This window comes from Trichomycterus rosablanca, chromosome 20 (genome assembly GCF_030014385.1).
Source record: "Trichomycterus rosablanca isolate fTriRos1 chromosome 20, fTriRos1.hap1, whole genome shotgun sequence".
NCBI lineage: Eukaryota > Metazoa > Chordata > Actinopteri > Siluriformes > Trichomycteridae > Trichomycterus > Trichomycterus rosablanca.
In genome coordinates, this window is record NC_086007.1 from 20,950,966 (window position 1) to 21,072,487 (window position 121,522).

A 121,522-nucleotide genomic window follows, 5' to 3' on the forward strand; every position below is an offset into this window, starting at 1 on the left:
GACATGGTGGTGGTGTGTTAGTGTGTGTTGTGTTGGTATGAGTGGATCAGACACAGCAGCACTGCTGGAGTTTTTAAATATCGTGTCCACTCACTGTCCACTCTATTAGACACTCCTACTTAGTTGGTCCACCTTGTAGATGTAAAGTCAGAGACGATCGCTCATCTATTGCTGCTGTTTGAGTTGATCATCTTCTAGACTTTCATCAGTGGTCACAGGACGCTGATTACGGGGCACTGTTGGCTGGATGTTTTTGATTGGTGGACTATTCTCAGTCCAGCAGTGACAGTGAGGTGTTTTAAAAATTCCATCAGCATTGCTCTGTCTGATCCACTTATACCAGCAGAACACACACTAACACACCACCACCATGTCAGTGTCACTGCAGTGCTGAGAATGATCCACCACCCAAATAATACCTACTCTATAAGTGAGTCTTGACCATAGAAGAACAGGGTGAAAGAAGGATAAAAAAGTATGTAGAGAAACAGATGGACTACAGTCAGTAATTGTAGAACTACAAAGTGCTTCTATATGGTAAGTGGAGCTGATAAAATGGACAGTTAGAAACAAGGAGGTGGTTTTAATGTTATGACTGATCAGTTACAACAGCTTGAAAATGACAGGCGGTCCCATCACATTAATATCAAAATGCTTTAGTTAGGACACCAGTCCAATCTCTCCTCTGACAGATTAATGATCTGGTTCCCCCATCTCAAACAATTTTCATTCTTCTGTACAATTTGTGTTCCCTTGGGTCCCCTTGAGCCACCTGTCTAATCAGGGTCCTATGACTCATTTACCCCTGACCCATTCCTTTACTTTCCCACCTCCACACTCTGCACCAGAACATTATTTAGGTTAGCAGTGTAATATCCAAAATACAGTACTGCATTACCATCCCCTCTACTAATAAAATGAAAACTCCTATTGTTAGGTAAACAGTGAGTGCTATAGCTCTATGTAGGAGTCCGCTGCTGGCTGTTGGAAAAAAATCCAACATTAAACACAGTTGGATTGCCATGTGTCAGAGATGACGTGTGATAGTCTCTGGTCCTTCTTGGTCTGCACTGATGTCATGCATAAGTGAGGATAATTGAAGAAATCTATTAACATTAACTGAAATTAATTAACTGGAGTAATCTAAAAAATGGTGCACAATTAAACCCTCTTATTTCCCTGTGTGTATATGTGAATATAGGAATGAGGGATGAATGGAAAAAAGAAATAAACGTGCAGGTCAAAATGACTGATGGTCATGCCCATCGTTCGAGCAAAAGTACAGTAGATCGATTTGCATTATAAAATTATACAGGCATCAACAGGACGGATGTTTTAGAGTTGGGATGGTGTCAATATCTCAAAAACTGTGGAAGAGGAAAGCCGGACAAAAACAGGAATATAATAATAATAATAATAACTAGTGGAGCATTTCCTGAAGAAAAAGCAAATGTGATAGCAGTGGTATGTGATAAAACCACCTCCTTATTTCTACACTCACTGTCCATTTTATCAGCTTAACTTACCATATAGAACACTTTTAGTTCTACAATTACTGACTGTAGTCTATCTGTTTCTCTGCATGCTTTGTTAGCCTCCTTTCATGCTGTTCATCAGTGGTCAGGACTCTCCCAGAACCACCACAGAGCAGGTATTATTTGGGTGGTGGATCATTCTCAGCACTGCAGTGACACTGACATGCTGGTGGTGTGTTAGTGTGTGTTGTGCTGGTGTGAGTGGATCAGATACAGCAGTGCTGCTGGAGTTTGTAAACACCTCACTGTCACAGCTGGACTGAGAATAGTCCACCAATCAAAAATATCCAGCCAACAGCACCCCATGGGCAGCTTCCTGTGACAACTTATGAACGTCTAGAAGATAACCAAGTCAAACAGCAGCAATAGATGAGCGATCGTCTCTGACTTTACATCTACAAGGTGGACCAACTAGGTAGCAAAGTAAGTGGACGTGGTATTTAAAAACTCCGGCAGCACTGCTGTGTCTGAGGGTTGTGGTGGGTTCAGCTCACTGGCCGAAAGTAGGAAACACTCCTCCTAAGGAAAGTCCATCATTGGCCGAACACACACACCCATACCCATACCAATTTTAGCATTTCCAAGTAACCTAAATGCATGTCTTTGGACTGTGGGAGGAAACTCACATAGACACAGGTAGAACATAACCAAAAATGAATAAGGGCAGTTGTAGCCCAGCAGTCAAGGTACTGGACTAGTAACCAAAAGGTTGCCGGTTCAAGCCCCACCACTACCAGGTTGCCACTGTTGGGCCCTTGAGCAAGACCCTTAACCCTCAATTGCTCAGACTGTATACTGCCACAATACTGTAAGTCGCTTTGGATAAAAGCGTCTGCTAAATTCCGAAAATGTAAATGACCCGGGCCGCTTCACCTGGGAATCGAACCCAGGGCCTTGTTGCAACATAATGTCATTTGTTCATTAAAACATCATTTTTACTGTAGGTTATTGGATTATTTTGCCAGCTATTTAGCGTTTTATATTAGTAAGATGTAGACAGACAAAAACCAAACTCCTTAGATTACACTACCGCTAACTATAAATACCACCTGTGATTGACGAGCCGTTCGGAAGCCGAAAGAGTCGACTCATATTCGTGCGCTCACCCTATCGATATGACTCACTGATCATGGATATGACTCACTGCCCATCAGTAGCGCTGTGAGTGATCCGGCGGTGTGCTGCACAGCTACTCCAGCTCTGCGTTCACTTCTCCATCTGTCACACCAGAGAGAACTTCTCACCCAGACAGCAGCAGCAACACAGGGTGCACATGGCTCACAGAAAACTCACCCTCACACTTACAGGACTGTATCTACTTCTCTGGCAGGGTGAGTGCAAAAAAGCGACTTTACTTTTGCGCGCATTTGTACGCAATTTGGATCGCTCAGGTCCGTTAGAAAGCGAGCGCGCACGCGTGTATGTGTGTGTGTGTGTGTGTGTGTGTGTCAGATGAGGGTGCAGGCAATTATTCTGATGAGCTGAAATGTGGATTTTACTTACATTTATAATTTATAGAACTGCTACTGTTATATACATTGTCTGTCTAATTGAGGTTGGCAATGCAAACTTAATTTAATGCAATTTAATGTAGTCATTTTGATAAAGACGTAACAACACAGTGTTTATATATTTGTTTGTATTTGTTATTTATACCACACACTTTCCACGGCCATTTGACGACACAGCAGGTGGAATAATCGTCTCAAACAACATCTTCTCATACATACATTTCAACTCAAAGTTGTTTAATTAAAGAGAGTGAAAGAGGTATATAATAATAATAATAATAATAATAATAATAAACTAGTGGAGCATTTCCTAAAGAAAATGCAAATGTGATTGCAACTCAGCAGTGGTAGAATATGTGGTGGGTTGAATACTTTTGGTAAGAGAGGTGAATGTGTATGTACAGGGGTTGGACAAAATAACTGAAACACCTGTCATTTTAGTGTGGGAGGTTTCATGGCTAAATTGGACCAGTCTGGTGGCCAATCTTCATTAATTGCACATTGCACCAGTAAGAGCAGAGTGTGAAGGTTCAATTAGCAGGGTAAGAGCACAGTTTTGCTCAAAATATTGCAATGCACACAACATTATGGGTGACATACCAGAGTTCAAAAGAGGACAAATTGTTGGTGCACGTCTTGCTGGCGCATCTGTGACCAAGAAAGCAAGTCTTTGTGATGTATCAAGAGCCACGGTATCCAGGGTAATGTCAGCATACCACCAAGAAGGACAAAAGCATACCACCAAGAAGGACAAACCACATCCAACAGGATTAACTGTGGACGCAAGAGGAAGCTGTCTGAAAGGGATGTTCGGGTGCTAACCCGGATTGTATCCAAAAAACATAAAACCACGGCTGCCCAAATCACGGCAGTCAACTCTCCTGTTTCCACCAGAACTGTCCGTCGGGAGCTCCACAGGGTCAATATACACGGCCGGGCTGCTATAGCCAAACCTTTGGTCACTCGTGCCAATGCCAAACGTCGGTTTCAATGGTGCAAGGAGCGCAAATCTTGGGCTGTGGACAATGTGAAACATGTATTGTTCTCTGATGAGTCCACCTTTACTGTTTTCCCCACATCCGGGAGAGTTACGGTGTGGAGAAGCCCCAAAGAAGCGTACCACCCAGACTGTTGCATGCCCAGAGTGAAGCATGGGGGTGGATCAGTGATGGTTTGGGCTGCCATATCATGGCATTCCCTTGGCCCAATACTTGTGCTAGATGGGCGCGTCACTGCCAAGGACTACCAAACCATTCTGGAGGACCATGTGCATCCAATGGCGGTGCCGTGGATCAGGATGACAATGCACCAAAACACACAGCAAGACTGGTGAAAGATTGGTTTGATGAACATGAAAGTGAAGTTGAACATCTCCCATGGCCTGCACAGTCACCAGATCTAAATATTATTGAGCCACTTTGGGGTGTTTTGGAGAAGCGAGTCAGGAAACGTTTTCCTCCACCAGCATCACGTAGTGACCTGGCCACTATCCTGCAAGAAGAATGGCTTAAAATCCCTCTGACCACTGTGCAGGACTTGTATATGTCATTTCCAAGACGAATTGACGCTGTATTGGCCGCAAAAGGAGGCCCTACACCATACTAATAAATTATTGTGGTCTAAAACCAGGTGTTTCAGTTATTTTGTCCAACCCCTGTATGTATGCTAAGTAAATAATTTTGCTCATATAGGTAATTGTGTGTGTGCAAGCATTTATTTAGTAGGGGTGTGAATAATTTTGCTCATATAGGTGATTGTGTGTGTGGAATAATCGTCTCAAACAACATCTTCTCATACATACATTTCAACTCAAAGTTGTTTAATTGAAGAGGGAAAGAGGTATATAATATAATAATAATAATAATAATAATAATAATAATAATAATATAATAACTAATGGTGCATTTCCATAAGAAAGTGCAAATGTGATTGCAACTCAGCAGTGGTAGAATATGTGGTGGGTTGAATACTTTTGCTCAGAGAGTTGAATGTGTATGTATGTATGTATGTATGCTGGGGCCGGGGGTAAATAATTTTGCTCATATAGGTGATTATGTGTGTGCAAGCATTTATTTAGTGGGGGTGTAAATACTTCTGCTCAGAGGTGTTTGTGTGTTTGCAAGCATTTATTTAGTGGGGGTATTAATACTTTTGCTCATATTGGTGATTGTGTGTGTGCAAGCATGTATTTAGTGGTGGTATGAATACTTTTGCTCATAAAAGTGAGTGTGTGTGTGTGCAAGCATGTATTCAGTAGGGGTGTTATTGCTTTTGCTCAGGCAGGTGACTGTGTGTATGTACAGTAGATTGATGTGCCTTTCAAAAACTGCCTTTTACTAGATTTTGTAGGTGCGTATTATGACGTAACAACACGGTGTTTATATATTTTGTTTATATTTGTTATTTATTTCACACACTTTCCACGCCCATTTGACGACACAGCAGGTGGAATAATCGTCTCAAACAACATCTCCTCATACATACATTTTAACTTAAAGTTGTTTAATTAGAGAGGGAAAGAGGTATATAATAATAATAATATAATAATAATAATAATAATAATAACAACTAGTGGAGCATTTCCTGAAGAAAATGCAAATGTGATTGCAGCTCAACAGTGGTAGAGTATGTGGGGGGTTGAACATTTTTGGTGAGAGAGTTGAATGTGTATGTATGTATGTATGTATGCTGGGGGTAAATAATTTTGCTCATATAGGTGATTGTGTGTGTGCAAGCATTTATTTAGTGGGGGTGTAAATACTTTTGCTCCTATAGGTGATTGTGTGTGTGCAAGCATGTATTTAGTGGTGGTATGAATACTTTTGCTTATATAGGTGAGTGTGTGTTTGAAGCATGTATTCAGTAGGGGTGTTATTGCTTTTGCTCAGGCAGGTGACTGTGTGTATGTACAGTAGATTGATGTGCCTTTCAAAAACTGCCTTTTACTAGATTTTGTAGGTGCGTATTATGACGTAACAACACGGTGTTTATATATTTTGTTTATATTTGTTATTTATTTCACACACTTTCCACGCCCATTTGACGACACAGCAGGTGGAATAATCGTCTCAAACAACATCTCCTCATACATACATTTTAACTTAAAGTTGTTTAATTAGAGAGGGAAAGAGGTATATAATATAATAATATAATAATAATAATAATAATAATAACAACTAGTGGAGCATTTCCTGAAGAAAATGCAAATGTGATTGCAGCTCAACAGTGGTAGAGTATGTGGGGGGTTGAAAATTTTTGGTGAGAGAGTTGAATGTGTATGTATGTATGTATGTATGTATGCTGGGGGTAAATAATTTTGCTCATATAGGTGATTGTGTGTGTGCAAGCATTTATTTAGTGGGGGTGTAAATACTTTTGCTCCTATAGGTGATTGTGTGTGTGCAAGCATGTATTTAGTGGTGGTATGAATACTTTTGCTTATATAGGTGAGTGTGTGTTTGAAGCATGTATTCAGTAGGGGTGTTATTGCTTTTGCTCAGGCAGGTGGTCACAGGAAGCTGCCCATGGGGTGCTCTTGGCTGGATATATTTTTGGTTGGTGGACTATTCTTAGTCCAGCAGTGACAATGAGGTGTTTAATCCACTCATACCAGCACAACACACACTAACACACCACCACCATGTCAGTGTCACTGCAGTGCTGAGAATGATCCACCACCTAATAATACCTGCTCTTTGGTGGTCCTGTGGGGGTCCTGACCATTGAAAAACAGGGTGAAAGCAGGTTAAAAAGTATTTAGAGAAACAGATGGACTACAGTTAGTAATTGTAGAACTACAAAGTGCTTCTATATGGTAAGTGGAGCTGATAACATGGACAGTGTGTGTAGAAACAAGGAGGTGGTTTTAATGTTATGGCTGATTGGTGTATATGGTTGCACTTGGTTAAAAACGTCTGAGAACCATTGCCCTACACAAACATGTCATTAATAATCCCCCCCCCCCCCCCCTCATTCGTACTGCTCCTGTAATATTATATTTATTTAGAAGATTTATGTTGAGTAGCATAGAACCACCTACTTAGCAGTGTTTTATTTGTTCCACTGAAGAGTAATAGGTCTTGAGGTTGTCTGTAGGAGTTTTATTTGTTGCTTTCTTTTGGGCACTTGATCACACCTTCCAAAAACATGCTAAAGGTGATATGGCCCTGTCTGAATCCCCTAAAACTTGGTTGAATAGAAATGCAGTAATAATGGACTATTGTATGGAACATGGTGACTGTATGGTTTGACATGATTTGGTTAGTGTTGGAAACATCAGGTATAAGAGCCTTTATCTTATCTGCACTGGTGTAAACAGTGTAACTTGTGCACCCTGTTTAGCTTGGTATTCCATCATGCATGTACAGATGGGTGACAAGTCTAATACTGCGTGGATGGTACTGAACTGTGCTACTAATAATAATACCATGCTCTGTGTCATATATAACAATGCTAGACAGGCCCAGCAGAAGCTTTAGTATCTTCACTGAAGAATACTATCTTAAAAAGTTCAATGTCATGTGTAGCAGTCACCAAGAGAACTATACAGAGTTGAATGTTTTGCTTGGCTCTGATATGCAGTGGAAGGCATTTTGCTGGCATGGCTTTTGTCCACTCGTCTAGAGAAAACAACAAGTGCATATACACTGATCAGCCATAACATTAAAACCACCTCCTTGTCAAAACACACTCACTGTCTATTTTATCAACTCCACCTACCATATAGGAGCACTTTGTAGTTCTACAATTACTGACTGTGTTCCTTCTGTTTCTGTAGATACTTTTTTAGCCTGCTTTCACCCTGTTCTTCAATGGTCAGGACCCCCACAGGACCACCAAAGAGCAGGTGTTATTTGAGTGGTGGATCATTCTCAGCCCTGCAGTGACACTGACATGGTGGTGGTGTGTTAGTGTGTGTCAGAGACGATCGCTCATCTATTGCTGCTATTTGAATTGGTCATCTTCTAGACCTTCATCAGTGGTCACAGGACGCTGCTCATGGGGCGCTGTTAGCTGGATGTTTTTGGTTGGTGGACTATTCTCAGTCCAGCAGTGACAGTGATGTGTTTTAAAACTCCAGCAGCATTGCTGTCTTATCCACTCATACCAGCACAACACACACTAACACACCACCACCATGTCAGTGTCACTGCAGTGCTGAGAAACAGATGGACTACAGTCAGTAATTGTAGAACTACAAAGTGCTTCTATATGGTAAGTGGAGCTGATAACATGGACAGTGAGTGTAGAAACAAGGAGGTGGTTTTAATGTTATGGCTGATCAGTGTAAATACAAATGTAACCTTATCAATCTAATTTAAGATTTATTTGTCACATATATGATACAACCTGTGAGTTAAACATAAAACCTGGCCAAACTCATTAGACTGCAATGACCTGTAGTGGGAAAATGTCAAATTTGCAGTGGAATGTAAAAGTACAGTGCAAAATTCAGTTTGGCAAGGGTGTTGTGGTGGGCATGTTTGTTAAGGAGTCAGATGGCCTGAGGGAATAAGCTTCTCCTGAGCATCTCAGTTTAGCCATCAGGCTGTGGAAGTATTTGCCTGACTGCAGAAGATTAAACAGTTAGTTAGCTAGGTTAATAGATATAAATGGATAAATACCCCATTCAACCCGAAAGACATTATTGAATATGGAAAATTATAATAGTTACTGGTATGGGTGAAGTCGTTGATCATTTTTAAGCTCTGGACCAGCATCGGCTGATATAAATGTTTCGCAAACAAGCATGTGTTTGTCAGGCTGTGTGTCTGGTGAGCAATAAAAATAGTAACATCGTGTGGCATGCACTTAAGAGACCACAAGTAGTGAATAAAAGGAGCTTTTAAAAGACTATTTTGGTGTTTTGCTAAACCCCAGTTAGGAGATCACATTATTACCAAACCACAGCTCAAGAGAGGTACAAATTATTGACTGTTCAGTTGTCCTAGGCATTTCCTAAACTAGCATCCTCCATGTACAACATAAAAGTGGTTTGCTGGGAAGGATGCTGGCATACTGTTAAGCTTTGTTTAAATTTAAAGACATTTTATATTTACTTATGTCAGGGACACCAGTTTCCTGTACTCCCTACTCTGTAATTTCCTTACCATTATTTCCCAAGCACCTGGGCCCCTTTACGCTTCTTTCTTGAGACCTTTTGGCTGCAACAGCTTTTCCTGATTGTGAGTCGACCTCCTGTTTTCACATTCCACTGTTGAACCCCAACGTCATTCTTTAAGTAAATGACTGATTTGCTATGTACATATTTCCATTTCTATTATAAAGCAAACGTTTAAAAAGGTATAAAATCTAAACAATAATGCTTCAGAGTTATAACATAGTTGCTTTGTACAAATGGAAGTTAATTTACACAGTCCCTACACATATCCCTAATTTTTTTTGCTTACTTACAAACTGTCTAAAACCAGTGTATGAACAGTGTTACTACACTCTCAAGATCAGTACAGACAGTATTGGGCTGCAATGCTCAGAAATTGGCAATTGAAAAGGAGAACCTTTAGAGGTGTAGGTCTTTCCTGTAAAGAAATTGTAAAGCAAGCCAAGGTGTCAGTGAGTACAGATTAAGAAACTCTCAAAGCCTACAAGACACCATCTATTTTTCTACAAATGGAAGTTGATTAAAAAAGTTCCTACACATATCCCTAATTTTATTGCTTACTTACAAACCCCCTGCCTGTCTAAAACCAGTGTATGAACAGTGTTACTACACTCTCAAGATCAGTACAGACAGTATTGGGCTGCAATGCTCAGAAATCGGCAATTGAAAAGGAGAACATTTAGAGGTGTAGGTCTTTCCTATAAAGAAATTGTGAAACAAGCCAAGGTGTGTACAGTGTACAAAGCTTACAAGACACCATCTTCAGGCTCAGCTTAACATTGGTTAAAGTAAGCAAGTGTCAGTTTTCACTTCAAGCTTCAGGTTTAATGACTTGAGTGGCAATAAGAATGCCATTGCTAATGTAGGAGACTTGCCTTGGTGGTGTAGCACTGCTGTGGATGATTAATTACTGGAAGAAGGTCTTATGAGCTAGTGAATCAAATGGTTTCTTAATGTGACACCAGCTGTCACATATGGAGGAAGAAGTGTGATGATCTGGGGAACCATTAAAGCTATGACAGCATTTGTAGTCTAGTTGGTCAATGGTTCATCCTTAAGCAAGACAGTGTGTGAAGAAGGTGTGTTAGTGTGTGTTGTGCTGGTATGAGCGGATCAGACACAGCAGCGCTGCTGGAGTTTTTAAATACCATGTCCACTTACTGTCCACTCTATTAAATACCCCCACCTGGTTGGTCCACCTTGTAGATGTAAAGTCAGAGACGATCGCTCATCTATTGCTGCTGTTTGAGTTGGTCATCTTCTAGACCTTCATCAGTGGTCACAGGACACTGCCCATGGGAAGCTGTTGGCTGGACATTTTTGGTTGGTGGACTATTCTCAGTCCAGCAGTGACAGTGAGGTGTTTAAAAACTCCATCAGCATTGCTGTGTCTGATCCACTCATACCAGCACAACGCACACTAACACCACCACCATGTCAGTGTCACTGCAGTGCTGAGAATGATCCACCACCCAAATAATACCTGGTCTGTAGTGGTCCTGGGAGAGTCCTGACCATTGAAGAACAGCATGAAAGGGGGCTAACAAAGCAAACAGATGGACTACAATCAGTTATTGTAGAACTACAAAGTGCTTCTATATGGTAAATGGAGCTGATAAAATAGACAGTGAGTGTAGAAATAAGGAGGTGGTTTTACTGTTATGGCTGATCAGTGTATATAGTCTGTCTGACTGCACAGTACAGCTTGAAATATTAAAATGGATTATTGCACAAAGACTCACTATTACACAGACCCAGTTGAAGCATGTCTTTCATTACTGACTCGTCAAAGTAGCAACCCAACGTAATTATAACATTATCTGCAAAAAAGGAAACGTGATTTCTCTAACACCAACTAATTATGGGTTAAAGGCCAGATTCATACTTTGAAATTGCAGTATTTAAACTATGATAAATATGCAATAACAAAGCATTCATACAAAGCATTCTGGAGCAACTAAACAATACATTGTATTGTAGTCTTAATACTTGATCAACTATACTTAAAGCCAAGTAATTACACTTTATTGTGCTGGGGCAAAGTGTCTGCTATGCCGTCTTACATATAAAATTGTTTCCAAATTGCCAGTGATTAAAAAAGTATTATGGTCATTACAAGATGTATAGTTAACTTAAGGATGCCGCTCAGGTGGCGCGGCGGTAAAACACACGCTGAACACCAGAGCTGGAATCTCGAATACATCGTTTCGAATGCACATGAACGATTGGCCTGTTGTTCAGATAGGGGTGGGATATTAAAAGCCGGATAGGGTCTCTCTCATGACTAATGCAATTACGACCTCTGCTGGCTGATTGATGGCGCCTGCACAGAGACGGGAAAACAGTGCTGTCAGGGTGTGTCTCTCCGTACACAGTGCTGATCCGCATTGCACTCGTCAAAGTGTGGGTGACAAAATGCATACGGCTGCTGCCCACCTGTCAGAGGGGGGAACACAGTGCTGTCAGGGTGTGTCTCTCCGTACACAGTGCTGATCCGCATTGCACTCTTGACGAGCGTGGGTGACAAAATGCATATGGCTGCTGCCCACGTGTCGGGGGGGGGCGTGGGTTAGCTTCGTTCTCCTCAATCAGAGCGGGGATCGGCATTGGTGGAGAGGAAGCATGACGCAATCGGGCAGTTGGACACGCTAAAAGGGACAAAAAGGGGAGAAAATGCATAAACTATATATATACAGTGTATCACAAAAGTGAGTACACCCCTCACATTTCTGCAGATATTTAAGTATATCTTTTCATGGGACAACACTGACAAAATGACACTTTGACACAATGAAAAGTAGTCTGTGTGCAGCTTATATAACAGTGTAAATTTATTCTTCCCTCAAAATAACTCAATATATAGCCATTAATGTCTAAACCACCGGCAACAAAAGTGAGTGCACCCCTTAGTGAAAGTTCCTGAAGTGTCAATATTTTGTGTGGCCACCATTATTTCCCAGAACTGCCTCAACTCTCCTGGGCATGGAGTTTACCAGAGCTTCACAGGTTGCCACTGGAATGCTTTTCCACTCCTCCATGACGACATCACGGAGCTGGCGGATATTCGAGACTTTGCGCTCCTCCACCTTCCGCTTGAGGATGCCCCAAAGATGTTCTATTGGGTTTAGGTCTGGAGACATGCTTGGCCAGTCCATCACCTTTACCCTCAGCCTCTTCAATACAGCAGTGGTCGTCTTAGAGGTGTGTTTGGGGTCATTATCATGCTGGAACACTGCCCTGCGACCCAGTTTCCGGAGGGAAGGGAACATGCTCTGCTTCAGTATTTCACAGTACATATTGGAGTTCGTGTGTCCCTCAATGAAATGTAACTCCCCAACACCTGCTGCACTCACGCAGCCCCAGACCATGGCATTCCCACCACCATGCTTGACTGTAGGCATGACACACTTATCTTTGTACTCCTCACCTGATTGCCGCCACACATGCTTGAGACCATCTGAACCAAACAAATTAATCTTGGTCTCATCAGACCATAGGACATGGTTCCAGTAATCCATGTCCTTTGTTGACATGTCTTCAGCAAACTGTTTGCGGGCTTTCTTGTGTAGAGACTTTAGAAGAGGCTTCCTTCTGGGGTGACAGCCATGCAGACCAATTTGATGTAGTGTGCGGCGTATGGTCTGAGCACTGACAGGCTGACCCCCCACCTTTTCAATCTCTGCAGCAATGCTGACAGCACTCCTGCGCCTATCTTTCAAAGACAGCAGTTGGATGTGACGCTGAGCACGTGCACTCAGCTTCTTTGGACGACCAACGCGAGGTCTGTTCTGAGTGGACCCTGCTCTTTTAAAACGCTGGATGATCTTGGCCACTGTGCTGCAGCTCAGTTTCAGGGTGTTGGCAATCTTCTTGTAGCCTTGGCCATCTTCATGTAGCGCAACAATTCGTCTTTTAAGATCCTCAGAGAGTTCTTTGCCATGAGGTGCCATGTTGGAACTTTCAGTGACCAGTATGAGAGAGTGTGAGAGCTGTACTACTAAATTGAACACACCTGCTCCCTATGCACACCTGAGACCTAGTAACACTAACAAATCACATGACATTTTGGAGGGAAAATGACAAGCAGTGCTCAATTTGGACATTTAGGGGTGTAGTCTCTTAGGGGTGTACTCACTTTTGTTGCCGGTGGTTTAGACATTAATGGCTGTATATTGAGTTATTTTGAGGGAAGAATAAATTTACACTGTTATATAAGCTGCACACAGACTACTTTTCATTGTGTCAAAGTGTCATTTTGTCAGTGTTGTCCCATGAAAAGATATACTTAAATATCTGCAGAAATGTGAGGGGTGTACTCACTTTTGTGATACACTGTATATATATATATATATATATATATATACAGTGCCTTGCAAAAGTATTCAGCCCCCTTGAACTTTTCAACCTTTTGCCACATTTCAGGCTTCAAACATAACGATATGAAATTGTAATTTTTTGTGAAGAATCAACAACAAGTGGGACACAATCGTGAAGTAGAACGAAATTTATTGGATATTTTAAACTTTTTTTTAGAAATAAAAAACTAAAAAGTGGGGCGTGCAATATTATTCAGCCCCTTTACTTTCAGTGCAGCAAACTCACTCCAGAAGTTCAGTGAGGATCTCTGAATGATCCAATGTTGACCTAAATGACTGATGGTGATAAATAGAATCCACCTGTGTGTAATCAAGTCTCCGTATAAATGCACCTGCTCTGTGATAGTCTCAGAGTTCTGTTTAAAGCGCAGAGAGCATCATGAAGACCAAGGAACACACCAGGCAGGTCCGAGATACTGTTGTGGAGAAGTTTAAAGCCGGATTTGGATACAGAAAGATTTCCCAAGCTTTAAACATCTCAAGGAGCACTGTGCAAGCGATCATATTGAAATGGAAGGAGTATCAGACCACTGCAAATCTACCAAGACCCGGCCGTTCCTCTAAACTTTCAGCTCAAACAAGGAGAAGACTGATCAGAGATGCAGCCAAGAGGCCCATGATCACTCTGAATGAACTGCAGAGATCTACAGCTGAGGTGGGAGACTCTGTCCATAGGACACAATCAGTCGTACACTGCACAAATCTGGCCTTTATGGAAGAGTGGCAAGAAGAAAGCCATTTCTCAAAGATATCTATAAAAAGTCACCTGGGAGACACACCAAACATGTGGAAGAAGGTGCTCTGGTCAGATGAAACCAAAATCGAACTTTTTGGCCACAATGCAAAACGTTATGTTTGGCGTAAAAGCAACACAGCTCATCACCCTGAACACACCATCCCCACTGTCAAACATGGTGGTGGCAGCATCATGGTTTGGGCCTGCTTTTCTTCAGCAGGGACAGGGAAGATGGTTAAAATTGATGGGAAGATGGATGGAGCCAAATACAGGACCATTCTGGAAGAAAACCTGTTGCAGTCTGCAAAAGACCTGAGACTGGGACGGTGATTTATCTTCCAACAAGACAATGATCCAAAACATAAAGCAAAATCTACAATGGAATGGTTCACAAATAAACGTATCCAGGTGTTAGAATGGCCAAGTCAAAGTCCAGACCTGAATCCCATCGAGAATCTGTGGAAAGAGCTGAAAACTGCTGTTCACAAACGCTCTCCATCCAACCTCACTGAGCTCGAGCTGTTTTGCAAGGAAGAATGGGCAAAAATTTCTGTCTCTCGATGTGCAAAACTGATAGAGACATACCCCAAGCGACTTGCAGCTGTAATCGCAGCAAAAGGTGGCGCTACAAAGTATTAATGCAAGGGGGCTGAATAATATTGCACGCCCCACTTTTCAGTTTTTTATTTCTAAAAAAAGTTTAAAATATCCAATAAATTTCGTTCCACTTCACGATTGTGTCCCACTTGTTGTTGATTCTTCACAAAAAATTACAATTTCATATCGTTATGTTTGAAGCCTGAAATGTGGCAAAAGGTTGAAAAGTTCAAGGGGGCTGAATACTTTTGCAAGGCACTGTATATATATATATATATATATATATATATATATATATATACTGATCAGCCATAACATTTAAACCACCTCCTTGTTTCTACGCTCACTGTCCATTTTATCAGCTCCACTTACCATATAGAAGCACTTTGAAGTTCTACAATTACTGACTGTAGTCCATCTATTTCTCTACATCCTTTTTTAGCCTGCTTTTATGTTGTTCAGGTATGTCAAGTCTGACCAGTGGGTATGGTGGTGACTTGTTTTTGTATTTCCTTTGAAACTATGGGCATTGCTCTATGCCTCCTGCTTCCTGGAGGATGCCAGGCACCTCGTTACAGTAGTCTTGTTTTGGATTTCCTTGGCCTTAAAATGTGTTTAAGAATCAGAATGAATAAGAATATTATTAGGTCAAATTATGGTTCACAACGTGTGTTTATTTATTGACTGAGCTGTAAATGAGTCTGCAGTCATTACCTACTTAATCTCTTTAATGCCTATGCAATTATATCCCATCTTATGTACATCATTTTGCTATTTGCTTCTAAAGAACAAAGGCAGCAAGTTTAATACCCATATTTACATTATTGTTCCTTCATGCCACAATGTAAAAATGACACAGAAGAGCTTTTGATATTGTCCTTCTAAGGGTATTGAATAAATAATGTCTGGATGATTCATTGTTGTTAAGACTAGGCAGACAGTATCCAGATCTACACATGAGGAAAAACCTTGAAAATGATCTTTCATTAGAGACTGATTTGTGTCCTAGGTGCCACTAACTTGTATTTTAAACCTTTAAAATAGTCTATAAGTGATCATATTAGTACTCACTGATTAAACTCACAAGGGGTGTCCACATACTTTTGACTATACATTGACCAGGCATAACCGTATGATCTCATCATCACAGCACCTGTTAGTGGGTGGGATATATTGGGCAGCAAATGAACATTTTATCCTCAAAGTTGATGTTAGAAGCAGGAAAAATGGGCAAGCGTGAGGATTTGAGCGAGTTTGACAAGGGCCAAATTGTGATGGCTAGACGACTGGGTCAGAGCATCTCCAAAACTGCAGCTCTTGTGGGGTGTTATTGGTCTGCAGTGGTCAGTATCTATCAAAAGTGGTTCCTTCCATTGATGCACGTGGGGAGCGAAGGCTGGCCCGTGTGGTCTGATCCAACAGATGAGCTATTGTAGCTCAGATTGCTGAAGAAGTTAATGCTGGTTCTGATAGAAAGGTGTCAGAATACACAGTGCATCACAGATTGTTGCGTATGGGGCTGCATAGCCGCAGACCAGTCAGGGTGCCCATGCTGACCCCTGTCCACCCTCAACAGTGCCAACAATGGGGACATGAGCATCGGAACTGGACCACGGAACAATGGAAGAAGGTGGTCTGGTCTGATGAATCACGTTTTCTTTTACATCACATGGATGGCCAGGTGCGTGTGTGTCGCTTACCTGGGGAACACATGGCACCAGGATGCACTATGGAAAGAAGGCAAGCCTGCAGAGGCAGTGTGATGCTTTGGACAATGTTCTGCTATTCCACGATAATGCGCCCTGCCACAAGGCAAAAATGCTTCAGGAATAGTTTGAGGAGCACAACAACAAGTTTGAGGTGTTGACCAGGCCTCTAAATTCCCCAGATCTCAATCTGATCAAGCATCTGTGGGATGTGCTGGATAAACAAGTTTGATCCATGGAGGCCCCACCTCGCAACTTACAGTTAAAGGAGTTAAAGGATCTGCTGCTAACATTCTGGTGCCAGATACCCCAACACACCTTCAGGGATCTAGTAGAGTCCATCCTATGATGGGTCAGGTAGTGTTTTGGCAGTAAAAGGATCTTACAGACTTGGTATAGATCATTTTTAAATATATCTAAGTTGTCTAAACAATGAAACAAGTAATTTGCAATGTGGCGCTCTGTATATATTTTATTGTGGCCAGTGGAGGCATTTTTGAGCCATAGTAAAAATGGAAATCTTAATTAAATCTTGCCGGTCAGCCATAAACAGAGGTTGCCTTCCAGTAGGAGTAAATATAGGTTAGATTTCATCTTGGAAAGGTAATTCAGTTATATACAAATAGAGAACTGACCCACTAAACTCACAGAAAAGTTTCTGTTTTGACCTGCTTTAGGCTGTACACTGATCAGGCAACACATTAAAACCTTCTCCTTGTTTCTACACTCACTGTCCATTTTATCAGCTCCACTTACCATATAGAAGCACTTTGTAGTTCTATAATTACTGACTGTAGTCCATCTATTTCTCTACATACCTTTTTAACCTGCTTTCACCCTGTTCTTAAATGGGACCTCCACAGGACCACTACAGAGTAGGTATTATTTGGGTGCTGGATCATTCTCAGCACTGTAGTGACACTGAAATGTTGGTAGTGTGTTAGTGTGTGTTGTGCTGGTATGAGTGGATCAGACACAGCAATGCTGATTTAGTTTTTAAACATCTCACTGTCACTGCTGGACTGAGAATAGTTCACCAATCAAAAATATCCAGCCAACAGCGCCCCATGGGCAGCGTCCTGTGACCGCTGATGACAGTCTAGAAAATGACCAAGTCAAACAGCAGCAACAGATGAGCGATCTGACTTTACATCTACAAGGTGGACCAACTAGGTAGGAGTGTCTAATAGAGTGGACAGTGAGTGGACACGGTATTTAAAAACTCCAGCAGCGCTGCTGTGTCTGGTCCACTCATACCAGCAGTCGGTGTCACTGCAGTGCTGGGAAAGATCCACCACCCAAATAATACCTGCTCTGTGCTGGTCCTGTGGGGGTCTTGACCATTGAAGAACAGGGTGAAAGCAGGCTAAAAAAGGTATGTAGAGAAACAGATGGACTACAGTCAGTAATTGTAGAGCTACAAAGTGCTTATACATGGTAAGTGGAGCTGATAAAATAGACAGTGTGTGTAGAAACCAGGAAGTGGTTTTAATGTTAATGCTTTAATGCTATATATGTATTTCTCAAATGCTAATGCTAATGACAACTAGCATCCCTCATTAAGCCCATATTATGGTTATTTATAGATATGCTGCTATGCCTCAGGCCTTTTGTCTAGAATGTCTGTAAGGACTCACTTCAGAACTGATACCAAGCTACTGAGCTACATAGCAACGGTACATTCCTGGCAGAGGTGTGCAGTGGTCATATGAAAGAGGGGTCTAGTGTAGGTACAACACACTACCTTATATAAACAGCACCAAAAAAAAGGACTCCACAGGTTTCCCTCTCAGGGGCTCCGAAAGTCTGAATGCAGATCTTGTTCTTGGGTGCTGGAAGTTTAGATAAACTGGTCAATGTTTTCTCCTGTCATAGCAGCACAGCTGAGCTTTACTACTGAACAGAGGACCATGTTAAATTTTTAAATATATGCTACAAGGTTAAAATTAAGTAGTCGGTTTAGCAATACACATTGCTAAGTGAGATGCTAGTATACAAACATGCAAACTCAACAGAAACTGATGGCAATTAGAATGAGTTGTATGTCAAATAACTGCTCTATCAGAGCTAGGGCTGTCATGGTGAAAGAATTTCCCCTTTGGAGATTTAGGGTGGCTCAACACCGCGATATGCATTTTTTGTTTTTGAAAATTACTTTTTAGAGCTATATAAACAAGCTTTATTTGTTAGGCTATAATTCGGTATATTATTGCTTTTTAAATGACAAAGATGAGACAGCTTTAAGACAAATCAAATGCGTGTTTATTGTTAAATACAGAACAAAAAAGAGCAAGGATGTGCAATAAGAATGCATGGCTTTTCTCTATTAAAAAAGGTTTAAATTTAGCTTCTAGCCTAGGCTACATATACACTGTGAAACGGAAAAAAAACAAAAAACTGTTTAGGCTAAATATTTTAAGTGCACATCTAATCAAAATATGGTAAAAAAAATTAAATAAAACGAAACCTTTCGTTTAGAATAAAGAGTAAAGTCTATAAGACCTTAAACCTGCGTTATCATATCCTTGTTGCGCGCTAGAAAAACCAACATGTTCACCTTATGTGGTTTTAGAGAGGATCTGAGTGGGGTAGCAATGTTCCCGGCGGCACTAAAAACTCTCACTGATGGTGTGCTCGTTGCACAAATATGAGAGCAGAGGAAATCTAGCCTGGTTGTCGCGCCACCAGGCTCCTCCTGCAGGTAGCACGTGATCTCAGTATCTCAGTATTTGCTCATTTACATTATGAATTTATTTAACGTTTATTACGGCCGAATGTAAGCGTAAAACAAGATTGACCATGCAAAAAAAAAGAAAAAAAAGAAAGAAAAAACGTGAACATCGCGGTTGTGACGGTTGCTTGGCATGCCCTGCGGTTGGCTGGTCTATAGTCCGGTATTGCAAAATTGCGGTTACCGCGACAGCCTTAATCGGAGCTACCCCGGTCAAATGAAAGCAGTTGTTTTTTTTAAGTATTTTCCAGATTTTCCAGAGATTTTATTCCTAAATTCAGCTCAAAATCAGCTGCTTGTGAGCTTGTTATATTACACATTCCAAGAAGACTGATCTTAACACACAGCCAAGGTACTCCTTCATGATCTAAGATTGTCAGCATCAGCAAAGTCAGGCCGAATATCGTACAGCATAAAGCCAGCTTAAGCTAAACGTTTGCAGTCGAAGTGAAGCGCGACGCTCTGAGAGATTGCTCTCGGCAGCTGAACAGAGGACATTGGCTTTTGAAATCCAACACACTCACGAGTAAATGGTTAATTATGTGTGGCCTTCTGTGTCTAAGGAGAGACATTATTGGTGGTGTCATGTTCTACTGGGCTGAGAAAAAAATGTGAGTGGGAAAAAATGTAATGGTATGCAGTTTAGCATTCTCTACGTGAACAGAGTTTTTCTTTGTTTCTTGTGATCCATCACTGTATCTTTTAACTGGAAGTGACATGTTTGTGTTGATATTGTGTTGATCTGGTCTCTACTGCTGCAAGTGAGCGGCTTGTAATGTGCTACATGTCCAGGAGTGCTGAATACGAAAACAGAAAGTGCATTTATAAATGGTTTGCTTTAACATCACATGATGTGGGTTGTCAACACAGTAAGCTTATGATCAGAAAAACAGAAACAGTCCAGTTTTTTATGAAAACATGAGCTAAAATTAAAGTACACCCTTAATACCTTTCTCGAGGGCATACTTTGAAGTTTAATGCACTCCTTTTTTGTTTGTATTGTTTATGCATTTTCTCCCAATCTCCCAATCTACTCGTATCCAAATACCTGGTCGCATTGCGTCACTGCTCCTGACGTCCTAATTAATACACACCCCCTCTGACGTGTGTGCAGTAGCTGATCACTTCTTTTTACCTGCATGAGGCGGGTTTGTTTGGGTAACGTATGGCGTGCAGAAAGTCACTCACTGATCCCCATTATCCCCCGTCTCTGTGTTCTACAATTACTGACTGTACTCCATCTGTTTCTCTGCATAGTTTGTTAGCCCCCTTTCATGCTGTTCTTTAATGGTCAGGACCCCCACAGGACCACCACAGAGTAGGTATTATTTAGGTGGTGGATCATTCTCAGCACTGCAGTGACACTGACATGGTGGTGGTGTGTTGTGCTGGTATGAGTGGATAAGACACAGCAGTGCTGCTGGAGTTTTTAAAAAATACTCTGTTAGACACTCCTACCTAGTTGGTCCACCTTGTAGATGTAAAGTCAGAGATGATCGATCATCTATTGCTGCTGTTTGAGTTGGTCATTTTCTAGACCTTCATCAGTGGTCACAGGACGCTGCCAATGGGGCGCTGTTGGCTGGATATTTTTGGTTGGTTGACTATTCTCAGTCCAGCAGTGACAGTGAGGTGTTTAAAAACTCCATCAGCATTGCTGTGTCTTATCCACTCATACCAGCACAACACACACTAACACACCACCACCATGTCGGTGTCACTGCAGTGCTGAGAATGATCCACCACCCAAATAATACCGGCTCTGTAGTGGTCCTGTGGGCTAAACAAAGCATGTAGAGAAACAGATGGACTACAGTCAGTAATTGTAGAACTACAAAGTGCTTCTATATGGTAAGTGGAATCACATGCCACAGTTGACTATGTGACATTTATAATAAAACAATGAAGTTTTTAGAAATGTCCACCCTAAAGCTTTGTTTTTAGTGAGGATGAGAAGCCAAAGTGAAGTATTTGTGTGGTAAGGGCCTTAGTCAGTCACTGTCAAAATATGGAGTATATGCCAGGTTTCATAAATGGCTCCTTTATGTCATATCTCAAGCTCCTATTACAGAAATGTCGAGACGTCTGAATGTGGTCAAGTAATCTATATGGCTCTTAACCTCTGCCCCTTTCAAAAAAGATTGATGAACTGAGAAAAAGTCTCTTTTCCAGTTGCTTTCTCCAGTGGAGACAGCATGACAAATCTGTACACACTGGTGACTCCTGTCTCCTAGTTTACTACCGACACTTTCAGTGTTGGTGGCTGGTGTGCTGGTGTTGAGGCATAAATTAGGAAGCTCTCGCAGCCTGGAGCCACATGGAGCCACATCTATAATGGTCACCTTATTCTAGCTGCCACGGTATCCAGAGATGCCGAACATTCTTCGCGCTGTGCCTCTGTCCACGTTATTTTGGCACTTATTATAAATTTAGTTCTGCCTTGTGACCCATGTTAATCCCAGAGATTGGGAGGTCTGGACAACCATCATCACATTATCCAGCTTTTAGAGTTTTAAACATGAATTAATTGGCTGATTTTATTAGACTATTAGTTAGGTTGGTCACTTGTGCTGAGCAATAATAAAGACTCACTATCAGTGTTCCAATAGTTGTGATTTGGTTGGTGTCTTGGCTAGTCAAGTTTTGTACAGTAGGCAAACCATGTTTGATGGACCTTGCTTTTTGACATGCTGAAAGCAAGATATGCTATTGCTATTGCCCCACAAGACCACCACAGAGCAGGTATTATTTAGGTGGTGGATCATTCTCAGCACTGCAGTGAAACTGACATGGTGGTGGTGTGTTAGTGTGTGTTGTGCTGGTATGAGTGGATAAGACACAGCAATGCTGATGGAGTTTTTAAACACCTCACTGTCACTGCTGGACTGAGAATAGTCCACCAACCAAAAATATATCCAGCCAACAGCGCCCCGTGGGCAGCATCCTGTGACCACTGATGAAGGTCTAGAAGATGACCAACTTAAATAGCAGCAATAGATGAGCGATCATCTCTGACTTTACATCTACAAGGTGGACTAACTAGGTAGGAGTGTCTAATAGAGTGGACAGTGATGGGACACTGGTATTTAAAAACTCCAGCAGCGCTGCTGTGTCTGATCTACTCATACCAGCACAACACACACTAACACCATGTCATTGTCACTGCAGTGCTGATAATGATCCACCACCTAAATAATATCTACTCTGTAGTGGTCCTGTGGGGGTCCTGACCATTAAAGAACAGAGTGAACAGTATGTAGAGAAATAGATGGACAGCACCATCATCCACAGGACAGTTTAAGAACAGAAATCAGCATTCATTGAGATGCCTGCCGGCAGAGAGATGATGAAGATAGGCGATTGCGTGTTAGATTGGGTTCCCATACGTGATTGTCTTGACTTGGAGGTTGTGTGATTATGTGTGAGCGTGTGTGATCTATAGTTTTCTTGATCATCCGTTACCATAAAGTGTAAACACCGATTGTAGTATAGTATGTTTCTTTCGTTTCTCCACCACCTGTAATGATTTAAAATGCTATTGCCTCAACAATAGCAGAGCAATAAAAATAAAGACATATGTTAATTCATTTATTAATTATATGTTTTACTACCGCTTTATTAGGTAAGTCTTTAAAATACTACTGGTCATGTAATGCAGGTCTATATGTTACTGTTGGTGGAATTAAATCTTGTTTGCTTCTTGTTGAAACAAAGGCCGCACACCTCAAACAATTTACACTTAGCAGCTGGGGTAGTATCTGCTTTTTATCTAGTCTTTTCAAGAAAAGAACACTTCACATAAATCCAAACACTTTAATGTAAATAGTCCTTTTCTGTAAACTCCTCGTCTGTGGGGAAGTGAAAAGACAGCACGGCATTCGGGGGAATTCCTCTCCAGCCTCAGTCGAATCCGTTTTCCTCTGAGAAACTGAAAAGGCAGGATTTGTGTACACTGTCTGTAAAAGTGGTCTTCGGGGATTGGATGTTGATTGTAGAGAAGTGAAGGGATTACTTAGCCCTCCATCAGAAGTAGAGACTTCTCCTCTCCAATTATTATGCAATGCTTAATAATTAATGCTTCCTGAAACAACAGACTCTGCTGATTCCAGACATATTAGCAGCCTTTTAAGCTAGCATGGTGCACAGAGTGTTTCTTGTATATAGACTCCATTGCTCCAGAGAGTGCATGTACACTTTCCATACGCCTTGCACCCAGTGATTTCAGGGAAACTGGACCCATTGCGACCCTGACCAGAATAAATACTCATACTATATCAAGCAAGAAACAATTAAAAGATTTGCATACTAGATTCCACCCCCAATCACATTATATTTACATTTGCAGCATTAAGCAGATGCTTTTATCCAAAGCAACTTACAATTATGACTGAATACAGTTCAATCAATTGTGGGTTAAGGGCCTTGCTCAGGGGCCCAACATGTGGCAACTTGGCAGTGATGGTGCTTGAATCTGCAACTTTCTGATTACTAGCTAGACAAAATTGGCCACTAGTCTGCTGGGTGGGAAAAAGACAAGATTAAAAAATGGTTGCGGTCTTCGACGCTGCCTAAGGACCCTGGTTAGTAGCCTAAGGCACCTGTACAGAAGTGAACGTGCGTGACTCTCTATGCAAGAGACTGGCCTCTGGGTCAGTGGACTCGGCATGTATAGGCGGGACCATGTGCCAGGCAAATGTATACCCTTCTTGGATGTGATCAGGGTCCCCAGCATCAAAAAAGGGAAGAAAAAGGGGGAAAATTTGTGTTTCACTTATTGTGGCTTTTTGTGGAATTGGGTTTGGATATGAATATGTAATAAAAGTTAATCATAAGGTATTCCAGTGTCCATTTACTGACTGTACTGGCTGACACTGAACTCGTTGACATGATTCTGTTGAGACTTAAAACTTGAAACTTGGCAATAGTTTGTAGTCTCTCTTCTGCTTATTCAGTGCAAGAGGAAGTGACACTAGTACTATTTTAAGGCCTAATAATAGGCTGGAAGTCCTTTGTGTATTCTGGGGCAGTGGTCCAACATGGAATAATGACACACATGCTAAGCATCAACGGACCTTTGCAGGAATTGTCACTGTACCAGAGGTAGTTTTGGAAGCAAGATTTATATCATCACAGGCTTAAAGGCTGCTGTGCGAAGAGAAAAACCCCTAGACATAACAGTATGTGTGCTAATTATTAAGTCACAGAATATATTTTTACAGTATTATAGTATACAGGCATGTTGGAAAATTATTCCACCCACATAGCAAGCAGTAGCAGCTAGCATTTAGCGGTCACAGCAAAGCATAAGCAGCTATTCATAGTGCTTTAAACATTTTTGTCCACTTTTGAACAGACCTCCAAAACCTTTGGATGGTGGAATGGGTGCATTGTATACATTTGCCTTCTCTGCAGCTTTGCCAAGAAAAGATGGATGTGTTAATAAGAATGATACTTCCCAAGAATGATAAAAATGATACTTAACCAAATCCAACACTACCATATTAATGAGTTGCTGAATTATTATGTGGGCGGCATGGTGGCTCAGTGGGTAGCACCATCGCCTCACAGCAAGAAGGTCCTGGGTTCGATCCCCAGGCGGAGTGGTCCGGATCCTTTCTGACACTGAATTTCCCTATGGGTGTGTGTGTGTGTGTCTGCCCTGTGATGGACTGGTGCCCTGTCCAGGGTGTCATTGTGTGCCTTGCACCCATTAAAAAGCTGGGATAGGCTTCAGCACTCCCCTGCTACCCTAATTGGATTAGCGGTTAAGAAAGTGAGGGAATTATTATATCACCAGATTTGTCATAACTCTTTTGACCAACTATTTATTGTATTGTATGTGATTTGGGACGCTGCCTCTCTTTTGAAGCAAAATTGTCTCAAACATTAGATGCTATTAAACATTAGCAAAGACCGTGATGATCCCCAGCTGGCTTGGGGATGCGTCTGTGCCCACGGCATGGATGATCCTAATATATGTGAAGGTACCATTAATGCGGAGACTTATATTGGTATTTTGGTGAGACATATACTGCCGTCAAGACAGACGTTTTCCCAAGTATTTTTCTAGGCCAATGGCAGGCGTCATTCTGCACAAATTACAACAGCATGAATTCGTAGACATAGAGTGCGTGTGCTTGACTGGCCTGCCTGCATTCCAGATCTGTATCTAATTGAAAATGTATGACATATCATAAAGAAGAGAATCAAACAATGGTGACCACAGACTGTTGAACAGCTGGCAGTCTTGTAAACGGCAAGAATAGCCAAACATTCCACTTGCAAAATGCTACAATTAGTACTTTTAATCGTCAGCCAATTACAAAAGTGTAAATAAAAGAAAAAATGATGTGACCCAGGGTGAGAGTGTTGCAGACATAAATTTATACATTTAATATTTAACAAATTCAGCAAGTTCATCATTGAAAACAGGCACAAGTCTTTATCTATCTATTTCCTTGGCTGCTCCCGTTAGGGGTCCCTGGCGGACCGTGATCCGCATTATTGATTTGGCACAGTTTTTACGCCGGATGTCTTCCTGACACAACCCTCCTTATTTACCCGGACTTGGGACCGGCACTACAATGCACTGGTGTATGCATCCTAGCGGCTAGGTACCTATAGGACAATTCAGTGTCTCCAATTAACCTGACTGCATGTTTTTGGGACTGTGGGAGGAAACCGGAGCACCCGGAGGAAACCCACGCAGACACGGGAAGAACATGCAAACTCCGCATAGAAAGGACCCGGACCGTCCCACCTGGGGATCCAACCCCAGGACCTTTTTGCTGTGAGGCGACAGTGCTACCCACTTAGCCACCGTGCCACCCGAAAACAGGCACAAGTAAATTAACAAATTACAGATTTTAGTTTTATTGCATTTTTAAAGTGTCCCAACTTTTCTGGAAATGGGGTTTGTATAATTGGACCTGATAGCATGCGAAGACATTAAACTTTAAAAGGCTGCTTCTGTTTCATTCTATGATGGATTCCATTGTTGCTCTGATGCATATAATAATACCACAGCGTGAGTACAGTTACTCTGGTATGCTTGGATGTTTGAGATGCTGAACATTGAATCATGCCAGTGTCTGCTACACCAAAAAAGGAGTGAGCTGCTCACTCGCGCTTCGCGTTAGCTACTGCAATTGTTTCCAGAGGGGGCTGGCTATATTTAGAGCCAAGACCCTTTCTGCCATTCAGACATTTCCATTCCATACTACATACTTTTTAGGGCGATGTCATCTGACATTACTTATCAGCATAGAATTACCCCACTGGTTTGTTCCCATACTCCAGTTCTTTAGTTATTTTTACATTTTCTGCATAGACAAGGGTCAAGAGTGGGGAGTTTGGTTTTGAATGTGGGAAAACGTAATGGAAGCAGAAGAGCATGGGTCAAGCCATGGGTCGGAATTCTACAGAGACCACTGTTTAGTACTCTTGAGATGCTTTACAGTCACTTTCAGTGGTTTGTAAGATGTACATGAGAAACTGGCCGGTTCCCACAAGTTGAAAGTCATTTATGTCGTTTAAAGACTCGCGAGCTTTAATCTGTAGTTACGGTTCTCAGGCAGTTAAAGAAATTTGTCCACATTATTCTGAATTTTCTGCTTCTCCTGCCTGATCGATGCCTTAATTCTTAGTTTCTTTCTTCCCATAGTGCATCTTGGTGCATCTATTCCCCTGGCAAGTAGCGCACATTCACCCAACTGTCCACATCATATAAAAGAAAATGTGATTCATCAGACCAAGTCACCTTCTTCTATAGCTTCATAGTTTAGTTCTGGTGCAATTTCAGTGGTGGACAGGTGTCAGCATTTTTATTCTAATACATGCCTTAACTGATACCAATTGGTTTAGTCCGTGGTCTCCATTGTCTGATTCTCCTCTTCGTGATATGTTATACCTTTTTAATAATAGACAAATCTAGACTGCAGGCAAGCCAGTCAATCATACACACTCTGTGTCTGCAAAACCATGCAATGCAACATCTTAGCAAAAAAAAGACTTGGAGGTCAGACACATTCAAAAGTGGTTTCCAGCTTTGCCCTATATGGACTTCAGATACCCTGATTTTTTTTTAACAGTAAAAGGTAAAGGTAAAGGTTAATTTAATTACATTATTTACATTTTTGCATGGGGATATGATCTTTTTGAGCTGATTTACAATTCTTTTACAAGGTTTGGCATGAAGTGGTTAGTTGCAACTCACCTTTGGTGGATCTACCTTTTATATCCAATCATGATTACCTAACCTGTTACCAATTCACCATCTTATTGTGTCATGCTTCAAAACAGTGTCGTTTTTCTTTGGTGTAACAAGGTGATTAACTTATATGTATATATGTACAGTATATATCCAGTCTTTCTCTTGAAAGGACACAGTGCAGAACTTACAGGGGTTGGACAAAATAACTGAAACACCTGTCATTTTAGTGTGGGAGGTTTCATGGCTAAATTGGACCAGTCTGGTGGCCAATCTTCATTAATTGCACATTGCACCAGTAAGAGCAGAGTGTGAAGGTTCAATTAGCAGGGTAAGAGCACAGTTTTGCTCAAAATATTGCAATGCACACAACATTATGGGTGACATACCAGAGTTCAAAAGAGGACAAATTGTTGGTGCACGTCTTGCTGGCGCATCTGTGACCAAGACAGCAAGTCTTTGTGATGTATCAAGAGCCACGGTATCCAGGGTAATGTCAGCATACCACCAAGAAGGACAAACCACATCCAACAGGATTAACTGTGGACGCAAGAGGAAGCTGTCTGAAAGGGATGTTCGGGTGCTAACCCGGATTGTATCCAAAAAACATAAAACCACGGCTGCCCAAATCACGGCAGAATTAAATGTGCACCTCAACTCTCCTGTTTCCACCAGAACTGTCCGTCGGGAGCTCCACAGGGTCAATATACACGGCCGGGCTGCTATAGCCAAACCTTTGGTCACTCGTGCCAATGCCAAACGTCGGTTTCAATGGTGCAAGGAGCGCAAATCTTGGGCTGTGGACAATGTGAAACATGTATCGTTCTCTGATGAGTCCACCTTTACTGTTTTCCCCACATCCGGGAGAGTTACGGTGTGGAGAAGCCCCAAAGAAGCGTACCACCCAGACTGTTGCATGCCCAGAGTGAAGCATGGGGGTGGATCAGTGATGGTTTGGGCTGCCATATCATGGCATTCCCTTGGCCCAATACTTGTGCTAGATGGGCGCGTCACTGCCAAGGACTACCGAACCATTCTGGAGGACCATGTGCATCCAATGGCGGTGCCGTGTATCAGGATGACAATGCACCAAAACACACAGCAAGACTGGTGAAAGATTGGTTTGATGAACATGAAAGTGAAGTTGAACATCTCCCATGGCCTGCACAGTCACCAGATCTAAATATTATTGAGCCAATTTGGGGTGTTTTGGAGAAGCGAGTCAGGAAACGTTTTCCTCCACCAGCATCACGTAGTGACCTGGCCACTATCCTGCAAGAAGAATGGCTTAAAATCCCTCTGACCACTGTGCAGGACTTGTATATGTCATTTCCAAGACGAATTGACGCTGTATTGGCCGCAAAAGGAGGCCCTACACCATACTAATAAATTATTGTGGTCTAAAACCAGGTGTTTCAGTTATTTTGTCCAACCCCTGTATATATGTTGGCCATAGTGTGCTTTGTTGGCACATTTAGCTACTCTTGTTATGACTTTGTCTAACAGATGGCAGGGTTTAGTCCCTTGTATGGATAAGAGATTGTCTGCTGTAAAATGCTGTTGTAAACATTTATCAAATGAGTAAAGCTACTGTCTCAACTACTGTTTACAAAGTTTACATACAATTCCAGGGCCTGGTTAGGTTATTTGTTGAAAATATAATCAAATTTGCAAGTTATTTTATGAGTGTATTGTGGTTATTATGAAATTCGACAAAATACAGTATGTTGAGTTAAAATATACTGTACATACAGCAATATATACACTGATCGGGCATAACATTATGACCACCTTCGTAATATTGTGTTGGTCCCCCTTTTGCTGCCAAAACAGCCCTGACCCGTTGAGGTATGGACTCCACTAGACTCCTGAAGGTGTGCTGTGGTATCTGGCACCAGGATGTCAGCAGCAGATCCTTTAACTCCTGATGCTTGATTGGACTGAGATCTGAGGAACTTGGAGGCCAAGTCAACACCTCAAACTCGTTGTTGTGCTCCTCAAACCATTCCTGAACCATTTTTGCTTTGTGGCAGGGCGCATTATCCTGCTGAAAGAGGCCACAGCCATCAGGGAATACCGTTTCCATGAAAGGGTGTACATAGTCTGCAACAATGCTTAGGTAGGTGCTACATGTCAAAGTAACATCCACATGGATGGCAGGACCCAAGGTTTCCCAGCAGAACATTGTCCAAAGCATCACACTGCCTCCGCCGGCTTGCCATTCTCCCATAGTGCATCCTGGTGGCATGTTCCTCACGTAAGCGCCGCACACGCACCCGGCCATCCACGTGATGTAAGAGAAAACGTGATTCATCAGACCAGGCCACCTTCTTCCATTGTTCCGTGGTCCGGGTCCGATGCTCACGTGCCCATTGTTGCAGTGGTGGACAGGGGTCAGCATGGGCACCCTGACTGGTCTGCGGCTATGCAGCCTCATATGCAACAAACTGCGATGCACTGTGTATTCTGACACCTTTCTATCAGAACCAGCATTAACTTCTTCAGCAATTTGAGCTACAGTAGCTCGTCTGTCCGTCGCTCCCCACGTGCATCAATGATCCTTGGCCGCTTATGACCCTGTCGCCGGTTTACCACTGTTCCTTCCTTGGACCTTTTTTGATAGATACTGACCACTGCAGACCGGGAACACCCCAAAAGAGCTGCAGTTTTGGAGATGCTCCGACCCAGTCATCTAGCCATCACAATTTGGCCCTTGTCAAACTCACTCAAATTCTTACGCTTGCCCATTTTTTCTGCTTATGTCAAATTTTTCACTGTATGTTAACTGGATTGGAAAATCACATGGTCTTTTATATAATATAAAACAGAGATTTACCACAGTGTATTATGCCTACTATAGCACTATCCTGCTTTAATGTCCTGTGATTAATATAAAAAATACCAGCTGGTGCAGTTCGCATTAACAATATCGGTATGTGAGTGACTCAGTGAGGGTATGTCAACAATCCATCCTAATTATGAAAGTCACTTGGAAAGTGTGTAATCAGCAGAATAATGACTTATGTCCCCGGGTCAAACTGTGAAGCTCGAATTGAACTGGTGTCCTTTTTTCCTTTTGTTTGGGATGGTGCCAAGGTCCAGATGTAGGGCCCATTGTTGAATATATGCCAGCTGTGAGCCCAGATTTGAAACCAGCACACCAAAGTGTATGCCCTTATAGGGTTTGAGGTAGTGAGACTAGGAAAATGTTAAATCATGTTGAAGGTCTGAGACATTGTAGGTTTTAGACTGGATTCAGAGAGGCCTCTGAGCTGCTAGTTTGGACAGTCAGCAAGTACCCATACAGCATTAGCCACCACAAGGTGGCACCTTACATTTGCGGCATTTAGCAGATGCTTTTATCCAAAGCGACTTACAGTTATGGCTAAATACAGTTTGAGCAACTGAGGGTTAAGGACCTTGCTTCAGGGGCCCCAACAGTGGCAACCCTGGTGGTGGTGGGGCTTGAACCGGCAACCTTTTGATTACTAGTCCAGTACCGTAAAAGCTAAGCTACTTGTCTAATGTCTAATATAAATAGGTTACATAGATTCTTACTAGTTCTGTCAAAAAATAGTACAAATCAGCAGTGAGCGAAACTTAAATAGTCTAAAACAGCTTATTGTTTTCTCCTTATGGTCAAAAGTATGCACACATACCACAGGCAATGACCTTTCCTGCTAGCATAACAATGTCCCTTTGCACAAGGCGAGGTCCATAAAGACGCAGTTTGACTTCAGTGGCCTGCATTGAGTCCTGACTTCAACCGTACCTTTGGGATAAAATTGGAACATTGATTGTGAGCCAGGCTTTCATGTCCAGCTTTTAGCGCATGACCTCACATTTGCTTTTTTGACTGAATCAGCACAGTTTTTCAAAAACGCACAACCTTGGGGAAAGCGTTCCCAGACGTGTGAAGGCTGTAACAACAAAACAGGGTTTTGAAACGGTATGTCCAACAAGATCATGGTCAGGTTTTCACACGTCAAGCCATTTAGTGTATAAAATGATAAGTTTGTAATTTATTCAAGAACAGACACACCCACCTGTATAGCCAGTCAAGTCAAATTTATTTATATAGTGCTTTTTACAATGGACATTGTCTCAAAGCAACTTTACAGAATCCAGGACCAACAGACCAAAAAACCCCTGTTGAGCAAGCCGAGGGCGACAGTGGCAAGGAAAAACTCCCTTAAAATTACAGAAAGAAACCTTGAGAGGAACCAGACTCAGCAGGGACACATCCTCTTTGGGTGGCCTGGAGGATACTTTAAATAAGTAGGATTTACACAAATCATACAAACACAAAATAAAAAAAAACCACCTCCTTGTTTCTACTCTCACTGTCTGTTTATCAGCTCCACTTACCATATAGAAGCACTTTGTAGTTCTACAATTACTGACTGTAGTCCATCTGTTTCTCTGCATGCTTTGTTAGCTTCCTTTTTATGCTGTTCTTCAATGGTCAGGACCACTACAGAGTGGGTATTATTTGGGTGGTGGATCATTCTCAGCACTGCAGTGACACTGACATGGTGCTGGTGTGTTAGTGTGTGTTGTGCTGCTATGAGTGGATAAGACACAGCAATGCTGATAGCGTTTTTATAATACCGTGTCCACTCACTGTCCACTCTATTAGACACTCCTGCCTAGTTGGTCCACCTTGTAGATGTAAAGCAACGATCGCTCATCTACTGCTGCTGTTTGAGTTGGTCATCTTCTAGACCTTCATCAGTGGTCACAGGACGCTGCCCACGGGGCGCTGTTGGCTGGATATATTTTTGGTTGGTGGACTATTCTCAGTCCAGCAGTGACAGTGAGGTTTTTAAAAACTCCAGCAGTGCTGCTGGGTCTGATCCACTTATACCAGCACAACACACACTAACACACCACCACCATGTCAGTGTCACTGCAGTGCTGAGAATGATCCACCACCTAAATAATACCTGCTCTGTGGTGGTCCTGTGGGGGTCCTGACTGTTGAAGAACAGCATGAAAGGGGGCTAACAAAGCATGCAGAGAAACAGATGGACTACAGTCAGTAACTTCTAAATGCTTCTATATGGTAAGTGGAGCTGATAAAATGGACAGTGAGTGTAGAAACAAGGAGGTGGTTTTAATGTTGTGGCTGATCGGTACATATATACAGTGTATCACAAAAGTGAGTACACCCCTCACATTTCTGCAAATATTTCATTATATCTTTTTATGGGACAACACTATAGACATGAAACTTGGATATAACTTAGAGTAGTCAGTGTACAGCTTGTATAGCAGTGTAGATTTACTGTCTTCTGAAAATAACTCAACACACAGCCATTAATGTCTAAATGGCTGGCAACATAAGTGAGTTATTATTATTATTATTATCCAGCACTGCCTTAACCCTCCTGGGCATGGAATTCACCAGAGCTGCACAGGTTGCTACTGGAATCCTCTTCCACTCCTCCATGATGACATCACGGAGCTGGTGGATGTTAGACACCTTGAACTCCTCCACCTTCCACTTGAGGATGCGCCACAGGTGCTCAATTGGGTTTAGTCCATCACCTTTACCTTCAGCTTCCTCAGCAAGGCAGTTGTCATCTTGGAGGTTGTGTTTGGGGTCGTTATCCTGTTGGAAAACTGCCATGAGGCCCAGTTTTCGAAGGGAGGGGATCATGCTCTGTTTCAGAAGGTCACAGTACATGTTGGAATTCATGTTTCCCTCAATGAACTGCAGCTCCCCAGTGCCAGCAACACTCATGCAGCCCAAGACCATGATGCTACCACCACCATGCTTGACTGTAGGCAAGATACAGTTGTCTTGGTACTTCTCACCAGGGCGCCGCCACACATGCTGGACACCATCTGAGCCAAACAAGTTTATCTTGGTCTCGTCAGACCACAGGGCATTCCAGTAATCCATGTTCTTGGACTGCTTGTCTTCAGCAAACTGTTTGCGGGCTTTCTTGTGCGTCAGCTTCCTTCTGGGATGACAACCATGCAGACCGAGTTGATGCAGTGTGCGGCGTATGGTCTGAGCACTGACAGGCTGACCTCCCACGTCTTCAACCTCTGCAGCAATGCTGGCAGCACTCATGTGTCTATTTTTTAAAGCCAACCTCTGGATATGACGCCGAACACGTGGACTCAACTTCTTTGGTCGACCCTGGCGAAGCCTGTTCTGAGTGGAACCTGTCCTGGAAAACCGCTGTATGACCTTGGCCACCATGCTGTAGCTCAGTTTCAGGGTGTTAGCAATCTTCTTATAGCCCAGGCCATCTTTGTGGAGAGCAACAATTCTATTTCTCACATCCTCAGAGAGTTCTTTGCCATGAGGTGCCATGTTGAATATCCAGTGGCCAGTATGAGAGAATTGTACCCAAAACACCAAATTTAACAGCCCTGCTCCCCATTTACACCTGGGACCTTGACACATGACACCAGGGAGGGACAACGACACATTTGGGCACAATTTGGACATGTTCACTGTGGGGTGTACTCACTTATGTTGCCAGCTATTTAGCCATTAATGGCTGTGTGTTGAGTTCTTTTCAGAAGACAGTAAATCTACACTGCTATACAAGCTGTACACTGACTACTCTAAGTTATATCCAAGTTTCTTGTTTATAGTGTTGTCCCATGAAAAGATATAATGAAATATTTGCAGAAATGTGAGGGGTGTACTCACTTTTGTGATACACTGTACATAGTCCATTGTAAGTTCTGGACATTTTTGGTGCAAACGAAAATACGATTTAAACATACATCTAGCAGGAGCAGCATTGTTGGCACTGCAGTCTTTAACCTCGAGAGGATAAACAGGTTTCCGTCAGAACCACCTTGGGGTAAAACAACAGAAGATGTACTGTAGTTACATTGTGAAATCATTAAGAGTAAGATGTCAGTTTTACACAGAGTAGGTTTAGACTCCAGCACCCCTAATTATTACAGCATAACTAAAAGGAAGAGTGAGCAGGTAACACAGTCATGAAGGCTTTCATAGGACATCAGCGCCCACCTCCCCCACCGTCATCAAACCTGAGCGATCGGACAAGAGAGGCAGAACGACAGTAACCCAACATCCCTGATCACCACAAGTTTCTATGACCAAGAACCCTCAAGCTCTGTGACCACCTAAACCACTTAAATACAGTTTTCCAGCAAAGTGAAGTTAGCTAAAACGTCTTATGCAACACATTATGCCATGATCAATAGAAATTTCTTTAGAGATGGGAAAGAAAAAGGCAAACTAGTGCTGTTTGTCCAAAATCTAAATGTTCTTTTGAGTGACTAGACACAATCCCACAGACATACTCCACAAATCTTGTGGACAACCTTTTTGGAAAAGTGATAGCTATGAAGGGAGGGTCTAACTACATGGTAATGCCTGTCGGTTTGGAATGGGGTGTCCAACAAGGTCATATTTTATTCATTTATCCTTGATAAAGTGGTTTGAATGCACTTATAACTTTATAAGAGTAATTACAGTACATATGCTGTCGTTGGTCGTTTTATGATATACGTCTTGTAGTGTATTATAAAGCATACATTTTAAATTCATTATGGATACAAGAAGTCAGGAAATGGGTTTTTTATTTATTTATCTACATCCTTGTTGATTTTATGGAAGGCACAGCCCCCCCCTCCCCACCCCCCAGCTCAATTGCTGCTCTTTGTGTTAGGTCTGTCAGGTGCTTTTAGGGTTAGCACCAGCAGAAAGAACATCAGAGGAAATTGATTGGTGCAGCAAAGGCTTGTATAATGTACGAGCCGGTGTGCATTTAGAGCTCTTTGCTTGGACGCAAACTTCTGTGTTGTCTCGTCAATATGTGACTCTTCGGTAGGGGCAGAGCCGAACTGATAAATACACGACAAATTGAGCCTGTCTTCAGCTGCCTTCTCTAATGCACAGGAAATGTGTTTGTTGGAAAAAAACACTAATTCAATTTATGTAATGGGAAAGCCTTCGTGTTTACTTTCCCTCTCACTGTACTGGTTACTTAGGCGCTGTAAAACATCATAAATATCAAACATACACAAACAGTCAAAAGTTTACATACACTTGAAAAAGAAAGGTATGTAAAGTTAGTTGGGCTTTTGTTTTCCATGATTAAATAATTGTAACATTATTATTTAGGAAAAATTTAAGTACAGTAATCATTTTAATGTGCCTTTTCTAAAAATACAATTCAGCCAATATATAATTAAAGCATATTATATTATTACTTTGGTGGTGTGATACTGTTATACTTTGTGGCCTCCTAATTTTAAATAAGCTATTAACAGTCTGCTCCACTCTTTTATCCAAATTCAATGTCTATTATACACCGTCTTACCCTTCTTTTTCTCTGGTCATTTTTAAGTAATGTAAAATAATTTGTACTGTTTTAAAAGCTTAAAAATACTGAAGTGTTCTAATAAAATCTCTATATTTATATTGAGTTTTTAAATACTTCACTGTCACTGCTGGACTGAGAATAGTCCACCAACCAAAAATATATCCAGGCAACAGCGCCCTGTGGGCAGCGTCCTGTGACCACCAATGAAGGTCTAGAAGATGACCAACTCAAACAGCAGCAATAGATGAACGATATTCTCTGACTTTACATCTACAAGGTGGATCAGCTAGGTAGGAGTATCTAATAGAGTGGACAGTGAGTGGACACGGTATTTAAAAACTCCAGCAGCGCTGCTGTGTCTCATACCAGCACAACACACACTAACACCACCACCACCACCATGTCAGTATTACTGCAGTGCTGAGAATGATCCACCACCTAAATCATACCTGCTCTGTGGTGGTCCGGCGGGGGTCCTGATAATTGAAGAACAGGGTAAAAGCAGGTTAAAAAAATATGTAGAGAAACATATGGACTACAGTCAGTAATTGTAGGACTACAAAGTGCTTCTATATGGTAAGTGGAGCTGATAAAATGGACAGTGAGTGTAAAAACAAGGAGGTTGTTTTAATGTTATGGCTGATCCTATATGTAGTCCTATATTGTGTTGTTATTGCCATTAATTTATTTAATATTAGTCATAACATTTCCATTTATAATAAGCATTTATAATAGTTAGCATTGTAAGATTTAAGGAGCTTCAAATAAACCATAATGTCAGATATTTATCATGAACTACATTAAGCTTTAATGAAAATAATTCAAATTTATTGCACATTTATTAATGTTAGCAATCTGACACACTATGAAGTACACAGTATATGATTTAGGACCCAGCCTTTTCCCCACCATAAGCCTAGTTGGCAGGATTAACTGCTAGCACTCTTGCATCCTGGTAAAATTCCAATTTTTACATATGAATGTTTGAGGTCTGACTTTTTGCAGTTTTCTATATGGCCTAATTTCTCTGTTAAAGCCCAGAATTAAAAATGATACCCAAAAATAATTAAGCTGTCATCAATTAAGTGGAAAAAAACTTCATAATAACACATTAATGCAGGTAATTTTAGCATGCAGCTAATGCTGTTCCTAAATGTTTTCTTTCAATAGTATGTGGACCCTGTTTTTCTGTTTATTTATTTATTTTTGGCCACTCCTTTATTTGTAGGGGTCGCCATCAGGGATCATTCTGTTCTAGATACCCGATTATTTGGCATGCAACCTTCTTTTATATTCTGCTTGGGACCGTCACTGAGAATGCACTGACAAGGGCACCTCCCAATGGCTAGGCTGTTCAGTCATCCTTCTCAGACATAGCCAATTATGTGTGTAGATGCCAGACCGGCCAATAGCAATACTGAGATTTGAACCCCAGATCTCAGTGGTAGCGGGCTGCCGTGATTTACTGCTGTGCCACTCATACACCCCAGTTATTCTGGTATTTTTTCAATATTTAATGCAATTGGGTCAAGATTGTGAAGCTTAATCGTATTGTTATATAATTTTTTTGAATGAGAATTGTGTCAACTAATGTTATGATTAGTTCTGTTGGCTAACTGTTGGGTAAAATCTAGATCTGAAGAGCCATCACACCACATTTATACAAAGGTTGCAAACACTGGGTCACTATTCTGCATATAAATAGACTCTTTATTCCTAGAGAGTAGTGAAACAGTGGAATGCTGCACATAAATACAGTCATGGGTGGGCTCAATGAATTCCACTCAAAGCACTTTTCCTCTTTCTGTCATCTATCACAATTTACTGTGCTTCCATAGCGTTTGTTATAGGATTTTGTTGCCTGGTTGGCTGTTAAACAGAGTGTGTGTGCTTTGGATACAGTACATAAGCAATTCGATTAGGAGATTTTGTCATACCAGCCTTGATTACCCACACGGAAATGTAATATATGACATATACAATATATATATATATATATATATACACACTGATCAGCCATAACATGAACCACCTCCTTGTTTCTACACTCACTGTCCATTTTATAAGCTCCACTTACCATATAAAAGCACTTTGTAGTGTGTCTACAATTACTGACTGCAGTCCATAAGTTTCTCTGCATGCTTTATTAGCCCCCTTTCATGCTGTTTTTCAGTGGTCAGGACTCTCCCAGCCCCCAGGACCACTGCAGAGTATGTTTTATTTGTGTGTTGGATCATTCTCAGCACTGCAGTGACACTGACGTGGTGGTGTGTTAGTGTGTGTTGTGCTGGTATGAGTGGATCAGACGCTGCTGGAGTTTTTAAATATCGTGTCCACTCACTGTCCACTCTGTTAGACACTCCTATCTAGTTGGTCCACCTTGTAGATGTGAAGTCAGAGAAGATTGCACATCTATTGCTGCTGTTTGAGGTGGTCATCTTCTAGACAGTGAGGTGTTTAAAAACTCCAGCAGCGCACACCACCACCATGTCAGTGTCACTGCAGTGCTGAGAATTATCCACCACCTAAATGCCTGATCGGTGGATGTACATGTATTACATTTGTGTATGTGTAGTTATTAACAGAGTTCCAGTGTTCTTATAGTCTGCTTTGTGTGTGTCTGTGTGCAGTATGGGCCGAACTGGAGATCAACATGGAAAACAGTGTAAAGGTGTTTCTGAACGATGCAGCAACAATCCCCTGCAGGTACAATCTGAATGAGCCTGACAGTTTGTTGACGATAGAGTGGTTTGTGGTAAGTTACCTTGACTTTCAGTTATTATAAGATTGTCTTAAAACATATTTCTAGGTATTTCATAATGACCAGTGATGCAGGCTTTGCTCGTTAGGTGTAAAATACATGTAGGGGCTGAAATACATGCTTCCCTATTACTGTCCAAACTACTGCCAGTCTTAAGAAGGACCTAATGACATTCTGTGTTTTCACGAATTTACACGTGGCTTATAAATAAATGTAATATTTTAACATTACTGTATTCTTAACCAGCTTTCATCACGTTTAAACTAATGAAATATAAAAATACTAATACTAATACTTATAACACTAATACTTATAAAAAAGGAAGATTAGAAACATTATAAAGTCAGTGCCTGGTCTCACAGCTGCTGAGCAGCAAGTGATGATGGAAGCAAGGACCAGCCTGTTCTATGACAGCTCCTTCCCCCAGGTCATCTCATATGATCAATGACTACATGATTATCCACATGATTAATCTACACCACGCCCTATACCCACTCACTCAATTATGCACTTTGTTTTACTTTACATACTTAGCATAGCACATAGTTAGTATTTATTACTTTTTTTGCATTGTATATTTAGAATACAAGGGTTATATGAGTGTATAATTAGTGTATAACTTTGCATTTCATGTGTATTTAAACACTCTGAGGGACTACACATTCAAGAATTTCACTCACTTTTTATTTAAATAATAGATTCTATAAAAATATGGATTATTATTAATTATTAATATATGATTCTCTTTTTGTAGAAGTCAGTACGCAGCTACAACAGAGCACAGATCTACTACAAAAACAGCACTGATGTAATTGTGGTCCAGGACACTGGCTTCTCTGGGAGGATCGATATCTCTCAGTTTAAGGAGGGCACACTTCTAACCATTAACAGTATACGAGTCAGTGATGAGCAAGAGTATTTCTGCAAAGTGACCGTGGATGGGAGAAGCGAGGAGGGATCCACTCGACTGCTGGTGTTCAGTAAGATAAAGTAGTAGTATTTGATCCAGAACAGCTATTTCTTAAATTGTCCAGATATATTTTCTTTGTCCACCATTTGTAGGGACAGTGGTAGCCTAGTGGGTAGAACTTTGGGCTATCCATTGAATGGTTGAGAATCCCAGCTCTGCCATGCAGCTACTGTTGGGTCCTTGAGCAAGGCTCTTAACCCCTTCAGTTCCAGGGGCAGCATATATGGGTTATAAACAAAGTGAGTTATTATGAACAGCAATGTGATACTTTTAGGATAACAATGGTGGGAATAGTACAAGTGTCTATGTGGTAGATACTTGTTTCACTATATCCATAATGTGTTTTTTTTCTTTTCATTATTTTTGCATGTTTGCACAGGAATTTTGTAAATGCATTAATCATTTTATTGGTTATTTAAGTAGACAGCAACAACATACTATAAATGCTCGAGTAATTGATGTTGGCCATTTTTTCCTCCTTAGATACCCCATCATTTCCTCAAACTGAAGTAGAACCTTATGCTTCTTCACTCTCCCAGGAGCTGGAACAGGTAACAGAACAATATTTGCAATGGCTGAAAAAGAATGTGAACCTCTGTCTCAATGACTTGAAAGAAACACTGTATTGTGGTATACACAGACTAGGCATAACATTATGACCACTGACATGTGAAGTGAATAACATTGATTATCTTTTCATCATTGCACCTGTTAGTAGGTGGGATATATTAAGCAGCAAGTGAACAGGAAAAATGGGCAAGTGTAAGGATCTGAGCGAGTTTGACAAGGGCCAAAATGTGATGGCTAGACGACTGGGTCAGAGCATCTCCAAAACTGCTCTTGTGGGGTGTTCCCGGTCTGCAGTGGTCAGTATCTATGAAAAGTGGTCCAAGGAAGGAACATTGGTAAACCGGCGAAAGGGTCATGGGCGGCCAAGGCTCATTGATGCACGTGGGGAGCAAAAGCTGGGCCGTGTGGTCCGATCCAACAGACGAGCTACTGTAGCTCAAATTGCTGAAGAAGTTAATGCTGGTTCTGATAGAAAGGTGTCAGAATACACAGTTTGTTACGTATGGGGCTGCATAGCCGCAGACCAGTCAGGGTGCCCATGCTGACCCCTGTCCACCGCTGAAAGCGCCAACAATGGGCATCTGAAGAAGGTAGCCTGACCTCGGGTCCTGCCATCCATGTGGATGTTACTTTGACACGTACCACCTAGCTAAGCATTGTTGCAGACCATGTACACCCACATTTCATGGTAACGCTCTTCCCGGATGGCTGTGGTCCAGTCCAATCCATGGAGGCCCCACCGCGCAACCTAGAGGAGTTAAAGGATCTGCTGCTAGGAGCTTGGTGCCAGATACCACAGCACACCTTCAGGGGTCTAGTGGAGTATATGCCTCGACAGGTTAGGGCTGCTTTGGCAGTAAAAGGGAGACCAACACTATATTAAAAAGGTGATCATAATGTTATGCCTGATTGGCATATATTTACTGACCTTTTTACCTTTGTTACCAAAAATGCCAATAATTCAAATGTAATATGCAAAAAATGGATTTGCTTGTTTAGATGACACATGGATATACCTGTGCAACCCAAGAAAAGCCATATCTTTTCTTAATGTGTTTTGCTTTTCAGATTGCATCCTGTCAGGTCAACGATGCATACCCAGTTCCCAAAATCACATGGTACAAAAACAACAACCCACTAACTGATATAGGCGAAAGTAAGTATAGAAAAGCACAACAGTACATCATACACAACAACAATCTGTCCTCATCTGTTGTGTGCTGATGATAATGAGCTGATGATAATGGTTTGTCTTTCTGTTTTGCATCAGATGTAGATGTAAGGAATAGTGAGACGCAGAATCCCAGTGGTCTGTACACACTAAAGAGTCAACTCCACCTTGTGGTAGTAAAAGAGGACAAGGATGCAGTGTTCTACTGTGAGGTCACCTACTCTGGTCCTAAAGGGGAGAAGATGATGGAATCTAATCCTTTCAACATCACGGTCCACTGTGAGCTTCATCTCCATTAGACGTCCTGATTTCTCTTTAAAGCTTGTGCAAACCCAAACTGTGATCACACAATATGCATCAATTGTATCAGTTATAATTTTTTTTATATTTATTTATGCATTTTCTTCCCTTTTTTTCCAATTTAAGCGTAGCAAATTAGTCTTCCACTGCTGGTGACTGTAATTGCACCCAAAGAGGGTATATTCACCTGTCACATGCTCCCTCCGACCCCTTTTTATTTGCCCATATTTTGATTGGATTCACACTTGACGCCTCACGCATGGAGAGTCACACACTGACCTCCACATTCCTCCACGTATGTACAGGTGCCTTGGTCTACTAACCAGGGTCCTTACACAGCGTCGAAGACCCCACCCTTTTTAGTCCAGTCTTCTGGATCAGCGCTGTGTACGTAGAGACACACCCTCATCAATCAGTGGCATCAATCAGCCAGCAGAGGTTGTAATTGCATTAGTTATGACAAAGACCCTATCCGGCTTAATATTCCACCCCTATCTGAACAACAGGCCAGTCGCCAGCAGGCAGAGCTGAGACTCGATACGATGTATTTGAGATCCCAGCTCTGGTGTTCCAGCGTGTGTTTTTACCTCTGCGCCACCTGAGCGGCCTGAATACCATTCTTATTTAATTAATGTGGACAACCTTATTATAAACTGAGGACAAATATAAGTATTTGAATTAGCGCCAGGATTTTGACTGTAGTATGCCTTGTGGGTCAAAAAAATCTATTCAAGGAGTCAAATTCCTAGTTCTGAGTTGTTTGTTATTTAGGTTTTTTTTTCACCATCAGAAAACATCACCTTCTGTATTTGTGTTCATGTTCTATTGTTTCATTATTGCAGATCCAACAACAACTGTCTCAGTGACCCAGGAATTTCCCAAGGGGCTCATCATAGAAGGTGACCGAGTAGAAATCAGATGCCTGGGAAATGGAAATCCTCAGCCAGACATTAGCTTCCTGAAAAACAATGTAAGGGGACGGTTTACCAAATCTGTAATGCTGTCTGGTTTTACATTTAAGGGTCTTGCTTAGTGGTCCAACAGTGTAAACTCGGCCGTAGTGGGAACGACTTACAGTATCTTACCGATCAGCCATAACATTAAAACCACCTCCTTGTTTGTACACACATTGTCCACTTACCATATAGAAGCACTTTGTAGTTCTACAATTACTGACTGCAGTCCATCTATTTCTCTACATGCTTTGTTAGCCCTCTTTCATGCTGTTCTTCAATAGTCAGGACTTTCCCAGGACCACCACAGAACAGTTCGTCTTTGGCCTTACATCTACAAGGTGGACCAACTAGGTAGGAGTGTCTAATAGAGTGGACAGTGAGTGGATACAGTATTTAAAAACTCCAGCAGCGCTGCTGTGTCTGATCCACTCATACCAGCACAACACACACTAACACACCACCAACATGTCATTGTCACTGCAGTGCTGAGAATGATCCACCACCTAAATAATACCTGCTCTGTCATGGTATGTAGAGAAACAGATGGACTACAGTCAGTAATTGTAGAACTTGAAAGTGCTTCTATATGGTAAGTGGAGCTGATAAAATGGACAGTGAGTGTAGAAACGAGGAGGTGGTTTTATTGTTATAGCTTATCAGTATATTGTCTAAGCAGTAATGGGTTAAATGCCTTGCTCAAGGGCTCAACAGTGGCAACCTGGCAGTGGTGGGGCTGGAACCAGCAGCCTTCTGATTACTGGTCTGGTACCTTAACCACTAGGTTACAGCTGCTCTGTTCAGAGGCAGTAATCAAGTTTGCTTGTCTAGTCCAATTGTATGTGGTTAACTGGTTGATTAAATAACCAATATTAAATAATTATTACAAATATTAGGGTGTACATTTGTTTAGCACCCATCCAATACAATGTCATAAAGTAGTAACAATAAATATTATCTCCATATACACGAATAAATCATAATTACCCATATTATTATGGTTAGTATTAGTAGTATTTTTGTCTGTCAGCACCATTCTGCTTATATGAAGCAATTCATGACCACTAATGCTATGCTATTAACCACAGATCAGACCTCATTGCCAGAGATGGCCATAAATTAGCAACACATGCATGCTCCTAGATGGTAATTAATCTGGGCAAATGTTTCTCCCAAGGACATACAGACAACAGACAACAGCCCTGTCCTGGTCCTGGAGAATGTGACTCGACTGGACAGTGGAACTTACCAGTGCAACTCTCTGGATATGGAAACCCTACTCGAAGCCAGTGGGACTTTGAAACTCATGGTTCATTGTGAGTATGGATGTAGGTGTTAGCTACTGTAGATGCAAATTCATAGTATACATGTAACCGATTGGATGTGAATGTGTTCTTGCAGATTTGGATCCTGTTGTTATCATTCCAGAAAATCCAGAAAGCCTGGATGAAGGACAGGATCTGTCTCTGACCTGCAATGCTCTCTCCTCTCTGTCTACACAGACATTGTGGTCCAAGGTAAACTATAAATATAGTTGTAAATATAGTTGTGGTTACCTGTAAATTGTATGGAGCACTTAAGAATAGCCTGAATAGCCACCCGGCTTGCCTGGGCGGCAACATGAACAACGAGTGGCTGTTGTTCATACAGGGTCGGAGCCAGATAGGGATCTTATAACTGATGCAATTACGACCTCTGCTGGCTGATTGATGGCGCCTGCTATCGAGGAGTCAAGGAATAATGTGTTGATCAGGGTGTGGCTCTCCGTACACAAAGCTGATCTGCATATGAACTCGCCTAGTGCAGGTCATAAAACGTATAACCCTGCCCGCCGACTCAATATGTTTATAGTCAACATATACTGTATGTAGGAATTTTGTGGATCATCTGTGTTGTCACATAGGAGTAAAAGATGATATGATATCAGCAGATACAAATTTATTGGTCTTTACTGTGAAAATCAGTGTCTTATTATAAAATTTATAAATTTCTTAATAAATTTGATAAAACTAGATTGGGATTATTTATGGCACTGTTTGTTTATTTGAATTATTATATTTTATATATTATGGTGTTATAGTTTATCGTATTATCATATTTTATGTATTATGTTATTATATTTTTATTATTATATTGTATATATTATGTTATTACATTTTATTTATTTTGATTATTATATTTTATATATTATGTTATTTTATTTTATTTATTTTGATTATTATATTGTATATATTATGTTATATGTTATTGTTCTTTATTATTATATTTTATATATTATGTTATTATATTTTATTATGTTATTATTATATTTTATTATTAAAATTTTTTTTATTAATATATGTATTTATTATGTTATTATATTATATTATATTATTATATTTTGTATATTATGTTTTTATATTTTGTTATTATATTTTATATATTCATTCATTAATTCATTCATTTTTTTATCCGCTTATCCAATTACAGTCGCAGTGGAACGGGGGGGGGGGGTGTGCTGGAGCCTATCACACCTTTTCAATGGGCACAAGGCACACAGTAACACCCTGGATGGGACGCCAGTCCATTGCAGGGCAGACACACACACACACACACACACACATACACACACCCATTCACTTATAGAGCAATTCAGTGTCTCCAATTAACCTGACTGCATGTTTTTGGACTGTGAGAGGAAACCGGAGCTCTCGGAGGAAACCCACACAGATTTTATTATATTATATTTTTTACATTTTACGTTATTATATTTTTATTATAATATTTTATATATTATGTTATTATTTTGTATTATTTTTATTGTTATATTTTTATATTGTTATTATATTTTCTTCTTTTATTAGTATATTTTATATATCATGTTATTAAATTTTCTTCTTTTTATTATTATATTTTATTTATCGTTATTATATTTTCTTATATTTTTATTATTATATTTTTTCATGCAACCACTTTGCAATAAATAAATAAATAAATAGATAAAAGGCAATCATTTATTATTTTAAATGTATTCTTTTTTTTTATTTACCAGTTTCTTTATTTTTACCTAAACATTGAGAAAGGCACCTAAAAATAGTAGAGTACCCACTCTACCAGTTGCTGCTATTCCCCAGAATTTTTTTCGCTTCTTTGTTATAATTGTTGATATAATTCAGTAGCGAAACTTGAATAAAATATGACAAAACTTTTTTTATCTATACTACAAATAATGACCGCACAATGGCATCTTTGTCGGACAATAGTTTTTGACCTGTTATATTGTTTTTACTAGAAGAATATTAGCCTGCCAACAATGATGGGAAAGGGGGTAGAGCTTTGGGATATCAATTGGAAGATTATGGGTTTAAACCCTCTCTGACCACAGCTTCCAAACAAGCTAAGATATGCAGAGTAAAACATTTTATCGTACTATACATATGACAGTAATGGCATTCAAATAGTCACCTTGTGCTGAGAACATTTGTCTGGATGTGTTTAGGACAATGTGCTACTGGACAATGGACATACGCTGAAATTACACAACGTCTCTATGGATATGGCTGGGACGTATGTTTGTGAAGTTGTGGTAGCTGAGCTGCCAGACTTACGCCAAAAGAACACTGTGGACATCATCGTAAGAGGTAACTTGAGATAACTAGAATCGATGTGATTAATTTTAAGCATTTTTATTAAAGAGATAGTGTAATTGTAATGTAATAATAATTTAGTAAACAGACACCAAGGTAATATGAATAAAACTGTGGAATCATATTTATCTTTTACTAGACTGTCATTTCTGCAGACACATTTATTAGCATAATAAGATATAAATGGAATAATTAACATATGAAGGTTATTTGAAAATGGACTGTTTTGCTAAAAAAACTAAAAGATGATTAGTAAGTGTTTATCACATGAGGGTATGGATAAAGTCTGTTGTACTACTATACACCGATCAGACATAACATTACGACCATCTTCCTAATATTGTGTTGGTCCCCCTTTTGCTGCAAAAACAGCCCTGACCCGTCGAGGCCTGGACTCCACTAGACCCCTGAAGGTGTGCTGTGGTATCTGGCACCAATATGTTAGCAGCAGATCCTTTAACTCCTCTAAGTTGTGAGGTGGTGGAGGAGGAACTCGTTGTTGTGCTTCTCAAACCATTCCTGAACCATTATTGCTTTGTGGCAGGGTGTATTATCCTGCTGAAAGAGGCCACAGCCATCAGGGAATATTGTTTCCATGAAAAGGTGTACATGGTCTGCAACAATGCTTAGGTAGGTGGTACGTGTCAAAGTAACATCCACATGGATGACAGGGCCCAAGGTTTCCCAGCAGAACATTGCCCAACGCATCACACTGCCTCCCTCCGCCGGCTTGCCTTTTTCCCATAGTGCATCCTGGTGCCATGTGTTCCCCAGGTAAGCGACGCACACGCACCCGGCCATCCACGTGATGTAAAAGAAAACGTGATTCATCAGACCAGGTCACCTTCATTCATTGCTCTGTGGTCCAGTTCTGATGCTCATGTGCCATTGTTGGCGCTTTTGAAGGTGGACTGGGGGCAGGATGGGCACCCGGACTGGTCTGCGTCTATGCAGCCCCATGCGCATTAACTTCTTCTGTAATTTGAGCTACAGTAGCTCATCTGTACGGGCATACGGGCCAGCCTTCGCTCCCCACGTGCAACAATGAGCCTTGGCCGCCCATGACCCTTTCGCCGGTTTACCACTGTTTCTTCATTGGACCACTTTTGATAGATACTGACCACTGCAGACCGGGAACACCCCACAAGAGCTGGAGGTTTGGAGATGCTCTGACCCAGTCGTCTAGCCATCACAATTTGGCCCTTGTCAAACTCGCTCAAATCCTTACGCTCGCCCATTTTTCCTGCTTCTAACACATCAACTATGAGGATAAAATGTTCACTTGCTGCCTAATATATCCCACCCACTAACAGGTGCCGTGATGAAGAAATAATCAGTGTTATTCACTTCACCTGTCAGTGGTCATAATGTTATGCCTGGTCGGTGTAGTTAACTACATGTCTAAACTACATGTCTCCTTTATCCCCAGGAAAGCCCATGATCATAGATGGGGTGACCGTAATTCTTGGAGATGATGAATCATTTAATGTGAGCTGTAGAGCAAAAGGACATCCACCTCCTGTCATCCAATGGAATATCAGCGATGAGCAGGTATTGTACCCTAACAAAGGTGAACCATATTTTGGTTGGCTGTAGGACCTTCTCGATGACTGTAGGGCAGTATAGGGATGGAACTTGGGTCTACGTCCCAATCTCCCAACCAAGGTCCTTACACAACGTTGACACCCATTTACCTATAGGGCAATTCAGTGTCTCCAATTAAACTGACTGCATGTTTTTGGACTGTGGGAGGAAACCGGAGCTCCCGCAGGAAACCCACACAGACACAGGGAGAACATGCAAACTCCACACAGAAAGGACCCGGACCGCCACCTAGCTAATTTTGTAGTCAGTTGAGATAAATTGTATTGAACCTTACTTGTCTAACCCCTAAAATATGTGTTGTTTAGACTCCTTTAGAAGAGTGGCAAATCTTAACAGACGACTACATTCTCAGCATTATTTCCATCAGCACCAAATCTGACATCGTAGCTTCTTGTACAGCCGTAAATGATCTGGGCGCAGATGAAGCATCGCTTCACATTAAAACCAGTGAGTTTGTTTCCATCTCTTCAAAACCTTGACAGTAATTGACCATAATTTCTAAAGGTAGTTTTAATTTTTACAATAGATTTTTTAGATCATTTTACTCATTTTAAAACACTGGAGTTGACTTTTTTCTAGGCCAACTGACACAAACAACGACTAGCACTACATCAACCAGTACGAAGGGTAAGTCACATGGTTCCTGATAACATCCAGCTGTTAACTACAGTACCAAACAGTTATATACTTAATTATGTCAGATTGTCTGTTTTAGTCATAGTAAAGCACATGAGACATAAATAAATCTTCAGAACTTTTGCAAAAGTTTAGTCGCATGCAACTTCCATTCAATTTGTTAATAATTAAGACCTAACTTCCTTTAAACTCCCTGTCAAAGTGGCAGAAGGATGTGTAGTCTAATAGCACTAGAGTGGAACGTTTTGGCTTGAACTCTAACATTATAGAGATGCTTTTAGTAGCAGGGAATCATCCACATAATGAAAAAGAGGGGCCACTCAGGTGACGCAGTGGTAAAAACACACGCTGGAACCAGAGCTGAGATCTCGAATACATCGTATCGAATTGGCCTGTTGTTCAGATCTCTCTCAGACTAGTGCGATTACGACCTCTGCTGGCTGGTTGTGACACCTGCACGGAGATGGGAAAGGAGTGTGAGAGGGTGTGGCTCTCCGTACACAGCGCTGTACTGCACTGCACTCGTCAAGTGTAGGTAATAAGATGTTCGATTGCTGTGCACGTGTCGGAGGGGGCGTGGAGCAGCCTCGTCCTCCCCAATCAGGAGCGGGGACCAGCATTAGTGAGAGGATGATTGACGGGCAGAAATGGGATGCGCTAAAGTGGGAGAAAAAGAAGGAAAAAAAGAGGCACCCAGGTGGCACAGCTGGACATTCTGTTAGCGCACCAGTACTGGGAACTCTCCGAGTTGGAATCTCAGCTCTGCTACCGTTGGCCGTGCGTGCAGCAGACTAAATTGGCCACTTGTCTACTGGGTGGGAAAAGACCAGACTAATAAGATGCACTACATAAAAAAATAGGCAAAATACTGCCTGTATACCCTAGTACACTACAGCTGAGATTTAGGGTTTGAATCTCAACTGTGCTATTGAATAGTTGGGCGTCTACACAGATTTGATTGGCTCTGTCTGGGGTAGGAAGAGGAGGCCCGAACAGCTTAGCTATTTTCAGTGCATCAGTAAGGGCATCCGGTGTAAAAACTGTGCCAAATTAGGCTGACACTGATGTCAGTAACGCGTTACTTAGTAATGCATTACTCTAATCTGACCACATTTTTCAGTAACAAGTAATCTAACAAGTTACTATTTCCAAACCAGTAATCAGATTAAAGTTACTTATCCAAGTTACTGTGCGTTACTATTTTTGCGTCTCGGAGAGTGACGTCTGGCCTATGCGACAATTAAGTCACGAGCTGCGTCCGGAATCGCATACTTACAGAGTATGCACTAGATTGGAGGAAGTATGCACTACTCGGCCGGTAAAGAAGTACATACTTTCAGTACAGAAGTGTGCAGTATACACACAACATCGCTACGTACTACACGTGTGGACGTGATGACGTAATATCACCATAGTTACAGACTCATTACAAACCCCACTCGCCAAAATTTTGGATATTTATCGTCTTTTTGTTATTTATTTGTCTCTAAAAATTTTATTTTATTTATCTTACTTACACTTGTGAACAGAGGACTCCGTTTTCCGCTATCTTTCTTGTTTCTTATTCCGCTTCAATCGCCTACGCAGCTCCAGTTGCATTATGGCAGCTGCTGAATGTAACTAATAAAGTAACTTGTAATCTAACTAAGTTACTTTTAAATTCAAGTAATCAATAAAGTAACTAAGTTACTTTTTAAAGGTAACTATGCTATCACTGCATATGTACCAGAATGATCGGCTGTGGCGATCCTAAATATGGAAGCAGTCAAATGAAAAAAAAACGTTCTGTTGATAGATCCGATGACAAAGGAAAAATACTTAATTAGAACCAAAGTTGTATTCCTCTTTAAAGCAAAGGTCAATGTACCTTATTTAGCCTAAACTGTAAATGCTTAGTAAATGTGATTATGAAAGACGAACATGTCTAAGTATCATAGCTCACTCACTCACTTTCTTAACCGCTTATCCAATCAGGGTCACGGAAAGGGGGAAGGGGGTGCTGGAGCCTATCCCAGCTTTTTAATGGGCGCAGGGCAGGCACACAGTAACACCCTGGACGGGGCGCCAGTCCATCGCAGGGCAGACACACATACACACACCCATTCACCTATAGCGCAATTCACGCAGAGTCTGGGAGAACATGCAAACTCCGCACAGAAGGACCCGGACCGGACCTTCCTGCTGTGAGGCGACAGTGCTACCCACTGAGCCAGTATCATAGCTTGTGTTATTAATTTAGCAAAATCTACTTACACTATTAACATACTAATAAAGAAATTCAGTTCATTCTCACAACAATCCAGACACTCGATCTATCTGGAACCGAGTGTTTCATGCTTGTTGGTGGTTACTGGAGCCTCACATTGAACGTATGTTTGCACACAGATGGGATTTAGCGTAACAGGAGAAAGCAGTTGATGGCCAGAGTGCTCTTATACAGTTTCCAGATTCCTATTAGCTTCCTGTACAGCTATTCATCAGGCTGGCAGAACTCTCTCTCTCTCTCTCTCTCTCTCTCTCTCTCTCTCTCTCTCTCTCTCTCTCTCTCTCTCTCTCTCTCATAGAACAACAGAGAACAATTAGATTAAGCTATTATAGCAGGAAGTCATCAGAGCAGCCTCTGGTTAGCATGTCTTGTTTGGTTAATTATAACTGAGTACCTCACTGTGTGTAATCTAAACCTCTGTTATTTTAGCACCAGGAACAGTCAACCCCCAGAAGAAAATCAAAAAAGGTTTGTCTGGTTTCGCTAGCTTCAGTAGAGGCTAGATAGATGTCATGCCTGCTCTTTCTTTACTGCTGTGCCTGACTGTGCATGCTACACCTACTGTACATCAATGCCATCCCATTCTGAAGAATGATACAAGCTGTTTTCCAACACTACTGATAAGGAAGGGCAAAGGAATTTACCTAGCACCCCATGTAAAACACAAAACTGACTAACTCAGATTAAAGGAGCAAGATATCAGGTGACGCAGCGGGTGCCGAGATTTTGAACTCGGTTTGAAACTCTTGTGGGCGCCATCTAGCGAGCATAATTGGCAGTGCCTGCAGCAGACAATTTTTCTGCTAGGGTGGGATGACTGGACTATGTTGGTGGGGTCTTAAAAAACGCTAAGGACCCTGATTGGCAGATAGAGAGGCGCCTGTGCAAAGGGTTCCGAAAGGGCTGCGCACGGGTCGTCGGAGGTGTGAGCAACAATATACCCGCCTACTGATGGGACAGTGTTAGCCTAGTGGGTTGAGAGTTCGAATCCCAGCTCTGCCATGCAGCCACTGCTCTAACCCTCTATGCAGAAAATGGGTATATATTAATAGGAGACAGAGATGGACTGCAGGCAGGCCAGTTAAGCACATGCACACTGTGTCTACAAAGCCACACTGTTGTGTGTGCAGAATAAGTCCTGGCTATGTCTTAAATATGTCTTAAATAATCATGGACCTCCCTGATTGCAGCATATCGTATGTCTCTCTAAAATGCCAATATGCACCTCCTTGTTAATATGCTGTTAATATAAAAAGCTGGTGAGCATCAAGCATTTCTACACATGCACTGACATAGTAATAATATAAATAATAACAATAATTATTATTATTATAAATACAATGCTATTGTTAAGCTGTACTGCCCATGCCTTCCCAGCTACCAGCTAGCTCCTGTTTTCCCCAATATGTGGATTTAGCATTCTAAACAAATCATTCTGAGAGGTGGTGTGACAGGTACAGTGTGAGCACCCAAATGTGTTGGGCACCATACCAAACAAGTGTTTCAGACATGCTGTGAGCTTTTTCATTGTAATAGATTATACTGATTATAATCCTAGTCTTTTATTTGCATGTGCATGCTTGTATTTTCTTTGGGTTGACAACACCTCTGTATCAGACACTGCCTGTACATTATATCCATTTCACCATCGATGAAACAGCTGCTTATTACTCCATTTTAGGATGACTATGTTTTGACTATGAATTGAAATTTAAATCATGCATCATGCCTTCACAGCTGCTGAGCAACACATCCTTCTCACCATTTTTACAATATGCTTCCTGTGACATCAGTGCCATTGTTTCTCTCATTTCATCCATCCATCTCATCGCTGGCTGTCCTGTTTCCTGTTTTACCTCCAACACTTCAAAGCATAATGGTCTTTTCCAATGAATTGGTTCTTTTCATTATGTGTCCAGAATAAAAGAGCTTCAGTTTGGTTATCTGGGCTTTGAGTGGGAGGTTTGATTTGGTCAAGGATCCATTTGTAGGTCTTGTTTTGCCGAGTGCCAGTCTGACTGCTGGATCCTTAGTTGGTGGCAACACAAAGTAGAGAGGAGAACTGGATCTAGGCAGTTAGCAGACGCCTTTTATCCAAAGCGACTTACAATACAGTGACTGTATACAGCCTGAGCAATTGAGGGTTAAGGGCCTTGCTTAAGGGGGTGGGGCGTGAACCAGCAACCTTCTGATTACTAGTCCAGTACCTTAACCACTAGGCTATGACTTGCCCCAGTTATACAATATAGTTAAGCTGATTTAGGGACATAGACAGGAAACAACTTTTGAGTTGTAGTTGGATAGTATTGTGGCTACAGTAGGAAATAGGCCAATGTGTTGATTAAAGGCAGTTAAATACAACCCCAAATCAGACAAAGTTGGGACAGTATGGAAAATCCAAATTAAATTAAATTAAATTACATTTACTTAGTCTTTTATTTCATTGTAGACAGTTTGAACTCAAGATATTTCATGGTTTTTTTCTGGTCAGCTTCATTTCATTTGGTAATATACCTTCATAAATAATCAAATAAAAAGTTGGGAGGGTAAAGCATTTACCACTTTGTAATGTTGCCATTACTTCTCATAACACTTAAAAGACGTTTTGGCACCAAGAATACCAAACGAGAAAGTGTTTCAAGTGTTTTTTGACCACAGTGTGATGGTCCATCCTAGATGCCTCAGAGCCCAGAGAAGTCGACACCGCTTCTGTACATTGTTAACATAAGGCTTCTTTTTCTGCACAGTAGTTGTAGGTGGCATTTGTGCATGTAACTCCATATTGTAGTACAAAGGTTTGCCAAAGTAATCCCTTGTCCATGTGGTTATGTCAGCTATTGTTGAGTGGCGGTTGGGAGACCGGAGATCACAGGTGTTCAGCTTAAGCTTGAGCCCTTTGCCTTTACGCACTGAAATTCCTCCCGATTCCTTGAATCGTTTAATGATATTATGCACTGTAGATGGAGAAATATGCAAATCTTTTCCAATCTTTCTTTGAGGTACATTGTTTTTAATCATTTTAATAATTTTCTCACACATTTGTTGACAAACTGGAGATCCTCTGATCATTTTTGCTCATCAAAGACTCAGCCTTTCCTGGGTGCTGCTGTTGTACCAAACACCTGTTGACATCACTTGTTTGAAATCACGTTATTATTTAGTGTTTTTTTTCCACCTAATTTCTAGCCCTAAATTGTCGCCGTCCCAACTTTTTGGAACGTGTTGCAAATCTGAAATGCAGAAATTTAGGTATATTAACAAATGAAATGAAGTTGACCATACTGTCTGCAATGAAATGAAAGTCAAAGTAAATGTAGGACATTTTTATTTGCATTTTTCATACTGTCCTTACTTTTTTTTCTGATTTGGGGTTAGAAAAGCTACAGAAATTAGTCATGAAATAAATTTGAGCATCAATTAGACAGATTATTTTAATATTGACATTAAAGTCATTCAGGGTGGGTTATTTTTACCTTTAAATGATGATTTGAACACGGATTATGAGCTGTTACCTGGATTTTGCTGGATTTTGGCTATTCTCTTAGGCTGTTTGAATCGTGAAGTGGACCTTTCCTTGCATCATATTATGTTTGTCTTAAAAGCATGCTTATGATTTGATTTTTTAAGTTTTATTTATGTTTTTTTTCATGCCACCAGGAAGCAATGGAGTCATCATTGCAGTCATCATCATTTTCATATTGTTGCTGGCCATTCTGGGTGCTGTGCTGTACTTCCTCTACAAAAAAGGCAGGATCCCATGTGGGCGATCAGGGAAACAAGATCTGTATGTTTTTATTTTTTATAAATAGCCAAAATTGGCAAAAACAATGCAGCATGAGAAATTAATGCAGCTCATTCCTTACATGTTTAGGACGAAGGAGAAGGTCAGTAGCGATGACATTGTTGTGGAGATGAAGAACAGTAAATCGGAGGAAGCAGTTCTTCTACAGGGAGTCAACGGTGATAAAAAGATTTCCAACGATCAGGTGCTGATTTAAACACTTTATTTTATAGCAATGCAACATTGTTTCAGGATGAGAGGGTGTGAGCAGAATGGATCATTTTTAATTTAATTGGAATGGTTTTACTAATCCATTTTTCTGTCAATATGTACCTATTTTAAAACAATCTAGTCACACCATAATATATCAACAAAACATTTGTCTACTTTTATGTTTTAACCTACTCATAGTCAGTATAGGCATGTTTTTCTCAGATCTAGGGTTTTTATCTTGACATTCTAGTGAATGATGAATCGGCAGCTCTAAATTTTCCTTGGGTGTGAGTAAATTAGTGAATATACTGATTAGCCATACCATTTAAACCACCTCCTTGTTTCTACACTCACTGTCCATTTTATCAGCTCCACTTACCATATTGAAGCACTTTGTAGTTCTACAATTACTGACTGTAGTCCATCTGTTTCTCTGCATGCTTTGTTAGCCCCCTTTCATGCTGTTCTTCAGTGGTCAGGAATTTCCCAGGACCACTACAGAGCAGGTATTATTTAGGTGGTGGATCACTCTCAGCACTGCAGTGACACTGACATGGTGGTGGTGTGTTAGTGTGTGTTGTGCTGGTATGAGTGGATAAGACACAGCAGTGCTTGTGGAGTTTTTAAATACAGCACTGTCACTGCTGGACTGAGAATAGTCCACCAACCAAAAATACCCAACTCACAGCGCAATTGCTTAGACAGTATACTGTCACAGTACTGTAAGTTGCTTTGGATAAAAGCGTCTGCTAAATGCAGAAAATGTAAATGTACTTGGACCTTAAAAGTACAGAAGTTGAGTTACTAGTACATTCAAACAAACTGATATCTAGGGGTTGAATAGTGTTGATTGCAACTGTATCAACAGATGTCAAGGCAAAAACTTCAATGTTAGGAGTTTTACAATGATGCATTAATACAGTATGACAATGTTTACCTTGATGACAATGGCTTTGTGTTTGTGATCTTTTCAGTGAGTTGAAGCATGAAGACTGCACAGACACACAGGACAGCCCACTAGCATTTTCCATGTTGCTACTCAGTGGGAAGTCTCAGAAAAAGAGGACTTGAGCCTCCTCCCTACTCAACTGCCATCAATAAATGATCTTCCCGTAAGCTGAGACAGTCCTGCAGTTGCATTGATTTTGTATTCTGTCCACTCGATCATTTCGGCCTCTAATGTTAAACTTTTTATTTTTGATTATATTTTTTTCTCCATGTTAGGTTCATTGTAAGAATTACTTTTTCTTTCTCTTTAGGTAATGTATACTGTATATACATACTGTACATATGTAGGTATTTAAATAGTTCAGACCAACAAAAACCTATGTGTAATTTAAGCATTTTCCCACTGCATATTGTTGAAGTACCTTTGGTATCAGGACGTTAGAACTGTGCTTTTTAACTGGCCGTATGTCCAGTTCTGCTAGCAATGGTACTTGGCCGAATTTGCCATCAGCAGGAACTGCTCATGTGTGAAATGTTGAATTGTTCATTCATTCATTCATTCATTGTCTGTTTTAACATCACATTATCCTGGTCAGCGTTGCGATGGGTCTGATTTATTGGGCAAAAGCCAGGAACTACCCCAGACAGGTCACCAGTCCATCACAAGGCATACTTTCACACTTAGGGCAGTTTTTAGTAGCTCTAGTTGGCCAGACTGCATGTTTTTAGACTTGACTTGGAGAAAACCAGGAAAAGACCCTAAGAGTCCAGCAGGGGAATCAAACCAAGGACCTTCTTACTGTAAGCATGGCTGGATTACTGACCGGGCCAGTGGGACCAGCGCCCAGGGGCCCTTGAGGTCAGGGGGCCCCGGGGGGGCCCTGGCCCAAAACATTTTGCGATGCCTATCAACATTTATGATACAATAAATACAACTCTTTGCTCAGGGGCCCAGACTATCCTTAATCCGTCCTTGACTGTAAGGCGAAAGTGCTACCCATAGTAAAAATGGTCAACCAAATCATGATCAAACAAATAAACTAATTCAATTTTTCAGTAGGACTATGGAGTTAAATAACTACAGCAACATCATTCCACTAGAGCACGTGTCAAAACCCAACCCGCCACGTCATTCCATGTGGCCCGTGAGAGCTTAAAAGACGTATGACTGTCTATGATTGTATAAATGCAATGTAAATTTGTACATCAACTGCATCTCCCACAATGCATGCCGATTTTTTGGAGCCGCAAAGTTTGTGACCGCCACTAGATGGCAGTGTTTCCACATCAGTGTTTAACTGAGGCGGTTTTCCAACAAGTGATGTTGAGAAATATTTACAAATAATCCCAAAATGTACAAGAAGAGAAAGTTGAAGCAGAACGAGGAAATGTAATGAAAGATGGGAAGGTGAGGGCCACCATAATGCAGATGAGTTTAACACCGCTGCACTTGTCTGCTCTGAAATTTATAACATTTTGATACCTTAGGTGCCCTGGTGGCGCAGTGGGATATTCCGCTAGCACACCACCGCCGAGATTCGGAGCATAATTGGCAGTGCCTGCAGCAGACACGGTTCCGCTAGGGCGGGATGACCGGACTATGTGGGTGGGGTCTTCAAACGCTGTGTAAGGACCCTGATTGGCAGATAGAGAGGCGCCTGTGCAGAGTGCATAGGTGAAAAAGGGCTCGCAGGTCGGAGGAGGCGTGAGCAGCAATATATTCCTCTCGACTGTGATGGATTGGCAGTCTGTTTAGGGTGGATTTCTGCTTTCTCGTGTTTCTTGGGGGATTATAGACCCAACACAGTTCTAATTATGGTGGAGATAATTAAAAAAATCAAGCTAAATTAATTCATACCTTCATTTAAAACATTAAGCAGACACTTTTATCCAAAGTGACTTGAGGATTAAGGGTAATTTGGGGTGGTGGGGCTTAAACTGGCAGCCTTTTTTACTACTAGTCCAGTACCGAGAGCTCACTGATCACTTTTCTTTGTAAGTTATTGTCATTGTGGTGAACTGTAATAACATTATATTTTATATTTAAAGTTTTATGATATGACTGTTCTGCTTTTATATTCGAACCCCAAGTATTGTTGGCTCCTGTTTAGGTCAGCTCTTTTTTTAAGTGCAGTGGGAAAATGGCCTTTGTGAACGAATTCCTCGCTCGATCAATATTCGGAGGTGGAAGCTCCACTGAAAAGCCTTCATTAAATGTCCGAGTACAGCTTTGCCCTTACTCACCGCCTCGTCGTAGTCTGTGCACTGAAACACTGAGAGCTCAGCTCACAGTACCGTTACTACTGCCTGATCAACACTGTAGATGCTTCAGCTACCACCTCCACCACATGCCAAGGCCTCTCGATTGCAAGTGTTTGAGATAAAACAAAGGTTTCTTCATCTATCGAGAATATTTTTTTAAATGTAGACTGTTCTGAAATAAATACCTTATGCTTAAAAATGCTCATGCTGAGTATTTATGTACAATGCATAGCCAAACGAATGTCAACACATGAACCTGAGCTTGTTGAAGTTCTCATTCCAAAACCTTGAGCTTAGTATAGAGTTCTGTCCTGGCAATTCACAAGATTTAGACTCTGTGTCTGTGGGAATTTGTTCTCATTATGCAATCTCATTATGCAAGTTGTTCAGTTGGGTTGAGGCCAGGGCTCTGAACACAACTCATCAAACATTGGGTTAGAAAGAATGTGTACATACTTTTGGTCGTATAGTGTATACCCACTGGGTGAAGAACATGTAAAAGTATGTAGACTTATTTTTACTTTTAATATTTTTAATAACAAACCAATATTAAAGTTATGCTAAATGACAACAGCACAAAAATATATCCCTTTTATACAGTATACAGTGTATCACAAAAGTGTGTACACCCCTCACATTTCTGCAGATATTTAAGTATATCTTTTCATGGGACAACACTGACAAAATGACACTTTGACACAATGAAAAGTAGTCTGTGTGCAGCTTATATAACAGTGTAAATTTATTCTTCCCTCAAAATAACTCAATATACAGCCATTAATGTCTAAACCACCGGCAACAAAAGTGAGTACACCCCTAAGAGACTACACCCCTAAATGTCCAAATTGAGCACTGCTTGTCATTTTCCCTCCAAAATGTCATGTGATTTGTTAGTGTTACTAGGTCTCAGGTGTGCATAGGGAGCAGGTGTGTTCAATTTAGTAGTACAGCTCTCACACTCTCTCATACTGGTCACTGAAAGTTCCAACATGGCACCTCATGGCAAAGAACTCTCTGAGGATCTTCAAAGACGAATTGTTGCGCTACATGAAGATGGCCAAGGCTACAAGAAGATTGCCAACACCCTGAAACTGAGCTGCAGCACAGTGGCCAAGATCATCCAGCGTTTTAAAAGAGCAGGGTCCACTCAGAACAGACCTCGCGTTGGTCGTCCAAAGAAGCTGAGTGCACGTGCTCAGCGTCACATCCAACTGCTGTCTTTGAAAGATAGGCGCAGGAGTGCTGTCAGCATTGCTGCAGAGATTGAAAAGGTGGGGGGTCAGCCTGTCAGTGCTCAGACCATACGCCGCACACTACATCAAATTGGTCTGCATGGCTGTCACCCCAGAAGGAAGCCTCTTCTGAAGTCTCTACACAAGAAAGCCCGCAAACAGTTTGCTGAAGACATGTCAACAAAGGACATGGATTACTGGAACCATGTCCTATAGTCTGATGAGACCAAGATTAATTTGTTTGGTTCAGATGGTCTCAAGCATGTGTGGCGGCAATCAGGTGAGGAGTACAAAGATAAGTGTGTCATGCCTACAGTCAAGCATGGTGGTGGGAATGCCATGGTCTGGGGCTGCATGAGTGCAGCAGGTGTTGGGGAGTTACATTTCATTGAGGGACACATGAACTCCAATATGTACTGTGAAATACTGAAGCAGAGCATGATCCCCTCCCTCCGGAAACTGGGTCGCAGGGCAGTGTTCCAGCCTGATAATGACCCCAAACACACCTCTAAGACGACCACTGCTTTATTGAAGAGGCTGAGGGTAAAGGTGATGGACTGGCCAAGCATGTCTCCAGACCTAAACCCAATAGAACATCTTTGGGGCATCCTCAAGCGGAAGGTGGAGGAGCGCAAAGTCTCGAATATCCGCCAGCTCCGTGATGTCGTCATGGAGGAGTGGAAAAGCATTCCAGTGGCAACCTGTGAAGCTCTGGTAAACTCCATGCCCAGGAGAGTTAAGGCAGTTCTGGGAAATAATGGTGGCCACACAAAATATTGACACTTCAGGAACTTTCACTAAGGGGTGTACTCACTTTTGTTGCCGGTGGTTTAGACATTAATGGCTGTATATTGAGTTATTTTGAGGGAAGAATAAATTTACACTGTTATATAAGCTGCACACAGACTACTTTTCATTGTGTCAAAGTGTCATTTTGTCAGTGTTGTCCCATGAAAAGATATACTTAAATATCTGCAGAAATGTGAGGGGTGTACTCACTTTTGTGATACACTGTATATATACGTATATATATATATATATTCTTTATGCATTTTCTTTATCCAATTGCCTGATTGCGTCACGCTTCCTCTCCACCAATGCCGATCCCTGCTCTGATTGAGGGGAACGAAGCTAACCCACGCCCCCTCCGACACATGGGCAGCATGCTGTGTGCATCTTATCACCTACACTTTGATGAGTGCAGTGCAGCAGACACACCCTGAGAGCACTCTTTTCTCATCTCTGTGCAGGTACCATCAATCAGCCAGCAGAGGTCGTAATTGCACCAGTCATGAGAAAGAGACCCCATTCGGCTTAGTCCCGCCCAAATCTGAACGACAGGCCAATGGTTGTTCATGTGGCCGCTCATCCTTAGCCGGCAGGCAGAGCTGAGATTCGATACAATGTATTCGAGATCCCAGCTCTGGTTCCAGCTACCCACCGAGCCACCGTGCTGCCCCGGTAAAGTTACTATATATATATATACAGTATATATATATATACAGGGGTTGGACAAAATAACTGAAACACCTGGTTTTAGACCACAATAATTTATTAGTATGGTGTAGGGCCTCCTTTTGCGGCCAATACAGCGTCAATTCGTCTTGGAAATGACATATACAAGTCCTGCACAGTGGTCAGAGGGATTTTAAGCCATTCTTCTTGCAGGATAGTGGCCAGGTCACTACGTGATGCTGGTGGAGGAAAACGTTTCCTGACTCGCTTCTCCAAAACACCCCAAAGTGGCTCAATAATATTTAGATCTGGTGACTGTGCAGGCCATGGGAGATGTTCAACTTCACTTTCATGTTCATCAAACCAATCTTTCACCTGTCTTGCTGTGTGTATTGGTGCATTGTCATCCTGATACACGGCACCGCCATTGGATGCACATGGTCCTCCAGAATGGTTCGGTAGTCCTTGGCAGTGACGCGCCCATCTAGCACAAGTATTGGGCCAAGGGAATGCCATGATATGGCAGCCCAAACCATCACTGATCCACCCCCATGCTTCACTCTGGGCATGCAACAGTCTGGGTGGTACGCTTCTTTGGGGCTTCTCCACACCGTAACTCTCCCGGATGTGGGGAAAACAGTAAAGGTGGACTCATCAGAGAACAATACATGTTTCACATTGTCCACAGCCCAAGATTTGCGCTCCTTGCACTATTGAAACCGACGTTTGGCATTGGCACGAGTGACCAAAGGTTTGGCTATAGCAGCCCGGCCGTGTATATTGACCCTGTGGAGCTCCCGACGGACAGTTCTGGTGGAAACAGGAGAGTTGAGGTGCACATTTAATTCTGCCGTGATTTGGGCAGCCGTGGTTTTATGTTTTTTGGATACAATCCGGGTTAGCACCCGAACATCCCTTTCAGACAGCTTCCTCTTGCGTCCACAGTTAATCCTGTTGGATGTGGTTTGTCCTTCTTGGTGGTATGCTGACATTACCCTGGATACCGTGGCTCTTGATACATCACAAAGACTTGCTGTCTTGGTCACAGATGCGCCAGCAAGACGTGCACCAACAATTTATCCTCTTTTAAACTCTGGTATGTCACCCATAATGTTGTGTGCATTGCAATATTTTGAGCAAAACTGTGCTCTTACCCTGCTAATTGAACCTTCACACTCTGCTCTTACTGGTGCAATGTGCAATTAATGAAGATTGGCCACCAGACTGGTCCAATTTAGCCATGAAACCTCCCACACTAAAATGACAGGTGTTTCAGTTATTTTGTCCAACCCCTGTATATTATAATGCTACGCTGATGTGAAGAGAAAGAAGTCTGGTCCTGCATGGCAGGAAATAACCTTATAGAGTCTGTGATTAAATGCATTAGTGTATAAAATGTTAGTAAATCAAATTCAAAATGATTCAGTAAGCCAATATCATCCTTAAAGCTGTTATTAAGCGCCTTGCACCCCCAATTACATTCCCTACGATCTGCTGCCATCTATTTTAATATATTCAAATTATTAACTGACCTACAAACCTTTCTCCAGATTTTTAGCGCATCCAATTTTACCCAATTGCCTTATGCTTCTTCTCTACTGGTGCTGACCCCCGCCCTAACTGAGGAGAGCAAACTGACACACGCCCCCTCAGACACGTGTGCAGTAGCCGACTGCATCTTTTCACCCGCATGAGGCGAGTTCATATACACGGAGAGCCACACCCTGATCAACGCATTTTTCCTCTACTCTGTGCAGACAGCATCAACCAGCCAGCAGAGGTTGTAATTGCATCAGTAATGAAGTTCCTATTTGGATGGCAGAGCTGAGATTCGATACGATGTATTCGAAATCCCAGCTCTGGTGTGCTGGCGTAGTTTGGGCTGGATGTGAAATTTATTTAAACAATAAAACATTATTTGTAATTCCACTTTGACCTGTATTTAAAGGAAATCATAAACTAAACAAAATAAATAAACTGTTATATGAAAGTAGGAGGAGAATGTACAAATGCCAGCTTTCTGTTTTCTTGGCATTTTAAATACAGGCCCAATTTTTTTGGAATTAATAAGATGTGTCAGTGCTAAAACGTTTAGTTTAGAATGAAGGCTTATTAAACAAGCCACATATTTATAGAGACCTTATCCTAACCTTTTCCTATCTTATGACCAGCCCCACTGGCTCAGTCTGAAATTTTGATGCAATCTTTCAGGTGGGGGGCCTGTGGGGGAACTCCTTACTTCTTATATTTATCCATGAGCCATTGCTGCTGGCCCTTATCAAACAATAACACAAAAGGTTTACTCCCTGTCGCTATTTATAGACTGCCTTTCGGTAATTTGTGATTTCTGTGGGCGGGTGTGAAATGCTTAGTGGTTTGAAAGATGTCATGTAATTTCTGCAATAATGACCCATACATGGACCTCCTTCACTTTGCAACACATTAGACAAACCAATATGGGAAGCATTATGGTCAGCAGAGGACCAGTTAAGACTTCAATGTTACAATATTATATACTTCTTTATTGTTTTCTTATGCTACTTAATTAGTGGAGAGAACTTATGAGCAGTAATAATAAAGAGAGGTTTAGTGTTTCTATGTCGTTATTTTAATACATTCACAATTACTCAGCCCCCCCGAGCTATAACACAAGTTTAAAAGTGAAACACAGATACATGCAGACGCTTTTAGGGTGGATTTGATGGTTATTTCACACAAATGCAGATTGCTGGCTGACTGATGACGCCTGCACAGGGCTGAGGAATACTCGTGTAGGTGAAAAATGCACTATTTGTACTGACTGTGCGTACTGGAGGGGGCGCATGTCAGTTGAGAGACGTCCTCAGTCAGCGGAGAAGGGTCAAATCAGTATAGAGGACGCATTCAGGGTAATTGGACACGACTAGACTGGGGGATAAAAATTGGGGGTAAAAGAGGGGGGGGGGGGGGGGATACAAAGCAGCAGTCGCATGCGTTGAGTTTAAGGGTATGAATTTCTTGACGAAGGGTGTTGGGTTACAAAGATTTTGAGTTTAGGGGATGTTGAGTTACAAGGTACCAGTGTATTAGCTATATTTCACACCTACTTCTATTTTTTTTATTAAGATTTGTAGGTCACATAATAATTTAAATATAATAAAATAGATCACAGCAGATCATAAGTAGAAAAATTAGGGGGTGCACAGAGCTTAATAACAGCTTCAGGAATTACATTAGCTTACAATTACTGAACTGTTTTAAATGTGATTTACTAACATTATATACGGTAAATAAATTTAATCAGATCAGAGACTATATAAGGTTATTTCTCACCATCAGACTTATTTCTCATCACATTAGCATAGCATTACAGTAATCTAACTTTTAACTGAGTGGAACACAGTCATCCCATGTGCTGGATGGACAACATACCTACTCCAGCAAACCATAATTAAATTGCTAAATGTGCCACAATGACTGTTTCACTTCCAGTTTTTACTCTCATCATGATCATGCATACTTCTGAAGCTGATGGATGGTAAGTTGTGTGGCAGTGGATATACACAGAAAGTATTATTATTATTTCGTAAAACATACACTGATCAGCCATAACATTAAAACCACCTCCTTGTTTCTACACTCACTGTCCAATTTATCAGCTTCACTGACCATATAGAAGCACTTTGTAATTCTACAATTACTGACTGTAGTCCATCTGTTTCTCTACATACCTTTTTGGCCTGCTTTCACCCTGTTCTTCAATGGTCAGGACCCCCACAGGACCACTACAGAGCAGGTATTATTTAGGTGGTGGATCATTCTCAACACTGCAGTGACACTGACATGGTGGTGGTGTGTTAGTGTGTGTTGTGCTGGTATGCGTGGATCAGACACAGCAGCGCTGCTGAAGTTTTTAAATACCGTGTCCACTCACTGTCCACTCTATTAGACACTCCTACCTAGTTGGTCCACCTTGTAGATGTAAAGTCAGACACGATCGCTCAGGTATTGCTGCTGTTTGAGTTGGTCATCTTCTAGACCTTCATCAGTGGTCACAGGACGCTGCCCACGGGGCGCTGTTGGCTGGATATATTTTTGGTTGGTGGACTATTCTCAGTCCAGCAGTGACAGTGAGGTGTTTTAAAAATTCCATCAGCATTGCGGCATCTTATCCACTAACACACCACCACCATGTCAGTGTCACTGCAGTGCTGAGAATGATCCACCACCCAAATAATACCTGCTCTGCAGTGGTCCTGACCATTAAAGAACGGCATGAAAGGGGGCTATTAAAGCATGCAGAGAAACAGATGGACTACAGTCAGTAATTGTAGAACTACAAAGTGCTTCTATATGGTAAGTGGAGCTGATAAAATGGACAGTGAGTGTAGAAACAACACTCATGGCTGATTGGTGTATACATTGAGGTTATAAATGTTGTAATCTAGGCATGGGTGTAGTTGGAACCCCTGCTTCACCCCGCCATGTCAACTCTCAAATCAAGGACTGAAAAAACCTTTGTGCAATTAAAGTACCTTTAATTACAGACTGAGAGCATTCTCTTTTTGTACTATTCATTTAATGAAACAGTATAGCACTGTTGATACTTCCAACACGATATGAAAATCAGCAAGGGAGAAGGGTCCTGAAATACTCATCGCAAAATGAGACAAAAGCGACCTCTCGTGGCCAAAACAGAGAAGTTCCAGTCAACAGTTATTCAGCATGATGCCACTGTAAAAAGCTTTAAAAGCATTTAGTAACAACAAGCTGTGAGAAAATCTAACAGGTCACTTACTCAAGGTTATCACTCACTCATTCACAAGGCCTTATTCTGGGCAGCAGAACAATACGAACATATGGCACTGCTCACAGTATTATTCACATCAGTACAAATAAAAATGAAAAAACAAACAAAAATAAAATTCTGACATGTACAGGAATGCAAAATGAAATCAAACATTGCCTTACACATATTCTATATATAAGTAGCTATACAATTGGTTTTAAAGTGACAGTATCTGAGCACGAACTGATACTGTGTGAAATATTGTAACAGACACAACACACACCCACACACATGCACTTCATAATAGATATGGACAATACAGTAATCAGAAAAACATCAATCAGTGCAGAAAACAAAGCTTTACTACTTCACATGGTGCAATGAAAAATACTTAACATCAGCTGTTTATACAAAATACAAACAAACAAACTCAAGCATTTTATTAAGGTTACCTGTCAGACGATTTCATCCTGGTTAAAAGATGTACCTACACGCTCTGTATTGTGGAGTACCTGCTATGCCAGAGCAGTGTTTTTATTTTATAAAGAATAAATAATATTTTAATACAGTGGTATTCAAACTGCATGCAGGGTAAAATTGCTTGAATTGACAAACCCTATAAACTCTTAATTACTCAAAATAAATCCTACCCAAATGTTCAACAGAGAAATCTCAAGACAGTATTGTTATGGGAATTACATTTTAAAGGCATTGTGAATCTGGCGCCATCTGGTGGTTTAATTCGGAATTCTGCAGTTTTAAAATGCATGTGTTTTTAGCGCCATCTGGTGGTTTAAAATGGAATTCTGCATGATTAAAAAAGCATTTGTGTTTTAGCGCCATCTGATGGTATAATGTGGAATTCTGCGTTATTTAATGTATTTGTGTTTTTACTGCCATCTGGTAGTTTAATTTTGAATTCTGCATTATTTAATGTATTTGTGTTTTAAGCGCCATCTGATGGTTTAATGTGAAATTCTATGGTTTTTTTATATAAAAAAAGGAATTGTGTTTTAGCGCCATCTAGTGGATTGATGTGGAATTCCGCATTATTTAAAAATGCACATTTGTTTTTAGTGCCATCTGGTGGATTGACGTGAAATTCCGCATTTTTTAAATGCAATGCTGCATCACATTACAGTATTTTAGACCATCTGAGCTTTTTGTCTGCAATAAAGCAGAATGCTTCACTTCATTATATATACACAACTGTGTAAAAGGGAAGTGTTACATCTTATGCAGCAAGAAGTTAAGCAGTAAGTTTACAGGGTACAGAACATTGCGTTGCTTCACGATATGGGTGTAGTCACAGTCACGAGAGATTCTGTTATAGTTTGTTTATTAGGATTTTTTTAAACATTTTTCCAATTGCATTTCAATTGCATTACGCTTCCTCTCTACCGATGCTGATCTCCACTCCTGATTGAGGAGCGAGACTGACACGCCCCCTCCGACATGTGCATAGTAACCAACTGCATCTTTTCACCTGCACGAGGCGAGTTTATATGCAGATCAGCTTTGTGTATTTTTCCTCGACTGTGCAGGTGCCATAAACCAGGGGTCATAATTGCATCAGGTCCCGGCTCCCACTCTGTATGAACAACAGCCAATCGTTGTTCATGTAGCCACCCAGCATGCCGGATGGCAGAGCTGAGTTTCGAACCAACAAGTTCGAGATGTCAGCTCTGGCGTGCTAACGTGTTTTACCGCTGCGCCACCTAAGCGGCCGTTTATAAGGATTTTAACGTCACTTTGCTTACATTTAAGAGAGGACAGGTAGTTATAGGTTACACAATTCATCAGGGGAAATTTTGCATCTCCAATTCACCTTACTTGCATGTCTTTGGACTGTGGGAGAAAAAGCCACACAGACACAGGGAGACCAAGCAAACTCCACACAAGGACCTGAACCATTTGGGAAGCGAATCCAGGACCTCCTTGCTTTGAGGCGACAGTGCTACCCACCAACCAGTATAATTTAGTGTACAGCTTTACATAGTCAACAACCTAATGTGGACTGGCCTTGGGGAATAAATCAGCCGTGTCTTACACATAAGAGGCAAAAAGCTCCACAAAAGCCATCTTTTACACTATAAATCAACATCAGCATTCGTTGCTTCTTAATTTGGTGTTAACGTTATCAAGCCGTCTGTCATACAGACACAATGACAGTTACATAATAATGAGGATTATTATGTAATGCGCGACCAATCAAGGTTTCAAGGCAAGACCAATCAAGACAATTCAATTCAAATTTTTTATACAAGCAAACAGTGGACAACGTAGGAAAATTAAAGGATTATTTTTAAAGCGAATACAATTGAAACACATTCCGGAATTTTCAAAAAAAGAGGTTTACAAAGCTCAAGCAACAAAAGTAAGTTTGAATACCACTGATTGCAAGTACAACGAATAACTGTAGAAGATCTGAAATTGGTTTTAAAATAAGGAAGGCAACTTCAAAGTAGTCATTCAGTGCTTCTGCCCTGAACTAGTTCAACATTTCATCACCTGTTCAATACTGATAAAGTCTCTGTGTACACGTACAGTATTCCTGAGAAATCAGACAGACAGAGAAGGACCTGACAGAAACATCAATTACAACAAGAAAAGCCACTGTACACACATCATGCCACATGTTTGTCGCAGATGTACGATGGCAACATTTAAACCATTAATAATAATTATTTCTTTTACAACTGAGTTTAATCACCTTTGTTTACTGATTCCTGCACATACTCAGACTCAGTGGGTGTGTTTACATGTAAAGATAACAGTGCAGTAGCCGACCGCATCTTTTCATCAGCACGAGGCGGGTTCATATGCGGATAAGCTTTGTGTACGGAGAGCCACACCCTGATCTATGCATTTTCCCCCGACTCTGTGCAGGCGCCATAAATCAGCCAGCAGAGGTCGTAATTGCATCAGTTATGAGGTCGTATGAACAACAAGCCAATCAATCGTTCATGAGTTTCAAACCGATAAGTTGTTGAAATGTCAGCTCTGGTGTGCTAGCGTCTTTCACCGCTGCGTGTTATACGCCTTGCCTATTATTATAACTTTAACGCAACCGGTGATACGAAATATTTCGCAACATGTATGAGGTTTACATTGCAGCCTGATAAGCAGTAAGCAATTGTGGTGATGTTGCAGAAATCCGTCAGACTCGGGCACGGAATAAAACCGACGGCTAGGCTAAACACAGAAGAAAAACAATCACATCACTGTTGATATAATCTGAATATCAGATTATTACTGTGCATACACCTCCTTGTCTCTACACTCACTGTCCATTTTATCAGCTCCATTTACCATATAGAAGCACTTTGTAGTTCTACAATTACTGACTGTAGTCCATCTGTTTCTCTACACACTTTTTTAGCCTGCTTTCACCCTGTTCTTCAATGGTCAGGACCACACAGGACCACTACAGAGCAGGTATTATTTAGGTGGTGGATCATTCTCAGCACTGCAGTGGTGAGACACTGACATGGTGGTGGTGTGTTAGTGTGTGATGTGCTGGAGTTTTTAAATACCGTGTCCACTCACTGTCCACTCTATTAGACACTCCTACGTAGTCGGTCCACCTTGTAGATGTAAAGTCGGAGATGAGTTTGAGTTGGTCATTTTTTAGACCTTCATCAGTGGTCACAAGTCGCTGCCCACAGGGGGCTGTTGGTTGGATATTTTTGGTTGGTGGACTATTCTCAGTCCAGCAGGGACAGTGGTGTTTAAAAGCTCCAGCAGCGCTGCTGTGTCTTATCCACTCATACCAGCACAACACACACTAACACACCACCACCATGTCAGTGTCACTGCAGTGCTGAGAATGATCCACCACCCAAATAATACCTGCTCTGTAGTGGTCCTGTGGGGGTCCTGACCATTAAAGAACAGCATGAAAGGGGGCTAACAAAGCGTGGAGAGAAACAGATGGACTACAGTCAGTAATTGTAGAACTACAAAGTGCTTCTATATGGTAAGTGGAGCTGATAAAATGGACAGTGAGTGTAGAAACAAGGAGGTGGTTTTAATGTTATGGCTGAACTACAGGAAAGCAGTCGCACTTGTTTTCCGAATGACGTCTCAATCTCTAATGAAAAATAAAAAAATAAAAAAGAGAACGATGTTACCCCAGCCTGGGCCGAGAGCCGCACAAGCTGCTCACGATTTAAATTTCAAGTATGCTAGTTAATGAAATCTAACCAGATACTGTCACTTTAAAAAAAACAAAAAAAAACGAAACAAGGTTTAACACAATATTCACAAATATACATTTAAGGCTTAATTGTTTAGCACTAACAAGTAGCAGCAGTAAAGCACTTCTGAATTAATAATAAAAAACAACGACAATAATACAATAATAATAATAACGTGATCGATAATTTCACTTAGATAATAAGCTTCAGACAAGCCAAAATCTTCAAGATCTTAGTCCTGATTTAACACAGAAGCACGGCCAGTATAAGCAAACACTTATTCAGCACAAAGCTTTACGACTTTGTGTCCTAACGTGCCGGAGAGAACAGTGCCTCAAGAAAAAGAGCGCACGTACTGTATAAAAGCTCATCATCCACAACTATAGTAATGACACCAAACGAAGGCTACAACACAAATATGAATCCCAACCTGCTTCAGGATTCATTTAATAATTACACTATATATTGGTGCAGATTTTACAATCCGTCACCTTGGTTTATGTTACCGGAGTGAAACGAGTTTGCAGTATGATATACTGCGCTATGAACACACAGTTGCGAGAAACAAGTTTGCAGACGCTAAAATTCTGAACGAATTGCTCATGGAAGGGTCGGATCTTCAGGCGTAGTTGTTTAAATTTCATAGAGTGATTTATCTTGGTCAGGGTGGGCGACTGGGAAACCTTGGGCGGAAGAGGGAACATCCTGGACAAGGCGCCAATCCATCTCAGGGATTCAGCCATCCTGCCTCTCAGATATAGCGATCATGTCCGAGTAGAGGCCAGACAAGAGGATAGCTCAGCTGGGCCACTTGAGTGCCATATGTTAATAGTTATAGACTCCTTGTGTCATTGGTCCCTCAATGAATACAAGGGCGTGAGGGCTTGAGAAAGCAAAGCAAATTTAGGTACTGATGCACCCTAACCTGGGCGGAAGAAGGAACATCCTGGACAAGGCGCCAATCCATAGCGATCATGTCTGAGTAGAGGCCCGACCGGAGGATAGCGATCCATCACGCTGGCCCACTTGGGCACCTTATTGATTATAGACCTCTAAAGTCACCGGTCCCTCAATGACTGCAAGATCTTCAAGGCTTGAAAAAGCAAAGCAAATTTAGGTACTGATGCACCCTAGTGCTGCCTTCCAGAGAGCATTGTTCCTAGCGTGTCGTAGACAATCCTGACAAACAGGGAGGGATTTTCAGACCTGTGGCTGTAACCCTAGGGTCGTTTTTTATTTACCCATCAGTCAGCACTGCACGTTTTGCTCCCAGTGTGATCCCTAAAGGACGCCTACTGCTCAAAAGAGTAGCAATTATGTCTCTACACAATGCTAATATTTTAATTAATGAATTGCAATAACAGATTTTTGGAAGCTGCTGGTGGCTTAGAGGTTGACTTACACTACACGGTCCCAAAAGTATGTGGACAACCCTTCAAATTACATTAACGACATTTAGCAGACGCTTTTATCCAAAGCGACTTGCAGTTGTGACAGTATACAATATAAGCCATTGAGGGTTAAGGGCCTTGATCAAGGGCCCAACAGTGGCAACATGGCAGTGGTGAGACTTGAACCAGCAACCTTCTGATTACTGGACGAGTACCTTAACCACTAGGGTACAGCTGCCCTAAATTAATAAGATGAAGTGGTTTCAGTCCAAAAAGACTTGTTTTGACAAGTGTGGTGTAGAAGCCCCTAATGAACACCTCTGGGATGAATTGGAAGTCAGACCTTTATATTAACAATCGGTGCCTTTTTTTTCAGACTCAATGGGCAGAATTACCCTCAGAGACACCCCAAAATCCTTTAGAAATGGGGGCTGTTAGAGGCACAAAGATGTAGAGAAACAGATGGACTACAGTCAGTAATTGTAGAACTACAAAGTGCATATTCTGTCTATGGTCTATGTCTATGGTTTTGGGACAGGATGTCAACAGGGTCAAAGTCGAGTGTCCATATACTTTTGGAACATAGTGCTCTCCCTTATTTTTTGGCCTAGGTTGTGGGGGATCACAGCGCAAAACTGGAACTCAACCAGCCAGGGAGCCAATCCATCCATGAGGCTTCAGCCACCCCCCTCAGACATAGCCAATTATGGGAACTGTTATAAGCACAAATCAGCTATGATGTGCATATTAATGCCTACGGTTTTGGAACAGGATGTCAACAAAGTCATAGTCAGGTGTCCATATACTTTTGGAACATAGTGCACTCACTCTTTTATGGCCTAGGTTGTGGAGGAACACAGCTCAGAGTTGGAACTCACCCAGCCAGGAAGCCAATCCATTTTGGGGCCTCAGCCACCCCCCTCAGACACAGCCAATTGTGTCCGTGTAGCGAGCGTAATAGAGCGCAACCTATTCATATTTAATCCAGCTGTTAGATAAAGACATGGACGTACAATTTTGTGTGTTATTAGCTCAGACAGATGTTTATTATCAGGTAACACGGGCAATTCCGAAGCGTCTGCAAACACGTCCTCGCAACTGTTTAACAGTTACAGTAATGCTACACAGCAGCATAGGCAACGCGGATGAAAGATGTTGGGTAAAGCCAATTTCATCAGCATCCAGTGACATCATCACACAGCCCCAGAATTCCACGTACGCCAACGCCAAGGAGAACAAAGTGACTAAAGATCACCGGTACACGACAAATCCACCCACGGGCACCTTGAAATGCGGATCATGGTCTGCTACTTTCACACATGCCATGCCACGTTAGAAAACACACACACACACACACACACACACACACGCACACACACTGAAGTACCGAAACACATGAAGGCCATGTATTACATAAGCTGCAGTTTCGTTTTTCCAACACGCTCTCAGGCCTGATACATGATTCCCCCAATTACACTTCAGTCACCCCACAACCTTCTCCTTATCCTAGATGTATATATTAACTATATTTAACCATATGGACTTATATATTAAATTACCATATAAAACACACAATTTCACTGTCCTCGAGTTTGACCGGAAGCCTCGGAGCATGTGCGACGCCGCGAGGCACACTTCAAGAGTCTCGCTCTTGCTTGCTGGAGCCAGAAAGAAAAAAAAACAAGCCAGAGTCTGACGGTCAGCAGAGGCGAGCCCTGAAGCGAACAGCAGGAGAGAGTTTAGGACTTGCTCTGGGGTCGGGAGGGGCCGCTATGTGAGGATGCGCTCTGCGGACGGGACGGACACAAACTCACGCAGGATGTTCTTGGCCATCTCGATGTTATTCTGTGCAATCATCAGAGCTTTCTGAATGTCCTGATAGGAGTAGCCTTGGCTCATGAGCAGCTCGATCTCGCTGCTGATCTGCGGGCTGCTGATCTGCGGGCTGCTGGTCTGAGGGGTGCCGAACGCCGCGCCAAGGGGGACGGGGCTAGGCCTGCGGTCCGAGTTGATGCGGCGAGGCAGGGGTTTGGGAGGCCGCTCGGGGAGCTCTGCAGAGTCGCACGCTGAAAACAAGTGACACGAAAACAGCTGTTAGGCAAAATTAAAGGCAAAATCTGGCTTCTAAACCAGTCATGACATTTGCAACACATAAAAGTTATCAGACAGATGTTATGGGGTCAAAAGTATGTGGACAACTGACCACAGGCATGTTTGCTCATCCCCTATAATCGGCCTTCACTCTTCTGAGAAGACTTTCGGCAACATTTTGGACTAGGGCTGTGGGAATTTGTGGCCGTTCAGTCAGAAAAGCATGTGTGAATACATTATTACCAATACAGAGCTACTCAATTGTCCAGCATATCTTTCTATTTGGTGTTAGTTTCAATAACATTAATATACACCGATCAGCCATAACATTAAAACCACCTCCTTGTTTCTACACTCATGTCCATTTTATCGGCTTCACTTACCATGTAGAAGCACTTTGTAGTTCTACAATTACTGACTGTAGTCCATCTGTTTCTCTGCATGCTTTGTTAGCCCCCTTTCATGCTGTTCTTCAATGGTCAGGTGCCCCAAAGGACAACTACAGAGCAGGTATTATTTAGGTGGTGGGGCATAGTGGAGTTTTTAAACACCTCACTGTCACTGCTGGACTGAGAATAGACCACCAACCAAAAACATCCAGCCAACAGCGCCCCTTAGGCAGCATCCTGTGACCACTGATGAAGGTCTAGAAGATGACCAACTCAAACAGTAGCAATAGATGAGCGATCGTCTCTGACTTTACATCTACAAGGTGGACCAACTAGGTAGGAGTGTCTAATAGAGTGGACAATGAGTGGACACGGTATTTAAAAACTCCAGCACAACACACACTAACACACCACCACCATGTCAGTGTCACTGCAGTGCTAAGAATGATCCACCACCCAAATAATACCTACTCAGTGGTGGTCCTGTGGGGGTCCTGATCATTAAAGAACAGGGTAAAAGCAGGCTAAAACAGTATACTGAGAAACAGATGGACTACAGTCAGTAATTGTAAAACTACAAAGTGCTCCTATATGGTAAGTGGAGCTGATACAATGGACAATGTGTGTAGAAACAAGGAGGTGGTTTTTAATGTCATGGCTGATCCATGTATGAGAAGGATTTCAAGAACAGAGCCACTATAAAGAGGTAACAAAAATTTTAATAATGAAGTAATTGTCGTGATCTCGGCTTCTGTTGGACACCAATTGGACACTTAATTGTGATTTAAATCTCGTTCATACAATCCATAAGCGGATACTTACAGACTGCCGCTCCTGACTCACTTTCCACAGAGTGGCGGCTGAAGGCCGAACTGCCCACTTCTGAGAGTGTGCGGCGGGTTATAGGCAAAGGAGGTTTAGGAATGTCATAGCCGTTTTCGTCCTCATCACTGTCCACCTTTTGTGGCCCGTTGGTGCTCAATAATGGAGGCAATTCAGAGTAGTCTGGAGATGAAACAAGAGCAATGAGATAGAATCTGCTTAATCAACCATTAAAAAATCCTAATGATTATTATACTTCTTAAAATTAAACATATACATTATCCAAAAACCCAGAAACATTAATGTAGGTGTAACAGTATTTTTTTAAGTTGGGGGAAAGAAGATGGGGAGCGTTTTAGATTTTTTTTCTATGCGATAGCGACACCCAGAGTTAAAACCTGCCTTGAGGTAATGGAAAAGTCTTACTCCTGTGCTAAGAATGATCAACCATCCAAATCCAAATAGGATCTGCTCGGAGGTCACATGGTGTTCCTTTCCACTGATGAATAAGCAGAGCCGGTTAAAAAAGTACAGCACAGACCAGCTTCAGAGAAACCCTAAGCCATATTCAATACCTGAATCGTTGGCGTGATATGGCAGAGTGGCACTGGCAGCCTGGGCTTGAATGTTGTACATGGCTTCATACATCTGAGAGCCTTCAGAGTCCAGATCACAACTAAGCAGGCTCCTAAACAATGTATTAAAAGAAAAAAAAAGCTGTATTAAAATATACTTATTATTAACTTTGGATAGGTTGAAGCTGTACAGCAGGCTCAGTCTAGTTTACCTGGAGTTGAGAGAGTTGGGTTGGGGAGGTCTAGGCACTGCCTCGCCTAGAGAAGGAGTCATGGATGGCAGTGCAGGCAGAGAGCTGGGAGTCATGTAGTCGGAATCCTCGTCGTTCTCACAGTCATCCTCCCCTCCAGGTCCAGTAAGGGGTCTGATGATGCAAAAAAAATTAAAACAATAAGCACACTGATCAATTCAACACTAATCCAATACTGGAGGCAACTTTGACACAAAAGCACAGCACATACAGTGATGCGATTATGTATTTCGTCCTTGTTTCTAAGATACTGGGACTCCAGTGAACCGCAGTGGCTGCAGTACTATCCTAACGCAGAACTGTGGTAAATCAAAATTCCTCACAGATGGCAAAGAACCCAGATGAACCCAGATGAACGAGGACACGGGGAGAACATGCAAGCTCCACCTGGGAATTGAACCCTGGATCTTCTTGTTTTGAGGTGACGGTGCTACCCACTGAACCACCGTGCCGCCCCCATTTTTTACTTTAATTAAAGTTGGGTTTTACATCACTACAATGTACTTTAGTAGAAAGGGTGCTAATTATTATATGACTGTATGGGGTGACACCCAGTGGTCAAAAAGGTACACCAAATATATTTACCCAAGAGTGGCAAACTGGAGGAGTTTGAACCAGCAACCTTTTGAATACTAGTCCAGTACATTAACCACTAAGCTACCAGCAGCCTTTATTATATTTAAAAGCCTTAAAATGTACAAATACACAGTTTACTTAAGATAACTAACATACCTGATCGCAAGAGAATAGATGGCATTGGCCGAAGCAGAAGGCTTCACTTTAGGGTTGTCATACTCGGCTCCTCCTGACGCCGAAGCACCAAAACTCTGCATCATTAACACAGAAATTTACATTAAAATATAGTTAGAAAGTAATCTGGTCCTATTATAGAATTATAAAATGATCGTATTATTTAATATCGTCTGCAGAATTTTACCAGCTGGTGGTCCAGACTGACAGAACAGCTGTTTCTCTGGGAATCGAGAGCCGAGGGCAGTGCCAGCGGAAGGGAGTGTCGGTTGGAGAGCTCTCGTGTCCCGCGAGACTCTGCTCCCACAGAAGGCACTTGGGAGAAAGCTTTGGGCACTGGGCGTGGGTTCCAGTCGACCATGTTGCGGTTGGGTGGAGCAGGCGGTGGTTTATCGCGGGGTGGTTCTCCAGGCGTGCAGGGCAGCGGGCGTCTCGGGAGTCTCACGTCAGGTCCGGCGGAGTGAGGCCGCTCCGGAGGAGGCGGAGGGGGGAGGTCTCTGAGAGTTGGAGGCAGTGGTAACGGCTTGTCTTTATGGTGTGATGAAGCCTGTGGAAAAAAAGGGTATGGGAAGGTCCAAAGATCAGAAAACCCAAACTGGCAGTGTGTCGATTACCAGATGTTATTTTATAATCCAGATATGCAGATACGGCATTTGTCATTAGACGTCAATTTTTACAACATTCAAATTTACCCAATCTAAGACGTTTTTTTTTTTTTTTTTAGCATTTGGGCCACTGCGTAGCATAAAAGTACATGACAGCATAGCATAACATAAGAGGGTGCATGGACACGGATTTGACACGGATGCACAGAAACTGTCTATTACTCTAGCCCAGCACCATTGAAACCCTGGTTCAGATCTCAGCAGTTGCTATCAGCCATATGGTGATGGATTGCCACCCTGTTCGGGGTGTGTTTCTGCCTTGCCTTCAGTGTTTTCAATACATTATTTGTACATGATACATTAGATAGTATAGCTTTCAACTTTATCAGACAGCATTGATTGGTTTACCTTGGATGTGGCCCCGGGACTGGAGGCCCCTGGAGGGTTAGGCGATCTGTGTGGTAGCAGGTCTAGACGTGGAGGCACAGGGGGCAGAGACGATTGAGGAGGCATTGACAGTGGGGATGAGGGTCTCTCCACCTGTGAAAATTGACACAAAGGCTCATATATTTTCAGTAGGTGACAGATCTGGACTGCAGGCAGGCCAGACAATCAGAATCACTCTGTTTCTACAGAACTAAGCTGGAAATGATGTCGCCTGCATGACGGCTACATGTGTCTCTCAATAATCCCAATATTCGCCTCTGTGTCAATGGTACCGTCAAACACACACAAGTCACACAAGTCACTTACGCACCGCTATACCATAAGATATATTGGCTTTTGCATCTTTCACTTATAACAGTCCGGAGGGTCCTTTTCGTCTTGGGACTTAACGTCCATTTTTCTTAAACGCAAACTAAAATATGGGCTCATCTGACCACTCATCTGTCTCCAGTCCAGGGTAAAACACCCCTTAAACTAATACAAAAGCTACAGGTTCAGAGAGACTCACCTTACTACAAGCTAGCTTGCTCATTATGAGAGGAGGATCTTCTAATCTGTCATCGTCGTCATCATCGTAGCTGGGTGAAGGTGCCCCCTCCGCTCCAAACATGCCCCTGCATCCTCCATAGGAGCCTCCACTGTTGTCCTTGGGGTCGAACGGGTCCACCACGATAGGCTCGGTGCCCTTGATCTCACAACGACAGAACGGGCATCCCTGGCCTTCCGACTCCTGCCATGCAGTGAGGCAGGAGGTGCACATGAGGTGGCCGCACGGCTCGATCTTCACATCTTTGTCATTCTCGGCACAGATCTTGCACAGCTGGAAGGTCGAGCCCATTTCACAGTAGAGCTCATATTGCTCCTGCAAAACAGAAGGAAATGGTTACTGGGTTGCCGGCTATAAAAAGCCACAGTAAAGAATCTAAACTGGCTGCAAGAGAGTGACTCACTAACCTGTGTGACTTTGATATGGTCTTGCGGCGAGGGCTCACACAACCCCGTGAGGTCCGGGTTCTGGGTGCGGCCATCAGGGAACAGATAGCTAAACAAGAGACACGCTATTCTTACTCAGTGAGGGATTTCTAGCATTTCTTGGAAGGAAATGTGGCTGGTCGCAATGGGGGAAAAAAAAACTTTAAGAACCAGTTACACAATAGTAGAAAAAAGCACATGCTGGATGAGTGACCGATTGCTTCACTCTACTTACAGCACCCAGCTGTTTCGTCAATAGGATATAACTCAAAGAACATCCCTGTGAGACATGCTTAGGGATAAAGGTCAAATCCAGAGTAGTAGGGAGTTACCAGGCCAAATCAGCTTGACACCAGTGAGCAACAAAACTGAGGCTGTGTTTGAAATAGCGTACTACATATTAGTCAAGTACTAATGGGGCCCCAAAATCAGTAGGTGACCAGAGCTATCTTCATGGGGGAAGTCATCCAGTCACGGCCAGTTTCAACATTCCTGTGTTGTCCAGTGACTGACGAATCAGAAGTTTGTCCTCCTGGCTGAGCACCAGCTCTTGAACTTATACATGCAAACGCTTTTTGGTTGCCCCTCTGGCCTTTGTCTTTCGTAGCTACCCATTTTTCTCCCCTAATCTAGTCGTATCCAATTACCCTGACTGCGTTACGCTTCACCTCTACAATGCCTCCGATACAACCCTCCACTGCTGACTGAGAAGCTTGGCAAATGACACACGCCCCCTCCGACACGTGTGCAGTACCGACTGCATCTTTTCACCTGCGCGAGGCGAGTTCATATGCGTATCAGCCTTGTGCACGAAGAGCCACACCCTGTCCACATTATTCCTGGACTCTGCACAGGTGCTATCAATCAGTCAGCAGAGGTCGTAATTGCACCAGTTATGAGGAACCCTGGCCCGGTTCATCCCACCCTGTGAACAACAGCCAATCGTTGTTCATGTAGACACCCAGCCCAGCCAGACGGCAGAGCTGAGATTCGATACGATGTATTCAAAATCCCAGCTCTGGTGTGCTAGCGCGTTTTACCGCAGCTGCTGTTGAATGGAAACACAAATGGTTGTCATGGTTACCAATATTTTAAATAAGTAAATCGACCTTGCTGTTGTGTAAATAAAGTACCTCAATATAAGCAAATAAAAAGACTTACAATCCTTCCCGGAAACCGTCGATGAGAGCCTGGAAGAGAGGCTTATTATGGGGAATCGTCTGTAAGATATTTCCATCTGCCGTGACGTACCCGATGGCCCACTGACCCAGCCGTGTGCAGCTCAGTCTAAAAATGTAGCTACAGTTGGGAACAAAGAACACATGACAATTATATTTTCATCTCAAAATAACAGCTAAGCCTTTGTCATAGTGTATATTTTTGTTTTATATTAACATATTTTAACATAACATGGTGTAAAAGGCAGAAGAAGAATCTGTGATTTGTTAATTCGCTTAAATCTTTATTTAACAATTTCGAATTTGATAATTGCAACACACTTCACAAACGTTGACACAGAGGCAAAATATGAGTCAAAGGTTTATATACAGTTGAGTCACGACCACCAGCTAATAACCAGAGTAACCATCGTGTGCAGCACGGACAGCAGCTAGACGTGCTGGGAGTGACTCAATAAGGTCCTGTTAGGTTGTCACAGGTATCTGAAGCCATGCTGACTTCAGTGCATCCCACAGCTGCTGTATCCATAGAGCGAACACGACGACCGAGGTGGCCCCACAGATGCCGGGAATTAGGGGGGCAGGGTAGTTCTGGGAATTCTTGGTCATGCTCTTTCAACCAATGTCGAACATGACAAGTCGCTTTTTGCAACTCTGATAAATCGTTCCCTTAACCAATGACAGCAACGAGAGGTATGCCAAAGATAAAAAGGAGCATCCAGACTGTTATCAGTAAAAGGTGCACAAGTCAACATCTGTCATGGTATGGGGATGCATCAGTGCCCATGGCATGGGTGATGTGCATACGTGTGAAGGTACCATTGACACAGAGGAGCTTGCTACCACAAAGACGAAACCAGTGTGGCTTAGTAAACACAGAATGCATGTGTTTGACTGGCCTGCCTGCAGTCAAGATCTGTCTTCTATTAAAAATGTATGGTGCAGCAGACCATGGCGACCACAGACTGTTGAGCAGCTGAAGTCTCGTACCAAGCAAGAATGGACAAAGATCCCACTCGGAAAACTGCAACAATGTGTCCTTAGTTCTTAAACCATTATAAAAAATAGTCTCATTAAATAGGAAAGTGATGGAACACATGGGGTAAACACGCCTCTGTTCCAACTTTTTGGAATGTGTTGCAGGAATCAATTCTAAAAACCATTGTGACTTAACACGGTCCGCCGTTGCATAATACAATGCAAACTAATACTCTATTACACAAAGAGAAAACTGTACATCATGGGTAATGGAACACAGTGGTAAAAATGCCTCTGTTTCAACACTTTGGAGTGTGTTGTAGGCATCAATTCTTAAAACCATTGTGACCTAACACAGTCCGCCGTTGCATCACGAAAGTGATATATTTACAAAATATAATGATCAGTTAATTTGATCAGTATGTTAAGATGATGATGAACAAATTGCAAGTGTAGCCTAGCGCTTAAGGTACTGAACAAGTAATCAGAAGGTCGCTGGTTTAAGCCCCACCAATGCCAGATTGCTGCTGTAAGGCCCTTGATCAAGGCCTTTAACCCTCAATTGCTCAGACTGTGTACTGTCATAGTACTGTAAGTACTATGTAACTGCTGCTCTTGTTTTTATTATTGTTAGTAGTAGTAACTAGAAATGGCCATCATGTTTTGGCTCATCAGTGTATACAGAACTTACTAATGAATATGTACAGACCAGTGTGACATCATGGAGTTTACAATATATCTATTGATATGGGGTACCAAGCTGTCCGGCGAGCCACTGCCACCCCAGGGTCTTTTGACTGACAGTGAATCGCTCCTGTGTGCCACTGCTTGGGTGAAAATGGTGACAAACCATTATCTAAGCCTGCGTGACTTTTGAAAGGACGTTTAGATGAGACCGTAGCTGCGTGCAGACGTGTCATCCGAAAGGACAATGCGTGGAGGCCCTATTGTCACGGCCAGCCTGCGCGTAGGAGGCCAGCCGAACAGGCTTGATAGTTATGGTAAGAAAGTAGGTGGAAATAATCGTTTCTTTGTAAATTCTTCGTACACGTAGGTGTCTAGGATTGTGGTGGGCGGATTACCTGCCGGGCTTGTGGATGAACTTCTGTAGGCGGGCTTTGACCTCATCGTAGGTGAGGAAGGCCATGTATCCCGGGTGAGTCACCGCGAGGCTGTTCCAGTTTCGCAGCAGAGATGACCATGGCTGCAAACACACACACACACACACACTCCGGATATGCAAGAGGGACAAAAAAGCTCCAGCAGTGAGAATGAGTCATTATACATAGTAGGTCTGCCAGCCGATGAGGATAGCAGACATAAACCCTAACCCAGGCAGGCGGAATCAATCCTTATTCAACTAACAAGCATAATTGAACATTAAACATCTGTCCATTGAGATGAACTGCTTGATTAACCTGCTAGTAGACTCAGTATTGACTGTTAATTCACATGTACATCAATTCTACACAAAAACCAGTTCTGTGGGCCTGAGCTCATCTCAGGTAGACCGTGAAGATGTGTGCTGTAGTCCATGTTTTAAGTCGTGTTTAAAAACAAAAAAGAGGTGGATCAGCGGCTACTGGTACTGAACTAGTAAAAATACCCACCACCACCTATTTGCCAGTGTTGGGCCCTTGAACAAGGCAACTACTTGCACTGTAATTAGACAAAAGTGGAGGTCGTTTTGGATAAAGGCGACAGCTAGGTGCCATAAATGTAAATGTGAATGGAAAGGACCATCCAGACTGTTGTCAGCGAAAGGCATGGGCGATTTGCATATATGTAGAAGGATATATTTTAGAAACACATATGCTGACATCAAGAGGATGTCATCATCCGGGAAGTCGGGTATCCGGGTAGAATCTACATTTTTGCACAACTTAATTGCATTACACTTTCTCATTACTAATGCTGATCCCCACTTCTGATTGAGGAGACCACGCCCCCTCCGACAAGTGTGCAGTAGTCGACTGCATCTTTTCGCCTGTATGAGGCGAGTTCATATGTGGATCAGCTTTGCGTACAATGCATTATTCCTCGACTCTGTGCAGGCGCCATCAATCAGCCAGCAGAGGTCATAATTGCATCAGTTATCAATTTTAAGCTGCCACTGTTAATGGTTTTATTAATGGGATTGCTTAAATCATATATGGATAAACCTGGGAGTGGATACATGCACAGTGTTAAACTTTATGTTACTTCAACAACCTCATTATTAAGCAAAACAATGCGTCTAAGCAAAATCAGGAATATGTGTACGCATCATTTTATTCTTCACACACATGCACTTTTCAACATCCGTCCTTATACGGGCAGAACGTTGAAATTAGCACGTCTGCTGTAGCTGTGACGAACAGTGACGCAGTGAGGCCACAAACCCATCTGCAGATGTGCTAACCTCCGACAATAGCCATTGTTAAAGTCTCGCCACCACTGATAGCAGAAACAATAAAGGTATTCAGTGCTGGAGAGAAGTGGTGGAGCGGGAAAACGCACCTGAAAGAGTCTGGTGAAGATGTCGAACTCAAAGACGGAGATGTAGTCATTGCAGGTGAGGTCGATGGTGGATTTGAGCGCCATGGCTTCCAGGCCTGAGGTGATGGGATGAAACTCGTGCAGGGCCTGTCGGAACACCTTCCACTGGACGATAGTCCTGCACGGATGAACAATGCAATCAACGAACGAAACAATAAACAAGAAATCATTTTCTTTGTGCGAGGGCCTTAACCCTCAAGTATCTTAACCCTGCGTTCTGACCCCAGCAATCAAACAAGTTAAAATATGCAAAGGAAAGAATTTAACCACACTATAAGTATATATTGATAGGACAATATGTGAAATCTTTTTTTTATTTGGTCCTACAATAAAGTAACACTCGGACCTGTTGAAATACACCAAAAAACTCACTTGTCACCAAAGGATCTCCTCCAGAACTCTGCTGCATCTGCCTTGGTGATTCTGAAGTTGTCCCCCTGGAACAGGCCATTGGGAAAGATGGCTTTGAGTTCAGCCAGCATGTGACTGAAGATCAGCGATAGTTTGGTCAGGTTCCGTCTAAAAAACAAAGCCAAACAGAAAAAACAGTCAAGAATATGCACTATTAGTTTCTATCAGTGATCACTTAATAATAAATGAATTAAATGTTGATTTTTACATCTAAAAAATAAAATGCTTTTCTTAAAGCATCCAGCAAACAAGGAATCTGAGACTCAGCTGGACGTTGAGGGTCAATCTATTTATTTATTAGGATTTTTTCTTTTTTATTTTACCCCTTTTTCTCCCACTTTAGCGTATCCAATTTCTACCCGTCAATCATCCTCTCACTAATGCTGGTCCCTGCTCCTGATTGGGGAGGACGAGGCTGCTCCACGCCCCCTCCGAAACGTGCACAGCAATCGGACATCTTATCACCTACACTTGACGAGCGCAGTGCGGTACGGCGCTGTGCACGGAGGGCCACACCCCCTACCGCACTCCTTCCCCATCTCCGTGCAGGCGCCACCAACCAGCCAGCAAAGGTCGTGATCGCACTAGTCTGAGAGAGAGTCCCCATCCGGCTTTAGTCCCGCCCCTTATCTGAACAACAGGCCAATCGTTGTTCATGTAGCCGCTCAGCCTCAGCCGGCAAGGCAGAGCCGAGATTCGATACGTTGTATTCGAGATCCCAGCTCTGGTGAACAGCGTGTGGTTTACCTCTGCGCCACCTGAGCGGCCATTTATTAGGATTTTAACGTCACCCCGATCGCTCCACCTGGGGATCGAAGCCAGGACCTTTTCTGTTGTGAGGTGACGGTGCTATTCGCTGTGCTATCGTGCCGCATATCGTTGAGGGTTGAAAATACATTGAGTGTTTTAAAAATGAATTTGCTCTGGTATTATCCCGGTCCTTCCCCCTTGGGTACTACGTATATATTCAATAATAATATAATATAAAAAGCTATTAATTTAAGGGTGGCAATGTGGCTGGGTGGGTAGCACTGTCGCCTCACAGCAAGAAGGTCCTGAGTTCGATCCCCAGGTGGTGCGGTCCAGGAGTTTGCATGTTCTCCCTGTGTGTGTGTGGGTTTCCTCCGGGAGCTCCGGTTTCCTCCCACAGTCCAAAAACATGCAGTCAGGTTAATTGGAGACACTGAATTGCGTTATAGGTGAAGGAGTGTGTGTCTGCCCTGTGATGGACTGGCGCCCCGTCCAGGATGTTACTGTGTGCCTTGCACCCATCGAAAAGCTGGGACAGGCTCCAGCACCCGAAATCCAACCCCCACCCCAGGCGACCCTAATTGGATAAGCTGATAAGAAAATGAGTGAGTGAGTGATTGAGCTTATTAATGACAAGGTGTAAATATTAATATTTTAATAAGTCACTATAAGCTTGCTTAGTACTGACGAACTGTTCAGCAATGAATCATGGGACAGTTCGCATCCCTAATACTTCAGCAGCGCAGATCCCTGACACGACACGTGGACACGAAGACATTTACAAAGGCGACACTGAAGCAAGAGAGAGGCAGTTCAGGACAGATCAGGGAGGGAGGTGAAGGCTGTGGCATGCCGGCTGCATTTTTCTGATTCCACTGACCCTGGGCACATGAGCTGAGGCAAGGCAGGGATCCCGGCAGGGGGAGGAAAGCGAAAGAAAGCCGTGATTTACAGGGCAGCACAGTGGGAGCTTGTGCGAGCTCTCCGGCTGAAGAATTAGCATGCATGAGAGACGGGCCGAGTGTGGCACGACTGCAGCTGCCTCCCAAACTCTGAACTCTCTGAAGAGTCGCTCAGGCACCCATATCCTATATTACATCCTCAACCACAAACAGAAGGAAGGACGTGAAGTCAATTTATTTGTGATGCAGTAAAATGGATTGATTTGTTAATGGCTTTACAGATAATTACCAAAGTGAAGCTATTTATCATTCAACCGTCCATTTCAAATCTTTTAATTGGCTTTCCACTTAACCTGATCAATGTGGGGGAAAAAAGTGCAAAGGGCATCTGCTTTTACATACCGGATAACCAAGTAGTTCTTAAAGCCAATAGTCACTCACTTGTCTTATAAAAGTGAATTATTAATTTATTTATTTATTTATTTATTTAGGCTTTAATGTTATGTTTACACAGTGGTCACATGATATGTTATTACTTTTTTATTGCTTGTAATGTGTTAGTTTATTGTCCTGGTCACATACATATCGCTGACATTTTTAGTATGATGATAATTGTTTATTCAACTGACAACTGTAGCTTTATTGGTCATTAAAACATATTTAAAGTCTTATCTTTAAGAGTAATATTGTCCGTCTAGCACAAGGTTTTTCAAACCCCATATACCCTATATAAACCCTATACCCACCTCCAACAAACGGGTCACAGAAAAACACAAACACAATAGAACTTGTACACAAACGCCCCTTTTTGGAGGCTTTAAACACATGTATCTGTGTTTCACTTTTAAACTTGTGGGGTGCTCGGGTTGCTGAGAAATGGTGAGAATCAGCTTTTGTGAAAGAGTGAAAAATGCTTATTATTTAATAAAAAGCTTAAAGTAGTTTAATGTACTAAAAAAACGACACAGGAACACTAATCTTCTCTCAGTTATTACTGGTAATCAGTTCTCTCCACTAATTAAATTCCTTGCTTGTTGTTATAATACAATAAGTCACGTTAAGCCTTGTTCGTTTGTTTGTTTATTAGGATTTTAATGTCATGTTTTACACTTTTGGTTACATTCATGACAGGAAACGGTAGTTTATCTTCACACAAGGTTCATCAGTTCACAAGGTTATATCGAACACAGTCATGGACAATTTAGGGTCTCCAATTTACCTCACTTGCATGTTTTTGGACTGTGGGAGGAAACCGGAGCTCCCGGAGTAAACCCACACAGACACGGGGAGAACATGCAAACTCCGCACAGAAAGGACCCAGACCTCCCCACCTGGGGATCGAACCCAGGACCTTCTTGCTGTGAGGCGACAGTGCTACCCACTTAGCCACCGCGCCGCCCGCCTTGTTCGTACTGCCCAAATCGCTTTTACTATGTCATATCAAACAGTTTGTCTCATTGGAGGCGATTTGAAAACTGGGTCGCGGCAAGTGCAAAAATTGCGAGCCCAATGCAGCAAAAGTGCACGGTGCTCACCGCTTAGGGAAGTGCAGCGGCAAGCTAAGCGGCACCTCCACAACCCATAGGAAACAATGGCACAGCCAGCACAAAAGCGTTTTTTCAGAGAGAAAAGTTCTGGCTTGCATTTATTGGTTGAATACAAACCCAGTTTCTAGAAAAGTTGGGACAGTTTGTAAAACAAACTCTGCATGCATTTCATTCAAGTCAAGTTCCAGTCATATACATGTTAAAAAATGCTATTAGGTTCTTAAAATAGGTTCTCTTCCTACAGGACTGTGGCAGAGCTTGCTTGTTTAGCTGCTGGGCTGGCAGGGCTAGTGCTATATGGCTCTTACATCCTCTGGGATTGCTGCCAGCACTCACCACTGTGCAGCCCTTTTCACAAACATTTCTACGTGGCATTTGTACCCTATATAGCTTGTAAAACGGGTGGATTGCAGGAGGCATCGGGCATGTAAACTACAGAATGAACCATTAAAAATGTGCACCGATCAGCCATAACATTAAAACCACCTTACTGTCCATTTTATCAGCTCCACTTACCATATAGAAGCACTTTGTAGTTCTACAATTACTGACTGTAGTCCATCTGATTCTCTACATAATTTTTTAACCTGCTTTCACCATGTTCGTCAATGGTCAGGACCCCCACAGGACAGGTATTATTTAGGTGGTGGATCATTCTCAGCACTGCAGTGACACTTACATGGTGGTGGTGTGTTAGTGTGTGTTGTGCTGGTATGAGTGGATCAGACACAGCAGCGCTGCTGGAGTTTTTAAATACCGTGTCCACTCACTGTCCATTCTATTAGACACTCCTAGTCAGAGACAATGGCTCATCTATTGCTGCTGTTTGAGTTGGAAGTCCTCTAGACCTTTATCAGAGGTCACAGGACGCTGCCCATGGGGAGCTGTTGGCTGGATATTTTTGGTTGGTGGACTATTTAGTCCAGCAGTGACGGTGAGGTGTTTAAAAACTCCATAAGCATACCAGCACAACACACACTAACACAGCACCACCATGTCAGTGTCACTGCAGTGCTGAGAATGATCCCCCACCCTGACGGGAGAGTCCTGACCATTGAAGGACAGGGTGAAAGCAGGTTAAAAAAAGCATGCAAAGAAACATATGGACTACAGTCAGTAATTGTAGAACTACAGAGTCGTCCTATATGGTAAGTGAAGCCGATAAAATGGACAGTGTGTTTAGAAACAAGGAGGTGGTTTTAATGTTATGGCTGATCGGAGTATAAAAATAATGACAAAAAAAATGGGCCTAAGAACGCACCGCTTCTGAGATCTGAGTTTGAATCTTAGATGTGCTACGAGTGCTACGGGTACCTACACAAAAATGCTTGGCTGGGTCTGTATTGTTTGAGAGACAAAGAAGTCCATCAAGGACCTGGTTCAGCATCTAGCAGTCGATGACACTTCAACACCCTAAAGAAGCTTGATCAGGAATGATCTTTTTGGAAGGGTAGCAGTCAAGAAACCACTTTACAGACAGGAAACAGGGTGAAAAGGCTAAGCTATGCTAAAGCTCACAATGACTGGAACAGTATTAATAAGTGTCAAATCATCAGCCCAAACAATTCTGGATTGTATTTGCTCTTCCGGAACCTCATTGTTCGGTTTTATTAAGGTACGTCCACTTGAGACCAGCCCGTCTCTGGAGTGGTTGGCACCCACACACTCGTTTCTATGACTAAGCGCTTACACAAAAAGCTATCCGCGCCTCATCCAGTTCTTTATTCGATCCCTGAGCTGGATGACCTCTTCTTATCATTGGACCGCTCGCACTGGGCTAATCCTTCCCCAGATACTGCGCTTTTGTAAGCTTTCCTCTTCTTTAGGCTTGACCTTTAACCTGCAGCTGGCTGCTCCCTTCCTGTATCCTGTTTCCATGATAAAAAGTCAAGTCGACGAGAAAAAAAAAATAAAATAAAGAGAGAGAACAAGAAAGAAGAAATAGAAGTCTCTTAATGCCCAAGGCAGATGAGTAAAAAGCCCCTTAAGAGCCCAGGAACTACCCATCTATTGTTCTCCACATTACTGACCCTACACATGATCCCCTAAATGAGAGTTTTCCGGCATAATGTAGCAGTTTAATATTTGTGCAACCCGTGTACGTTTCACCAATCACCTCTGACTTCCTTTCAAACGTTTAGTAATTCCCAATAGCGGATTATCATGAATGGAGCTTTGTAAGGATGACTGAATGAAAGGATCTGACAGGGCTAAAAGAGGGGTAATTCGGGCATTATGTACGTTATCGCTTATGCTGCACCCAAATCCGCTGGACAGAATGATCATGACGTTCAGTGAATATCTGCAAAGGTAGAAATCATTTAATTGCAACGGTTTTGCCACAAGGTATCTTGTAACTGAAAGCTGAGAGCTGATTGGAGAGCTGAGCTGAAGGTATGTCATTCCTGTCACCCGCATTAACTAGGGATGGAAATGGGTAGTGAAGTAGTACTGCTGAATCTCATGTTCGGATCTAGGCCCTGTATCCGGATCAGGGTAATAAGTATGTGGTCTTATAGGTACATCTGACGTGGGTAAAAACTAGTGGCATATCGTTTATGAACGTAGTTGTGGGCGCTAACTTGCAATAACAAGCTAGTTAGGCTGCATTCACACTACACGCAGCAAAGCTGGTTTAGTTCTGGCTGTAACATTGTTTCGAAAAAACATGCTTTACAGTGCGGTTTTTACTGCTCGCCGCTGACCATACTACCGTTAAGCTCTCGAGTTCGAATCTAAGCCCTGTTATCGGCCGGGAGGTCATCCACACAGACAAGATTGGCTGTGCCTAAGGGTGCTGAAACTGTGACCTCTGCTGGCTGGCGATGGCACCTGCACTGAGACTGGGAATAACGAAAGAGGGGGGTGACCAGTTCTTGGTCACCCCCCTCTTTCATACATAGCCAATCATGAAGGTATGTCGATGTCTAACTGGCCGATAGCACTGCTGGGGATTTAAACCCTAGATCCCAGCAGTAGTGGATTAGTGTAATTTATGAAGGATCTTCAAAAAGTTTCCGCACTCTTTTTTTCTTCACTCCCCCACCCCCAAGTCTCTCCCCTAATTTAGTCATATCCAATTACCCCCTCTGACACATGTGCAGTACCGACTGCATCTTTTCACCTGCACAAGGTGAGTTCATATGCGGATCAGCCTTGTGCACGGAGAGACACACCCTGATCAGCATTATTCCACAACTCTGCGCAGGCGCCATCAGAGGTCATAATTGCCCCAGTTCTGAGGAACCCTGGTCTGGCTCGTCCCACCCTGTGAACAGCAGCCAATTGTTGATTACGTGTTTAGAGCTGAGATTCGATACGATGTATTAGAAATCCCAGCTCTTTTTTTTTACGGTGTTTTACCGCTGCGCCATCTGAGCGGCCAGTTTCCGCACTTTTGTATTTTTGTTGGAAGCGGTGAGGGTGAGGGCGGAAGGAGTAGTAATTGGTCGTGGCTGAGAGACTGAGAGAGATTGTAGTCCGGATTTCGCTACCTCCTCGCACACGGTAAGGGTCTGCAGCAGTAGAAGAGTTACAACTGGATTATTGGATCTGACTAGATTGAGAATCAAAAAAGGTGATTGGCTAGGTCTTAGCTTGTCTGGGGTGTGTTACTGTACTTCACCCAGTGATTCCTGGGAAACCAATCCCATCCAAACAATGACCAGGTCTTTGTAGCAAGCTTTAATGATACCAAACTGTCATCAACCCACAACTTTTAACTTGTTTGGGGAGGAGGAACAAACCTACACACGGTTCACTAGCAGGGGTTTCCGGGTTCCCTTTTTAACAGTCATCACTTCACACAGGAAAACAGCAGTGACAACAGCATCACACATCAGTGCACACACAAATTCACACCATTATTAATAGCCACATCTTCAAAGGCTCACGTCTTTCAACGTACCCTACAGTCACTAAGATTTTTACTTTTTGGGCGACTTTACACCAATAGTTGGTTTCCTCTGGTATGAGTCCATTGCTGAGTTCACTGATTAACTGGAGCATTTTCCATTTAGTTCGATTGGTTTTCACACAGAGAAAAATCCAAGCTCACTAAAACGAATCACACTGAGCCATGTGAGAACGTTCACTCAGCTTATTGGTCCTGGTCTTACTACATCAGCTGAATATCAGTCACCCTGAGGACAGGTCTTAAATGCTGTACTGCTTCACACTGCAAAGAAGACATACGAGAGCGCGTACTGAGAACGTACAACCACATACTAGTTGGGTCGGATTGAGGTCAGACCACGTTCTTGCCACAAAGTAACCAGTTCACCTCCTCTAAAGCAGCAGTCCCCACGGTTAAATCGTCGCTGACAAGCCCAAATTTGCAAATAAATTATACTTCAATGAGAACTTATTTATATTTGATCATCGCTCCACATTCATCTGCCAGATTATACACTATATTGCCAAAAGTATTCACTCACCCATGCAAATCATTGAATTCAGGTGGCCCAATCACTTCCACGACCACAGGTGTATAAAACCAAACACCTAGGCATGCAGACTGCTTCTACAAACATTTGTGAAAGAATGGGTCGCTCTCAGGAGCTCAGTGAATGCCAGCGTGGTACCGTGATAGGATGCCACCTGTGCAACAAGTCCAGTCATGAAATTTCCTCACTACTAAATATTCCACAGTCGACTGTCAGAGGTATTACAATAAAGTGGAAGCGATTGGGAACGACAGCAACTCAGCCACGAAGCGAGGTCAGCGGATCCTGAGGCGAATAGTGCACAGAGGTCGCCAACTTTCTGCAGAGTCAATCGCTACAGACCTCCAAACTTCATGTGGCCTTCAAGATTAGCTCAAGAACAGTGTGTAGAGAGCTTCATGGAATGGGTTTCCATGGGCGAGCAGCTGCATTCAAGCCTTACATCACCAAGCGCAATGCAAAGCGTCAGATGCAGTGGTGTAAAGCACGCAGTCACTGGACTACAGCAATGGAGACGTGTTCTCTGGAGTGACGAATCACGCTCCTCCGTCTGGCAATCCGATGGACGAGTCTGGGTTTGGCGGTTGCCAGGAGAACGGTACTTCTAACGGAGCCTAAAACTCTCTGTAAAACTGTTTGTCAACTAGCATTGTACATTATTAACTACATTCTCTGTTGTTTTACCCCGAGGGCATTCTGATGGAAACCTGTTTACCCGCCGAGGTTAAGGATTAAAGTCGAGACTGCCGGGACAACGATGCTGCTCCTGTCAGATGTGACGGGTCTGGAGTAATTGCAACGACAAGAAATCACTACAGACTTTATTGAAGACTAGAGCGGATAACAACTCTATTATTATTTAATTGTTTATTTATCTATTTATTACCAGTTATGACTTTTAGATCATTTAATTCTGTGTTTGTATGATGTGTAAATCATGTATTTATTTAAAGTTTTCTCCAGGCCACCCAAGAAGGATGGGCCCTGCTGAGTCTGGTTCCTTTCAAGGTTTCTTCCTGTAATTTTCAGGGAGTTTTTCCTTGCCACAGTCGCCCTCGGCTTGCTCAACAGGGGTTTTTGTATCTGTTGGTCCTGGATTTTGTAAAGTTGCTTTGAGACAATGTATATTGTAAAAAGCGCTATATAAATAAAGTTGACTTGACTTGACTACTTGTCTGACTGCATTGTGCCAAGTGTAAAGTTTGGTGGAGGGGGGATTATGGTGTGGGGTTGTTTTTTTAGAAGTTGGGCTCGGCCCCTTAGTTCCAGTGAGCCAGGCCTTCTCGTCCAACATCAGTGTCTGACCTCACAAATGCGCTTCTGGCAGAATGGTCAAGAATTCCTTTAAACACACTCCTAAACCTCCCAGAAGAGTTAAAGCGGTTATAGCTGCATCTGGTGGGTCGACACTCGACATCATAATAAACCCTATGGATTAAGAATGGGATGTCACTCAAGTTTATATGCGTGTGAAGGCAGACGAGCGGATACTTTTGGCAATATAGTGTAGCTTCGAAATAAGGCAGCTTTGTAGGCAGCATTTTAAGGCATCCAAGAATTCGAACAGCCTGCTTCTCAGGAGCGTATAGGTTGACGTAAAATGCTGTCTATGCCGTCTAGAGCTCAGTGGGTTTTCAGACCGACCCTATGTCCACTTTGCATAGCCAAATCAACCGCAGGCTACTGGTGCGACCAGAGCTAAGACATAGTTATTTCTGATACCAGTTGAATGTTACTTGTTACCACAGAATCAGAGAACAGATAAAGCAGTGGTGGTAAAATGTAATCGAGACGGAACATACTATATTTAATACATATAAGGTATAATTATGCCAGGCTGCTAGGGTTTAATGTCTGATGGAGGGGGATGGCCAAGGCTCATGACTTCACCCAAAGTATTCACCCAGCATTCACACAGAAGTCCACTGCTAGGAAGCTCAAGTGGCACTTTCGAACATACATGTTCAATTCTCAGCTCTGCTACCGGCAGACTGGGCGACTATAGAGGCTATGATTGGTTGTCTGATGGGTATGAGGGATGCCAAAGCCCGCGACGGATTGGCATCCTGTTCAGAGTGTGTTAACACATTATGTCCAAGTGATTCTGCCAAGCCGGACTCAATCGCGACCTTGACCAGGACTAAGAGGTGGCTTTATTTGTCATATATACTATAAATAAATAAACAAATAGTGACTTTTCCCATTAAAAAATATACACAATTTATAGCATCAGGCAAATGTTCATACCGTTATACACGAGGCACCTAAAGACACCTGCAGAACTCAAGATCTTCAAAAAAAAACCCACACAGACTCTAACAAACAACAATATACAACCACAACAAAGTGACAGCTTCAGATATCAGATGCGTTTGATCTAAACGTTTTCGCGTCCCACCCCCGTATCTGATAGGGTTTTCTCACTGCTGAGCTCAAACATGAGTTCTCAGAACATGCATCGTGACAGGAAGTTCAAACTAACTACACATTTGAGGGGTAGCTTCACCACAGCACATTACACTCAGATTGTCGAGTCTCAGCTCTGCCTGCCGGCTTGGGCAACGATTGGCCTGTTGTTCATACAGGGGTGGGATATTAAGCCCAGATAGGGTCTCTCTCATGACCAATGCAATTACGACCTCTGCTGATTGATTGATGGCGCCTGCACAGAGATGAGAAAAGAGTGCTGTCAGGGTGTGTCTCTCCGTACACAGTGCTGATACGCACTGCACTCGTCAAAGTGTAGGTGACGAAATGCATACGGCTGCTGCCCACTTGTCGGAGGGGGCGTGGGTTAGCCTCGCTCTCCTCAATCAGAGCGGGGATCGGCATTGATGGAGAGGAAGCATGATGCAATCGGGCAATTGGACACGCTAAAAAGGCATAAACAAGGAGAAATGCATAAACAAATAGGTCTGGGTCACGACCCTTGGGTAAGTCATGAGCCAAAAAAAATGGGTTGTGGAGAAAAATAATAATTATTAAATAAACAAATTAACAGGCACATGAACACAGTTAATTTTTACACAAACGCTCCCTTGTGGAGGCATTATGTTACACCTTGTAAACCACAGTGGGACCAGATTGCCACCAATTTCATTAAGGAAATAGTCCACCAACCAAAAACATCCAGCCAACAGCACCCCGTGGGCAGCGTCGTGTGACCACTGATGAAGGTCTAGAAGATGACCAACTCAAACAGCAGCAATAGATGAGCGATCGTCTCTGACTTTACATCTACAAGGTGGACCAACTAGGTAGGAGTGTCTAATAGAGTGGACAGTGAATGGACACGGTATTTAAAAACTCCAGCAACGCTGCTGTGTCTGATCCACTCATACCAGCACAACACACACTAACACACCACCACCATGTCAACGTCACTACAGTGCTGAGAATGATCTACCACCTAAATAATACCTGCTCTGTGGTGGTCCTGGGAGAGTCCTGACCATTGAAGAACAGCATGAAAGGGGGCTAACAAAGCATGTAGACAAAGGGATGGACTACAGTCAGTAATTGCAGAACTACAAAGTGCTTCTATATAATAAGGTGAGTGTAGAAACAATGAGGTGGTTTTAATGTTATGGCTGATCGGTGTTTATTTCCTCTGCTTGCATTTCAACAAGTCTGTGGTAGAGCTCGGAAGAGGAAGTCCAAACTTAAGTAAATGTGGAAACAAATCATGTGGTAGACCAAGTGTAACTCTGGCTGTTTTGCAGTTTTAGAGTATTTAGAAATTTGCCGAAATGAACACAGGGCTAAATCGGCTAGCGGTGCCGCTGCTAACAGGAAGACTGCCACTGTGTGACTGATATACAATAGATTCAGAAAGACCCTGACAACCTGAACAATTCGTTTTGTGTAATTGATTTTGATAGGATGTGATATCTAATTGGCATTTTCCCCCCATCGAACAGAACAGAAAGACCCTTGTGGCACAGATTGTTGTCAGGTGCATCCTGTTTGCCTTCACAACCTTGAGATGTGTCTAGAACCCAACTGGAGTTCACTTGCTGCAATTCGACCCCATAATTTACATTGTACTGTCAGGACAAAACCCAAAAAGTCATGTAGTCCGATACCCTGTCTGTGGAACCCCATGATCAAATTATGGAAATATATCAGGGGCAAGAGACCATGGTGACCTTGATAAAGTTACAATGGAAGGAACTTGGCCCAATCTTACACCATCTTGGCACAGTCTTATACAATCTTACACAATCTTGGCACAATTTTAATCTCTCAAGGGAAGGAACTTGGCACAACCTTGAACAAGCCTTCAAGCCAAATTGGGCGTCTGGGCAGCAAACACCTTGGTCAGAAATGCAAAAAAAGAACCCAATGGTTGATCTAAAAGAGTTCCAAAAGTCCAGTGCAGAGATGGGAGAGCCTAATGGATGGACAACCATCCCTGCAACACTCTGTTACTCTGGCAGAGTGGCAGGACAGGGGATACTGTTAAGTATCCAACAAGTACAATCTTAATCTTTCAATGGAAGGAACCTGGCACAACCTTCAACAAGCCAAATTGGACGTCTGGGCAGCAAACACCTTGGTCAGAAATGCAAAAAAGAGCCCAATGGTTCCTCTTAAAGAGTTCCAAAAGTCCTGTGCAAAGATGGGAGAGCCTAATGGATGGAAGGAACGTGGCACAACCTTGAACAAGCCAAAAGTTACAATTTAAAGAACTTGGCACAATCTTGGCCCAGTCTTGGCACAATCTTAATCTCTCAATGGGATGAACTTTGGCACAACCTTCAACAAGCCTTCAAGCCAAATTGGACATCTGGGGAGCAAACACCTCGGTCAGAAATGCAAAAAAGAGCCGAATGGTTCCTCTTAAAGAGTTCCAAAAGTCCTGTGCGGAGATGGAAGAGCCTAATGGATGGAAGGAACTTGGCACAGCCGATTCCCAGGTAGAGCGGTCAGGGTGCTTTTATTTCTGGAGCCCCCTGTATCTGTGTGGGTTTCAAAAATGAGCTACAAAAAATTGGCCCAAGTGTGTGTGTGTGCTTGCCCTGAAAAATATTTAAATACTGTATGTATATAATAATATACAAATGGCTAAAAAGTAAAAAAAATTAATAAATAAAAATGATATGTATTTTCTTATTTTTTTTTATATATTTAAACAAAACCACCAACTGGGGGTGTTTAGGTGTGAAAGTACATTAAGATGTTTAGTGAGTACCAGTTGTCATGAAGCTCAGTGGTGTTTTAAATATGGCATAGATATAAGCGTGTGGGTTTGCAGGTTAAAGTTAGCATTGACTGTAAATGACGGTTAAAGGAAATTGCTAAAATTTGCATGTCTATTCAGCTACTGAGCAGTCATTCCGTTTTATCAGAGCCTAAATCCGAATATTAGATGAGCTTTGTGATTTATCTGATGAGCCAAGCATCCCGTTCCCTGTCGGCGTAAAACTTGGAAGCAGGTCACATGACACTTTAAGGCCACTTTAATACTGTAAAACGTCTTTGGTCTTGGGAGCAAATGGTAGATTATTTTTCTTTCTCACATGCAGACCATAGATCGGCACACCCAAGACTGCACCCGTGCACCAGATACAAGAGCGCACCTACTAAAATGACCTCAGATTCATGCTAAACAGGATCTGCGACGACCTCGGACATTTCGTTCTCACTGTGTGGCATAAATTTAGAAATAATGCTGAAGTGGGTCTATACTTGTAAAATGACGCACTGTGTAAAGATGAATCAGTAACACGGGCAGTTACTCTCACACAATGAACATGAACAGTCAGATTTAGCCTGGTTTGGATATTTTGAGTTAACAAGTTATCTATTACCTCTATTGTCTCGGCCAGAGCGCTAACACCTCACTGTCCATTTTATCAGCTCCACTTACCATATAGAAGCACTTTATAGTTCTACAATTACTGACTGTAGTCCATCTAATTCTCTGCATACTTTGTTAGCCCTCTTTCATGCTGTACCTACAGAGCAGGTATTATTTAGGTGGTGGATCATTCTCAGCACTGCAGTGACACTGACATGGTGGTGGTGTGTTAGTGTGTGTTTGCTGGTATGAGTGGATCAGACACAGCACCTCTGCTGGAGTTTTTAAATACCGTGTCCACTCTATTAGACACTCCTACCTAGTTGGTCCACCTTGTAGATGTAAAGTCAGAAATGATCGCTCATCTCCACCCTAAATGTGTGAAGGAGCGGTATCGCAGGTCCTTCCTTCCTGCTGCTGTTAGGTCACAGGACACTGCCCACGGGGTGCTGTTGGCTGGATATATTCTTGGTTGGTGGACTATTCTCAGTCCAGCAGTGACAGTGAGGTGTTTAAAAACTCCATCAGCGCTGCTGTGTCTGATCCACTCATACCAGCACAACACACACTAACACACCACCACCAGGTCAGTGTCACTGCAGTGCTGAGAATGACCCACCACCTAAATAATACCTACTCTGTGGGGGTCCTGACCATTGAAGAACAGCATGAAAGAGGGCTAACAAAGCATGCAGAGAAACAGATGGACTACAGTCAGTAATTGTAGAACTACAAAGTGCTTCTATATGGTAAGTGGAGCTGATAAAGTGGACAGTGAGTGTAGAAACAAGGAGGTGGTTTTAATGTTATGGCTGATCAGTGTGTATATGGTTTGATGGACGTTTCGGTGGCTGCTTCTAATTATAAAGGTTTTGTTTAAATATATAAATTATATAAATATTAAATTTGGCTCCCACGACACACAGGTCAAACACTCTTTAGTGTGGAGGCGTATTTACTAAGAAGTAAACAGTAGGAGTGTGGATATATAACCCAGCGTTTTTTAACCTTGGGGTCAGGACCTTGTGGCGCCGCCTAAGACGCAGACGGGGTCGGCTTAGAGTTTTGCAAAGCATAAATATAAAATCGTAGGCAGAATTATACCTCACTACAGAACAGACGTGTTGCCAAATCCACTCGGATTCATTTATTTTTCCCACTTGCTAATTTTACGCTGCACATCAGCGCACAAACAACTTTGATCGCACACTTATTGTTTTTTTATATATATATATTTTTTTCTTTATTTATGCATTTTCTCCCTTTTATCTCCCTTTTAGAGCGTCCAATTGCCCGATTGCGTCATGCTTCCTCTCCTCCAATGCCGATCCCTGCTCTGATTGAGGAGAACGAAGCTAACCCATGCCCCCTCCAACTTGTGGGCAGCAGCCATATGCATCAGGGCAGTGACAGCTCAGTGGTTAAGGTACTGGACTAGTAATCAGAAGGTTGCCGGTTCAAGCCCCACCACTGTTGGGCCCCTGAGCAAGACCCTTAACCCTCAACTGCTCAAAATCATGTTCATGTCATAATTGTAAGTCGCTTTGGATAAAAGCGTCTGCTAAATGCCGAAAATGTAAATGTAAATCTTATCACCTCCACTTTGAAGAGTGCAGTGCAGCTCAGCCCTGTGTACGGAGAGACACACACTGACACTCTTTTCTCATGTGCAGGCGCCATCAATCAGCCAGCAGAGGTCGTAATTGCATTAGTTATGAGAGAGAGACCCTATCCGGCTTAATCCCACCCATATCTGAACAACAGGCCAATCGGTGTTCATGTGGCCGCTCACCCTCAGCCGGCAGGCAGGCAGAGCTGAGATTCGATACAATGTATTCGAGATCTCAGCTCTGGTGTTCAGCATGTGTTTTCACCGCTGCGCCACCTGAGCGGCCGATCGCTCGCTTATTGTTGCATTTTTGGACATTGTATCATTAAACCCCTCGTCACTTCTCGCGTGTGGCTTCGTGAGGAAATGCAGTTTGGGAGACCAGATAGACTCGCCTGCGATACCTCATGGTGATAGATGGTGTAGTGTGTGACTCCCTATCGCCGATCAGTCGTGTAGTGTGAAATCCACAACGACTTAAAAGCCTCCCGATTGCAAGAGATCCAGTCGTGTAGTGTGAACTGTACAGCGATCTGACGACTTGGAAAGTCGTGTAGTGTGAACTTGGCATTATACAAATATAATACAAAAAACACTAAAATACAATCAAAAAACAGTTAAAAATCAATAGAAAAATACAACAAAACCTGCACTTTACCTTTACTTCTTTATTGTTTCCTTATGCTTCTTAATTGTGGAGATGCTATCTTGAAATACCGTATTCCTTTTAGTAAAGGAACATTCACATGAGAAGTGACAAAACCGCTTTTGCACTGGTGGTACACAAAGCATAACGTGACTTATTGTACTAAAACAACAAGCAAATAATTGTATTAGTCAAGAGAACTTACGAGCAGTAATAATTAAGAGGAGTTTAGAGTTCCTGTGTCGTTCTTTTAATACAATAAGTCACGATAAGCGTTTTAGACTCTCGGAAAAGCTGATTTTTACCATTTCTCAGCACCCCGAGCTATAACGCAAGTTTAAAAGTGAAACAGTGAGGAAAATTCAGATAAACACAGATACATGTGGAGCTTTCAGGGTGAATTCGACTGTTATTCAACACAAATGCAGATTCGTCTCATATTAGCACTTTGATGACATTTTAAGGCACCGCTTAAGCCGAGCGCTGAACAAAGCGCCTGTTCATTGTGAGTTTAGGGGCAGAAATTTCTCCAAAAAATTCGTTAAGTTACAAGGGGGACGCCAAGTCACAAGGTACCACTGTATTACGGATTCATTTCATTTCTCATACCGATCGACTACGATGCCTCACCTCGGCTGCGAGTTCTCCTCGTACATGCGCTCCTTTCCCTCCTTGAACAGGCTGATGGTCTGTTTCGTCTTTTTCGTCAGGTTCTCCATGAAGACGCGGAAGTATTCGTTGTCGCCCAGCGTCTCCATCTTGCCCTCGTAGCGAGACAGGATGGTGCGAAGATGCTGATAGGTGTCGGGCAGCAGGTCCAAGATGTACGGAGGACTGTTCTTAAGAGCCAGTTTTGGATTCTGGCATAATCGCACCACCTGGGGAAAAAAAGGATAAAGGTTCATTCATTTAGACCACATATAATACACATCGTATCGAATCTCAGCTCTGCCATCCGGCTGGGCGGGGCGGCCACATGAAAAATGATTGGTTGTTGTTCACAGGGTGGGATAAGCCGGACCAGTGTTCCTCATAACTGGTGCAATTACGACCTCTGCTGGCTGATTGAGTTGGGGAATAATACTGATCAGGGTGTGTCTCTCCGTGCACAAGGCTGATCCGCATATGAGCTCGCCTCGTGCGGGTGAAAAGATGCAGTCGGTACTGCGCACGTGTCGGAGGGGGCGTGTGTCAGTTGCGAAGCTCCTCAGTCAGCAGTGGAGAGTTGTATCAGTAGAGGTGAAGCGTAACGCAATCAGGGTAATTGGATACGACTAGATTAGGGGAGAAAATGACGTTATATGGGGCGCTCAGCTCACCAGTGTTCGATAAAATGGACAGCGAGTGTAGAAACCAGGAGGTGGTTTTAATGTTATGGCTGATCGGTGTATACACCCTAAAATTGCCTGTGTTTGTAGGAGGGAAGCTGTTTGCTGCATTATGCGAGCTTCAGGACTGGGGGTGGAGAGTCATGTGAAGCTTAATGTGGCTTTCCTTACACAATACTGCTTTGAGTGGGGACCCAACATTGGCAGGTGATAAAAAGTGGTCACAGACTGAACCTGGGGGGAGGGGGGAGCTCTAAGTGATCAGATCAGGGGTTGTGCAAACAGTAGTGGATTCACAATTGGGTATTGAAAATAAATTCAAAGAAATTAATTAAATAAATAAAAATAAATAAATAAGGTCATTAAACTAATTAAAAAATAAATTAAATAAATAAAAATAAATAAATAAATAAAATAGATAAATGAAAAAATAAATTATAAAAAAAAAAAATAATAATAATGTAAAAAAAAAAAAAAAAAAGTGTGTAAAAATCTGGTACTAAACCTAAAAGCACAAATTAATTATTACGCATGTATTTGTGCATTTTAAGTGTGCTGTGCTACAAAGGAAATTGCACAAAAATGCTTGTCTCAAAGAATTCAGCATTTCAACCCTAAAAAAGCAATTAAAAAGGAGCAAAAAACACAAAATCACACCAACTCAAATTAGAATAAGGAAGTGTAGCAAGAGCTGGGTCAGTTCTCATCCTCAGTGTCAGCATTTGGTTTATTTTAAGGTCTTGTGCTTCCCTATTGACCCTTTCGTCTCGTTAATCATCCTGGCTTGGAACCATCACTGAGAGTACACTGACAGGTATCTATCAAAAATGGTCCAAGGAAGGAACAGTGGTAAACCGGCGACAGGGTCATGGGCGGCCAAGGCTCAATGATGCACGTGGGAAGCGAAGGCGATCAAACAGACGAGCTACTGTAGCTCAAATTGCTGAAGAAGTTATTCCTGGTTCTGATAGAAAGGTGTCAGAATACACAGTGCATCGCAGTTTGTTGCGCATGGGGCTGTTAGGACAGTGGTCATAATGTTATGCCTCATCGGTGTATATACATGTACTGTACAGTGAAGCTCTTTTTCCTTACATATTTTAGATTTTTAGGAATTTGGGGTCAGAGCGCAGGGGCGGTTATTGCACACCGTCCCTGGAAGGACCCAACAGTGGGTGCATGGCAGAGCCGGGATGCAAACCCACAACCATTCAGTTGGTAATCCACAGTTCTACCCACTGCTAGCAAATCCAGCAAAAAAAAGACTATGAAGCAATCTTATCTGCAGCTGTGATTGGGTTTTAGAGGAACCCACCACACGCTGCGAAGTTTACGACTGACCCCGTGTGACGTTCGTATCCACGCTTTCAAGTTTATGCAATCTTAAAACGTTACTTACTGACAAGCGGGAGATAACCGCTGTCAAAACATGTCCGCCAATTTATCAGCACGCGTGCATGCGGCTGCACGGAGAGACGGACGTATTATCTCACTCTTACATATATGTCCGCGTGTCCACGGGCACGCAAACGCTTCCGGAATAAGGTTTTTTTTTTATTGTTTGGTACATTTGGATACGAATTTGGGATAAAACTTACCATAAATTGGGTTTATTGGCCATTTTTGACTAGTAATCAAAAGGTCGCTGGTTCAAGTCCCAGTACTGCCAAGCTGTCACTGTTGGGCCCTTGAGCAAGGCATATGTAAGTATATATACTAATCAGCCATAACATTAAAACTAGAGATGGGACGATCGATCGGCTATGAATCGGTATCGGCCGATTTTTAATCAAAATATGCTATCGGCGATCGGCGATATTTCCTAAATGTAGCCGATCCGATCGTGTGATATATAAAAGATCATGTTAAGTTAACAGCTCAGTGGATTGATCCAGACTTTGAGCTACGAAGCACCAACCATCACATCACCATTCATCAACAATCGTACAGAAACCACAGTGAAAGCTCTTCATGACCTAAAATAACATGATTAACGTTGTGCATCATACATACGATGTAATTTTGCTGATTGTAATATTTACTTTAAAAAGATAATTCAGCCGCTCAGGTGGCGCAGCGGTAAAGTACGCTAGTGCACCAGAGTTGGGTTTCTAGACACATCGTATCGAAACTCGGCTCTGCCTTTCCGGCTGGGTTGGGCGGCAGTATGAACAACGTTTGGCTGTTGTTCATGGGTTTAGCGGGTAGTCGGAGCATTGGTTCTCATAACTGGTGCGACTGCGGCCCCTGCTGGTTGACTGATGGCGCCTGCACAGGGCTGAGGAATAACATTGAGGGGAGTGTGACCCTCCGTGCGCAGTGTCTCTCGGTGTATGAACTCGGCTCGTGCGGGTGTAAAATGCAAGTCTGTACCGATTGCGTGCCGGAGGGGGCGCAATTCGGTTGAGTGGCGTCCTCAGTCAGCGGTAAGGGGTTGAACCAGTATAGAGGACATAATCAGGGTAATTGGATATGACTAGAATGGGGATAAAAATTGTAAATCGTAAGCGGTTCTTACTTGTGATGTAGATGAGAACAGAAAATGTTACAGAGCCAATCAGAGGCAAAAGTTTATTCATTACCAAATTCGTTAGTTCAGGATCATCTGCTGAACTTTTAGCTCCTTAGACGGAACGAGTCTGACGGTCGGTTACAGATCTGTGGTAATAGCGGTTTAATTACGCTTTTTAATGAAGCTTTTTAATGTAAGAGAGTCACACAAAATGTTCTGTAGTAGTTGGTGTTTATTTAAAACCACGACATTTAATTAATAACAGTAAACACGGAGAGATAACTGAGAAGAGAAACTTACGCTTCGCGAAAAATGACTCGTGAATCAATGAATCACTTATAGCGATACAGTGAACAAAGCGTCTCTTCTAAAGGCGCACACACACACGCGCGCGCTGCTCCGGTTTATCTTCACTGTGAGGCTCTTTTTAAGTTTATTTATTTTATTTACTGCTAACCCCCCGCCCCCCCGATCGCAATCGGCTATCGGCCGATGTCCCTGAAAGGAGATCGGAGATCGGAATCGGTGCCAAAAACCCCGATCGTCCCATCTCTAATTAAAACCACCTCCTTGTTTCTACACTCACTGTCCATTGTATCAGCTCCACTTACCATATAGAAGCACTTTGTAGTTCTACAATTACTGACTGTAGTCCACCTGTTTCTCTGCATCTTAAAGAGGACCAACTCAAACAGCAGCAATAGATGAGCGATCGTCTCTGACTTCACATCTACAAGGTGGACCAACTAGGTAGGAGTGTCTAATAGAATGGTCAGTGAGTGGACACAGTATTTAAAAACTTACACCAGCACAACACACACCACCACCATGTCAGTGTCACTGCAGTGCTGAGAAAATGGACAGTGAGAGTAGAAACTAGGAGGTGGTTTTAATGTTATGGCTGATCAGTGTCTCTACACAGTTACTCCAGGAGGATATAAAGGACCCTGACTGCTCCACCTGGGAATCAAACCCAGAACCTTCTTGCTGTGAGACGACAGTGCTACCCACCTAGCCACCATGCCCCCTATTATTAAATAAAAAGAAGTATAAAAGACTCTTTCTGGTGAAGATATGGCAACCAGTTAGGTTTTCACAAAGGTGATATTATCACTTCTGCTTTATAACCCTTTTCCCTAAATAAATACATTTACGTTTCCTTTTTTTACTTAAGAATAAAATAAATCATTATGCCAAATAAGAAATTCACACACACTAGATGTTATTGACATTTGAAGTGTTAATCAAACAGAAGCTACACAGTTTCTTCATCCCCTACCAGACCGAGCTCACATGTGTGGAGCTCTTGTTCATCAACCAACATCACAGCTCAGCAATTCTGGCTGAACATGAACTGAGCACGATTGAGGAACTTCTCACTTCTCATGGTGGTTTTGTAAGTTAAGATTTAGTTCTGCTTTTTAAAACCCATGAACAAACTAAAAACTTCTTTGATATATTAAATAAAATCAGTTTTTGTTTTGTTGTTAATTTATGAGTCGAGAGAGTGTACAGGAACGGATGAAACTACTTAGCGGATTCAGAGTGAGCCGAGCGGGTGAATCTTTAACTCTGACTTGTGTCAGTCACCAGAAACGCTTGTTTTCTTTACTTGTGCATCAGTGAGAATCGCACCGGAAACACGGGGTCAGCAGCTAACCACAATTCTTTCCATGAACTGCAGCTTTAAGTGAAGCATTACAACAGACAGCAAGAATTTTAACAAAGCAAAAATGGAGCGAATGAGAATATAGTACAATTATTTTGTTTCATTCTAAACAAAAGCAGATAAATGAGCTCGTATTTAGTTTACTGACTACTGTTTACTAAATTCAGCGATAAACTTGATATAAGGTATAGGACTTACCCCCCCCCCCTCCCCCCCAATCTAGTCGTATCCAATTACCCTGATTGTGTTACGCTTCACCTCTACTGATACAACCCTCCACTCCTGACTGAGGAGCTTCGCAACTGACACACGTCCCCTCCGACACGTACGTTGTACCGACTACATCTTTTCACCTGCACGAGGCGAGTTCATATGCGGATCAGCCTTGTTCACAGAAAGCCACACCCTGATCAGCATTATTCCCCAACTCTGCGCAGGCACCATCAATCGAGCAGAGGTCGTAATTGAACCTGGTCCTGCTCATCCCACCCTGTACAACAGCCAATGGTCATGGTCACAGTGATGTATCTGATTAGTGGAGTTTTGCTAGAAAATTGTGTGTAATGTAGTACTTTATTGGAACTTAACTGGGACTTAATTAGGACTTTATTGGGACATAGGCAGTCACCCAGGCTTTGTGATGTATAGAAATGCTTTAAAAGCGATTTAATCTCATTTTTTGGTCAAAATGGGTAATAATTGGTCAACAAAGATGCTAAAAAAGTTATGGTCGGAGTGCATTTATGGCATACACACAGCAAACGGTACCTGCCTGAATACTCGGCTAAAACAGTGAGATGATCTGTTGACTTTGATTTGGGACATGGGTTTCAAAAAATATGGTTTGGGTCCACTTGCCCCCTTATAGGGAAAAGTTATTGCAAATTTGTCCCAAGTGATTCTGACAGATAGGGATCAACAAAACACTGATTCACATTTCTAACCGGCCAATTTCTGTTTACAGTGGTACCTTGAAACTCAACATAAATTGGTTCTGTAAGTGGCGTTGAGTTTCAAGGTATTTTTTCCCATAAAAATGTATGGGAAACCTGTTAATGCGTTCCATGGTCCTGTTGACTTGCATATATTTTAGGCTAATGTAAAATAATGGGGTTGTTTTTGACATGTATATACTGAAAATAACACAAATATAATATAAAAACACTGAAATAAAAAGCTGATTCTTACAATTTCTCAGAACCCCGAGCTGTAACACAAGTTTAAAAGTGAAACAGGAGGAAAATCCAGCTAAACACAGATACATGTGGAGCTTTCGGAGTGAATCTGACGGTTATTCCACACAAATGCAGATTCGTCTCATATGCACACTTTGATGGAGTATTACCGCACCGCTCTAGCCGAGCGCTGAACATAGCAACCTTTCATTGTTAATTTGTTAATTTTTAGAAAGCAAACTGAACATGTTGAGTTTAAGGGTACAAATTTTTCAACTAAGGGCATTGAGTTTCAAAGATTTTGAGTTTAGGGGACGTTGTATTACAGTATATTATTGCTTGCCAGACGCCCTTCTACAGTGGTTTAACTAAATGTCAGCTGTTTAAAAATATTTTGAGGCGTACACTAGTGCAGCCTTTAACGCCTGTAATAAAAAAAAAAAAGTAATCAAATGAGTCATCATTTCATTTGTAGAACTACTATCTTAGAAAGAGTTGCAAAGGGTCCAGTTCCAAAAATGTCTTTGTAGACACCCAGCCAGCTAATAGCACCAACATAGCCTTTGGCTTGCTCAACATGGTTTTTTGGTCTGTTGGTCCTGGAGTCTGTAAAGTTGCTGGTTTAAAGAATATACACCGATCAGCCATAACATTAAAACCACCTCCTTGTTTCTACACTCCACTTACCATATAGAAGCACTTTGTAGTTCTACAATTACTGACTGTAGTCCATCTGTTTCTCTGCATGCTTTGTTAGCCCCCTTTTATGCTGTTCTTCAATGGTCAGGACTCTCTCCAGGACCACCACAGAGTAGCTTTATTTAGGTGGTGGATCATTCTCAGCACTGCAGTGACACTGACATGGTGGTGGTGTGTTAGTGTGTTGTGCTGGTATGAGTGGATCAGACACAGCAGCGCTGATGGAGTTTTTAAACAACTCACTGTCACTGCTGGACTGAGAACAGTCCACCAACCAAAAATATCCAGACAACAGCGCCCCGTGGGCAGCGTCCTGTGACCACTGATGAAGGTCTGTCTAGAAGATGACCAACTTAAACAGCAGCAATAGATGAGCGATCATCTCTGACTTTACATCTACAAGGTGGACCAACTAGGTAGGAGTGTCTAATAGAGTGGACGGTGAGTTGACACGGTATTTAAAAACTCCAGCAGCTCTGCTGTGTTTGATCCACTCATACAGCACAACACACACTAACACACCACCACCATGATCCACCACTTAAATAATACCTGCTCTGTGGGGGTCCCGACCATTGAAGAACAGGGTGAAAGCAGGAACTTTCTTGTTCCAGGACGACTGTGTCCATGTGGTCACAAAGCAAGATTAATAAAGACATGAAGAAAAGCCCTGACCTCAGCACCACTGAACAGCTCTTAAATGAACTGGAACTTCAATGAGGCTTTCTTGACCAACATCTTGCCTAGTTATACAAATGTTCTTTTGACTAAATGGGCAGAAATTCCTACAGACATGAAAAGCCTTAAAAATGAGATGTCCAACAAGCTCATAGTCAGTTGTCCGAATACTTTTGGCCATAGAGTTCTGACCCTGACAATTCAAACTTCTATGTATGGCATTCCAAAGCAACATAAAGCAACTAAGAGTTCCAAGACCTCATTAGCAAACAGGAACTGTAGTCACAACTGAAAGGTCACTGACAAATATAACACACTTTAATAAATACCAAATGTCCCAAATGTACAGCCACAAAATAAACCACATAAAATTGTAAATATAGAATAGCAGACGCCTTTATCCAAAGTGACTTACAGCACAGTGACAGTATACAATCTAAGCAATTGCAGGTTAAGGGCCTTGCTCAAGGGCCCAACAGTGACAACCAAGCAGTGTGACTTGAACCAGTGACCTTTTGATTACTAGTCCCGCACCTTAACCACTAGGCTACAACTACCCCTCATGTCATGAGATGGAAAATGATTGTTTGGAAGCCAGGTGCACCCTATGGTGCAAACACTACGATGAAATGAATCAGAAGTGGTCCGATGACCACTAGGATAAAATCCACCCCCTTGCTGGCTTAATAACTAGATTTTAATACCATTTACCAATTATTTTGTCCATCTTTTGCAAACACCGCTCCAACACGGACTGATCTGAAGTGCTATTCATTTATTTACATTCATGTTGATCAGTTTAACATCAAACACAGTCATGGACAATTTGGTATCTCCAATTCACCTCACCTGCATGTCTTTGGACTGTGGGAGGAAACCGGAGCTCCCGAAGGAAACCCAGTGCTACCCACTGTGCCACCCTTAAGCACCCTATAAGCTGTCAACAATTGTAAACCTCAAAACCCGGCGTTCCACAGAACATGCGAACTCCACACAGAAAGGACCCGGACCGCCCCACCTGGGGATCGAACCCAAGACCTTCTTGCTGTGAGGTGACTGTGCTACCCACCGAGCCGCCCTTAAGCACCCCTATAAGCTGTTCAACAATTGTACGTCATGTTTTACACACTTCGGTTGCATTTAGGGTTATCAGTTCACAAGTTTAATATTAAACACAGTCATAGACAATCCTGTATCTCCAATTCACCTCACCTGCACGTCTTTGGACTGTGGGAGGAAACCAGAGCTCCCGGAAGAAACCCACACAGACACAGAACATGCGAACTCCACACAGAAAGGACCCGGGCCTTCTTGCTGTGAGGCGACAGTGCTACCCACCGGGCCGCCTTTAAGCACCCCTGTAAGCCGTTCAACGATCGTACATGATTAGATGGAAACGTCAAGAATCTACAGGTCAAATGACTCTTTTGCATGCTCGTATGGTAGATCATTTGGAAGCCAGGTGCACCCTATGGTGCAAACACTACTAAATTAATCACAAGTGGTCTGATGACCACCAGGATAAAATCAGGACTAATAACTGGATTTTAATACCGATTATTGATTATTTTGTCCATCTTTTGCAAACACCACTCCAACGCGGACTGATCTGAGGTGCTATTCATTTATTTACTATTGATTAGGACTTTAACGTCATGTTTTACACACTTAGATTACATTTAAGTTCATCAGTTCACAAGTTTAATGTCAAACACAGTCATGGACAATGTTGTATCTCCAATTCACCTCACCTGCATATCTTTGCACTGTGGGAGGAAACCGGAGCTCCCAGAGGAAACCCAGTGCTACCCACTGAGCCACTGAGCCACCCTTACGCACCCTATAAGCTGTCAACAATTGTATGTGATGAAATGGAAACCTTAAAACCAGGAGCTCCTGGAGGAAACCCACACAGAGAGGACCCGGACCGCCCCACCTGGGGATCGAACCCAGGACCTTCTTGCTGTGAGGAGACAGTGCTACCCACCGAGCCGCCCTTAAGCACCCCTATAAGCCGTTAAACGATCGTACATGATGAGATGCAAACGTCAAGAATCTACAGGTCAAATGATTGTTCTACATGATCATATGGAAGATGATCATTTGGAAACTAGGTGCACCCTATGGTGCAAACAGTACTAAATTAATCACAAGTGGTCTGATGACCACCAGGATCAAATCGACCCCCGTGCAGGACTAATAACAGGATTTTAATACCGATTATTGATTATTTTGTCCATCTTTTGCAAACACCGCGTTAACACGGGGTGATCTGGAGCGCTCTTCAGTGTTAGCGCGATGGCCCGGACTGTTTAGCAAGCAAGCTAGCGGGCCATCGTGTTACCATTTGCCAGGCTTTCTGATCCCGATCGGATCGATGTATTCCGCTTACCTTATCCATAAGTTTCCAGCACTTCTCCACCGTCTTTTTGTCCACGGCTCCGGGCTGATTATGGGAGTGGTGAAGGTGATGGTGAGGCTGAAACGCGTCCTTCATCATGCCGATCAGCCCGCCGCCTTTCTTCGGATTTCCAGCCATGTTTTAAAGCTTATCGGACACAAGAGCGCGTGTGTTCCTGCTCAGTCCCGGGGCAGCGGTCCGAATCTTAAACCCCCCGGTGAGGACAGCGCCCGAGCAAGGGTCCTTCTTCGGGGGGGGGGGGGAAACAGCTTCACCGAGGCAACGCTGCCATTAAACCCCCGTCATGTGCAATAGCGCAGAACTGCACCAGTCTACCCGCTAGGAGAAAACAGCTCCGCTTTATTCAAGCTGGCACCGCCGCCACTGATTCTAACCTAAACAAACCCAAATCTATTTCGGCTTTAAACTGCACCCTGTGTGCACCGCTTCCCTTTCCTCATTCGGTCCGTTGTAACGGGAAGTTCAGTAACATCTACTGCAGCCTCGCACACACAAGCTGTGAAGCCTCAAGCCAGCCGGAAAAAGCCCAGCTCGTTCCTTTCAAAATAAAAGTGCTACACCGTGTTGTGACGTCACACTTTTACATAGCTACAGTGGTACCTTGAAACTCGACGTCAGTTTTTTTTTTTTTTTTTTTTTTTTTTTAAATCTATTTTCCCCCACTTTCCCCCCCCCCCCAATTTTTCTCCCCTATTCTGGTCGTGTCCAATTACCCTGACTGCGTCCTCTATACTGATTCGACCCTTCACCGCTGACTGAGGACGCCTCTCTACTGACATGCCCCATCCGGTACGCAATCAGTACAGACTGCATTTTTCACCTGCACGAGTCGAGTTCATACACTAATGGACGCGAACTCCACACAGAGAGGACCCGGACCTTCTTGCTGTGAGGAGACAGTGCTACCCACCGAGCCGCTCTTAAGCACCCCTATAAGCCGTTCAACGATCGTACATGATGAGATGGAAACGTCAAGAATCAACAGGTCAAACGATTGTTCTACATGATCATATGGAAGAAGATCTTTTGGAAACTAGGTGCACCCTATGGTGCAAACAGTACTAAATTAATCACAAGTGGTCTGATGACCACCAGGATAAAATCTACCCCCGTGCAGGACTAATAACAGGATTTTAATACCGATTATTGATGATTTTGTCCATCTTTTGCATACACCGCGTTAACACGAACTGATCTGGAGCGCTCTTCAGTGTTAGCGAGATGGCCCGGACTGTTTAGCAAGCAAGCTAGCGGGCCATCGTTTTTTTTAGTTTTTTTTTAAATCTATTTTCCCCCACTTTTCCCCCCCCAATCTTTCTCCCCTATTCTAGTCGTGTCCAATTACCCTGACTGCGTCCTCTATACTGATTCGACCCTTCACCGCTGACTGAGGACGCCTCTCCACTGACATGCCCCATCCGGTACGCAATCAGTACAGACTGCATTTTTCACCTGCACGAGTCGAGTTCATACACTAATGGACGCTGTGTACGGAGGGCCACCCCCCCATCAGCATTATTCCTCAGCCCTGTGCAGGCGCCATCAGTCAGTTATGAGGACCCATGATCCGACTCTCTACCCTCTAACCCTGAACAACAGTCAATCGTTGTTCATGCTGCCGCCCAACCCAGGCGGAGAGGTAGAGTCGAGATTCGATGCGATGAATTTAGAACCCCAACTCTGGTGCACTAAAGTGCTTTACCGCTGCGCCACCTGAGCAGCTTGACGTCAGTTGGTTTTAAGGTATTTTGTCCTATAAGGATGTATAGGAAACCCTTTGATGCGTTCTATGATCCCGTGGAACTGCATATATTTTAGACTAATGTAAAATAATGGGATTGTTTTTGACCTTAGACACTGAAAATAACACAAGTATAGAATAGAATAGAATAGAATATTTATTGTCACTATACACAGGTAGAATGAAATTTCAAATGGCATCTCTCCAATAGAGTAGCAGCAGTAGAGAAAAGACACTAGTAGTAAAATCACAACAGTTATTTACACTCTAAAAAATAAGATAAAAATAAAAATCCTTGGCCGCTCAGGTGGTGCAGCGGTAAAAACACATGCTGCAACCAGAGCTGGGATCTCGAATACATCGTATCGAATCTCAGCTCTGCTTGCCAGCTGGGCTGAGCAGCCACATGAACAACGATTGGCCTGTTGTTCAGATATGGGCAGAGGAGAAAAGAGTGCTCTCAGGGTGTGTCTCTCCGTACACAATGCTGAGCTGCATTGCACTCGTCAAAGTGCAGGTGATAAGATGCATACGGTATGCTGCCCACGTGTCGGAGGGGGCACTTTACCTTTACTTCAGCATGAAGGGAGGCTAACAAAGCATGCATAAAAACAGATGGACTACAGTCAGTAATTGTAGAACTTCAAAGAGATTCTATATGGTAAGTGAAGCTGATAAAATGGACAGTGAGTGTAAAAACAAGGAGGTGGTTTTAATGTTATGACTGATCAGTGTATATGTAGAAGCAACACAGAAAAGCTAACCCCCAAAAAATGCTATTCATTGTGCCCAGTGGTGCAACCCTGATCCAAATGTAGCAGTAACTTAAAGTGGATAAGTTAATGAATGCAATGCATGATTTAAAAAGCAAATAGTCTATATTTTTGCTTTTAAGGAAAAGCAGCTAGATTGAATTAAGCAGAAAAAATACTCAGATTAATGATCTGCCAGCTAACTGGACAACATGGAAATGGAGAAGGAAAAAAAATCCATCCTACATGTAAGCAAATGCTGGAAAACACCAAGGCTCAGGAAATTAAAGTAACTGTGTTTATTTATAGTCATGCCACAAACGTATCTTTTATCAGATCTGAATCTGATCAATGAAATGTCATATTGGCTGAAGTAATAATGTCCAACAGAGACATATACCTGATTGTATCACAGCTTGGAATATATTAACTGTCACATTCTTCACCTTGGCATCACAGAGACTTGATTTTTGTAGCTTTATTTATGAATATACAGAAAATGATGTAACATGATCATTGATTCTGCGTAATCTCAGAAGTAACATATAGAGAGCAACCATTCCTCAGCTGCTCCTGTATATAGTGTTACACTGATCAGTCATAATATTAAAACCACCTCCTTGTTTCTACACTCACTGTCCATTTTATCAGCTCCACTTCTACAATTACTGACTGTAGTCCATTTCTCTACATACTTTTTTTTAGCCTACTTTCACCCTGTTCTTCAATGGTCAGGACCCCCACAGAGCAGGTATTATTTGGGTGGTGGATCATTCTCAGCATTGCAGTGACACTGACATGGTGGTGGTGTGTTCGTGTGTGTTGTGCTGGTATGAGTGGATCAGACACAGCAATGCTGATGGAGTTTTTAAACACCTCACTGTCACTGCCGGACTGAGAATCCACCAACCAAAAATATCCAGCCAATGGCGCCCCATGGGCAGCGTCCTGTGACCACTGAAGTAGGTCTAGAAGATGACCAACTCAAACAGCAGCAATAGATGAGCGATCGTCTCTGACTTACATCTACAAGGTGGACCAACTAGGTAGGAGTTGTAGCCTAGCGGTTGTAGCCTAGCGGTTAAGGTACTGGACTAGTAAGCAGAAGCAGAAGTTGCTGGTTCAAACCCCACCAGGTTGCCGCTGTTGGGCCCTTGAGCAAGGCCCTTAACCCTAAATAGCTTAGACAGTATACTGTACTGTAAGTCGCTTTGGAAAAAAGTGTCCGCTAAATGCTGAAAATGTAATGTAAAATGTAAAATAAGTGTCTAATAGAGTGGACAGTGAGTGGACTACCATACCACTCATGGTACCACTCATACCAGCACAACACACACCAACACACCACCACCATGTCATTGTAACTGCAGTGCTGAGAATGATCCATCACCCAGATAATACAAATTCTGTGGTGGTCCTGGGAGAGTCCTGACCATTGAAGAACAGCATGAAAATGGGCTAACAAAGCATGCAGAGAAACATATGGACTACAGTCAGTAAAATTGTAGAACTAAAAAGTGCTCCTATATGGTAAGTGAAGCTGATAAAATAAACAATGTGTGTAGAAACAAGGAGGTGGTTTTAATGTTATGGCTGATCGGTGTATGTTTATGTTCTCTTCTTTTTTGGAGCAGTAAGAGTTAATAACTTCTGTGCTGAAATGAAAGTGAAAGTAAGTGTTCATGTTTGCATGGCGGTTTGTTGGCGCTCCGACTGGAGGTCTCTAAAAGAAAGAGTTCTGTCATGAATATTGCGTTTTGTGGGCTTGTTCTTGGAATATTATGTTCAGGTAAATATGATTTAATGGCTGAATATACTTTTAATTATTTAAGACATACAGTATCAGTCCATACCTGTCACAAATTGTAGCTACAGTACTAATGCCAGCACAATCTGCTGGACGCTATATGACCATACGGTATACTAATAGAATTGTATGCATTTTAGAATTAATACTTGATATAATTAATATCAATTCTACTGTATGGAATAGTAAACTTAATATTGTTTTAATGTGGTTGATTATAGGCTATGTGGCGATGTCTGATTTGGTTTCACTTTCAATTATCCAGAATTTGCAACCGTTTGGCTATTGTAACTCCCTAATCTACTGTACAGTCATTACAACGTGAAGAGCAAAATAACAATGTTCAAAAACATGTTCATTCTCTTATTGAAACCATACAGAATCCGAGAGCAACAATCACTGACTGTTGGGCAGCAAGAATGGAAAAAGATTCCAGTTGCACAACTGCTACAAAATCCCCCAACTTTTCTGAAAATGGGGTTGTGAATAACACATAGCTAGATAGTGTGATGACTCTGCTTTTGTTCTACAGTTTGCTCTCTGTATATACAACCCCAAATCAGAAAAAGTTGGGACAGTTTCTTACATTTACTTTGACTTTTATTTCATTGCAGATAGTATGAACCTGAGCTATTTCATGTTTTATCTGCTCAACTTCATTTCATTTGTTAATAAACCTCTATTCCTGCATTCAGGCCTGCAACACATTCCAAAAAAAGTTGGGACAGTAAAGCATTTACCACTTTGTAATGTTGTTATTCCTTTGGCACCGAGGATACCAAGTGATTTAGTGTTTCAGGTTTTATTTTGCAAACACGTCTTAAGATGTGCAACAGTACGAGGTTGTCGTCTTAAAATTCTCCACACGTTCTCTGTTGGGGATAGGTCAGGACTGCAGGCAGGCCAGTCCAGTACCCGTACCCTCTTACTCCGCAGCCGTGCTTTTGTAATGTGTGCAGCATGTGGTTTTGCATTGTCTTGTTGAAAAATGCCCAGCGACATCTTGAAGGCAGCATACTGTATGTTGCTCTAAGATCTCAATGTACTTCTCTGCATTAATGCTGCCATCACAAAAGTTTAAATTACCTTTACCAAGGGCACTGATACGACCCCGACCATGACAGACCCTGGCTTTTGGACTTGTTGCTGATAACAGTCTGGATGGCCCTTTTCGTCTTTGCTCCGGAGCACACGGCGACCTGGAATGCTGATTCATCTGACCACAATACACGTTTCCACTGTGTGATGGTCCATCCTAGATGCCTCAGAGCGCAGAGAAGTCGATGCGGCTTCTGGACATGGTCAACATAAGGCTTTTTTTTTGCACAGAAAAGTTTTAAGTGGCATTTGTGCATGTAACTCTGTATTGTAGTGCCTGACAAATGTTTGCCAAAGTAATCCCTCACCCATGTGGTTATATCAGATATTGGTGAGTGGTGGTTCTTGAGTGGCGGTGCATTTTCCATACTGTCCTAACTTTTCTGATCTGGGGTTGTACATATTGTACACAGTCTTGTTTTATTGAATTTTGCAAAACTTTCCAAAATGGGTTTGAATAACACATAGCTAAATAAATAAATGGATTCCCATTGGTTCGAAGGTGACACACTATGTTAATGTCTGTATGTTAATGTCTAAATTCATTTTCAGCGGATGTATCTGGATCTCAGTCTGAGCATGATGTCCGATGGCTGCCTTGCCAATTTAGGGATGAAACAAGACAAATAAATGTTGAGGGGGTAAATGAAACCAAATTCCACTTCAGAAATGCAGTGTTGCAGTTTGGCAATCCAGGAGACCACCCTGTACACAATGATGCTATTACCTTCCTTGTCACAAGTGAGTGTGTAATCATTAAACCTTTAAATCAATTACCTATTATCAATGATCTATTATGATCAATGCTGAACATATTTCCTGTACACAGCTTCAAAGGTGGATATGAGACACTATATGAAAGGTGGTGAGGACATGGTGGAGTGTGAGATCCATAGATATAACACAGGAGGAATTGTCATGCGCTGGCCTGGTTTTGGCGCTCAAGACAACGATGTTTGGTTTACTTGTGTTCTCCATCATACTAAGGGCCAGTTTGTCCTGACCACCTTTCTCAGACACACACCTGCACAGGAAGGCTATCAAGAGAAGATACAGATTGGAGATCAAGGAATTTTGACCACCTCAGGTAAGTATAGCCCCTGTCTTAAAGATAGGCCTTTAAATAAATACTTCTATATGTACATAATACTCTTTGACCTGTAATTAATCAAAAGCAGTACAAAGATACACCGACCAGGCATAACATTATGACCAAAGCCTTGTTGAAAGCCTACATTGGTGGATTGAGCAGCTGGTATTGGTGGTGCTTTTGTTCTTTTTCTTTAATCTACAGTATACTGTCTGTTTTCAGTGTGATATCATGTATCTATTGTATAGATGCTGTTAATAAAAACACTTTAGGAAGTATCGTATTAGCATCCTCATAGTCTTTGTCCTCTTTCAACAGCTTCCATGATTGTACTGACAAACACGCCTACTGTTCACGTGGGTCTTCTGAAGGAGCAGACGCTACACTGTCAGTTTGCTGTGGATCATAAGTCGCCAAACGTGACCGTTGAATGGAGATTTCAGCGGCGTGGCGAGCGCACTTTGCTCTTCAGCCACTACAGTCGCACTGGAAAGAGCCAAGGCAGCGGAGTGTCTGTTAAAACCCTGGGAACAGGAAATGCCTCTCTGAAAATCCCTCTCGCTACACAGTCTAACGAGGGCACATACATGTGCTCAGTACTTGTCCCGCCACTCTACGGCAGCAACGATATCACCCTGAGCATCCAAGGTAGGACGGTTAAGCATGTTATATAAGAGAGGGCACAGATAGCTTAGCATTTTGCAATTTGTGCTAGTTTTAAGGAGTCTGGGACCCATAAATGTCAGCTTTGGGTAAAAGAATCTGCTAAATGATTATAGCTGCAATCACAGTCGAAATGTTACTGAAATTAATATGACCACAACAGGACCAGATGTAAAAAAAAATGCAGCAGGTCCAAATTAATTTTATTATTTTTTTATTTGGTTAGATATTTTGCTTACATTGGAATTACAAGTAAACTAGCCAACTTACCATAAACAATGAAAAACACTTTTATTAAGACATTGGTTAAACCAGTTAATTTATGGGACAGACTTACTATATAACATGTTTCCTTAATTATATGGAATCATTTAACATTTATAACGTGATCTATTTAGTTCTTGATCAATTGTCTATGCTTTAATATTACGAACTGCCCAAAACAATCAGTTACTGGTACCATACTGGATTTTATACTGTGTTTGCTTTAGCTGACCTGATCAGACCATCCAAAACATTCCACTTTTAAATGTATTGTAATGAATGTAAAGTGGTACCTTGAAACTCAAGCAGCTTCTGGGAGTGGCGTTGAGTTTAAAAGGCGTTGAGTTTCAAGATACAGTGCTACCTTGTAACTCAACGTACACTAAACTCAAAATATTTGAAACTCAACACCCTTCGTCAAGAAATTTGTATCCTTAAACTCGACGTGTGTGCGACTGCTGCATTGTTCATCGCTCGGCTTGAGCAGTGCGGTAAAACGTCATCAAAGTGCGAATATGAGACGAATCTCCATTTGTGTGGAATAACCGTCAAGTCTACTCTGAAAGCTGCACATGTATCTGTGTTTATCTGGATTTTTCTCCTGTTTCACTTTTAAACTTATGTTATAGCTTGGGGTGCTGAGAAATTGTGAGAATCAGCTTTTCCGAGAGTCTAAAACGCTTATTGTTAAAAAAAAGCTTAATGTGACATAGAAACACTAATACTCTCTTAATTGTTACTGCTCATAAGTTCTCTCCATTAATTAAGAACCATAAGTAACTGTTTTTTTAATTGTATTTCTGTGTTTTTATATTATTCTTGTACATTAACCTGAAATATATGCAGTTCCACAGGACCATGGAACACATTAACAGATTTCCCATACATCCTTATGGGAAAAAATACCTTTTAAACTCAACGCCACTCCCAGAACCAATTGACGTTGAGTTTCAAGGTACAACTGTATTTTTTCCCATAATGATGTATGGGAAACCTGTTAATGTGTTCCATGGCCCAGTGGAACTGCATATATTTTAGGATAATGTAAAATAATGGGGTGGTTTTGACACTTATACACTGAAAATAACAAATATAATACAAACACACCAAAAATAAAAAATAAAAACAATAAAACCTGCACTTTAGATTTCCTTCTTTATTGTTTCCTTATGCTTCTTAATCGTGGAAATGCTTGATCTTGGAATACTGTATTTACATTCACATGAGAAGTGACAAAATAGCTTTTGCGCTATTTGAGTGTAGGGGACGTTGAGTTACAAGGTACCACTGTAGTTGACCAAAAGCTTTTATTTACTGTAGCTAAATTTAAATAGCAATGGGCTATTGCTAACAGCTAGTTAGTTTTAGTAAACTGCATGGATGCTGTATGCCAAGTTACAATTAAAACAACTACCTTTAGTCAATGATTTAACCATGGTTCTTTTTTGTTCATCCCTTTCCTCAGAACCGCCACGTGTGTCACTGAATGTGGACACATCCTTGTCCTTACCACCAGGAGGAGAGCAGAAGGTGGTGTGTAATGCTGACGGCTACTACCCACTTGATGTGAACATCGAGTGGTTACAGGAGCCAGTGGGTTCAAACCTACTGCCCGTGGTTCTGAAGAACATTTTGTACTCTAGTCACCGTCACAATAAGGATGGCACATACTCCTTCTCGGCCTTCTTCCTGCTTCAGCCTAGCATTGACGATTCTGGGTCCAGGTACACTTGCAGAGTGAACCATCAGGCTCTGCGTACACCGATTCGCAAGAGTTTTACCCTCGTCATCACAGGTAAGCCATGGCAAGCTGATTTACTTTTTTATATTATACTACACGTTACTTGAACTACAACCCCAACTCAGAAAAAGTTGGGACAGTATGGAAAATGCAAATAAAATAAAGATGCAGTGTTTCTTACATTTACTTTGACTTTTATTTCATAGCAGACAGGATTAGATTAGATTTTTAGACTAATTACAGTTTTTCTCAGTTGCTTTGGTGCATTTCTCACATCACTATTAACATTTGCACAACAGTAAGTACATTTCTCAAAACAATTAGTACAAACTGCAAAACCTAGTTGATAACCTTCAAAAGCGTGTCACTTGCCCAAAATGGATAGTTCATTCCTCAAAAGCAAGTATTCATGTCAATGAAAGTGTCAGTGTCATCAAAATAAAAAGTCCTGACAACATTGTTTATGAACAAGATAGTCAAATGGCTTTGTCATGTTTTCATTATGACAGTTCACTCTGTAAGTGTTTTGCAATGCAAAAAAGTCAGATCATGGTGACACTACCTGAAAATGCTCAAGACAGCACTATACACTATTAGCACACCCATTTGAAATCTACAGTTAGGTTACACATTACTGTATTTAGTGAGGTAAATGAGTACAAGACACTCAATACGTACAGTATGTTTCACATTTTTACTGCATATGCTCTTTGCAATTCTAATTTGTTCACAGCATTGTGCTAAAGCAAAGTACAAACTTATTTACAACAAACATAAGAAACACCGTTTGGGTAGAGCTGTGCACAACTGTAAACAATATTGCAGATTCTGATCAGAGAAATGCACCAAAGCAATTAGGAAAAACTGTAACTTGGAAAGTACCGTCAAGGAAAGGTCCCAGAAGTAACATGTTTGTACCACTAGATGGCAGTACAGATGTATTTCAGACATACTTGTCCAACAGTACATTAATGTGTTATTGTGTTTGTTCTTCTCACAACAGATGAAGAATCAGCACTGTGGTATTTCTTAGTATTTGTATTTATCCTGGTCATGGTGGGAATACTGATCTGGCTGCTGCCTCAGCTCTTTGCTAGTAAGTTTGTTTGTTGTTTAAATTGGTCATTACTTAGTGCTGAATGTGTATAAAGTTGTAAGAATATATGTGTACGTTTATGTATATGTGCATAAATGGGATGGGGACGGGTATATATATATATATATATATATTCACTAATCATCCACAACATTAAAACCACCTCCTTGCTTCTACACTCACTGTCCATTATATCAGCTCCACTTACCATATAGATGCACTTTGTAGCTCCACAATTACTGACTGTAGTCTATCTGTTTCTCTGCATGCTTTGTTAGTCCCCTTTCATGCTGTTCTTCAATGGTCAGGACCCCCACAGGACCACCACAGCAGGTATTATTTGAGTGGTGGATCATTCTTAGCACTGCAGTGACACTGACATGGTGGTGGTGTGTTAGTGTGTGTTGTGCTAGTATGAGTGGATCAGACACAGCAGCGCTGCTGGAGTTTTTAAATACGGTGTCCACTCTATTAGACACTCCTACCTAGTTGGTCCACCTAGATGTAAAGTCAGAGACGATCGCTCATCTATTGCTGCTGTTTGAGTCGGTCATCTACTAGACCTTCATCAGTGGTCACAGGACGCTGCCCACGGGGCACTGTTGGCTGGATGCTTTTGGTTGGTGGACTTTTCTCAGTCCAGCAGTGACAGTGATGTGTTTAAAAACTCCAGCAGCATTGCTGTGTCTGATCCACTCATACCAGCACAACACACACTAACACACCACCATGTCAGTGTCACTGCAGTGCTGAGAATGATCCACCACCTAAATAATACCAGCTCTGTAGTGGTCCTGTGGGGGTCCTGACCATTGAAGAACAGCATGAAAGGGGGCTAACAAAGCATGCAGAGAAACAGATGGACTACAGTCAGTAATTGTAGAACTACAAAGTGCTTCTATATGGTAAGTGGAGCTGATAAAATGCACAGTGAGTGTAGAAACAAGGAGGTGGTTTTAATCTTATGGCTGATCGAACTGTAAATAATTATAATTTATATTATGTTTTCACTTGCAGCAAAAAGACAAGCACCAAACAAGGTAAGGAAACTGTTTAAACACCTGTAAATTGCTACAACTGCTATTTCTAAACAATAAACATATTAAGCGTAAGTTAAGATGTCTTTAATTAATTATGTTTGTGTTTACCTCGACCTGGGTGCGCATGTGTGTGTGTGTGTGTGTGTGTTTGAAGGTCTTACTGCATGTGTTTGCCATGTGTGCATTTACACAGCGTGTTTACACAGTGTCTCTTGTGTGCAGCTCTGGTAACCATGCTAGAAGAATTACAGCTTCACTCCATGGAGACAGAAACCACAATCCTTCTCCTTCCTCACCTCCTTCCTTCCTGTACCTGCCAGGTTGCTTGATCAGGTCTTTCACGTTGAAATCACAGAACACCGTCTTTGATCTGACGCCTAATGAAGTCATTGATGCTTACAGACAGATCAGTGTGTGGTATTAATGTCATTAAAAAATCATCTAGAATCAACTGTAAGAAACCTGCCAGCTTGCTGTGTATCACAACTTGTGATAATAATCTAACACTGAATGTAAATGAGTTCATTTAGTAAATTTTGATGGCTGCTGTGTGACTACAAAGCTGAAAATTAATACTGAACAGCGTATATTAATTAGCTGTAGACCTAATTAGTTGAAAATGGAAATAAAAATGTTTGTTTGAATGAGTTTGAGTGTGTTGTTGGTGCATAGGGTAGAATTTTGGGTTCTTAGAGTTACAAGGCAAACTAGATCGATGCTAGCCATTTAGAAAAGCAGTCTGCCATGTTTTTGTTTGTGAGCATTAAAGATTGTTGTGGATTAAACGTCTCTTTGAGAAGTGTCTTTACTATGTTTTCAATAGTACAAATATTACAAACTGCAAAATATCCCTAACTAAACTAGGTTATGATTTTAATGCTGCAGGGGTGTGCAATATGTCGATCTCACAGGTCAATTCATTCAAACAGGTCAACGTGATTTACTTAAAAAGTGGCCACTGTCACTTTAATTTGTGGTTTGTTACCATAGCTATGCCCCAGCCCGCCTAAGGCACCACTAATCTAGAAAGTTTTCATTCATCAGTAGCCAGTTTGCGCCATTTGTACATTTTTCCTTTTGTAACC

At 42.1% G+C, this 121,522-nt stretch overlaps 3 protein-coding genes across 4 annotated transcripts; 2 read left to right on the plus strand and 1 right to left on the minus strand.

Annotated features, from left to right (window-relative positions):
- Window positions 1-2,792: 2,792 nt before the first annotated feature.
- mcamb (melanoma cell adhesion molecule b) lies at window positions 2,793-55,819 on the plus strand. 2 transcript variants are annotated; one of them, XM_063016837.1, is made up of 17 exons: window positions 2,793-2,866; window positions 38,477-38,601; window positions 39,362-39,587; window positions 40,061-40,128; window positions 41,216-41,303; window positions 41,418-41,597; window positions 42,461-42,588; window positions 43,749-43,887; window positions 43,973-44,088; window positions 46,050-46,191; window positions 47,627-47,748; window positions 48,108-48,249; window positions 48,382-48,429; window positions 51,134-51,172; window positions 54,362-54,488; window positions 54,576-54,690; window positions 55,673-55,819. In XM_063016837.1, the coding sequence occupies exons 1-17, from the start codon at window positions 2,809-2,811 to the stop codon at window positions 55,673-55,675; spliced, it is 1,866 nt and encodes a 621-aa protein (XP_062872907.1). In that variant the 5' UTR covers window positions 2,793-2,808; the 3' UTR covers window positions 55,676-55,819. The 2 variants fall into 2 exon arrangements, with proteins under 2 accessions (XP_062872907.1, XP_062872908.1); XM_063016838.1 differs by lacking the exon at window positions 51,134-51,172.
- Window positions 55,820-69,648: 13,829 nt separating this feature from the next.
- Window positions 69,649-109,487, minus strand: cbl (Cbl proto-oncogene, E3 ubiquitin protein ligase). The gene is made up of 15 exons (XM_063016859.1): window positions 109,116-109,487; window positions 99,293-99,540; window positions 82,922-83,068; window positions 82,511-82,667; window positions 81,094-81,215; window positions 79,017-79,154; window positions 77,838-77,925; window positions 77,392-77,745; window positions 76,845-76,976; window positions 76,019-76,378; window positions 75,814-75,908; window positions 75,043-75,195; window positions 74,831-74,943; window positions 74,256-74,438; window positions 69,649-73,019 (listed from the first exon to the last, which is right to left on the minus strand). Exons 1-15 carry the CDS (start codon window positions 109,260-109,262, stop codon window positions 72,724-72,726), a joined length of 2,733 nt encoding a protein of 910 aa, XP_062872929.1. The 5' UTR covers window positions 109,263-109,487; the 3' UTR covers window positions 69,649-72,723.
- A 3,830-nt stretch (window positions 109,488-113,317) lies between these two features.
- On the plus strand, window positions 113,318-121,226 carry dhrs13b.2 (dehydrogenase/reductase (SDR family) member 13b.2). Its single transcript, XM_063016751.1, has 8 exons — window positions 113,318-113,427; window positions 115,096-115,284; window positions 115,373-115,630; window positions 115,952-116,281; window positions 118,026-118,355; window positions 119,305-119,397; window positions 120,415-120,437; window positions 120,660-121,226. The coding sequence occupies exons 1-8, from the start codon at window positions 113,382-113,384 to the stop codon at window positions 120,666-120,668; spliced, it is 1,278 nt and encodes a 425-aa protein (XP_062872821.1). The 5' UTR covers window positions 113,318-113,381; the 3' UTR covers window positions 120,669-121,226.
- The last annotated feature ends 296 nt before the right edge of the window (window positions 121,227-121,522 follow it).

Coding starts and splice junctions, on each gene's coding strand:
- cbl (XM_063016859.1), bottom strand. CDS start 109,262: ATGGCTGGAAATCCGAAGAAAGGCGGCGGGCTGATCGGCATGATGAAG. Junction 83,069..99,292: donor GAGGAGAACTCGCAGCCGAG/GTGAGGCATCGT, acceptor TTTGTTTTTTAG/ACGGAACCTGACCAAACTAT. Junction 74,439..74,830: donor ATATCACGCCAACGATTCAG/GTATTGAATATG, acceptor TTTCATCTCCAG/ACTACTCTGAATTGCCTCCA.
- dhrs13b.2 (XM_063016751.1), top strand. CDS start 113,382: ATGAATATTGCGTTTTGTGGGCTTGTTCTTGGAATATTATGTTCAG. Junction 115,631..115,951: donor AGGAATTTTGACCACCTCAG/GTAAGTATAGCC, acceptor CTCTTTCAACAG/CTTCCATGATTGTACTGACA. Junction 116,282..118,025: donor TATCACCCTGAGCATCCAAG/GTAGGACGGTTA, acceptor CCCTTTCCTCAG/AACCGCCACGTGTGTCACTG.
- mcamb (XM_063016837.1), top strand. CDS start 2,809: ATGGCTCACAGAAAACTCACCCTCACACTTACAGGACTGTATCTACTT. Junction 47,749..48,107: donor GGAATATCAGCGATGAGCAG/GTATTGTACCCT, acceptor TGTGTTGTTTAG/ACTCCTTTAGAAGAGTGGCA. Junction 51,173..54,361: donor CCAGAAGAAAATCAAAAAAG/GTTTGTCTGGTT, acceptor TCATGCCACCAG/GAAGCAATGGAGTCATCATT.